This window comes from Hakea prostrata, chromosome 11 (assembly GCF_041222555.1).
Source record: "Hakea prostrata isolate BN-2017 chromosome 11, UWA_Hpros_2, whole genome shotgun sequence".
Lineage (NCBI taxonomy): Eukaryota > Viridiplantae > Streptophyta > Magnoliopsida > Proteales > Proteaceae > Hakea > Hakea prostrata.
Window position 1 is genome coordinate 7,328,799 of NC_142610.1, and position 138,827 is coordinate 7,467,625.

General features: G+C 36.4%; 8 protein-coding genes and 2 pseudogenes across 9 annotated transcripts; 6 read left to right on the plus strand and 4 right to left on the minus strand.

The window, feature by feature from the left end:
* The first annotated feature begins 12,223 nt into the window (after positions 1-12,223).
* Positions 12,224-13,753, plus strand: LOC148999847 (ankyrin repeat-containing protein BDA1-like). The gene is made up of 2 exons (XM_089139099.1): positions 12,224-12,799; positions 12,911-13,753. The coding sequence occupies exons 1-2, from the start codon at positions 12,224-12,226 to the stop codon at positions 13,751-13,753; spliced, it is 1,419 nt and encodes a 472-aa protein (XP_088995225.1).
* Positions 13,754-26,341: 12,588 nt separating this feature from the next.
* Positions 26,342-29,657, plus strand: LOC148999848 (phospholipase D alpha 1 pseudogene; annotated as a pseudogene). The gene is made up of 2 exons (XR_016170816.1): positions 26,342-26,597; positions 26,713-29,657. The product of XR_016170816.1 is annotated as a phospholipase D alpha 1 pseudogene (transcript).
* Positions 29,658-36,937: 7,280 nt separating this feature from the next.
* Positions 36,938-38,607, minus strand: LOC148999849 (trihelix transcription factor GT-3b-like). Its single transcript, XM_089140126.1, has 2 exons — positions 38,160-38,607; positions 36,938-38,064 (listed from the first exon to the last, which is right to left on the minus strand). The coding sequence occupies exons 1-2, from the start codon at positions 38,475-38,477 to the stop codon at positions 37,471-37,473; spliced, it is 912 nt and encodes a 303-aa protein (XP_088996252.1). The 5' UTR covers positions 38,478-38,607; the 3' UTR covers positions 36,938-37,470.
* Positions 38,608-45,005: 6,398 nt separating this feature from the next.
* On the plus strand, positions 45,006-57,037 carry LOC148999850 (phytochrome-interacting ankyrin-repeat protein 1-like). The gene is made up of 3 exons (XM_089139534.1): positions 45,006-45,679; positions 55,501-55,672; positions 56,531-57,037. Exons 1-3 carry the CDS (start codon positions 45,554-45,556, stop codon positions 56,746-56,748), a joined length of 516 nt encoding a protein of 171 aa, XP_088995660.1. The 5' UTR covers positions 45,006-45,553; the 3' UTR covers positions 56,749-57,037.
* A 243-nt stretch (positions 57,038-57,280) lies between these two features.
* Positions 57,281-58,753, minus strand: KUF1 (KAR-UP F-box 1). Its single transcript, XM_089139100.1, is given in 2 exon segments — positions 57,281-58,140; positions 58,142-58,753. Coding segments are annotated over 2 exon segments (1,242 nt in total). The 3' UTR covers positions 57,281-57,510.
* Positions 58,754-82,726: 23,973 nt separating this feature from the next.
* On the plus strand, positions 82,727-84,882 carry LOC148999852 (putative pre-mRNA-splicing factor ATP-dependent RNA helicase DEAH2 pseudogene; annotated as a pseudogene).
* Positions 84,883-86,925: 2,043 nt separating this feature from the next.
* LOC148999853 (thymidine kinase-like) lies at positions 86,926-88,284 on the minus strand. Its single transcript, XM_089140216.1, has 4 exons — positions 88,020-88,284; positions 87,752-87,896; positions 87,545-87,666; positions 86,926-87,465 (listed from the first exon to the last, which is right to left on the minus strand). The coding sequence occupies exons 1-4, from the start codon at positions 88,139-88,141 to the stop codon at positions 87,216-87,218; spliced, it is 639 nt and encodes a 212-aa protein (XP_088996342.1). The 5' UTR covers positions 88,142-88,284; the 3' UTR covers positions 86,926-87,215.
* Positions 88,285-100,584: 12,300 nt separating this feature from the next.
* On the plus strand, positions 100,585-112,729 carry LOC148999854 (putative ubiquitin receptor RAD23a). Its single transcript, XM_089139532.1, has 12 exons — positions 100,585-100,816; positions 104,954-105,115; positions 106,219-106,257; positions 106,348-106,481; positions 107,365-107,545; positions 107,625-107,780; positions 107,874-107,936; positions 109,385-109,432; positions 109,557-109,666; positions 111,624-111,702; positions 111,799-111,918; positions 112,341-112,729. Exons 1-11 carry the CDS (start codon positions 100,751-100,753, stop codon positions 111,913-111,915), a joined length of 1,155 nt encoding a protein of 384 aa, XP_088995658.1. The 5' UTR covers positions 100,585-100,750; the 3' UTR covers positions 111,916-111,918; positions 112,341-112,729.
* Positions 112,730-115,470: 2,741 nt separating this feature from the next.
* On the plus strand, positions 115,471-118,752 carry LOC148999855 (protein TIC 55, chloroplastic-like). Its single transcript, XM_089140589.1, has 3 exons — positions 115,471-116,078; positions 117,174-117,276; positions 117,390-118,752. Exons 1-3 carry the CDS (start codon positions 115,600-115,602, stop codon positions 118,518-118,520), a joined length of 1,713 nt encoding a protein of 570 aa, XP_088996715.1. The 5' UTR covers positions 115,471-115,599; the 3' UTR covers positions 118,521-118,752.
* An 874-nt stretch (positions 118,753-119,626) lies between these two features.
* Positions 119,627-129,118, minus strand: LOC148999856 (uncharacterized). Its single transcript, XM_089140191.1, has 7 exons — positions 128,996-129,118; positions 128,634-128,838; positions 124,064-124,303; positions 122,923-123,034; positions 122,656-122,830; positions 120,193-120,433; positions 119,627-120,106 (listed from the first exon to the last, which is right to left on the minus strand). Exons 2-7 carry the CDS (start codon positions 128,815-128,817, stop codon positions 119,817-119,819), a joined length of 1,242 nt encoding a protein of 413 aa, XP_088996317.1. The 5' UTR covers positions 128,818-128,838; positions 128,996-129,118; the 3' UTR covers positions 119,627-119,816.
* Between the last annotated feature and the right edge of the window lie 9,709 nt (positions 129,119-138,827).

Consider the following 138,827-nt stretch of genomic DNA (forward strand, 5'->3'; position numbering starts at 1 on the left):
GTTTTAATGAAAGATTTCTGTAATTTTTCTGCTCTCATGGCTTCCGCTTCTTCTACGGCAACTCCGTCGCCACCAGTATCCTCTGTTTCATCTCCATTTTTGTTTTCCTTCTCCAATATCCACCATTTTCTTTCTATTAAGCTTTATTCTTCTAAGTTCTAAGTACCTAGAGTGGTAGTCTCAGGTTTTGCCTCTACTTCGTAGATTTGATCTTGAAGGCTTTGTTAATGATTCTATTGTTGTTGATTCCTTCTTCAATTTGGCATGCTAGGTTGGGACATGATGTTGATGGTGTTGTTTGTCATGTCCTTGCTACTGCAAATCTTCCTATTATTTCATCAACTGTACCTGCTATTAGGGTTTGTTCCTCATGTCAATTTGGGAAGCCTCGTCAACTTCCATTTGGTACTTCTTCCTTCATTTTTTTTTTTTTTTTGAGGTTGGGTCTTAACCGCTTTACTAACCCACCATTAGCATACTTCTTCTTTTGTTACTACTGCACTATTACAACTTATACATTCCGATTTGAAACTGTAATCACAATAATAATGATGAGGGAACACGGACCCCCGAGGGGCCAGGCACAGCCACAAGCGCATAGGCCCCCGAGCAAGAAATGGTAAATAAGGACAAGTTAATAGAAATGTAGTAACAAAGTGACGAGAAACCCGTGTCCAGAAAATAATCTACATAATTGATACATGAAATAAATAAATAATAAATAGTCACGGATCACCAACAAACCGGAAGGCCTCACACGCCACCGCGCCCCGCAACCCCGCCCCCCACGGGGAACAACCCCACACCGGGTATCGGAATTACCTCCCCGAGAACCTCATCCAGACATACTCCGGCACACGAGAACGCGGAACCGCGACACCACGACACGCCCGAGAGCTGATGATCGCCAAACAAACCAGGGACTCCAACTGCAGTGTCGATCCGATACCCAAAAGACAGCAAACCTAAACACCGCAAATCATCAGCAATTGCATCAAGTTACCTCAGAGGGCGAGAGATGATAGAGCGTGGCCGAGAACTCCGGCCCAAACAAAATGTAGTGGTGCTTTGTCGGCCCTCACAACCCAATACCGTATCCATGAACCGAACCCACCGGCCCGAAATCGAAAATTAATAATAAGAAAAATCACCTCTAACATCTCAATAGCACACGACACCTCAATGTGTATCCAAACCGAACCCACCGGCCGAAATCGAAAATAATAATAAGAAAAATCACCCACATCCAAAGCACACGCCATCACCGCGACAAAAGATACCGGAGAGATAAGTGGGGAACCCCACAAGAGGAAAAGTGAAGGGACGGGCACGGAGGCGAAACAGAGACGGAGACGCGAGGGAACCCAGGCGCGAGAGCGAGCCACCAAGGACACAAGAACCCATGCGGAGGAAGGGAAGCGGAGGGGGGCCGGGCAGAGGGGTGGCGGGGAAACCCTCGCAATTGTTCAAAGGCCGAGACTATTTATTATTTATTTATTTTATAGTATCTATTATAGTAGTTAAAATAAAATAAAAAAATCTAAAGGCCAAGGGTTTCCGTCACAAAGTCTATTAAACTAACATTTACTAAACTGTCTTATTTCCATTTTGAAACTCGGGGGCCTTGCAAAGAAAACTTAAAGTGGCTAAGTGCCTGGACCAACCTCGGGGTCCAGATGAAAATTACCCTAATGATGATGATTAGTGTAATTCTATAAAAAAAGAATGATTTAGTATAAACTTTGACAGCAACCATTGAAAATCTTAGGTGGAGCCATTTGGAAACTAGGAAAGGTGTCACAGAATTCTCATACAAAACCTCAAAACGAAATTTCATTTTTCTAATGATTTTACAGAAAAATTGGAGGTACATATACGTAGAATTTTCAATCAACATACCATAATGCAGGGGCAACACAACTCTATATCTAGTTCCATCAAGAAAGAGATTAGACTGCTCTATTTCCATCACAGATCGAAGAAAATGGATTATTTGGGTCACACTCCAAAATTTGTCGATGAAAAGTCTATCTTTAGAGCTAAGTATAAGGATTCAGGTCACACACAGTAACACAAAAAAGTATCTTTCTGATTTTTTAGGTCTTTTTTTTAATATATAAATCAAGAAAAGATGCTCCTTGATTGTGATCATAACACACACCAAAAAAAAAAAAAACCTATAGGTGTGAAGTGAAAGGTCTTCAAAATCATCTCTGGTTATATTATTTGGAACAGATGGATCTTAAACTAATTTACTATTTTTGAAGTTTAAATATTACATATACTACATAGTTCATCTCATTCTTTATTTAAAAATCTCTACTTTATCTTGGAATAATTGGTAATAATTTTTATTCTTTCGTTACATTTCTATGTTTAACTCAAAAACCAAAAAAGAGACTTCTTCCTTTCTATTGACACTGAGGTATCTGGCATGCATACTCTTCTACTGAGCCAAGAGAAACTTAAACAAAGGAAAAGAAAAGTTGGATAAAATGCTAAAATGTTAGTTTTATCAAGTTCCTTCGCAACATTTAAATAGTAAAGTGAAAACACGAGTAAAACAAAAAACAAAAAAAAAAGGCCTTAATAAACAATGAGAAAATTTTGAATATGATAACATACATAAAATTAAACATGATAAGGCAATTAATTTGGCCTTCAACAATGAGAAACCATTTGTAGAACACTATAAAATTGTTCTTCTTTTATGCCTTCTCTTATTTGTGTACGATGAACTTCATAAAGGCTTACAAGGTGTCAAGAGAAGATATAGAGACTCATGGTCTGGGGAGTGACATTCATATGTTGTTTAAAACACTCCAGGAATTGGAAACCAATCATTATTTGCTTTTTTCACCAGATTTAGGATTTTTCAAAATTTATTTGCAATCAACTTTTAGGCACATTTATGTGTGAAATCTTAGGGCATAAAGCATATACTTTACAACTTAGAGTGGAGCTATCTTGGGTTTTATATTGTTTTTGCAGATTTTAAGATTTTTCAAGCTTTGAGCAAATATTTGAAGTTTTGGGTATGAAACATGCAATTTTACATATCAAGAGGTTAGTTCAAATTCTCTAAGTGTGAAAAAGGCCTGATTTAGATCATGATGTGCTAGAAATGCGATTATGGCCCAACTCCAGATTATCTTAAAATAAAGAAGCCAATTTTGATATATGACTGAGATTAGTTATGATTTTTATTTTATTTTACTGTATTGTAATTGAAAAATGTATGGAGCCCACAAGTAATCAAAGATTAAGATTTTCTAATTTTTTTTTTCTATAGATATTCTAGAAGATTTTATTTTATTGATATTTATTGATTTTCCTAATTATTTTTTTCTCTCTCCCCACTTTCTATTTCTTTTACTTTACTATTTTGTTTTTTCTTTAATTAAGTCACATTGTTTTTCTTGAAATATCTTTTTTTCTTCTCCTTTTCCTTTCTATTCATTCTCCACGTTGTACATTACTATTATTTTTTTCCTTTTTTTTTTGTTCCTCCTCCACACACACACTCTCTCTCTCTCTCTCTATCTATTCCTTAGAGAGGTTTGGTAAATACCATTTTCCCACTTCTCAATGCATATACCGAATTGATTGACATTAAAGAAGAATGGGAGAATTCAACTTGGTTGACTTGATTTAGTAAATTTGATGGTCTTTGTTGAATATGAATCCTAGAATTTAACTCATGTTGACTAGGCGTTTTTTCCTTTTTCTCACTCAAACAAAGCACTTGCAATAATGAAAATTTGTTTTTTCATATTTTGCATAGAATTTATGAAGGTGCTAGAAAGTACTTATATATTCTTTTCTAAATTAAAGAAACGAAATTCCAAATTATTATCTCTATTGAAACCAGGTGATGATTGATTTTGTGTAATGAAGAGGCATACGAGGCACAATAGGTAAATTGATAGGCCTAACTAAATTGGTATTCTGAAAATTTAGGGCTTGAGGGAACTGAACATTTTGATTATGAGAAAATTGTGCATTTTGTTTTTTAGGGGCACCAAATTTATTTTGGGTGAAATAATTGTTTAATCCATTTTGATTTTTCTCTTGAGACTATGAAAAGTTATGATGATTCTTCCACCTAGGATTGTATATGTTACAGTACATATTTGAAAATATCGCACTGATATTTTCTTATTGGCCTCCAGAATAGCTAGGGCATTTCTTAATTACATGTATAGGAGACTGACACCATGCACACATAGCATTAGGTTTGTCAATAAAATGTGTTTGACTTGGTGGTGGTGGTACAACTTTTACTATCAAAGTCTCTAACTTTTTCAAAAGACTATTTGTTTGTGCATTCTTATAAACTTAGCTATCAACAAAATATGCCCTACTAGTCTTTTCAAATTCTTGGGTCGACTCTCATTCTCTAGTTCTATTTGCTAAGTCTAAAATAAATTTTCAAGCTTTGGAATCATCAATGAACAATGTAAATCATGTGGGGGCACATAGATTTCAAAAGTTGCTTAGTTTGATAATCGATACCCTCATAAATTATTTAACATAAATGTCATAATTCCAAAACTGTGTTGAGGGCATTCGTGGAGGAGGCTTTGGAACCTCTCCATTACCTTAGTAAAAGACTCATTGGATTTTTAACGAAATTGAAGAATATCATTTCTTATTTTATTCGTCTTGAAAAAATGAAAGAATTTCTTTAAGAATAGAACATTGAATTGTTTCCATGTGGTAATGTTATTCAAAGGTAAGCTATAAAGTCACTTTTTGGCTTGGTCCTTTAATGCAAATGTTATAAACAATAGTTATACAGCATCATCAATGAGTTGTTGCACTTTCATAAAGACACAAACCTCCTCAAACTCCCTAAGGAACAAATATACATCTTGATCAGTCTCAGTCTCAATCTTAGAGGTTTTCATTAATAAATGTTATTTTTAGTCTCTTATACAAGAGGTCATTGTCGGTTTAGTTTATCTTTTCCTTTTCAGTCTCGCTTCATGCATTCTCATTTTCAAGACTTATAGAAGCCATTAACAAAAAAAATTTTATTCTTTACTCTTTTCTTCTATTTTTATATTCAATTTTAGCATTGCATTACTATATCTTGTCTATTTCAATGTACCTTTCTCATTTCAATTATCACTTAGCCTTATTTGAAATAAGGTTTGACACAATTATCCATACAATCCAATCATTTAAATAAGAAAACATTAAAATTCTGAATTTTACAAGCATAAGCATCATGTCAAGTTCCTAGTTTAATAGTTCAAAAATATTACCAATATAAGTTTTTAAGTTGTCATTAGATTCCATGCACTTCTATTTTATTCACAAAGCAATATATCATGCAATTTTGTGGATTGCATAAGTGAAAGAATAAGATAGATTTTATATTAGCATGTGAATGTTATTTGTTTACGAAGTGAAACCATCTACTTACATACATAGGTTAGTCAATACAACTTACCAATTCTTGTTCTAGGTGCTTTTCTTAATTATCCTAACTCAATAGAAGTCCATTCTCTCTCTTGTTTTTAGAATGATTATTGGCTATTTCAGAATATGGGGGAGCCAAGCAAAGCTTCCAGTGCTTTCTCTTATTATTATTTTTTTCTCTTCTCTATCTCCTCCGTTCTCTCTCCGTTCTCTCTCCGTTCTCTCTCTTTTCTCTTTGAATTCTCTCTCTTGTGTTTAGAATGATTATTGGCTATTTCAAAATATGCGGGAGCCAAGCGAAGCTTCCAATGTCCTTCTCTCCTACTGTCTCTTATTTAGTTTCTTTTTTGTGTTCTCTCTCCTCGTTTCTCTCTCTTTTCTCTTTCAATTCTATCTCTCCTCTTTACCTTGAAAGTAACATACTTACATACACAGAATGAGAAAGGTTTGGAAAAACAAGGATCTTGGTGGGCCTTGAAAGTAACATACAGGGATGGTGGACCTTGAAAGTAAACATCAATCCACCGTGGTCTAGGGGATTTGCTTCTCAAGTCTCCCCCTATTTAAATGGCATGGCCCATCATATAAGAAGCTTTTTTTTTTTTTTTTGGTAATCAAACTCTTTGTTTAAAGAGGCGGACTAGCCATGGGAGCGAGAGAGCATAACTCGCACAACCAAGGAAATGAAATAAACCAAGCAGTCGCGTCCGAAAAAAACTGGACTTTCCGGGCTAGGAAATCTACAATAACATCATTAAAGAAGCTGACTGACACCCAAAGTTGAAATAACAAGATGACAGGAATGAAACGCTAATCCATCCCATCCCTGAAAGACTTCTATAAGTCTACCCGATATTAATTGCAAGCATTGTTTGGTACCTGATATTAATTGCAAGCCAAGCATTGTTTGGCTATTTTAAACTGGTTTTAACTATTATCGATCTTTAGAATTCTACATATATAAGCTATTTGCATTATTGAGAGATCCTACTGTTTCTAAATAATTTTGGGTTCTGCTCTAGATTGACTCTCAAACTCGTGCTATGTAATTAAATAATTGAGCCATGCTTCTAATGTGTCTGTGGGCCTCATTACTAAACAGATTTTAAGGCTTATGCTTAAGCCCATAGTCATTTTTAACATGCTTGTTAGTTGGGCCGGCCCAGGTTCATTTTTACAGCACCTGTTTTTGAAGATTGGGCCCTTCCTTGTAGCCCACAGTGAACTTTATCTGTGGATTTTGAGCTGGGCAGAAGGATATGATCACTGGATCAAATGCATGGGAAAATTCGTTTGAATTAGGAGTGATTTTTAGCTAAGGGGGATTTATATGTAGCTTTTTCTTCATTGCTCTGTTATTATTTACATATGCAAGTACGTACTCAAAATTAAAAATCACATGTATAGCATATTCATTAGGCATGAAAACATGAGAAAACCTTACAAGAACAATGCAAATGTATCCTCAATTCACTTTCAAGGATAAATTATTGATAAGATGCAAGACAAACAAACCCCCTTATCCATAACATTAAAACTTAGAGGAAGGGAAAGGATAAATAACCTTAGACAACATAAAAATCTTGATGTCTTAGCCTAAAAATCTTCTCTTTTTATTAGTCACAACTAGAAGTCTCCTTACTAATTAAACCAAAATGAGATATATATTAAATATTCAACAATTGTGATTATATAAACAACATTATTCCTTATTGATTCATTCGTCATACCCCTGAATATAGTCATATTTATGGGTTGGCTTGAACACCATAAACATTCAAGGCCAAATACACATTTAGGCCTAAGGCCATGGCCGATAGCCAATTCATAGCATAACAACAAAGCATAATTAAATGCATGCATGCGTCAAAAAATCCATAAGAAAAATAATTCATACATCATATATATATATATATATATATATATATATATATATAACTTCTACTGATTTCTCCCACTAAACAAGCATAAATTCAATTAAGAACAAATCATAAGATCAATTAAACTGCCAACTAACAATAAATGACTGAATAAGTTCAATCCTCAAAATATAAAAACTACTAAGCGAAATAGGCTTCATCTCCTAGATTACTCTTTTTTCCCAACCTTAGCATCTTTCTTCTTCCAGCCAAGATTTATGTGCATTACAGTCTCTTTTAAAATATCCTTTTTTATCACACCAGTAACTCATAATATCACCATAATTCTTGTTTATTTGTTATACGGATGATACTTGTTTTTCTTGAAAGAATTTTATTTTTTCTTGTGAAACCCACTAGAAAATGCTTTATTGTCTTCAACCAGATTTATAGTCTCTATTCTTGTCATTTGCTTATCTCTTTCTCCTTGAGCACACATGAAATGAGGTCTTTCATGGTATTTTCCTTTTTCTGCGCATTGAATGAAGTTCTAACCATAGTGTATGACTCTGAAAGAGATTTGATTGTAAGATAAACTAGAAGTTCATCATCGATTGTTATCCCAAGATCCTTTAATTTATTTGTTGCAAGAAAACATCCCAGAAAATATTCTATAACACTTATCATACCATCAAATGTAGATGAAATCAACTTGAACATCAGTTCTCATTTCTCACCTTTTTTGTGATAACTCAAACACTGTTTTTATCTTTGCAAGATATTCTACTGTAATGTCATTCATCTCCACATTGTCACCCATAGACTCAAGGATGGAGTTTTTCATTATTATTGAATTTTTCTTATTGGTTATTACCTATTCTTTATGCTTTAGTTTTTCCTCACATGTACTTGCAACAATAAGACCAACAGACACATCATAGTCAAACAATCCTAATGTAACATTTAGTTCATCTACCCATCTTTTATAGTTTTTCCCAAAAAGATTAAGGATTGAAGCCAAAGCATTAGCTTGAACAGACATCTTTAGGAGAGAATAAAAATTCAAAAAAGCAACATAAACGAGAGCACAATAAATGCATTTAAGCAGTTATGTATAATCATATAAAATAAAAATAACATGTCATCTTTAAATATGCATTTATGAAAAAATAGATCATACCAAATATGCTAAAGACATAAAACTTTAGCCAACATGAACCAACCAAATTACATTTCAACATTTGGGTGAAAATATACAAGACCCTCGTGTAATCTTGCAAATACCGTGAGATAGCAATAACTTTCGAAAATTTCTTTCACCTTTGGGTGATAAGAAACCCCTAGATTATGTTTCCTAAAATATCTTAATATATTAACCCACCCTTAAAAAATGAATGTAACAATAATCCTCGAATATCTCATTATCTTTGGATAAATGAAATTCTTTAAATTATTATTCATTTCCACTTGAGTGTGTATACAATCATTACTTAAGATGACATTACCTTTGGGTAAATATTATCAAACTTTAACTACTATAACAGACAATAAAAAAATGGGATGATGCCACTTTGATGGATTACATTCCTCATCTTATTATTTACATCCAAAATTAACAGTCAGAGTACAAAAATACACACAATATATTAGTATAAAGCACAACCAAGCTAAAGGGTTAATATAGAATCATAACAATTGAAAAAAAAAAATTAACATATAAAATCTAAGATATTAACTTATTTAATTCTGAATAATATTGTGGCACAAAAATATATTTCAGAGACGTTTCTATAGCACAAACTACTTTCAGAAACGTTTTTTTAACAGTACAAACAACTTTCAGAAACATTTCTATAACATGATAAACCTAACACACTGCAATCACCCCTCCAAGTGGTTTCTGGCAGGATGACTATGAGAGTAATTAAAGGCCCGATGATCCGAAACCATCACACTGTACTTCTGCTCCAGCTCTATAGACTATAGTTATGACTTTGAATTATGCTTTCTTCATTGTTTCTTCTGTCCTGGTTTTCAATCTCACAGAAGCAGGATTTCCTCACCGTGATCCACTTCTAATAGCTGAAATGCTTTTGGCGTTCACTTATATATTATCAGTACCAATCTTCTCCAATGAATGAGGTGGTAAAGATGAAGGAGGTCGTAAAGTTCAGTTCAATGGTCTGATGACATGGCTTCCATTTGTTGTGATATTCATCTTTCGGATCTTGAGTGGGAATTGGATTAGAAAAGTTTACAGGAAGCTTCTTCTATTACTAATTAACAGATGTGGAAGGAAGTATAATTGAGACAAGACATTTCTCTTAAGTACTCACCCTTCTTTACTATTTTAAATCACTTATTGATCGAAGAGTTGCATGGAAGGTGCATGTCTTTGAAACTGTAATCACCGTGATGATCATGACAATGACTAGCGTAAATTTCCACCAAAAGAGAAAAGATGCTTTAGTGTAAGAAAAACTTAAGTTTTCCACTTGGAAACTAAGAAAAGTGTCACAAAATTCAAATTCTAAAGATGAAAATTTTCCAAATTTCACAGTGATTTTACAGGAAAACTCGAGATACACATGCATAGAATTTCAATCAGTGGAGTCTACACGGTTACATCGTCGCTGTTACAAAGCATGCATTGAGAATAAGTCATAGTCCATCTTGCTAGAGTTTCCTTGCAAGAGTTCCCTTGACTGGTATCCCTACATTGAGAAAACGTTATGCATTATCAGAAATTTCCAAAAGAATTCCACCAGCTAGTATATGCATTATCAGAAATTAAATACTGATTTCCTTGAAGGCCAATTTTCTGAAGAAAGAACCACTGGCCGATAATAAAGAGGTCCAGGTATCTTATTCTGTGGTGAGGGAGATACTATAAATTGAGTCTCTAATGCATGATATGTGGGAGATTATTGAAAGGTTAGCTTATATAAGGGACTGCTCTCCCTTCGACAACCTCAGCCAGGGTAATGTTTCTGGGTAGACTTTGAAGCCGAAAATCATCAACCTTGTCAGTAGTGGTTGTTAGAATCGATAAGTCAAACCTGAATGAGACCTCCCTGCCATTTCTTACTTTCTAGTTTCTAAGCACCATACTTTCAAGTGTGGGAACAATTTTATGCATACTATTACAAGCCACCGAGCTAGGTTTAGTATGTACCTTCAGGTCAAATAAGGATGTTTTGGGAAAATATCTTGCCTTGAGACACTTGCCCCAAATGGAATAGGGGTCAATAAGCAGTCTAGCTCCACCCTTTTTTGAGGAGAACACCAATATTGATGTGTCCCACTTTCTTAAAACCCAACCTCCCCTGAACATGTACATTTCAACTTTCAAGGGAAAGAAGAAAGAAAGAAGAAGGGAAAATAGAGCATGCAATTATGATTGATTTGGATTATTTTTTTCAATTTTTATCTCACTTATAACTTATAAAAATATTCATGTTAAGCTATTCTCAAGTTCCAAGTCATATAGAATTATAAATATTAATTAATACATATCTATATAACTATAGCTGGATCACAACAAGGTTTAGGCTTGATTCGCATCGCACAGGGTTCGACCCTTAACCCAAAGTAATATTACATAAGTCCTTACTATATATAAACCAGATAATCAGCTCCTCTAAGCCCGATATGGGATTAAATAAAAACCATAGGATAAAAGACACGATTAAAACATATATTTATATATAAAAGAATAATAATAAACATAAAGTTTTAAACATATTTACAACAACTTTAGCTATAGCCCAAACCTTGATCCTGGCACAAAACAATAAATTGAACATATATTTTCATAGCCCTACTTTTACCAAAAATGACTTATAGGGTGGTAGGGTCATGCTGGGCAAGGGGGTTGGCCCGAGTCAAACACTTTCTTGACCCAACCTTGTTCGAGCTCAAGACTAGGGGTGTAAACAAACCAGATTTGGATCGGATAGTGGTATACCATATCCGCATCCTATTATATTCAAACGGATTCGGATAATCCTATCGGTTTCTAGACGGATTCAATCGGATTCTAATGATAATCGCATAGTCATTTTCTTAAGTAGATTCTTCTAAATGGGCATGAATACAGATTGAATATAAGTTTTCAACTACCTATTTACATCATTACCATTTTATTTGTAAGGGTTATGTTTGAAATTTAAGAATTTAACAACTTTGTTAGTTATTTTAGTAGAAAATCTAGAAAAATAATCACATATCACGAGTAAAAAATTTATAAAAAAAAATAATAATAAATAAATAAATCTAAATAAGTAACTCAATCGGATAATTTTATCGAGCGAATAATAATTGGTAAGAAAGAGGTATACCATATCCGCATCCTACTAGTAATCGAACAAGTTTGGATACCCCTAAACGGATGCGAATATAAATTCGGAAGCGGATTTCGGTTATCCAGTTACACCCTTACTCAAGACAAGCTTTGGCTATCACAACACACCCCTAATTAATCCTCGGGTTTTGGCACTTTAAACTGAGGTGTTAATCTTTGTTATACCTTGAAAGTCTTGGCATTTTGGATTTTTTTCGTAGACCTATTCTTCATTGGTGGCATTTGAAAACCAATTTGTGATGGTTCGATTACCATTAGAAATTGATCCGTAATGGGAAGTCCAAGACCAAGAATATGTTGTCTTTTTACAGAGTGGATGTAAGCAAAGGGAAATGGAAAGAAGAGGGAGAAGCAAGCAGTGCTTGGAACCAAGGAGCTCAATTGAATACGTAAGCCTCTCTCACTTGGCTCCACACGGTGTTGTAAATTGAAAATAGTGTCAGTCCTTAGTCATTTACAGTTCTCTTTCTTCTTCGCTTATAGATTATAAGTAGAAAGCTTCAGTTTGAACTTTGTAGAACAACAAGAAAGGAGATTGAAAGAGAAAAAGGGGTTGTCTGTTGACATATATTTAATGGATCAAGAATTGATTGAAGCGGCTCAGAATGGAGATATTGATGCTCTGTACGTTTCAATTGAGAGAAGACCATCGATTCTTGATGAAATTAATGGTATTCGCTTCATGAATACTCCATTACACTGGGCTGTATTAGCTGGTCATACCTCTTTTGTCATAGAAATTGCAAATCTGATGCCTTCATTCATCATAAAGCTAAACCCTCAAGGACTTAGTCCTCTACACTTGGCTTCTGCAAATGGGCATCTAGAGATTGTCAAGGAACTCTTGAAAATAGACAACAAGAGTTGTAATCCCAAGGGCAGAGAAAGAAGTACACCTCTTCATTGCGCAGCTATCGGTGGACACATAAATGTTTTGGAAGAATTGCTCTCAAGTTGCCCCAGTTGTATTACAGATCTAACTCTTAAAGGAGAGACTGCACTTCATCTGGCTTCGAAGTATGATCAAATTCAAGTCTTCAAAGAATTGGTGAAATGGCTTCGAAGTCACTGGCAGCATGACCTTCTAAGCTGCCAAGACCAGGAAGGCAACACTGTCTTGCATCTTGCAATTTTAAGAGGACATCATGAGGTAATTAAACTAAAGAACACCAAATTAAATATTCATGTTCATGTTGTTGCAGTGATCCTGTACTCATCACTGATACTGCTTTAATGATCAAGTTTGTTTCTGCTGAAACAGATAGTCGAGCTACTGCTACATCGTTGCAACTTTGTTGTTAGAAATGCTGTGCAGGTCAATGCAACGAACAAAGATGGGTTCACAGCCTTAGATCTGTTGTTAGAACTTCCAAGGCTAGGGGAGCAGGAAAGAGAAAGAGAAATAGAAAGAATGCTTCGTGGAGCTGGAGCCAGACGTGGCCAAGATGTTAGAAACGGTCGATCACCAAGGATTCCTTCAATGATAAAATGGGTTTGTGTTTCTGTTGTGAGACCAGTGCTTAAATACTTCAGTTTCAGGGTTGATCCAAACACTCCAGTTGCGGCAAGAAATACTCTACTTGTAGTAGTTGCCTTGATTGTCACAGCTACCTACCAGACCGGAATCACCCCTCCAGGTGGTTTCTGGCAGGATGACTATCAGAATACAGGCGGCGATGATACAGAACCATCACATTTTGCTGGAGATTCGGTTTGGTATACTTATTCTCCATATCTGTACAATCTGGTTATGTTTTTGAATTATGCTGGGTTCATTGTATCTTCAGTTCTGGTTTTCAATCTCACAGAAGGATTTTCTCACCGTGGTCCACTTCTAATAGCTCTAATGTGTATGGCTATTACTTACATGTTATCAACACCAGTCTTCATCAGTTATCCAAGAAGTAAAAATGAACGAGTGTACAATGGTCTGATGACGTGGCTTCCATTTGTTTTGATATTGATCTTCTGGGCTTTGACTGGGAATTGGATTGGAAAAGTCTACAAGCAGCTTCTATTACTACTTAGCCAGATTTGGATGGCGGTACATTTGAGACTCAGCCAGATTTGGATCTTGTTCATTAATTCTTCTCCTCTATCGTAAATCACTTGATCGAAAGAGTCGTGTGTATGGAAGGTGCATGCATGTCTTTGAAACTGTAATCACAATAATAATGATGATGATTGGTGTAAATTTCTATCAAAAAAGAATGATTCAGTGTAAAATTTGACTGTAATTACTGGGAAACTTAAGTGAAGCTATTTGGAAACTAAAAAAAAAGTGTCACAAAATCTCAAGACAAAAAATTTAATTTCACAATGATTTTAGAAGAAATTGGACATACATATACATAGAATTTTAAATTGGGTGCTCCATGTTTTGAATGTATTGAAAGTGTGTTCTCTTTCTTTGATCATTGTATTGATCAAGATTTTAGCTAGAAAGTATTGAGTAAATATGAAGTTATATTTAACGCATTAGTCCGTGGATATAGGTAGTTTAGCCGAACTATGTAAATTTGGTATCTTGTGTCTCTAGTTTATTTTTGTATTGCATATATTGGAGTACTTTGATTGCATAGTGGTGATATACTGTAAAGTACACCTAGCCACATTGGTGTGTAGTGGATGTGTCCTTGTGTAATTGATAACTATGGGATTATCTCGATCAACTTTGTCTTGAGATTAAAGAAGCATCATATTGAAGATAATATTATTAGACACTAATTCCCCCCCCCCCCCAACACACACACTTTCAGAAACCGAGAATGACATCTTCAAAAAAAAAATGATTCATTGTAAAATTTGACTGCAATCATTGAAAAACTTAAGTGGAGTCATTTGGAAACTAAAAAGGTTTCACAAAATCTCAAGACAAAATTTTCAATTTCACAATGATTTTATAAGAAATCAATCCGTGTACCATAATGCAATGCAGGGGGCTACATGTACAGCTCCATACCTAGCCCCATAAGAAAGAGATCAATGATCGGTTCATAGGTCTAGGCTACTCTATTTCCATCACAGATCTAAGAAAATGGATAATTTGGGTCTATTTCCATCACAGATTTAAGAAAATGGATAATTTGGGTCACGCTCCAAAATTTGTCAATGAAAGTCAATCTTCAAGGTTAAGTATAAGGATTCGAGTCACACGTTATATTTTCATGGCATATATATCTTCCTTTTTATTTTATTTATTTATTTTATTTTATTTTATTTATTTATTTTTTTTTTTTGAAAGAGAGAGAGAGAGGGAGACAGCAATGCTCCCATACTATATATGGTACTATTATATGCATAATATATATTGAAGTATGGGCTTGATGGGCTGCAAGAAATGTGTCCCCTTGGGTTGGATGTTGAGAAATTTATTCTACTATGTTGGCACCCCTATGTTTCAAAGTGACATATCAAAAGCACAACTCCTATCATAATAAAGGGGTTAATTGATGGCTCAACATATACTGTATATTCAAAACTCTAAACCACCCTCCTCTAGATCCAAGGAAAAAAGAGGGGAAAGTAAAGAACATGCAATAATAAATTATTTTAGATATTTTTCAAAATTTTCTCACTTATAAGAACATTCACATTTAGATTTAATTTTTTTAATTAAAATTAAAGATATTAAATACATAAGAACACTTGTAATATAATAAATTTTAGAAGTATAAACATATAGTTTGCAAACATATGCTCTTAGACAAAGCACAATATATCAACCAAGTAAGACTAAAGAGAGATTAAAGGAGAAATACCTAAAGAAAGTTGTTGTATAGAAGAGGGAATGAAAGAAAAAGATACAATTCTACAAAAAAGACAAGGGGCGAAAAGCCCATGATGACCGTACATGAAGTTAGATTGAGGCACAGAAGAACTTAGCCTATCAACGACTACTTGTACAAAGAAAAGGGTTCAATCTTAAGACTAGGTTCGTCAAGGTTTAAAGTATTGTATAATACAATACATGATATGACTTCTTTCTTTTTTTTTCCGTGGAGGGTGAATTTATTCATAATGTGAAAAGCTCATGGGAGGGTCAAAACATCAACCATGGATAGGACAAAGGTCAATCTGTCTGCTAGAGGCAAAGCTAGGATTCAATTTGAGGGTTTTTATTTTTTACTTTTTTTTTTTTTTTTTTTTTTTAGGCAAAGCTAGGATTCAATATGAGGTTTTTTTTTTTTTTTTGAGGCAAAGCTAGGATTCAATATGGCATAATGACATTTCTAAACATTGCCAAATATATAAATAAAATAAAAATAAAAAAAATTTAAGAAGGGGCATCCAAGGGTAGCTCCGCCAGAGTCCGGATCACAAATATCGGTAGGGCCCACGGTGAAAAACACTTTTTGGAAAAAAAATAAAAAAAATGTTTTTTTTTACTAGTGGGACCCACTGATTTTTGTGGTCAGAAAGCCATGGGAGAGCACTCTGTGCTAGAAGATCCGGATTCGCTCCGCCACTGCAATCTATAGAGCACATCCTCAATAGGCCTTCCCTAGCTAGGCTGTGGGCAACATTGACAGCTCTAGAAAAGTGAAAAAAAGGTGCAGCTTACAAATTAATCCCTCAAGGCCCAAATATCAGATAAAATCGGTTGGGCGAATATTGGACCTGGCCCAAGACCCAATTACTAAAGAGACTCCATCCTGACAATCTGAAAATAACTGCACCAAACTGATGTGGTAGAGGAGAAGAAATGCTGATGATCCTCTCCCAGATCTAGTAACACACCTGCACTTGATTGTAATCCCACAACCTTTTGTATGAGCCCATAGCAGCATCATCAGAATTTTTAAAAGCCCATAGACCTTTAGGAGATAGAGCTTGGTCCAAGGCAGATTTGGATGGGCTTGTTGAGCAACCTAGGCCCAAAAGGGCCCCACTACAGTTTTCATTAGGATCTAACATATCTGGATGATGACAAGGATAAGAAGTGCTCTCTAGGACAACACTAACTTGCTGAATCATTAGTTGATGTGGAAGTGATAAGGTGTTACCCTCATTCTCACTAACCAGCGGCGTCGGAGTTAGGTTGTGGATGACTTTGAAAATCCCAAGATTTGAGAACTCCGGTGAGGTGAACTCCACCAAATCTACTATGAGCATATGAATACGAGGAGGGAGAGAGATTTGGCGCTCTTCCACAAGAAAAGGAACAAGCAGACTTGATTCGATAAGCATGACTTTCGCCAAAAGATATCGCAAATCCTTTAGGGGCAAATGACTTGCATTACTTCCAACCCTCATCCAATCTCCAAATTCAGTGTTGCAAATTTGAATGGTCAACTCATCCAAGAAAGAAGAGAAAATAGGGAAACCTCTTTCAACAATTTGTTGTTTTAGCATTGCATAGACGGGCCTCATGCCCTAGAATTTCATAGAAAAAGAAAAACTTAGGCATTTTAACAAATTGAAGATCGATCTAGAATCTTTCTCCATCCTGAATACCAGCCCTAAATCCCTGTCAGAATGGCTGCATAACATTTCTCTCAACCTTCAAACTCATCGGTTTCCAAAGATTTCTCAGATTATTTGCCATACTAACATATTTGAAGCACCCTACTTTTCTCCCAATCTAAGGAGCAATTTTCCTCTTATACATATGAGGAGGAACATTAAGAGCATGCACTTCTATTTCAAAACTATCTTTCCGTAGGCATCTACAGTTTCCATTTCTTGAGCAACAGCAGATTGTTTTTCACCAGCCAAGGTCCTCTGTAAAGAGAAAAATGCATCTCAGCCAATGATGCGAGCTTGATAAGGAAGATATTCTCCCGAGGTTGAGTGACTTCAATGTGGTGGTTCAGATTCAAGCTGCTATCATGGATTTTGCCACAATAGCTTCCGAGACATTTCTTGAGGTAAATAATTTCCCTATCACATCTGTGGACCAGACATCCCCACCAAAGGCATTTTTCGATTTTTCATGAGGGTCAGGGGGTAATGTGAGATCAGACATGAGCAACTCTTCAATATATTGCGGTGGAGCCACTTCCATCTGTAGAACTTTTGACCAAAAGCAAGAAAAAGTCAACATAAAAGAAAATAGTATTAATGTTTAAATCAGGTAGTGAGATATAATAAATGGGAAGAAGACAAAAAAGATAACATTCATTGTTAAAACCAAAGTCATGTGATCTCCTGAAGAAGCTTCCAAGAGCCCATGATTAGGACTACATATCACAAAGAAGAAAATATTTTGAGAAAGGGAAAAAGCACAGGGCAAGGTGAGTATCACAATGTATGAAAAACAAACAACCTGGACAAAGGGATTTCCGAACCCCTCTTGAGAGGGATTTACCCTCATAGACTAGCTGGAGGGAGAGAATAATCCCAAGTATTGATCGGATGGTCACTAATTTTAGTAAATATTTGTTTACTAAAGTGTAAGAAAATCGGACCTTCACACAAAGAGGAGAGGAACAATCGGAAACCTTAACGAGGAAACAAACAGGAACCCTAACAGGGGGGAATCTGAGGGCGATAGTATTCCAGGGTTGGGCACCACCACGTTCCTCCTCCACGGTGTCTCAAAGTCCTTGTCTTGCAGTAGCACTTTGGACTATGATATTAAAAATCCTTTAGGCAATATCTCAGGTCTTTGTTCACCTGGCTCTTTGGATTCTAATATGGTTGAAAATGATGTTAAATTTGCCTCATTTGTGCAAGAGTTGAATGAAGAATTGTTTGTTGGTTCTTCTTCTTATAATCCTTATTCAAAGGCATATACAGGTGAGAATCTTCAGTTAATCTCACATAATGGGTCCAAGGAATGCTTGTTTGATGTCCCTGATCTTTCTAATTCCATCATAGTAGCTCAAAAAATAGTTATTATTACAGCTAAGCACAATGATCAATTTCTTCAACATTTGGGTGTTACAATTGAAGAGCTGCCCTCTTTAGGTGTTGATGTTGATCCCAATGAAGCTAAAAATAAAAGTAAACAGGTAGAGGAAATGCAAATCTCATCTAATTTTAAAAAACTCAGAACATCTGATATGGTAGTAATGGAAAATTCAAAGACCTCTTCTAGCTAGCACTTCTACTCCCCGAAAATTGAAGAACTAGGTTAGGAAAGCCCACACTACCACGCAAGTATTTCTTGCAAACTCTTCAGTGATTGATAGAGCAACAAAAAACCATGAGACCTCAGCAAATAGGGTGAGAAAGGCTGCCCTTAACCAGCCCTCAGGTGATAAATGAAGTTAATATGATGGAACTGTCAAGGGAGTGGTCGACCCTTGACAAAACAATATCTGCATAATATTTGCAAATCTTCTCGACCTTGCCTAGTGCTCCTTCTGGAAACTAAGCAACATGAATCCGTTATGAATAGGATTTCATCATCAATTGGCTTTTCGGATAGTTTTGTTTTGGATCCTATTGGGAAATTTGGCGAAACTGCACTATTTTGGAACGTTATGGTTTCTTTAACCCTCCTTTCAGCTTCATTTAGTTTTGTTGATATGATTGTTAAGGCAACCTAGAGGGGGTAAATAGGTTGTAACTAGTGAACTTGCCTAATTTTTCGGTTTATTTGCAAATACAAAGTAAATTATAATTTTCAATGATAATAGAATAATGCAATCATGTTTCGGTTTTTAGTCATTTGGAAACTAAAAAAGGTGTCACTACGTTACATGGTTTTAGTCGTTTCTTGAAAACCGGATTGAAAACCGGAAGCTTCTTCCTGCTATGTCCGACGCCTCGGCGTCAAGGGCTCCTCCGGGAACCCACCCGCCACCCATTCTGTCTTCAGATCAAGGACCTTTGCATAAAGACACCCCCATGGTTGAACAGCCTCCTTCATGGGCTGGGTTGTTTGTGGCTGGAAGAAGCAACACTGGAATGATGAAATTATCCTATACACCTCCGATGGTTGTTGATGGAGTTAAGAGGGTCAAATGCCATGAGGATGATTACTCCAATGACATTATGAGATGGGAAAGTGCCTTAGTCGGATACGTCTTTGGCACTAAAATCCCATTCAGTGTCATGCAACAGTATGTTCAAACAAGATGGTCAGATGTTGGATTTTTCGAAGTGTTTGGCCTAAACAATGGACTTTTCCTGTTTGACTTTCAAGAGACGGCTCTAGGGCTTCAGATACTAGAAGAAGGGTCATGGTTCATCGGGGGAAAACCCCTATTGCTGCGGCCTTAGTCGAAGAAAACTCCGCTCAGACGATCTGAAGAATCCACCCTTCCGCTTTGGATCAAACTTCCTTATTTGAATTTGCACCACTAGGAACCTCAAGCTCTGAGTAATATTGCTAGTCTATTTGGAGTTCCAATTTGTACAGATCGATGCATAGCCAAGATGGAGCGGTTGGTAGTTGCTCTTTTCTGTGTGATGGTGAATGCAAAAGATGGGTTACCATCCTCCATTGAAATTGAAGATGATGACATAGAACTTTATATCCAAGAGGTGGAATACGATTGGGCACCAGCTGTGTGTTCTTCTTGTTGTATTTTCGGTCACTCTTCTCAATCGTGTCCGAAGAATATTACTACTTCGGCTGTCCCAACTGCCTCTACCCAAGTGATATCCAACTCTCAAATAGACAAGTTGAGGTCTAACAACCTTGAGAAATGGCAGCCGGTGGTCCAGCGAGGAAGCGGATGTCGCAGAGGAAGAGACACAAGCCATGCTCCTCAACCGGCGGTGCCACATCAGCAGCTAGCTAGAAACATTATGCAACACCCTACTTTGCAACACGCCGCCCTCCTATGGTAAGTGACGTGCACCCTACAGCTACTTTGAATGCCACTCCAGTAGTTGACATTAATATGCCTGACAACTTGGAAAACTCGTCTGGGGGTGGAGTTGCTCTTGGCAATAATGTGCCAGAAGACATTCAACTTAAGCAACCTAAGCTTGTGGGGTCCACGCGGGGAGATTTAGAAGAAAACGTGAATTCAAATGCAGAAGTAGATGTGCACGACTTTATGGCAAGTCATGATGGCGATGGAGTTAATATGGGTAATAATGAGCTAGAAGACATGCAACTCCATCAATCTAATCAAGTAGGATCCACTAGGCTTTCTTATTTGGAAAGCAATTCTGATGGCCAACATGATGCTTTGATGTTAATCGGTGGTTCTGTTAGTCCAAAAATGTCAACAAAAAAGGTCTTAGGACCGTTGATGGTCATTGCCTCATATGGTAACGGATAGCACCTCCCTAATGTGACTCTGACAATGCCGTCTAGAGAGAGAGTAAGACCCGTTGTTCGTAGCCCAGTTTCATCTCAAATCAGATCAATGAATGGTAAATTGCTTTTCTATCCTTGACAGTGAAGAGATGACTGAAAATATAAAGATTCAAAATAGGTCTCATAGTCTCTGCGACCCAGCCGACTCAGTGGATCATGATCCACCAGCCCAATCGTATGTGAACCCAACCCGAATCAGAGACCGAAGTACGACGAGGAGCCTCAATGGCCTTCTTCCCCATCCAAACGTTCCCAATGATTTTTGCGCCTTGGAACTTAAGAGGCATGTGTAATCCGGGTAAGCGTCGTGTTATTATGGATTGGGCTAAATCAAATAACCTTAGCCTTTTTGGGTTAATTGAAACCCACGTCAAAGAAGAGAATTTTGTTGAGTCCTCTCGGCAATTCTGTTCTCATTGGAGGTGCACTACTAATTATTCTCATAGCCATAATGGCCGTATTTGGGTTTTTTGGGATGAAAATTCAACCGATGTTCAAGTGCTCTATAGCAGTGCCTAGCTAATTCATCTCCTGGTGACCATCAAAAGAAATCAGACCTCTATGCTCCTCACTTTTGTTTATGGTCTTCACAATGACCATGAAAGGAGAACCTCTTTGGTTTGATATCCGTTGGCTTAGTCTTCAAGCCAACTTGCCTTGGTGTTTACTTGGAGATTTTAATGCCATCAAAGACCCTTTTGACAAGCTTGGCGGTGTTTTCCCTCCTAGCAGGAATTATAGACCCCTTTGCGATTGCATCGATGATGCAAATCTCCTGGAGCTCAGATATATAGGACATCATCTTACTTGGAGCAATCAAAGCCCTGGCAAAGATCTAATTGCTTCCAAGATTGATCATGCCCTAGTTAATAAAGTTTGGTGTGATTCATTTCCAGTGTCCTTTGCCAATTTCTCTAATCGAGGGATTTCTGATCATTGTCCAATCATTATCAACTTGGGCACTCCAAGTAATTAGAAAAGGGGTAAGCAATTCTACTTCTACTCTTATTGGGCTAACCACAAAGACTTCTTGCATCTTGTTCATGATGTTTGGCAACATCAAGTTAATGGTTCACATTTGTTTGCTCTCATGGCAAAGCTTCGTGCTTTAAAAGAGAGGTTTAAAAGCTGGAGTAGATCTACATTTCATGATCTAGATGCCCAAATTGTTGAGGCCAAAGATGCTTTAAATTTTACCCAATCAGCAATACTTCATTATGGCTGCATTGATAAGCTTCTTCAACAAGAGAACGTTGATTTACATCAATACAAATCTCTTATCAATGCAAGGGAAAGTGCTCTCAGGCAGCAATCTAGAGTCAAATGGATGAAGGAAGGTGATGGTAATACTAGCTTTTTCCATAGGTCAATTACTTCTCACATGCCAAAAAATTGAATCTCTGCAATTCATGATAATCGAGGGAACTTGATCACTAATGAGGATGGTATCAGGGCAGAAGCAGTCAATTATTTTAGTCATGCTTTTGGTGGATCAAATCCTATCATCTTCCCAAATTTTAATATCTTAGCTACTAGGTCCCTTAATTGGGAAGAGCGCAACTTACTTATTCAACCATTCTTGGTGGAAGAGATTAAGGGTGTGGTCTTTGCCGCTGATGACGACGACTCTCCTGGTACAAACGGCTTTGGAGCTATTTTCTTTAAGAAGGCATGGTGTATTATTGGTTCAGACGTCTGCAAAGCTATTCAAGATTTTTTTCACTACCCGCCGTATGCCAGGTGTTCTTAAGCTTTCTCGATTGATGCTAATTCCCAAGGGGCAGGTGCAAAATACATTTGGGGATTTTAGACCGATTGCCATTTCAACTTGTCTATACAGATTTATTGCAAAACTCATTGCCAATCGGTTGAAACTAGTGTTGCATAAATTGGTGGATCACAATCAAACGGGTTTTATTGAAGGTAAACAAATTACTGATAACATTTCTTCTTAGCCAAGAGCTCCTGCATGATTATCAGTCGAAGCATGGCACCCCGAGATTTGCGACCATGATAGACCTTCGTGAAGCTTATGACTCTGTACAATGGAGTTTCTTGTTCACCCTTTATGAACAAGCTTAATTTTCCAGCTCAATTCATCCAATGGGTCATGGTGTGTGTAACAAACCCAAGTTTTGTTATTTTCCTCAATGGAGCTCAATCTTCTAGATTTTTTGGTAATAGGGGGCTAAGACAAGGATGTCCCATGTCGCCGACGCTTTTTAATATTGTCTTGCAAGTTTTTATTGACTCTCTTTCGTTGGCGGCCGATGATGGCTATTTTGATTACCATCCTTTCTGCAAGGAATCGAAGATTACCTCAATTTGTTTTGCAGATGACTTATTCTTATTTGGAGAAGCGCACACAAAAAATGCTGAGACCCTAAAGCAATTATTTTCAAACTTTTCAGCTATCACTAGCCTCACAATAAATAGATCAAAGTCCAATATATTCTTTGGTAATTGTGATCCTCTGGTGATTACAGCCTTCGATGAGCATTTGGGTTTCACTCACGGTTCCTTCCCAGTGAAGTATTTGGGCATCCCCTTATCATGTAAAAGGCTTCAAGTGCAAGACTTTTCCTCTCTTCTTACTAAGGTGGATCAAAGATTAAATTCATGGAGGAATAAGACTCTTTCTTATGCAGGGCGCCTGACTCTTATCAAATCTGTCTTGATGAGCACAGTGAGTCATTGGTTAAACGTCATACCCTTCCCTAGGTTGATCATTAATCACCTTGAAAGTTCTATGGCCAGATTTCTTTGGAAAGGCGAAAATAACACTGGTTCTTATAAGGTTTCTTGGAAGCTCATTTGTAGGCCTATGATAGAAGGCGGTTTGGGTTTGAGAAGTTTGGCCGAATGGAACAAAGTAGCTTTATCTCGACATATTTGGAGTCTTGTTTCAAACAATTCTTCTTGCTAGGTCTCTTTTGTTCATCACAGGTGGCTTAAGCGTGATTCTATTTGGTCTCTTCATCCTCCTAGTAGATGCTCCAACACCTTCAAGGCAATTCTCAAGAGTCGTGAAATAGCTTCTAGGTGCATCAAACACTAAGTAAAGGATGGTCAAAATGTTTGGCTTTGGTATGACCCATGGCTTGAGGGTGGCGCTCTCAAAACTCCAACTACTTACATTATGGAAGCAATTGGAAGGAAACATGATGATCGTGTGAGTCGGTTATGTGCTACTCAATGTTCTTGGACTCTTGACCGCTATGATCTTGTTCTTATCGATCGTTGGGAAGATATAAAAATCACAAAGATCCATCTTAATCTTCCTAATGATGCAGCAGTTTGGTCAACTACAAATTCAGGTTTTTCTCTCTTCAATCTGCATATAAAAATGATCGCGCTCCATCACCGCAAGTCCCTTGGGCTCCACTGATTTGGTCCTTATACATCCAGCCTAGATTCAGCTTTATTGCTTGGCTTTGTGCCTTGGAACGTTTACCAACAAAATCTCGAATTGCCTCGTGGAATCATTCAATAAACACAATCTGCATTTTATGTAGCTTGGAGGAGGAAACACAAGATCACTTGTTCTTTAACTGCAGCTTCTCTAGACAAGTTTGGAGCGCAGTCATGAGGCTGAATGGTTTTACATTTTCTCCAAAACAATCTTGGAATGATGAGCTTAAATGGTTGGTCGAGCACTTCCACGGCAACAAACTAAAAAACCAGGTTCAAAAATTTAGTCTTTGTTGTGCTTTGTATTGCATTTGGGGTGAGAGGAACATGCGAATATTTAAGAACTCTTTCAGCGCTCCTAATACAATTTCCCACAAGATCATTATGAATACTCAGGCACGGATTTGTAGATCTATCTGTTTCGGTCCCTGACAACCCTCCAAATTGGTCCTTCTTGGAGAAGTGGAGGATTAGTGTTAACTATTGTCTGCCCATTCTAAAGTCAATTAAGTGGGAACCACCGGATGTTGGTTGGTTATGTGTTGATTGTGATGGATCCTCAGACGAGCTCTAGGTGGCTATGGCTTTTTGGGTCGGAATTATAAAGGTGAGGTCCTCTTTGCAATGGCAGTTGCATCCGAAGGAACAAATCAAATTCATATGATGGAACTCATGGCTATTTCTAAAGGCCTCAAGATGGCTAGGCATCGTGGGATTAGAAGAGTTCGCCTCTTCTCCAACTCTAAAGAAGCGGTCCAAATGATCTTAGGTGCCCACAGATGTCCTTGGTATTCTAGGGACTTTGTGGCAGAGATAAATTACAAAAAAAGGAGCTTTGCAGATTGTATTTTTTTCACATCGCTATTAGGAGAATAACCATGCAACTGACTTCTTGGCTGGTTTACTAAACTCTATTGATGAAATACACTTTGACTCTAGAGGCCTTTCTGCTCCCTTGAAGGACATTGCCCGTAGTGATGCAAATGGCCAGTCATATTTTAGAATGTAAAATTTTGTAATTCGTATTTATCTCTATCAATATAAGCTCCCATTTTCCAACCAAAAAAAAAAAAAGTCACAATTCCCGAGGCAAAAAATTTAATTTTACAATGATTTTAGAAGAAAATTGGAGGTAGGTATAAATTCAGGTGTAGAGGGTGAATTTGTTCATAATGATGGGAGGGTCATAATGAGACACCAACCATGGATCGGAAAACCCTAATATGTTAGGGGCAAAACTAGGATTCAATATTGGGGATTTTTTTTTCTAGGAGAGGATATAATAACATTTCTATTCATTGCCATTAAAAACAAAAGAAGAATACCCAAAATGGGCTTATTTAAAGAAATTTTAAGGGTGGAAGGGGAGGGCAATCAAGGGTAGTTCGGCCGCCATTTTAATCTGTTGAACACATCTCTCAACAGGCCTTCCACAGCCTAGCTAGGCTGTGAGCAACATTGTCAACAGCTCTAGAAAAAATGGTAAAAGAAAAATATGCAGCTTACAAATTGGACCCTCAATGCGATAAAAGCGGTTGGGCGAAATTGGACTTGGGCCCAAGACACCACTGTGGGAATCTGAAAAAACAACTGCACCAACCTGATGTGGTAGGGGAGAAGAAATGCTGATGATCCTCTCCCAGATCTAGTCACACACCTGCACTTGATTGTAATCCCGCAAGGGAACCAGGTTTTGCATCCAAACATCATATCGTTTCTGGCATCATTATACGAGTATATATGTATACATATTAGATATAATCAATACAATACAATACACATTGATAATGTGTCTTTTTCAAGCTTTAATTTTAAAAAAAAATAAAGATAACGTCTGTTTTTTTTTTTTAATTGAAAGATATATTTCGATTAATAAAAATGTATCGATCAGAACAATGCAATATTCAATATTGGGCTATACATTTCTTAAAATAACTTGGTTGATACGATACCCACAATTTAAAGCTTGGTTATGAAGTTTGGTTTTGAACAAGAATAAATAAACCAGTCAAACTGACTTTGAGAACCATCCATGATCCACCTTCCTTAATTCCTAATCTTTTGAAACTGTAAAACGATGGGTGTGAAGACGAAACAAGAAGTCCCTTCCATCTAGAAGGCTAGCTCATGAATTCGTCTTGGAACGCCATGAAAAGTCAAAGTTTATGTCTTCAATCCTCATCATCCCATCTATCTAGAAGGCGACTCATAAAGTTTTTCTGTAAAATAATTCCAGGCAGCCTCAGGGATGTCTCTATTGACCCAATTATATTTCGATGCTCTCAATGGTGCATTCTTATTCCCTTCAAAACAGGTATGGGTTGTTTCTGAGACTCATACAGATTCGAAAGCATTTTATATAACTTGCAGGTACCTTCTCTTTACAACTTCACTCTTTGGTTTTGATTTGCTGCAACTTCAAAACCCAGGAAACCAAATCAAGTTTTCTCAGCTGGAACACCTTCTCTTTCTGTAAGGATACTTACCAAAGAACTATTGCATACATCAAGAGCTAGTTCTTCAATTCAATTCAGGAATGGCTCAGATGCTGATCCATGGAACACTTCATGCCACCATTTTTGAAGTAGATAAGCTTCACATAGGAGGTGGCCCAGGTCCCAACTTCAATGGTCCAAAACTCTTCCCTGGCCCAGGCCCCAACTTCAAAGGTCCAAAAATCTTTGAAAAGCTGAAGGAGAAAATAGAAGAAAACACAGGTGGATTTGGCAAGCCTGTCTGTAGACTCTATGCAACAATTGATCTGGGGAAAACCAGAGTTGGCAGGACAAGAGTGCTCGAACGCGAGAATGTCAACCCTAAATGGTATGAATCTTTTCACATTTACTGTGCTCATATGGCTTCTCATGTTATCTTCACTATTAAAGATGATAATCCAATTGGGGCAACTCTAATTGGGAGAGCTTATGTACCTGTTGAGGAAATCCTAGGTGGGAAAGAAATTGATAAATGGGTTGAGATTGTTAATGAACATCGTAAGCCTTTTCATGGACATTCAAAGATCCATGTCAAGCTTCAATATTTTCCTGTTACCAAGGATCCCAATTGGTCTAAGGGAATCAGCAATCCAAGTTTTTCTGGTGTGCCTTTCACTTACTTCCCACAGAGGGACGGATGTAGGGTTTCCCTTTACCAAGATGCTCACATCCCAAACAACTTCATGCCCAAAATCCCTCTTTCAGGAGGCAAGTACTATGAGCCACATAGATGCTGGGAAGACATTTATGATGCTATCAGTAATGCTAAACACTTGATTTATATTACTGGTTGGTCTGTATATACTAAGATCACCTTGGTGAGGGACTCAACAAGGCCAAAACATGGAGGAGATCTTACTCTTGGGGAGCTGCTCAAGAAGAAGGCTAGTGAAGGGGTTAGAGTTCTTCTGCTTGTTTGGGATGACATGACTTCTGTGGGTATATTTAGGAACGAAGGAATTATGGGTACTCACGATTCAGAAACCGCAGAATTCTTCCGTGACAGTGATGTTCATTGTGTTCTTTGTGGTCGCGTTCCTGATGTTGGTGACAGCTTGGTTCAGGGCGTTCAGACATCAACGATGTTCACTCATCATCAGAAGATTGTGGTGGTAGACAGTGAGATGCCCATGGCCAGCAGATCATTAGCCCATCATAAAAGGAGAATTGTTAGTTTTGTTGGTGGTATTGATCTTTGTGATGGGAAGATATGATACACCCTTCCACTCCCTTTTCAGGACCTTGAACTCAGCTCACCATGATGATTTTCACCAGCCCAACTTCCAAGGTTCTTCAATCAACAAAGGTGGTCCAAGGGAGCCTTGGCATGATATTCACTGCCGGCTAGAAGGACCCATTGCTTGGGATGTTCTATACACCTTTGAGCAGAGGTGGTGGAAGCAAGGTGGGAAAAACCTTCTTCTTCAGCTCAACAACCTTGAAGACATCCTTCCATCATCATCTCCAGTTAAGTTTGCTGAAGACCAGGAGAAATGGAATGTTCAGTTATTTCGGTCCATCGATGGTGGTGCAGCTTTTGGCTTCCCTCAGACGCCTGAAGACGCAGCCAGAGCAGGACTTGTTAGTGGTAAGAACAACATCATCGACCGAAGCATTCAAGATGCCTATATAAATGCAATTAGAAGAGCAAAGCAATCCATCTACATTGAAAATCAATATTTCCTTGGTAGCTCATTCTCTTGGAAACCAGATCGCGACATGAATGTTGAAGATGTAGGTGCTTTGCATCTCATTCCAAAAGAAATCTCACTAAAGATTGTTAGTAAGATTGAAGCAGGTGAGAGGTTTGTTGCCTATGTTGTGGTTCCTATGTGGCCAGAGGGTATTCCAGAAGATGATTCAGTCCAAGCAATTTTAGATGGGCAGAGAAGGACAATGGAAATGATGTATTCTGATATCACAAAGGCTCTCCAAGCCAAGGGACTTAAGGCAGATCCTAGGGATTACTTGACATTCTTTTGCCTTGGCAACAGGGAGAAGAAGATGAGTGGAGAATATGAACCTTCAGAGAAACCAGAGAATGGAACTAACTACAGCAGAGCACAGCAGGCACGTCGGTTCATGATCTATGTTCATGCAAAGATGATGATAGTTGATGATGAATACATAATCATTGGGTCTGCTAACCTCAATCAGAGGTCAATGGACGGTGGTAGGGACACAGAGATTGCCATGGGAGCATATCAACCTTATCATCTATCAACCAAGCACAGAGCAAGAGGTGAGATTCATGGTTTCAGGATGGCATTGTGGTATGAGCATCTTGGCATGCTTGACAAATCCTTCCTCCATCCTGAGAGCTTGGAATGTGTTCAGAAGGTGAATGGGATTGCAGACAAGTATTGGGATCTTTACTCTAAAGATTCTTTAGAACATGATCTGCCAGGCCACCTGCTCAGATACCCAATTCAAGTAAGTAGCAATGGAGAAGTCACAACAGTTCCAGGGATTGATTGTTTTCCAGACACCAAGGCTCGAATTCTCGGTGCCAGATCTTTGATTCTTCCCCCCATCCTCACTACTTAGTAGCATTGTTCAGATAAAGCAGTTAAAATCCACTTTTTCTAGTGTTTATTGTAATTAATTGTATGATTTTTTGTGTTTGAAATAAGAGCAATCTTTGGTGCCTTATCTTTGTTAAACCCTCAATTCTCACTGTATAATAGGATTTCTCCAATAAAATCCTCTTTGCCTTATCTTTGTGCTGAAGCTAATTGCCCTCAGTAGATCATGAATATATAACTTAGATGTGTTTGTTGCAGCAGTAAAGAATGACTGTTAACTGATCTCAGCTTGTTTGACAGCAGATGTTAAAATACTTCATTTGTTTTCCTCACTTTATATTTACTGGGTTTTGGTAAATAGACCAGTTTATATTGGATCAAACCTTTATCAGTTGGGTTGGTATTGAATTTTAAAAAATGAAAATAATTACGGTATCATTTATATCGTATCATACGGTATCGAATAAATATGGTATAGTATCAATATGACATAGCTATAGTGCTATACATTTAGATAAATGGTGCAGTATTGGTATAGTAATAGACAAATTGACATTAACAACACCTACAGCACCAATACCATATCAAATATCAGAGCTAATTTAGTAACCACACCTACAGCACCAATACCATATCAAATATCAGAGCTATTTAGTACCGAGTAAATATGGTATGGTAATGATATGACATACTAATATTATTTGGTATTTCCTACAATAACCATACACGGTAAATTTATTCAATACTGCACCAAAATCCAGCTCCATATCAAATTGACACCCCGATCACAAAATGGCAAAATAATTTGTATCAAAAGTCATTAACATTCAACTTTTTTAGAATTAAGGTTCGTTCGGGCCAGTTTACACCTACCTTGACTACATCCTTCCAATATTATTATTTAGATATATGTAGAAGCTTTGCCTGTAACTCCAGAGAAATTCAAACTCTTTATCTTATATTGTGAGTGGTTGGTTTGAAATAAAAGATTCTAAATTGACGGCTTTGACAATTTGCACGCCTAAATACGGTCTTCAAAGTATCACCACCAAAATAAGATTCCAAATGAACCATCCTCATAACGGGTTCACAGTTCTGATCGTGGATCTGATGTCATCCCAAACTCCAAACACGGGTAATGGTGGAAAATAAGATTCAGACAAGAAGCTCGCCCGTGATTCGTCTGGGAATTCGGAGAAGAGTAAGGGACGAAGCAGAAAGATGACTAGAGGGAAGCAGAAGATCGAAGCCCAGAAACGAAACGCTGAGAAAAACCAGAAATCAAAAGGGTCCCAGTTTGAAGCAAGAGCTGTAGCTCTCAAAATCACCTGCCCCATCTGCAAGGTAAGTTTTTATGAAGAGTCTTAAAACCCTAGAATTTAATCAAATCCTCTGCCATATATGTATATATCTTCTTCAAATGTTCTTGTTAATATAAGGTAAATCTCTTGTGATTGACTGTAAACGATTCGTACTTGATATCAAACGGATAACTCTACTTGATTAATAGATTTTGATTGGTAATGGTTGTGAAATTGTCTACTGTGTTTGTCTGTTTATATGAATTTCATAATATGGGTTAATGAACATAAATGATCCTGTTGTACAAAGTAGATTTTGGGACTGGAGAGGAAGAAAGTCATTGGACGTGTTTACAGGGGTTCGATATCATGGGAACAAGTTCGTTCTCTGAATCCAGGTTTCGCTTTTTACGGGTACAAACTCATCCATGGAGTCATTAGTTCACAAAGGAACTATCATGATGTATATGGGTGCAATTCATACATTATTAGTTGCTTTGGCGTGGTTATGTTGAATGTGCATGCCGTTTATTCAGTGGAGTGCCCTTTAAAAATCAGGTAACATGGAACTATACGATATCTGGGTATGTTAGGATCGTAAGATTGGTGAGGTACGTACGATATTTGATAGTCATACCTAACAACATTACAGTTTCATGGAGGGAATTGTTGACTGGATATGCAAGGTGTGGAAAAAGCTAAGGATTTTTTTAATAGAATGCCAGAAAGAAATCTCTTTATTTGGAATACGACCATCTCTGTTTGTGTGAATAATTGGAGAATTCAGCGGGCACATCAGTTGTTGATAGAATGCTAGTTAGAATTCTATATCTTGGGAAGAATTATAGAAGGGTACTTCCAGCATAATATTATTAAGGAAGTCTTGTTGGTATTTGATCAAGTACCTGAAAAAAATCACCCCAATTTATAGTACTCTTTTGTATATGAAGTGGGATACTTTGCAGTTGCATGCGTAATTGTTCAACAGAGTGCCTAAAAGAGTTGTTGCTTCATGCACAACTATGATTACTTGTTATTCAAGAACTGGTCAGATGGAAAATGCTGAGTACTTATTTGAGCAGATGCCAGAAAGTGAAACAGCAGCATGGACAACAATTTTGGAAAGTTATTTCAGACTCAAGGGAAATAAAAGGAATTTCTTTTGCAATTATTCTGGATTCTACAAGCGAGGAGAATTGTCTCGGTATCTTATTGCTATTTGGTCTTCAGGATTTTATACATTGACAAGTCATTTTGAGTTAAACAATATAATTTTAGAAAGTGTTTGGTATTTATAATGGGAAAAAAGTTATCAAGATAAGTTGTTATTATTTTCTTCACCCGAAAAAGAAAAAAATATATTTTGTGATAGCAAGCACTCCAATGAACTACAATTTAATAAGAAAATTGTGTTGAGGTGCATAGAAAATATTTAAGAATTAAATGCATGATTAGTTTCTAAATGACTATCTTTTCAACCTGTTCTCAATTCTCAGGGAAGATATTGCATCCTTGATGCAAAACTAAGGTGACATGAAACCCTAATAGCAATGGGGGGAGCTTGCACAAATTTTTTTCCCCCCTTTTTCCTCCTGCTTTTGCTGAGTATTACATTTTTAAAATCTGACCTGGATCTATGCATTTTTTCTTGTAAAAGCCTATGGTAGCATATGCTGTCTCCTTTCTCCCATGATATGGGTCAGACATATAACATTCTATAGGAGAGCTGAGAGATATCATCAAAGTATATTCATGGATGATTTTTGAATGCTCAACTCTTCCCAATCCTTTGTATTCTTTTTCTATTTCTTTTTTCTTTTTTTTTTTTTTTTTTTTTTTTTTTTTTTGGGAGGGGGGGGAGCAGAACTTTGTGTGTATCATTTTCCCCTTTTCAAATAATTTAATGTTGTGAAGTTGCATTAATAGGTAGATTTGGATCGTGCTGAATGCATTGTGATGTATAGTATATAATTTTTTTTTGTTGCTGAGCATATATTTTTTACAGTTTTGTTTCTTCAGATTCGTTTGACATGTTACCCGTACAGTAGTAGGATTTTTAATATATAGATGCTTAATGTTATGGAATACTTAGTAGGATACTTATACTCGCATGTTTTTTTACTAATTTGGTCCTTTAGACTATTATACCTGTGCGGCAATGGATTTTCCTTTTGAGACATTCTTGTTAACTGCTTCTTGCTACTAATTAATAGGGTTGTACTTGCCAAGGAAAATTTGTATCATATAGATGCTGCAAAAGTTGAGACAAACTAATAGAGGTTGGATATCAGTGGTGCTTTCTTTCTTTATTTCTTTTTCTCTTACTTTTTTTTTTTTTTTTTTTTGGGGGGGGAGGGGTGAGGAGGGCAGGTAGGTAGGTAGGGGTTGGAGAGTTTAGAATAGTGGTTAGTGAGTGGTTAGTGTTACTTATTGTTTATTAGTGGTGCTTAAGGCTTGACAACACTGCTTTTGCATGTATCCTAAGCTTATCTTAAAACATGTCTAATTTCCCCTATACACATCTAAGTTGTCCCTGAGAATTAGCTATATGATGTGTTCCTGATACCTTAAGACGGTGATGCCGGTGCTGAAGGCTTCCGCACTATCAACGTTTTGAGGGGGGGGGGCAGTTTTCCCATGCAGCCTTAACCCAGCAATATTTGCTTAGTCTGTTTCAACGCCTTCCTTAGGCTACAACTGTGGTCGACCGACCATTACGCCATGGCCCCCACCCCTTTGATGGTTGCAGTACTTCCTCTCCTTTTTTTTTTCATTATTTTGAAAATTTGCAGTTAAATTTCTGGAGTTTCAATTGGTGGGATTCTCACTGGTGGCAAAGTTTGGTGGGTTGATCTCTACATAGCAGCATAATATGTGCTAAAGCGGCATTGTTTATGACAACCAATCTTCATGCCATGAATGATGTATGATTGTCATATGGTATCCTTTAGTTGATATGTGGTCAAGGTTCCACATATCACTTGTCAGAAGCCAGGCGAATTCAACATTTCAATTCCTCAAGCTGAACAGACATCTGAGGATTTGTCAAAATGTATACCAGATAAAAGTAGAATCAACTTTGCTGTGAGCTGGATAAGTAGTTGGAGATTTATTATATAGAAAGATGATGGGCATAGCTGCTGTAGAATGTGCTAAATACCAGGTTTTGGGTTGTAAAGAGTGCTAAAAACTAAGGTTCAAGGAACGAAATTGTGAATTTGGTTATGGTTAAGTTGAAAGCATTGAGAAGAAGAGAGGGGGATCCAAAGATTGGGTTGATGCTGGATAACAGTAAGATAGCTCTGTAAGAAATGCAAGCAAGGTGTGTTTCAAGAGATCTGATTTGATGATTCAAATACTTGTCATAATGGCATCTGTCAAAAATACTATGGAAATGCCTAGTTATGTGGTTGGAATAGGTTGCCGTAATGAATAGAAAATGTTTAAGGTTAAAAAAAAAAAGAAGAAAAGAGGAGAACAAATAATACCTCAGATTTCACCTACAAAGAGGACCAGAATCGATTAACACAATTGTCCGAGCTTTGAGAGAAAATTACATTCATTTCCAAAAATTCAATTTGTAACCATAGTTGTTGCCAAATCCTCTACCGCCATGGTTTATTTTTCTTTATCGTACTAGATAAATGTCAAATTAATGTAGAACTATTTGTCCTGTTTTAACTGCCACTGTAATAAGTTCTCCTAATTTAATGACTACTACTTTTTTCCTTGGTTGAATAATATAATAACTGGAGGAGGGGGGGGGGGGGGAGGAACCTACACCAATAAAGATCCCTTACATATTGTTGTCTCTACATGACAAACTCTATGTCCAGATGATTGCATTTCTGCCACTACAACACAAAATTAGTTTTCACTGCCAGGAGTCTGCATCTTTAGATCTATAGTAAAAATGTTTTAACCCATATGATACTAATTGTGCTCCATACAAATCATAACTCTCAAAATGTTGTTGCTAGGTGTAGGGATGTCTAGTCTTTCTTCCTATTTGAATCCTCTATAAACTTAATTCATTCTCTTTTTTTTATTGTCTACTGTAATTCTTGATAGATATTTTCCTTATCACTGCTTCATCGATTTGTACAGAGAGGTGCCATTGTTAGGCACACTGTAAATCTTATGATCTTTCAATTTCTTATATTCTTAATTGTTTTCTCTTTGTATTTCAAGCTTTGAGAGGATACTGTATGTAAAAGGAGAAGGGAAGTGTATATGCCATGCATATCCCAACCTTTTATATTTGCATTACACATGAACTCTAGTTTATGTATTCTTGGTATGCTCGATGTTACATCATGCAAGGAGGTTTCCCAATCTCCATTCTCCAATATCCAACAAATTCACCAATTTTAACATCAATGTTGATACTCCAAATTGATTATATCATGTTCGCTGCCATTTTGCGAACAGAAAAGAATGATGACATAATTGTACATCTCTCCCCTTGACATACCATTGCATATTCTTCAGCTTTGCATGTCACTGAAAAGTGCAAATTTCTAGTGCATCTTCAGACAGAATACTAAATCAATAGATTGAATTTTCAGGTGCAGCTAGCAAATGAGAACCAGCTTAAAGACCACTATGCTTCCAAACATCCAAAGGAGAAACCACCTTCTGACTCTGGTTGATTTACTGCCAAATTAATAACTGCGGACTTGTGTGTATCAGAAACTTGGGATTTATTTGACTGTTCTTCAATCTAATGTCACTGCTTCTATTCTCCCTACATTTGTATGCTCTTGCTCTTAATTTTATTTGGCAGGAATAAATATGCATTGGAAAAGAAATAGAGGTTATATATATACAGTTAAACGGCAATGGCGCCTTTTGGCAGCAGGTCCATTGGAGTGACTGTTCCTCAATTGATGGCATTAAGCTTGTTGCCTCCTCTGAGGATTAGTGCTGCCATTTGCAGAATTGATTTGGCTGGTCTTTTGAGTAGACAGGGTATCATCTACTTGATGTTATCTTTGATACTGTTTTTTTATAAAATTTACTTTGCCTTACTAGGAAGCTTATTCTCTAACATGTGGATTATTTCTGTCCTGTGTTAAAAGGCATGATTGCTTAATCTTTAGAAAGGAGAGTTCCTTGGAAATGCCCATTTTGAATTTGGTGAATCTCTTAGGTCTTATAGCTGACCATGTATGGGGCCTCCTGGTCCTTTTTTGTAGAGTTAATTGGCTTAAATTTTTGACAACCGTGTCTGGGGGTTCACTGTCCTTAATTATTCGGATTTTATTGATTGTACTTATTTCCAAACTCTAACTTTACATTTCTTGATATTGGATTGGACTGAATTGAAATCAAGATTTGGTTATATGATGTTATGGAGGGCCTGCATGTTAGAAGGCTTGGATTTTCATGGGTTCAACATTCCAAGCAGCCATCTGTCAGCACTGTTTGCATATTTGCCACGTGTTTTAACCATCATCTCAATTGTTGGATGATAGAGACTTAAAAAAGTTCAGTTAAAATTTGGACCAATATCATGTTCATTGATGTAACTTATAAATGAATTTCAACCATTTAACGTGGTGTTTGGACACATCTCACACATCTATGAAGAAATTGATCGTCTATTTCTCACGAGGAAATGAACTGGATAAATTTCTACTAAAACCCCAAGCTCTAATTAACAAGTTGAATAACAGTTAAGAGACGCAAGATACAAGCAATGCCTATGATGGCTACTTCTTTTGCTGCTGCAAACGAATTTTATCCAAATACTTCATAATAGGAAGGGCAAATTACATTATAATCCTGACTTTGCAATCAATTATATCTATTATTTTGAAAAAAAATTAATTATAAATGCTATTCTGTTGTTTAGATTTTGGATCCAATGATAATGTTATCACTAAACAAAAATTTATACGATCAATTTTACTTTTGAGATTTTGATTCCCATTGTTAAATGCATGCCTAAAATATTTTTCTATGAAATTCAAAAAAAAAATTAATATAGTAGTTTTCTCATCCATCTCTTTCATGGTAAGGCCTAGCAGGTGGGGAAAATTGGTGACTTCAGCAGAGTAGAGTAAAGGAAGAAAAAGGGTGAAGAGGAAATTTATTCACCCACTAAATGAAAGGTATTCTAATAATTTTTCTTTATATGCTCTCGCATTTAACAATAAGAATTAAAAACTCAAAATCAAAATTAGTGTCGAAAGAAAGGGTAAAATTATCTTTTAAATTTTTGCATAATGGTGAAATCATCATTTAACCCAAGGCATTTATAATTGATTTTTTCTTATGAATAGTAGATGTAATAAACATCTATATGTGAGGAAGTATACCACCCAATTTCAATTTAAACTGGCTATTTCAGAGCAAATAAATCATTTCCATCTTCCCAACAACAGAACAATTCTAATTTGTTTTCTGTATTTAGCCACCAACATATAACACATTGTCCATGTATACAATTGTAAAGAAGCAACACAACTCAAGCAAATCTTTCTCTGAAAGTGACACATTCACCTACATGTTAACAGATTGTTCATGTATACACTTGTAAAGAACCAACACAACTCAACCAGATCTTTCTCTGGAAGTGATTCTATCAACTGAATGACAATAGCTTTACTAAGAAGGTTGTCCAACAAAGAGCTTCCAAGGGCTTTTCTCCTCTGCTTTTCTCTTGCCTCTCCTCCTTTCCTAAAGATGCAATACTTTAGATCTCATCCTCTTTTCTGTATGCCTACTTAAAAGGTTATAAACCCAAACCAAAACAAAAAATAATTCATACAATAATAGTTCCAAAGCTGAAGCAGAACTCAGTTTCAAAAAGAACAAAAAGCTGAAACAGAACTTTCTGAGTAACCCTTTTCTCCAGCATATCAGAAATTTTCATGAAGGAGCTTGTTCAACAGTGAGGTTAAAAGGGCATCTCTCTCCTCTCCTCTTCTCTCTTCCCTCATCCTCCTCTGTTCCTCTCTTTCTCTCCAGGCTTGCTCCATCATTAGCCTCTCTCTCTCAAGATTTTCCATAGACTTCCTCCACTCTTGCTCTAACAACCTCCTCTCCTGAGCCCTCTTCTCCATTGTCTCCCTCCATTGCATTTCCATTCTTTGCTGCTGATTAAAGAAGTCTTGCAACATCTCCTGAATGCTCCCACCATTATTCCTCACTGATCTATCCGTCCTCTGCTGCTGCTGCAGATGCTTCTCAGCTTTCCTCTTCCGGCTGTTTCCACTCCTCGTAACCCGCTCTTCTTCACTTTCATCTTCATCTTCTTCTTCCTCCTCCAAAAGGTCATCGGAAGATCGATCACCCCCACTCGGCTTCTTCACCTTCTTCTTGGCTTGCACATTCCCAGCCTCTGATTCCAACAACATTCTCTGCATACTCTTCTCCCTTTCAACGAAAACCGCGTGTAGCTCCTCAAAGAACGGACATTGCCGTCCATTCTCTGGATCAGACGTCTCTTTCCCCTGCACCGAATTTCAAATTTAAAGGCCTAAAAGGGGGGGTTGGAAAATTCGATCTTTGTGTTATAGTTTGAAGAAATGATGATATTAGGGATCACCTTATATCGATTCACGAGATTCTTCCACTTGCACTTGCACTGCTCAGGGCTTCTTCTATATCCTCTCTTCTTCATCCTAGCTGCAACAGTCTCCCACAGATTCTTGTTTCGCTTCGTAACAGTGAAATCCCTCTCAAGTTCAGCTCTGATCGCGATGAAATCCTTTGTTTCTTGCTGACTCCACTGAGGAACCCTATCGTCTTTCTGAATTGAAACGCTAGTCGATGGCATCTCGTTCGTGATCGATTGTACTTGCAGTGGCAAGGATGAAATCAAGTTCATCCGCACTATGCCCTCGTTGTCCCCGCTTCCCATCATCCTTTCTCTCCCACTCTATTACACGCTAGGGTTAGGGTTTTTAGAAAAAGCTTGAACGGCTCGAGCTTGCTTCAGCTGTCACTGTTTCAAGTGACTGAAATTTCTTGCTTTTCTGGTGCTTTGGTAGATATTTTTCATTTTCCAGAAGAGAGAGATGGGTTTAAAGTGCGCGATTACGGGGTTTTAGATTGAGTAAATGCCATTAATCCCGTGCTTTTATTACCATAAAGCCATTGACTTTTTGTGCCGGATTTCTCATCACGGTTTTAATCAAGGTTTAAATATATTTTTTTAATTTTTCTATTTTTTGGTAATAGAAGGTTTAAATATTCCACGCTATCCCACGGTACTAGTCGATACATATCTATTAAAGGTGTCAACTGCATACCAAATCTGTTTGACTGAACTGTACCGTTCAAAATACTGAAAAGTACGTACCAAAACCGAATTTCTTCGGTATGGTTCAAGTTTTAAGTACTCATACCGTCAGTATGTATCGAAACCGAATTTCTTTGGTATGGTTCAAGTTTTAAGTACTCATACCGTCAGTATGTACCGAAACCGTACCGTACCAAATTAAGGAATATAAATATAATTTTACAATTAAAGCACTTTACATTTACCCTATCCCTAAAGTAGTACGTATTGTTTTTACTCAATTTTACAATTAAAGCACTTTACTTTCTTGATATCAAGTAGTACGTAATTTTTTAATTGTTTGACAAAATTTTTAAAAAAAATATATTGGGAAACAATTATTAATATTTTATAGTATTTTGGTTTTTAACAATTATTTTAGTTGACAGTAATCTAGTATTTTAACTGCTAGGGTGATTACGGTAATTTAGAATTTAAACTAAAAAATGTTTTCAACCAAAAGTAGTTTGGGATTTTTATAAAAATATTTAACAGTAAAAGTTTAATTTAATCGAAAAAGTTAACAAGTGGGAGGTGTTTAATATATTTGCTAGGTAAGAGGAGAGGTAAGTGACATTATCCTACTAAGAGGGAGTCTAAGTGCTATTTATTCAACTAAGAAGAGAGATAGTGATATTTATGCCAACAACTAACACTCCTTGTATCATAGCTTAGTTATTACTTATTACCTTATTTTCTATTTTTCTTAAATTTATTAATCTAACCATACCAAAAGAAAATTACTAACTTAACCTCACTTTGCCTGAAGTTATTAATACTTTTGTTATTAAGCTTTGCTAGTTAACGATGACATTGCATCTTTATATTTTTCAAAAATCTCAAAGTATGTGTTTGGTAATGTTTCTATTCTAAAAAATCAGTTCTTATGCAAAACCGTTTTTTAATGTTTGTGCTAAAAGACCGTTTTTTGCTTGAAAATGACGTTTGATAAATCTGTTCTGAAAATATTTTCAAAACCTAATAATAGAATAAGTTGGTGTTTTTTTTCTTTATTTTTTGAGTTAAAAAATAAAGTTGGTGTTTGATAAACTTGTTTTAAAGCTTCAATTTGAACTAATTTTATCACTTTTGTTTCTATTTTTTGGTAAAAACATATTTTTTATGTTCTGCAAAAAGTGTTTTTTAGAACACTTTTCTGATTGGTTCGTTCTTAAAGAACAGAAGAACGAACCATTTTATTAAACACCTCTAGCCCGTTCTTCCATTCCCAAAGAACAAAAGAATGCTAAAAACGTTTTTTAAGAACGTTATCAAAAGCGCCCAAAATAACCTTAAAATTTGTATCCTTTTATCTTTTTTATTTTTCTTTATTATCCTTAAACCTCAAAATATATGGCACCCATCAATTTTCCTTTTCACCTCCTTTTATCCTATAAATAAACAGTCTATAAATGACCAAGCCATAATGTAGTTCAAATATACTTAAGTCCCCTTTTCTTTAGTTATTCTATATTTTTCTTCACTAGTAAACTCTGAATGTGTAATTGCACGTCAATTATATTGTTTGTCAATATTGGATTTGGATTAAAAAGACCAAAACTAAAGAATCCATAAATGAAGCAAGAAACTCTTGCAACTTCAAAAATAGTGTCAAAATTTTTTAAATTGCATGTCAATTTCTTAAAGTTTTTCTACCAAAAAAAAAAAGAATTTTTATTTTTATTTTGGGTTCATCTATTTGAATTATCATATAAACAATTTAGCACTCAATTGACCACATTGTAGAGGATTTAGTCCGAAATTCTAGAGAAGCATCTCTTCTAGTTGGTGTTGTTAAAGGTGATTGTTACCTCTCTAAATTCGTTGATATTAAAAGTTTTAGAGATCGTCAGTTCATCATTAATTGGGCATTCGCTTCCTTTTCTTTTGTACAATCACCGACTAATACCCAAAAATGCAAAGATCCATTGCCAATGGCATCTTGCTCAAAGAAGTGTTATAGTAGCATTAATATTGCTTAAGCGTCTAAGATTCTTATCTAATATACAATATACATAAGGGTTTTCAGTTAGGTAAATGGATTAAGATAAGTTATTAAGAAACTTATTAATTGCTTAATTCTTTAGTCTTTTTTTGGAAAAGTTTATTAATAAAATATTCAAACCTGCCATCCGGAGAAAGAAATTATTATGAAATCAAACAAAAATAAATAAACTATCAAGGAAGGCTTCATCACATCGTGCCTACAACATTTGAATCCATGGTCCTAGGTAAGCTCATGCTAGCCTTAAATATAGAGATACCACTCTCTTTATAGTTAACAATTCTTCAATCGCTGAGTCATGTTCTAACAATGGTAACAAGAGGATTGTTTGGAGAGCCATAAGTCTAGGGTGGTAGAGGTTGGATGGCTAAATAAACTCAAGCAATGCAAGAAACCAAACCTGAAGAAAATTAATTGAGTGATTTTGCATTGATTTTCTCGTGTCTAGTGATGCAACCAAAAAATTTATATTAAGAATCTCAATGAGATCCATATAATGTTAAAGGATTAAGTAAGAACTTTGGAATTTTACCAAAAAAAAAAAACTTTGCAATAGGTCCTGAACTGATTGCAAGTGCTAGCTGAAGAGGGATTTTGCTTGGCAGCAGAAAGTGCCTACTACGTGTTCGCTACTAATGCAAGATAGTAATACGGTGAAGATTAAATCTGGGTTTTTTCATTAAATCATCACCATAGATATGACCCATGTGCAACAAAAATGCTTTTAAGTGATGTTCACTCGGTTTACTTGCTTTAACCCGGATCAGGAAGGTTCAAACCAAACCAAACCATCATCTTCTTCCCTGTGTAATTGCTCTCAACCAAAATTCAGATGGGAAGTTGAAGAGCCATCACGAACAATCCCATCGTTCTTCACCCCAACTGATTCAACTCTCCAACATTGCAGCTTCTCTTTTCTCAACAATGGGTGTTCATCGACATTCGGGTAATTCTCGGCCAGGACCTTAAAGGCTTCGAAGGAATAGAAAGACATCTCGATGCGCATATCCACGGGAGCCACCGCAAATAATATTACTGAACTGATCTTCCTTTAAGATCCTATTTCTCTATAAGCTCTCTGGCAAGGAATCATCGCCGATCGGAGTTATGAGCCACAAAATTTGATCTTCCATGCCCAGCGAAGGACCGGAAATTCAAATGCACAAATCAACTCCGGACATCTAAAACTAGATGATGATGGCGAGTTTTGCTCTGTTCCTTCACTCTCTCCCCTGAGTCGGGCTCTTCCTCCATCGGCAAGGAAGAAAACTGTTATTGCACTCCGTTTTTTTCACCCTACACGGGCTTGTATCGTGATTGGTCATCTCCTTGAGGAGAATCGATGGGCTAACGAGTCCACCACTGCTCTTCTTCTGGGATTATGTGTTGGATCTGTTGTCCTGTTGATCAGTAAAGGCCATAGCTCAAGCATACTTAATTTCAGTGATGAGTTGTTCTTCATTTATTTGCTTCCTCTTATCATTTTCAATGCTGGGTGCATTTTTCTATTGAAAAGGATTGATGTGGGAGCTTTGCGTGTACAAGATTATCGCTGTTGGTGCCATATTGTCACACAGATTCTATTTGCACATTACAGTCCAAAAGCTTGATATCAGCAGCATCAATGCTCCTAGCATTAAAACGTTCAGGACTTTCCTTTATCTCTTCTTAACAAGTACAACACTTGGCCTAGCAATGGGTCTCATCAGCGCTACATTATAAAGACATTGGACCCCTAGATCGACCTTAAAATGCGAGAGAAAAGAGAGAAGATCTGCAATGGGATTTAAATTACACAACAAATATTAAGAAAGAGTTACGCAGGATATCAATCGCTGCAAGCAGAAGGAATGCGGAGATTAACAGGAAAAAAGAAAAAAAAAAGAGAGAGAAAACAAGGAAAGTCAATCCATGGATCTTGGAGAACGATGGGATTGTACGTGATGACTCTTCAACTTCAATCTGGATTTTGGTTGAGAGCAATTACACAGGGAAGAAGATGATGGTTTGGTTTGGCTTGAACCTTCCTGGTCCGAGTTAAAGCAAGTAAACCGAGTGAACATCACTTAAAAGCATTTTTGTTGCACATGGGTAATATCTATGGTGAGGATTTAATGAAAAAACTCAGATTTAAATCCGAGGCGTGCACCGACGTGGGGCAAGGCCAGCAAAATCGTAAGAGAGACCTACAGTGGGAGCAAGAAAAACAAGCATAAAATCTACATGTTCGCTACTAATGCAAGATTTTTTAGTAATAAAAGAAATTAAAACTTTAAAGGGTTGGATAATTTTAGGAGAAAAAATAAATTAATAAATAATAAAAAAACTAAAAGTATTAAAAAAACATAATAATCATGAAAAATATTTATATAAAAAAAACATATTTTTATATAATAATATAATATAATATATGACAATTTGAGTCCATTAGAAAATAATACATACCCGTTTTGTTAAAAAAAAAAAAACATTTATTTATTTATTGGGAGGTAATTGCTCCTTCTAGAGTAGATAACTTATCATAAGATGTTGATAATTTTTCCTTTTTCTTCTGTTGAAGGCTTGCATCTGAATTTCATCCTATAGATTGTATCTTTCTCGAGTTCTCTATGTAAAAGAATAATTTCTTTTTGAGCAAAAAAAAAAAAAAAAAAGCTAAGAATCAAATGCAAAAACATCATTCAATAAATTTTAGGAGTTGTACACAGAACCCATAGTGTCTAATTATAATGATAAAAATTCTATCATCCAATCAATCAACAATAATCCATTAATTGGAAATCAAACTTCTATGGTTGCATCAAGAGTCTTTATCATCATAGCCGTATAATTTGATGAACATATGAAAAGAAGGTTTGAACTTTCCTTATTCGCCAAGGGCCACATGTTAGAATCTAAAAACGATGTAAGAAATCAAACTTCTATGTTTCTTCTTCTTCTTCTTTCTTTCTTTTTTTTTTTTTCTTTTTTTTTGAATTTTTGAATCTGAAGAGTTTATATATAAGGTGGGGGAATATTACTAATATAGGTGTAGCCGAATGGGTGCGAACCCAGAACTTCCCCGTGGGAAGTTGGGCTTTTAACCACTCTACTAATCCACCATTGGCGATGTAAGAAATACTTGCTTAAAATAAATATAGACTCCAAATTTGGCTCAATCACTAAGGGCCTGTTTGGTTACATGAATCCAGAGATTAAATCTCTGAATTCATGAATCTGAGAATTATACCCGTTTGGTTGTAAAAATTTCTAGATTCATGAAATCTAGAGATTCACCTTTTTACACTAAAAACGTGAATATGTAGATTTATGGGTAAGGGGTGAAATCTAGAGATTTCAAAAAAACTGTATATTTGCACATTTACAAAAATCATGTCAATCAAATAGTTTTTTAAGATGAATCCACAGATTTCATTCGACAACCAAACATCTAATTTTATAAATTATAATTCCATAGATTTGAAATCTCTAGATATTTGAAATCTCTAGACTCATGTAACCAAACAGGCCCTAAAAAAACCAACACTATCAAGTAGGAGTCAGATTTCGAATCGCCTCAGGGTTAGGAATGAAATCCCCCGCCTCAAATAACACTTTCAAGTGTGAGTCTTGTTTGGTTATTTGAATCCAGTGATTTAAAATCTTTGGATTCACAAATCAGAGATTTATATATATTTTTATTGTAAAACATTCCTTGAATCATAGCCTAAAAATGTGAATTAAGTTATTCTTGGGTATTGGGTGAAATCCATGAATTCCACTGTAAGTATAAAATACATGAAATTTGTGGATTCATGCAGAGTAATCTAACGAAACTCTATGAACATCTTGATTTGAGGCTGATCAAACAATTAATTTTTTAAACCACGGATCCATAGAAATTTCTTTTTTTGATATATTATTTTATTTCAAATCCCTTAATTCATGTAACCATCATAGTTCCCAAAAAAAAAGAAAATGTGGTTTTCCAATGGGTAGACAAAGCATCTGATGCCTACAAGCAGCAGTGGGCCTTGGCGTTAGGCCCACCGGTTGCTCTCCCTTGTGATGCGGGCGCTTGCTAGTTGCTTTGTCAAGTGTCAACTATAAATTGACGCTTGGCGAGCAAATTATTCCTTCGTGGCTTCTTCATTTGAGAGTTCTATCGAGATTTCTTGAGTTCTAGGGTTTTGTCTCTGTTCTTTATCCATGTTGCGGCCGGGTTTTGTTCAAGTTCCTTCTGATATTTCTCCGATATAAGTTCATTTACCTCCGATTTCTTTGTCTTTTAATAATTGTTTGTGCGATTGGTTTCTTCCATTGAAAGCTAGAGCTTCAATAATGATCATCTCCTTCCCTACTCGATTCTGGTTCGTAGCTGCTTTGATATCGATTTCTCTTAATCTTCGTGTTTTTGGCCCTGGTTTGAATCCTTTTGCACCATACGGCATGGCTTCCGCTTCTCGCTAATCGTTCGTGGAGGGGTGAATCTGCTGATAACATGTAAATCCGTCTATTTTGTTCATTGTTATCTTTATTCCACCAGAATTGGGATTTAGTCGGATTTAAATATATATTGGCGACTTTGAAGTTGATCTGAGAAATTCATTCGAGATTAGAAGTTTTGTCGGGAAGACTTCTTGTGTTCTTGTTCAAGTTAAATCTGGATTATATCATGCCACAACAGGTGGTTTCGCTTAGGCGAAGCAGACGCTCTATTAGGTCCAGGTCCTCTGTTGGGACGGATGATCGTGGGTGGACTATGCTCCACGTCGGTGCTCGGAAAGGTGATCTTAAGGAGGTCAGTTTCTCAATCGTAATAGTTTATTCCCAGATTTCATTGAAACATACATAGGGGCTACTCGTTTGGAAGGTCTGTTCTTGATAAGCTTATCAGATAGCCTATATTTTTGTGCCATGGGATGACGATATAGCCATTTGGCTGTTGGACAGCTAGCACATTAATTGATTTGCTGTGTCAGACACTCAGACTTCAAAGTGTAATTAAATCAATTGTTACGTATTTCTTATGTATCCTCTGCATGACTCACGGAATTTGGGCCTTATTTGCAGTGTGCAAAATTTTTGGCTTGCTATGACAAGCTTAGCAAGTCAGAATGTCTTTATAAGTTATGGGCTTACGTATAACACTTAGCACTGGGTGTAGTCCTATTGTTTTTCCTTTCAATAAGATTTTTCCATGGACTAATGGGTCAAGTGTCAATTAGCAGCTTTAATAAGACTCTGATTCTTTGACAAATAAGGTTGATCTTAGAAGCCATTCAATTCACTGCTGTGATTATTATTATATCTGTATTAATTTATTATTCGGTGCATTGGCTTGTCTTGGTGAAATTTTTTTTTTTGGGGGGGGGGGGGAACTTATGTTTGTTGATATTGATTTTAAAGGAACATGCAGCTGTTGATGGTGACTCAAACAACTTTAGACTATTTTAAGTTATGAGCATCCTTTTGGGCATTTTTCTCCTCATTGCTATCCCTTGGATGAGAGAGTTACTCCGTGTGGCCTGAAAAGCTAGCCAGTCCCATTGCATTGAGTTTGTGTTGCGAATATCATGTTCCATAGATTATTCTACACCCAATTCAACATGCTGCAAGCACCGATATCGGATAGTTAGGGGCATATTTTATTTAATTGGGGGAAGTTTGATAGCTTACCTTGATGTAGGGGCCTTATGTGCATTGAGGAGGAGCTGGATGGATCAGTGTAGGTTGGATCCTTGACCACAATGGGATCTGGACTTGATTTCACCAAAAACCCTAAATAGAACTCATCTCGGATGCTCCTTACCAAGGCTAACATTAATCAGGCAGTACCTAGATTTGTAAGACACTCGAAAGAGTAAGAGCACAGGCTGAAGCAGGTATCGATTAATTAGTCTGTCCTTGTATTCTTTCCTCAAGGGCTATAAATAGATTGCTAAGGAGCCTTGTAACTCATAATAGGAATAGGAAATAAAGTCCAGAAAGAAATTGTACTCAAAAACCTATTAGACCTAGGACACCTACAGAAGACATGACTTGGATACTTAAAACCATAAATAAAAACCGACGTGTAATTTATTGTAAAGATTACTTGGCCTTGACTTAAAGCTGGCAGAGTTTATGCCGCCCTGAACTGAAAATTGAATTTACTAATAAAACTCAGTATGGGAATTTCGTAATCAATTTTAGGTCCATTTACCTGCACCAACGATAAGGGAACACCCATCAAATGAATGCCTAATACGTAGTAAACCTACTTAGGCCTTTTCCTAGGAAAAAGAATCTAATTTGCTGTTGGATATGCATCATTAGAGCTATCTGATGAATTGTACATTTCTATTATTGGCTTCTTTTTGGATTTTTATGCATTGGTTGTTCATTCTGCTTAGGAAAATTTTTATTATGACTACCTTATCTTTCCATGGTTAACATCAATTTAATGCTTGAAAATTTTGTATTTGCTCCTCATTGGGCTCAAAACCAGTACTATTTGATTTTCTAATGCTAATTCCAATATCTGAAACAACATTTGAACACACATTTTGGTCTAAATCATAGGTGGACTTGAAACATGGATGTAGCCTCTAATGAACGGGTGCTAGTTAATCAAGATATTTTAACCCAAATGGGTATAAGAAAGGGTTTGTTGAATTCTTGGGTATGGCTATGGGCGTTTTTGTTATATGGGTTATTATGGGATGATTTTGCTAGTAAGGATAGATATTGCTTGATATATGATGACTTGGTTATCTCATCTGGGACGATTAGGTTCAGCTTCTAATAGATTAGGTTGGGTTTTATATGTGCTCAGAGTAGGGAGATTCAGGTAGACCTTTTTGAGTTTTGGAAATTGGTGTTTTTGGGTGTTAGAATAGGATGAAGATTGGAGAGAATGTAGCTAATGATGTAGGTGGGTGATCCCCCGGGTTTGGGGATGATCCATGGGTAAATTTGCTAGATATAGTAGGGTTTTGGAAGTACAGAAATACAAGAACCTTGCTGGTTTTTAGGGTTAGGAATATTGGAATGGCTTTAAGCTTGGAGGGAATATTGGTAATGACATGGGAATATGTTCCTCCAAGTTTTGTTGGATTTGAGTGGCTAGTTAATTTGAGTAAATGTAGTCTCTCGTTTTAGGGGTTTTAGGAAGTCCAAAAATTAATAAGAAAAGAGGTGATAGGAGAAGATAAGATGTAGTTTTGGGTTCTAGATGCCTAGGGTTAGCCTTGTTTTGATTTGTGAAAAAGCAGGAATGGTTTACTTGACTTAACAAAGAACCTTAGAATGCTTGGGCATAAATTCCCAATGGCTGAGAACACCATGCTAAATAAGAACAGTAAGGAGAACAAGAGACTAGGTAGCGGAACTGATGTTCTAAAATAATCAAGGGTCTTTTGTTTAAATCAATGATTGGCTGTTTATAGCCTTGCAACTAAACTCCTAGTTAAAATAGTACTTGACAACTAAAGAAAACAACTCAAACTTAATAGTTCAATCCTTACTAGGACTCCCCATCAATTTAATAAGGATTAATTATATAAAATGCATCAGCCTCAATAAGGACTAATTAAATAAAATATGTTAGCTGTAATAAGAACTCGTCAAATAATATCTATCAACCCTAATAAGGACTAGACAAGAAAAGGGTAAATATTGGGAATTTTCGTACTCAACTTATGTTTTCTTATTTTAGTTCCAATAAGTTGGCTGATCATGAAGGAAACCCATCAAAGAAGGCCCAATATTTATGTGACCCAACCCTAGGCCTACCCCAGAAAAAGAGCCTAATTTGGTGTTGCATTTGTATCAGTTATGCTTTAGTAATCAAAGTTTGTTGTTTCTTCTAAGGTGAACAAATATTATTGTAACTTATATTGATGTGAACCAGAATCAGAGCTGAAATAGGGCTTAGGGTGTTGAATTTGAATCCTTGTTTGTCAAGTTATTGAAGAGTCCTAGTTAGGTTAGGATCCCGAAGGAGTAAGGGATTCCCCTAGCTACTGACACATCTTGGAGTCACATATACTTTTATTTTTCAATTTGGATGATCCTAGGGTGAGTTATGATAGGACTGTTGTGTGAATGTTGAGTCTTTAGTCCACATATTTGATTTACTTTTTGAGTCTTAGTGTGAGTTCCTCCCCAAAGGCTATAAATATATCCCATTACTTGTAAAGAAATCAGATTATGATTGGTAAATACGACCTGAGATTTGAAGGAGCAAAGTTTAGGAATCATGTGTTCCCTAAGAGGGAGCTTCCGGCTGTTGTGTGAGATTTCTGCAGAATTTTGAAGCCCTTGAATCCCCTTGCATTGTTCCAGTGTAAGACACTCCCCAGCCCTGCCCCTTCCCTTTTATTTCCTCCCGTCCGCAGCCATCCGATCCCCAAACCCCAGAACCTGCAACTACAGCCCCCTCCCCCCAAACCCTGCAAAGCACCGCTACCCCCTCCCCCAGCCCTGGTTCTTCGCTCCCCAGGCCCTCTCTTCTCTCTTCTTCCTTGCGGCAGTTCAGCAATGTCCAGAATTCATAAAACCTGAATTCCACCTAGATCCTAACCCTTAGATCTCCCTAATCTTTATTCCATCCAATTAGGAACTAGACTCCCATCCCTTTACCCTCCCCTCGATCCCCAATTATGTCCTTCCTTTCCCCCCCAAGCCCTAGTAAAACCTAATTTTCATCTTCGTCATTCATACCTTCTCATCTTCCAAGCCTGACTCAGCCTGAATGAACCCTATCTTCTAACCCTAATTCATTCTAGGCCTCTAGAAACCATAATGATGACTATACCAAGCCCTACATTACTGTTGTATACCTTATATGATCGACTTACAAGGTTATTAAATCCCAGTTTACTGCTTGTTCACTTGATTATGATACTGAGGGTGAACCTTGGATGTAGGGCTTGCATCAATAACTAAACCCTAGATCCCTGCTTTATATCATATATGTGTTGTGGCTACACACTATTTGCTTGCTTTAATTTGGCTTATATATTTTTTTTCTTGCAAAAACCAGTTTGACACTAAATTGAGAATTAGAGTGATGCAAAGTCAACCAATTGGGGTCTTTCCTTCGGAATAATCTAGGATGGAATCATATATGTATTCAGCCTTTAATTCCATGGGTTTATCTATTAATTGGTCATTTGGTGGGCCTAAAATATGGGTAGAAATCATGGTTGTCAAAGCTTCCACCTAGGCACATCTTTGGATCAAGGCGAATTGTTATCGCCTTGTTGCCTTGCTTGGTGTCCATGTCAACTTGGTTTCCGTTGCCATTTGTCGTGTTGCCTCGCGTTGTAGCCTTGACAACCACAGTAGAAAGTAGGGGAAATGGATTCATTAGAATCTTTTTCCTTTATTGTTTTACTTGTCCAAGTTACTTTAGGCTACCTAACACGTTAAGGATCAGTGTAGACCTTTCCTTTTTAGTATAGGAGTCTATTTTGAAGTCAGTCTCTAGCTCTGAGTCATAGTTTGAGTTTGAAACTATTTCAGCCATTGTGGCTACAGGTTACTTTAGGCTACCTAACACATTAAGGATCGGTCTGGACCTATCCTTTTTAGTGTAGGATTCTACTTTGAAGTCAGTCGCTAATTCTAAGTCCTAGTTTGGGTTTGAAACTATTTCAGCCATTGTGGCTATAAATATAATGTAATTGATCATTTGAGACATAAGTTGAATTTCGAGTTTTGTTTATTGTTGTTGATGGGGTACAACAGCATTCAATGATGTTTGTGTTCTTTAACAAAAAAGCAAATCATTCAGCTATACAAAATAATCTTCTGTGGTTGAGAGGCTCATTTGTTTTTTCTTGGGGATTTGCAGCTGGATATTTTTTTGGGGGGTGGGGGTGGGGGAGGTGTGGAGGTATAGAAGTTCGAACCCAAGACCTCCTTGGACTTACTGCCTCTACCTATGAGGTTGTCACCATTGTGCTAGAAGTGCATCCACGGGATTCACAGCTAGAAGCTATTCTGAATTCCACCCTAGAATATTGTGAATTCAACCGTATAGCCCTCTAAAATGGAATATCTTTTCTAGTTAGGTTTGACAACAACATGATTCCTATTCCTATAGGAGCGTGTTTCTGACAAAGGAAGACCACATGTTGGGATTTTACCTACTGCATTTGTAGGAAACTATGGGGCAAGAGCAACGGGATCAGCTGTGCCGATACGGAGCATGAGGGGTGATCTACCCTTTCTAGTTTCAGATGGTTTTGTTCAATTGCTACTCCATGTTTAGTCTTGGTATTTTCGATTGCTGGTCCAGCATCTTAGTTGCAGGTTTGCTCTGATGTTCCACCATATAGTTTAGGTAGTTTGTTTGATGTTTCATGATCCATCTTCATTGATTTGCTGCTGTCTTCACTATCTTCTGTTTGTTGTTTGGCTGCTGTTTTTTCTTAGTTTGTTTTGCTGTGCTTTCCATTCTAGTTTCAATATTTTCATGTGCTGTTTCACTGTATTGATTTCAATAGATTTGTCCTCTGTTTCATGATCTCTCTCTGTTTGATTTTGCTGCCTCACCATTCACATCGTTAAGGTTTAATTGCTGTCTCATAATCTTACTTTGTTGATTTGTTTTGCTGTCTCTTGTCTCACTTCATTAGCTTGATTTACTGTTGCATCTCTTGTTTGATGTTCTTCATCTTATCTTTCTTCTTTTCTTTCCTCCTTTCTCTTTTTTTTAGAGTTTTTTATGTATGGATCCCCTTAATGCAATATATTACGTGTGGGTCCTAAGTAGACTAACACCGTTAGCCACCGTTAAGTATATTCAAATTTTAAACATATAAGGACTAAAATGCCCCTCAGGTTATTTAATACATTGTGTTAATATATGGTTTAAAAAAGAGATAATTGGTCATTAAGCATTAGTTATATGGTTCAAAAAAAATTTTAAAAAAATCATAATAACACAATGTAGGAAATAACATGAGGGGCATTTTGGTCCCTCTACGCTTGAAATTTGAATATATTTAATGGCGACTAACGGTGTTAGTTTGGTTAGACCCACACGTAATATATTACACTAAGGGGATCCAACATTAGTTTGAGGTCTACTAAGGGGACCCACACGTAAAAAACTCCTTTTTTATTAGAAATTTCAGGTTAGCAGTTTAGTTTGTTGTTTCTCTATATTAGACTAGGTAATTTGTTTTTTTCACCCTTCTAAGGTTTCTAGTAATGTGGGTTGCTGCTGATCCTGGTGAAGATATAGAGGATCATTGAGGGCATTAGAGGATTATTGTCATCCCAGGGGCAATTTTCAGTGGCTTTGAATATAAAGTTTTGTGTGGTTTATTGATTGGATGATCTAACATTTATTAGGTATTGGAAGAGCTTCAATACAAGTTCTAAGGCCTTTATAAATCATTTTTTTAGAAAGATATGCCACACATATTTGTTACTGTAGAATCTATTTTTATTGGTTACAAAATGTTGCATTTTGACCCAAAATGATTTTCAGTACTGATTTTTGAGAAATAGGTAAAGTGTTGAAAAAAAAACTATGCCTGACTTCTCCTAAAGTTTCACCCCTTTCCAACCACTATAATCTATGTTCTTGTATACCCTAAGGAACTACTCCGAAATCCTAAAACCATACTCTTTGAGTTGAGATCCTAGAAGACTAGGGCCTAGTTGATCCTATTCAATCGAGGATCCTTGAGGAAGTGTCAGGTGAAGATGTTGAGAGCAAGCCTTAGTCAGGCATGTTGTTCAGTTTCGAGGAAGATGCTTTTTGGTTCTACAATAGATATTGGAAGAAGTGTAGGATTTGGTAATATGGGAGTATCTACACATTAAAGCAAGAAACACAAGACAACTCTTAACTTCACAGAGACAAGAATAGATTGCTTGACACAGAGGGCCTTGTATTTGATGGTTTACGGAAAATGCAAGTGTTATGATTTAGTGAAGACCATAATCAGATTCTTCATCCAAATGCTACTCATGTTATGTTCTTAGAGTAAAACTTAGACATTACATGTAGGGGTAAATCCATGAGACGAGTTTGGGGGTTTTAGTGTTCTCTGTTTATGCTGAAACTTGGATTGAACCTATCTAGGGATACCTAGGAGATGCTTGCCAAGTTGGGTTAAGTTATGAAATATGGAAAATCTCGAATTTTCAAGTCTCAAATTTTGAATCTTGAAAAGAGAGTTGGAAACCAAGAACTTTTAAGATCAAGTGATTGGCTGTTACAATCTGCTTTAACTTTGATTGAAGGTTAATGGTAGTGTGGGGATTATGTTACTGTAGTTTGATGTGATTCTGATGGCTGGTTATGGATATGCAAGGTTTTTGATTTCTGGTTGGTGAAGGGAATCAAATAGAAATTAAAGTGGAAGAGAGAATAGGGATGGGGAATACTGGCTGCCAGTTAGGTGATGGGAGAAGCCTTGTCTTGATCTTTGGAGTAGCTGAAATGGCTTGTGTTGGTTGAAATCCACAACCAATGAAGGATCCTTGCTTGACTTCAGAAAGGACCCTAACTCATATCTTTTTTGGGTAGAAACAAAGTGCCTTAACTCAAAACACTTGTGAAGATTCTTTACCCTGGATGAGAACACTATTCTGATTGACGATAATTCTAAGCAGCAAAGCCGATAATTTTATTTGATAATCAAGCTGTCTTCTATTCTGTCGAATGATTGGGAAAAATTGGGGTGAAGGTGCACTATTTATAGCCTTACAACTGCCCTAATGAAAATAGGACTACGAGTACAACTAGGAAACAGCTTAAAAATAGATAAGGGCTGGCTCGCAAAACTGCTGCTTTCTCTGTCTGGTCAGGGCAGGCACCATCTGGGTAGCTTACGGAGCAACCTAAGGGGCTTTTTTGTTTTGGGAGCCCTCTTCCGATGGTATGGTAGTTGTTCCAACCATCAGGGATCTCTGAAGCCGTACCATTGCCCCCATCTACCACTACAGGTGAACCTTCATAGGAGTCACCAGTTCTGACCTCTGAATCCACATTCTATTATCGCTTTCCCCATGCCTGTATTTGCAGATTCTCCCATCAAGTGGTTGCGCATTACGATAGGAACTCCCAATTCTCTGGCAAATACAGCCCTTTTGATCATTTCTTCACATGTACGCGGGTTTTATAATGTAACCCTTACATGGACTTCCCATCATGGGCTGCTTCTTATAATTCAAATTGATAGACTACTGGCGTAACTGAAAATTATTAGGACTAGACTGTCTTATCATGGCTGGGCAGAATTGCCAAAATGTCCTTACCCCCCGAAATTATCTAATTAGCGGGGCAGCTCAAGCGCACTGTCATGCTGCTAGGCAGCAAGTGTAGGGTTTGTCTTGCACCTTGACCTTCCACATAGTGTAGCTCCTGCGACCAACTTCACATGCACAATTTGCCCATGTTAGATAAATTGTTATTTTGTCAGCTCGTGGCGTACTTGTGTAACTGTTAGTCTTTCATTGTTCTGTTTATCAAAAAAAATTCTTTCATTTTTCTGACTCACCACTTGGATATGTAAGTCATATTCGAGGGAGCTCTTATGTGAATCTCTGTTGAGTAATATTCCAGATCCTCTCCTGCAACTGTTTTTCTTTCGCCTTTTAGTTTCCACTTTTCATTTTTGGAGACCCCAATTCCTATGGGCCGTGCTACAGCTCAAATTTGGCGTCAGAATTCATTCAAATTCAACCCACAGCACCTCCATGACTTAAATCCTAAACTAACCCTAGCAACCTTAAGGTCTGTAACTGAAGTTTGTCTACATTATTTCAGTCAAAATCATTCCATCTTTGGGGAGCAGACACCCACAATTCTTTTCCTTTGACTTGCAACAACTCCAAACCCCCTAAGAAAACACACTCTCTCACATGAACTATAGGTGACCCCATTTGAGATCATTTGTCTTCTCGAAACAAAAAATGTGGTGTATTGTTAATTTTGGCAACCTATCAGCAAAACTTTGGCCGCTTTCCCAGGCTACCAAGCAGGATCTAAAGAATGAGAGTGAGAAGCAGGGAGCGAGCCATGGCCCAACAAGAGCCGTCAAGCATAATGGATATTAATAGACTGGGGTGGGGACCGAAAGAAGACGAAGGAGATAAACACAAGTGATGGCGAAAGAGAACCAACCAAAAGGCTACAAACCGCCCCGCCCCCCCAAAACCCATAAAAAACAAATCCCCCCCCCCTTTTTTTTTGGGGGGGGGGGGGACCTGCTTTTAATGAATAATAGGTGGCACAATAATTCAATTATTTGGGTTGGAGACCAATGTGTTCAGCCAGAAAACCATGTTGGACCAAAGTATCTCAGCAAATTGTTGCACTTTTTGGGGGGGGGTGGGGGGGGGGGGGGGGGTGGGAAGCAAACAACTCATCCTAAGAATTTTTGTCTATCCTAAATTACAGAGAGTGGGAAGGGGTAGAGCGAGGAGAAGCCAATAATCTGCCTTTTGGCACGACATGCAATTCAGGAGAATTGATCCCTTGACCTCCCTCTTCTTCTTTTCCTTTGTGGGTCTTTTTTGGGGGGTGTAGCAAGCCACCAACTGAGCTATTGATTGTTTGTAACGATTGTCTTATGATTGGCTGGTGTCTAAAAGCATGTCTTCCGTTTGTAGGTGAAGCGACTTCTGGATGAAGGAATGGATGTTAATGTTGCTGCATGTGGCCCAAAGTCACAGGGGGTGACCCCTCTCCACCTTGCTGCAAATGGTGGCCACGTCGAAGTCATGGATGAGTTGCTTGAGCGTGGAGCAAACATAGATGCAAGAACCAAGGGCGCATGTGGCTGTAAGTTTTCACAAATATGGTAGTTCTATCTCCTAATAGGCATCTCTTATCCAATGGTTGTTTTGTGGTTTAAACCACAGCTTACAACAGCAAAAAACTTATCAAGAAGTCGGATAATTGGTGCCGAGTTTTGGACCTATGATGGAGACAGACCAGTTTGATCTGATTTTTTGAATCACATGTTGTCTGTGTAGACACATGGATGACATGCATATATAATTCCCATATGGCTGACCCTGTTAAGGGGCCAAACGTGGTCCCTGTGTTGTGGGGCATGTACTGTCCTACCGAACTCTAATACCTTTTCCTATAAAGATCAGTGATTAGACGGTTCATGTCTTCCTGCCTGCTGATTATACTAGTCATGTTTTGAGCTTTATCTTCCATGTGGTAACACTGATTCATAATGGGTATCTGTGTCTACCAATCTTTTCATTGGAAGAATAGTTTTTTATTACAATTTTATCCTCAATTCCATCCAATTCCTTGAACCATGTAATTTGCTTGCCTCCACCATCCACATTGAACCACAAATTCCAAGTTCCAACAAAAGGTAGGTATGCATTTACTGGAGATTGAATAATGTTGTGACATGAAATTTATGATTTGACCTTTGAGGCTCATCCATGTGGGGTTGATATTATGATTGTTGTCTACTACAGTTGGCTAATGATAGTGGCATGTTGTGAAGCTTTATATTTTGGACTCTTTGAGGATAAGATTCTTCCCCTAAGTTCATTTTGGTTATAGGAGGAACAGTGTTGAAACTGCTCTTTCCTTTGTTATCCGGAAGTGTTTCCTTTCTCATTGTGCATTCTTATCAATAATAATTCTCTTTCATTCTCTCTTGGAAACCAGGGACGCCTCTACACAATGCTGCCAAGGAGCGAAAAAGGGAAGCAATCAAATTCTTAGTCGAGAATGGAGCATTTCTGCCACCCGACATTGATGACACCAGGTTTAATCCCCCTCTCCATTACTGCCCCGGTCTCGAATGGGCATATGAAGAACTCAAAAGGATTCAGGAAGAGAATCTCTCATCTACCAGCGAGATCACTGACAGTTCTGAAAGCTAAACTGCTAAAAACCCTTCGTTGCCAGCCATCATGTCTTCAATTCTCTTCAACTGTAGAAAAGTTTCTTCCTTCTGGGTTGTGTTCACTTCATCTTTTTTGCTTTGTTGCAGTGTCTCTGGTCTTTAGCCGTATAGCTATAGTATAAGCTTCTGTAGGAACTGCCGTTTTATTAATGAACTCTTTGTTATCTGTTTCTGATTTCTACAGTTTATTGTCTCCTATTGCCCGTCTCTCTCTATAAAATATACATATGTTCACACAAGCATTTTTGTCTACTACACGGCAATGAGGGACCCTCACAATGGATCTCCTCGGGAGTTCATCCAGATTCGAAACAATCGTGTCGCCTACAGCTTTTTTAAGCATGGCCCATAAAAATATTAATATTCGTTCAGTGAGTTGGAATTATCAATGCTTTCTGGCATTTTCTGATGTTATTGAGAACACACACCGACACGCAATCAGTTCTTTCTGGGAACGAATAATTTCAACAAACTGCTTTCAGACATTAAAAATTTGGAAAGAATCACTGAAAAGAGCTCTTTTGTCACTTAGCAATCACCACCACATACAGTTAATAATTTAATCACATCTCCATTACTAAATTTGAAACATGACTACATGAGTCTTTCTTCTTTGTTCATTGAAAGCTAAAAATCTTTGAATAAGATAACGAGAAAACCCACCCAGAAACAACAAAAAGAAAAAGAAAAAGAAAAAAGAAAATTTTCATTTTTCATGGCTGATGGAGTAAATTCATTGTTAGCATGCTTGCTCCACCTCCGGCCAACTTGTTCTTGGCAATATGTGAACGGAAAGTGTATGCAGCAGCGGCGGTGTCTCCAAAGTCCAGATTCTTGGTGGTGGGAACAACAAATCCACTATAACAATACCAAAACCACTTGAATTCACAGCACAGATCTTGCCACTCGCAGCAGTAATCTGGGCAGCTCCTCTGAGTTGGGTAGATTGAATCACGCTCTCCCAAGAATCTCTTTCTGGGTTATACTTCTTCAACAGCCCTTTATCTTCATCAACAACATATATCACTTCCTCTTCCATCGCCGTCGCCGGCCCATTCCATCCCAAAACCATTCCTTCCGGCATCTCTTCCCACCGGTCATTCTCAACATCATAGATAGCTCCTTCTTTAGGAGCATTCCCCTTGAGATTCACCATACAGAGTTTCCTTCTCCACCCAACTGCTTCCACAGCATCTCTACAGAACCTTCCATCTTTCAAGGACGCAAGTTTCTCCCAAACCCACTCTCTGTTTCTCAAGTTGCACCGTTCTGCAGATCTCGCGACTTCTGGGTTATAATGAGAACCCACACCGCTGACCATAAAGAGTGTGCCGTCGGTGGATCCGGCGGCGCACCACCGCCGTGGGGCTGGAGAATGGTGGGCCGATGAACCACTGATTGGATTCTGGGTCGAAGATTTGAGGGTGACAGAGTGCCGGGAGAAGGTTGGGGTTTGTGGCAGCCAAGAGGACTAAATGGTTGTTGGAAACAGAAACTGATTGGATTGGGAGGTTGCGAGATAGGAAGGATGGGTGGCGGAGAAGGAGAGGACCATGGTGGGGATCTAATGGAGGAGGAGGAAGTCGACTCCATTTTGAAGAAATGGGATCAAATGACAAAAACTCAATAGGGTTGGATTGAAACTGATGAGTTTCGCTTCGACCCAAGAAGGTTCTAGTTGTTCCGCCGCCGCCTACGGCGGCGCTGGAGGAGGAAGAGGAATGGAAGAGGGTGTAAAGAGAAAGGAAAGGAGGGAAAATGGGAGAGTAGATGAGGCGGCGCCATGAGTGGCTGACGGAGTAAAGAAGAGAAGGTGGTACAAGCGAGAGGCAAAGCTGAGCAAGGTGGTCAGGCAACCCTGGTACTAGAGCCTGGTGCTCCTCAAGTGTTTGTTTTCGCCGTTTTTTAGCTGAGCCACCACCGCCGGCGGTGGTAATGGTGGTGGAACATGTGGTTGTGGTGGCGGCGGCGGCGTTGGCCATATAGAAAGCAAAGGAAAGGTTTGTCTGGTGGGGGATTGCTTCACTTTTAAAGCAAAAACATACAGAAGCCTTTTAAGAGGTAGGGCCCACTAAGAGCTTTCTCTCACTTGGACCTCTTAACTCCTTTTCTTATTGGAAAAAAGATCTCATTTGTTGATAAGCAAAGCAAAATAAGCCTCAGATTTCAGAAGATTTACAAACGTGACATGGTCAACCTTCAAAATGTTTGACTGTTAATTTCACAAGGACGATTTTACCCTCAAGCCTCAAAAGGAACATTTTTGGGAAATTATTTTATTTAAAAATTTATTTATATATTATTGTATAGCATGAAGAAATATGTACACATATTTATAATTCTTTTTTGGGTAACGAAAATTTTTAATATTTAAACCTATAAAGCATAGTCATGGTCTAGGTATCGTATCATATCGCTCGTGTTAAAAAATATTAACAAGTGTATATCTAATATTGTCAGTGTTTATACCCAATTCATTTTTTTTGTCGATGTTATCTCTCCAGATGTTGTGCACTAAAACCATGATTTGACGACACATTATTTCGTTTTTTCCTGAAGTATTATGTTTTATTCAAACAATTGACTATTATGCTTCATTTATAAATTGAAATTATTTGATTGGCTTATGTACACCACAACTCTCACTTCATGAATTTGTTTATAGAAAGGGAAGAAAATCCTTAAGAATTGAGAGGCTATTTTAGTAATTCTGAAATCAAATCAATTGGACTATATGTGGTAAAGACCAGAAATTCAAAGCAGTTACAGGTGGCATGCTGGGGAGTCACAAGAGTCACTTTAGGGGCAAATCTGTAAATATCTTCAGTACCTTTTTCATGTACTTCCCCTCAAGTTAAGGAAAGTTGAAAGGGAAAAGAAAAGGAAAAGATGTATGGACAGAAACTCAGATGGCAACAAGGTTTTCATCTTTAACCATGGTATGCCCAAAAAAATTAAAAAAAAAAAAACTTATTTTAGTATCGGCCGGTATCGTATCGTTTCTACTGTACGTTCGATTGTATCGGGCTTTGTACATTACCGGTCCTAATATCATGTCGATATGACTTCAATTGCACGGTAATAAGAAGAATTGCAAGGTTAGAAAATCCATTTTGAAGTAAATTCAAGTTGATCGATACATATTTCGATAACATAATAACTCAGTCTTATTCCAACTAAATGAAATTGTATCTTTGCCGATGAAAGTTGACGCCAACATGAATAAAAAAATCCACGTGGACGATAGTGGTTGATTCCCCACACTTCACTCCTAAGAAAACCAAATGAGAAAAGGTCAGAAAATTAGAGATTTGATGAGAAAGCAATGGCCCTAAGAGCCAAAGAGGAGTCAAGTAGCCTTTTATCAGTTTCCAAACAAAAAAGATTCCAGAGGAGATTGTTTTGTCAAGAACAGAAATATTTCACGGCAGTTTGATCAAATTTAGGGCCAGGGGTGGTGAGAGTAGGTGATGGTCTTTTGCCGTATTATCTCGTTCTCTTCTCTTGTTCTTTTCTTATATTCCCACCTTTTCCTTCTACCCAAAGATGCATAAAGTGTGAAGAACCCTAAGATGGTCCACCCACTCTTTTAGGGTTCACAAAACAAAACCCTAAAAAGTTTTGAGGTCTTCTCCCTTTTAAGTCACTCTTGTGATGTTCTTTTCATATGTTTTTGATAAATTTTTTTATTTTGGAAGATTAGTTTGTATATAATCTATTTTATACATGTTTTTGTATTAAAAGATTATTATTCTACCCAAAAAGTATTTAAGAATTATTTTTATTTTGAAATAAGAGAGCAACATCCTTATGAGTAAGGGTGGAGCCATAGAGGTGGGGTGGTCTGAGAGACCTTCACCATCAGGACCATTGTATCAAGTTTCTGATCCCCTGAACGAACGTATCTTTCATGTTTTGCACAAGTAATTCTTTTAGACCCATTTTCTCACCGGTTCTTTTGTAAGTAATAAAAGAACAAACGGTTTTGACAAACGCTACTGCCCATTCTTCTATTCTTCGAGAATATTCTCAGTCGCATCATTCATCTTTATGTCATGGTTCACACTCCTGGAACATATCAGTCGATATTGATTGAATTGGATCAATATTGGCAAAATAGGATTAATAGGTTGAGATTGATCTGATACATGTATAAGAAATAAGGACCGTAAATTATACCGAATATATCTATTTATATTTATTGGTCAACTAATCATAAATTTGAAATATACCAAAGAGAGCCTAACACTAACCATGTCCCTTTTATCACTTAAAATATCTAGACTCTGGTGAATAAGACCAATATAACTACCTCATGTCTCAATAAGTTGTTTTAGGGCCTGTTTGGTTACGCGAATTTAGAGATTTGAAATCTTTGGATTCACAAATGGGAGATTTTTACCTGTTTGGTTGTGTGAATCTCTAGATTTATGAAATCTAGAGATTCACATTTTACCTACAACCGATTTATGGGTGGGTGAAATCCGAGATTTCACCCCACTATCAAAGCGTAAAATTTGAACCATAATTCAATAAATATTTTTAGGATAAATCTAGAAATTTCATTCAAAATTCAAACTAACCAAGTTTCCGACCATGACTCAGAGTTTGAAGCAGATTTGAATCTTAAATTTTGAAATCTATAGACTCAAGTAAGTTGTTTTAAATGATTAAGCATATTCAGAAAATAGGAACTATATTGATTTTTTTTTATATCATTTTTCAAAAAAAAAAAAACTAATTTTGCTTAATATTTACCATGGTTAATTAATATCTTAAATTGGTCTCCATCAATATAAAAAAAAATTGGTCGATTTACCAAACTCGATATCGATTCATCAAACTATGATTAGGACATTCATCACATTATCGATTATTAGGAAAAGGAGTAGACACACAAGTTTTGCAAATGAATTCAGTCTGAAGCTAGAGGATACAATTATTTAAACCCCCATCCATTGAAAATTTAGGAAAGAGTCCCCATTGTCAGTATTTAGAAGTAAATTCTCCTCCTAAATGTATGGCAAACAGAGCATTAGGGTAGCGGAATCTTCTTCTCTCAAGAGTAGACAATCGTGATTATATGTTAATTTATGTCTCCTAAATCCTTGATTGATGACTATTATGCCTCCTCATTAAGGGTTTCAATTTAGTTCGAAAGCAGTATTTGGTATGATACCAAATGAATTTATCTCACATCAATACAAAATGGTTTTGATATCCAATACAAAATAAATGTGGTATGGTTCATTCATATCAATTTATCTATACAATTACAGTATCCTTGTACAGTTATGTTATACTGAAGTTATATCGTATTTTGATTGGTATGGTGTTATACGATATGCAGCACAACTTCGGCTTTAGAAAACGGTACACATTGTTAAGGGTGTAAAACTTAATAGTATTGGTAATTCACTATGGTACAGAAACTCAATATCTAAAACTGAAACCGTACGATAACCGCTTTTGTATCCACATTTGTGCAATATGAAAATAGTATGGAAAATCAATATGAAAATTGGAATGTGGTTTTTATATGTAAACAGTATGAGAACAATATAAAAAGGCTAAAGTGTAGTTGAACGGATGTGTAGATTGACTTTATTGAACACTTGTTGAGATCTTACCGTTAAATCTATAGCATTAAGTTTGAACCGTTCATTAAAGTTTTAGATTTTTCCCACTACTTACGGGTAATTTTCATCATCGGTTATTGCCAGTTTTTTTTTTTTTTTTTTTGGTTAACTTACTGGAGAAAGTCGAGTAACCTCCACCGGATTTTAACCACTTCATCCCTTACTTTTCTCTCTCCTGTTTTTGGTATTTGTTGTCTCCCTTTCCACCTCTGGCAACACCAATGCACCACCGGCAGCAACACCGATTCACCACGAAAATAATTCATGGAGCAGGAAAACGTGTGGTGGAACCAACGGATCAAGAGTTGGAAGAACCATAAGAGAGCTTCCAAATAGAGAAGCTATATCAATTAAAGATGCAGGGAAAGCAAGGAAGAAGATGATTGGTGAGAAGGAGGAGGAGGAGGGAGTGGAATAACAAAACAAGGAGAGACACGCCAGGAACCACGTCCTTCTGCTGCTCGGATCTTCTTTAGTCGGGCAACCTTGAGACCTCTTTGTGGGATTTTCTTCTTGGAAGAACGACCTCCCCCATTACTACTACCACCACCACCACAACCTCCACCACTGCTGTTATTTTTATATTTTTGGCGTTGCTGTTCTTCTTGTACCATTTCCAAAGAGACGGTGATAGAAGTTTAACGTTAAAGGCTCTGTTGTTTGTTTATTTTTTTATTTTTTTTTTTTTTTAAAACTTAATGTCATTTAAATGACAACCGGTGATAGAAGGTTAACATAACTAACTCATAAATAAAAGAGAAAATTAAGAATATTGTTCGAAAATTTAGATTTAGTTTACCAAATCTGATGGTAAATATTTAGAAACGTTTAGCTAAGAGATTCACCCATCCGTTCAGCTACCACCTTCCCATATAAAAATTGTATGAATATGGTATGTTTGTTTGTAGTACAAACAAATATGATACCACAACAAAAAAAAAGGGTGCAAAATGGTAAAGTAAGGAAATGGTATCCGATTTGGTACATACTATTGGTACATACTTTATCAAATTAGAAACCATTTTGTAAAATCATGCTATACTATTTTTCGAAACAGTTTGATATGACATAATTTTATATGGCTAATTTCGATATTAATGTATGATTTTGGTACCTTGAACACCCTTACATGCAATATGAATCTACATCTTTACTCTTCATCCAAAATTTTATCATGTCCATTAATAATAAGAAAATGGAATGTCATTTCTTTATAAATAAATGGCACATGTTTACGAGTCACATCAAATAATTAAAATATAAAAAAATCTATTTATAGTCATGTATTGTTTAAAAATGATACCCCAAACTGATGTGACACAGTTATATCGTTGCTCCCAACTAAACCTCTTCTCGTTCTTGGGACGATGAGTCCTAAAAAAAGGGTTAGACGCTGGGCGGCTCGTCTGACGGACAACCGCCTCTGATGGCTTAGTCAGATAGTGAACAGATTAAGGTCTCATGCAAGAGCTACACAAAACTATATTCAGAATGCATTGGATGCTTACTGGAGGGGCGAGTCCTTGCTTTTATACTGTAAGTGTTACCTTTTACTGATTTGGTAAGTTTACCCGACGAGAGTTGTTGATTCTCCTGGGATTATGCCTCATTTTCGTTGGTCCCGCTCAATCAGCTACTGAGTTGATCTTCCATATTGAGAGTGGTTGCCATATAAGTCCAGCATATGTAACGCCTTGATCAAGTTGATAGGTAATTGTCCCGACTATATGACATGTTAAGCCCCCGCCCGAGTCTGAGCCAGTCGGGTAGGAGACTCCCGTATCACAAGTAAATCCAGCATATGTAACGCCTTGATCAAGTTGGTTGGTAATTGTCCCGACTATATGACATGTTAAGCCCCGCCTGGATCTGAGCCAATCGGGTCGAAAACTCCCGTATCAAAAGAAATTAATTCATCATTTCTAGTTGAAAATGAGCCAAATGAAAATCAGTTCATCCAACCCACCATTGAAAACAACCATTAGGTCAAGATGACAGGAGGTTCACCCACCCTCTCCCCAACAATCATGATTAAATTCAAAAATTAACAGAAAGTTCTTTTAATTCGATTATGTCTTAAAAAATTTTGAAGGCCTAAAGGGTAGCTGTTGTGGTGGGGCTTGAGAGCATTAATGAAAATTAAGATGTGTTTGTCTTTCTGTTGAATTTCATGGAAATCTGAGGAACCCGGCTTTTGTCACCTGTCAACTCTCTGTTTTTGTTGAGCTTTGTTGTTTCACTGGATGCTCAGCTCACCACACTTTTCAGTTTTATGGATCGGATTAGTTAATGATGTGATCTCACTCTGTGCCTTTCTGGTTTCTTATAAAATAAAATAATAAAAAATCACTTTTGGCCCTTCACAACTCCAAGGGTCTGAAATTAATTTATTTGACTTCATTTCACATGATTTTCATATTAGTTCAACTTTTTAGACTTAAAAGGTGGTATTTTATTCTTAATAGCCTTACAAGGAAAGCTAAGAATTTCAAATTCTTCAAATTTTGGCCCAATTTTGGCCAACCTACACCTTTTATCTTTATCTAGAATATCAACAACTTCAAGTTGAATTTGGTGTATCCCAAATAAATATATTTTTTATTTTATTTACTAATTTGCATTGGATGGATTGGCTGGTAATCTTTGAAATTGAATCTTGAATTATTAACATTTGAGAACATGATTTGGTACTTTGATCTTATATAACAAGGAGAGTTAAGTTTTGCATGTAAAGATTGAGATGTTTCAAATCGCATTAATGAGACATGAGGAAAGCTTTTAATGTGAAACATCACTATTTAGGTTTTCCATATTTTTATTGATAAATGCAACAAAAAAAATTAAAATTTCATAGCATTATATGCTAAATTTTTTTTGGTAAACGTGCATCTTGTCAGAGTTTTTTTTTTTTTTTGGGCAAAAAAAAGAGTCTACCATGTATAAATGGTTGGTGATATATTAAAGAGTTTTGGTACAACCTTTTAATGAACAGGCAATTTACTTAGGAAATAGATGCTAACTTAAAAATTTTAAAGTACAAAAGACTAGAACTATCACTTCCGTTTTTTTTTTTGCCAAAACAAAAAACAGCGATTATATTAAATGAAAGAGTTTAGATCAAAGGACCTATATAAACAAGAGGAATCTACAATAAACAAATGTGGTATACCCCACCAAGATCTATCTAGAAATAACCTGCAAGCACTCTTAGCAAGGAAATCAGCAAAGCCATTGCGAATTCTAGGAATGTAACTAAAAGAAACCCTAGAAAAGAAAGAACAACGCTTCAAAATATTTACTACTAAACTGAGACACATTCAATCTAAATATGAGTGGAGACCCTGGCGAGCACTAACAACAGATAAACAGTCTCAATGAATATGCAAATCAACCGCTCCTAAAGAGGAACCCAGAATAATGCCATCTCTAATTGCTTCAAGTTCAACTAAAGTTGCTGAAGCACTATGACTACATCTGCTTTGAGCCGCTACAAAACCACCATTATAGTCCCACATGATGCATCATCTACCTCCTTTAAGTGAAGAACTATCCCATGATCCATCAATGAAAATTTAAAAGAAAGCAAGTTCGAAGACTCGGCTCCAACAAGGCCTTACATCGTATCCTCGTATCTTTTTAGCAGAGCAACGCCCATCATCCATGAGTATAGATCATCTCCCATAACAGCGTTATAATCACAAATTATATGAGGTCCACAAGTAAAACATAATAAAATATTTTAAAAAAATAATCCAATCACCCTAATCATGTAGGTTCCTGTAATTTGTGGTCAACAATTATCGAAAAAGTACAGAGTATATCTCTTTAGGAGAAACAATCTGAATTTGTCATCCATTTGGGCATGAGCCCATCTTGACCGTACATATACTGTGAAAAAGAAGAAAAAAAAAGTTGATTTAAACCAATCCATATAATTAATTTTGGAGATTCATGAACCACATAATTTGACTGGAGACTCATAAAGATGTGTTGGGCCATTGAAAATTTTTGTGCCAACCCTTACATAAAGTTAAAGTTTCAATGAAAAAAAAAAATATGGAAAGTAGCTTTTAATTTTCCTAATGATTAATGTGTGATGGATTGTTTCTTTGGCATCATTGATGTTCCAACTTCCAAGTCAGTTTGGTTGATTTGTTTACCAAACCAATAAAAAGGTTCTATGCTTGACATCACCTGGAATTTGGAAGTCGGTGCTGCTGAGACAACTGAGTTGGGATTTTGTTCTATCTTATCCATGAGAGCACATATTCATGGGTAGACTTTTCCCCTAAACATATGATGGACTAATATGAAAAGAGTACAATTTTCTATTTTTACAAAAAGAATCCAAACTTGTTTTGAAGAAACTATTTTTACATTGAGATTTGTTTTTCGATTGGTATTGTTTGAATGTTCTGCACTTTTCTTTTTGTAAACAAAAAGAGGGGATGCAATAGCGGCGACCTAGCGCCCCCCGCTACGCAATGTTTGGACTTTTTATCGAATGCAACCTACGCAAGCATTAGCCCTGTGCACTACTAGCACAAACACTGACCCTGTTAGTGGAGCCCCACCGGAAGGCTTAGTATAGTCCACAGAAGCCGGTAGCACTCATGCCCAAGTCAAAGAGCACACAACTATCCAATGCAAGAAACAGAAGAGCAAAGGGAATTTGAACCTGGACTGGGGATTCTGCACTTCGTATTTATACACTCAAACAACAACATATAAAGATTTTAAATACCAAATTATTTTATCATTGATGTCGGGATTTAGAATTTCGGATTGGATTGGATTTTTTTTCAACCCATTTTCAGCTCTTAATTTCACATGGGAGTGAGATGGTTGTTCTATCTCCACTCTAAATCTTGTTTGGGGTGGGGTTCATCCTCTTTGAGAGGAACTAAGTTAAGCAAGAAGCTGGAGAGAATCTTCCAAACCATTTTATGTGCACCTTAACTAATCCTCAAGAGAAATCTTTCATGTTTTGCAAAAGTAATTATTTAGATCAGTTTTCTCACGAGTTCATTCTTAAATAACAAAATAACAAACGATTTTCACAAACACTACCACGGTTCTTCTATTCTCTGAGAATATTCCCGAATGCATCATTCATCCTCAAGTCATGGTTTACACTTCCGGTACAAGATCGTCGATGTTAATTGAATTGGATCAATATTGGCAAGATCGAGTTGATAGATTGAGATTGAACTGATACATCAATGATAAATAAGGATCGTAAATCATACCACATATATCTATTTATAGGTGTTGCTGATGAATCCTGCTCGTCCACACGATCAGATATTCTTGCAAGAATGTGTTCGACCGGGGTGGTCGAACAACACCTCTAAAAATCAACTTAGATGAGTATTCCGCGATGCAAATGAAAAAAGCAGGTTGCAACAAGTAGTTAATCAACTGAAGTCATTCCTCTAGCCAAAAACTTACCTTTTAAGAATAGAGGTAGGGTATTTATAATTGGAGATACCTGAGCTTTACTCTTTACTGTTAATTTGACTTGGACTCCTGGATGCATTCTTATCTGGAGTTCGACCTGGATTCTAGGAACAATTCGAACTTTATGACTGAATGGTTTGGGATTCTTATTTCACTTTTTAAGGGGGAGTTAGTTTCCTCAAAAGAAAACAATACTAGGTCCTTGGGCTACTCCGGTTTGATCAAGACGTGGTCGAACCGCTTTGAACCTGGTCAGCCTTAATTAACTCGGACCACTTGAATTTTTCAATGTCAATAGGTCAAATAATTATAAATTTGAATTGTCCCAAAGAGAGCCTATGATCAACCATGTCCCTTTTATCACCTAAAAAGTATCTTGACTTTTTATGAATAATACCAATATAACTACCTCATATGTCAAAGTGGTTTTTAATAATTATATATTCAGAAAATAGGAATTATATTGATTTTTTTCTTTTTATCATTATAAAAAGTTATTTCATTTATTAATTATCATGGTTAATTGGTACCTTAAATTGGTATTGTATCAATTAGGATTTGGTATTGGTCTCCATCTGTATCAATAAAGATTGGTCGATCTTACCAAACTTGATATTCATTCATCAAACTATGATCAGGACATTCCTCATATTATCATAGGACTTACATTTCCATATAAGTTAAGAAAATTTTGATTCTTTTTTTTTTTTTTTGGAACAATGGAAGGAAGTCCTCACAATTAAACCCATTATGACTAAATTTATATTATATGGTATTGCCTATTATATAGGACCCTTTGGCTTGAAGGCACAATTGATAACTCATTATGCCAAGTAACCCCTGACAAAAAAGAAGAAATTCCTAAAGAGTCTCTACCATCCCAATCAACTCTCTAATGTCTATAGTTAGATCAACCACAAGAAGATTCCTATTCAAATTTTGAACATTCTGAAGAAAATAACAATTATTTGACTATTAAGAAAAGGACACATAAGGTTTTGCCAGTGAATTTAGTCTGAGGTTAGAGGATACCAATATCTGATCCTCTTAAGAGAAGAAGGAATCTATCTTACCAGTGTTTAGAAGTAGATCCTCCTCCTATATGTATGATAAACAAAGCATCAGAATGAAAATATCCTTTACTCTCAATAATAGACAATCCAAATGCTTTATGAATTTAAAAAGTTGAGATCCTCTATTTGTGCTCCCCTAATGCTCAATACATATGTAAGAGAAACACTACCTCTAAATCTCTAATCATTGATAAGATAAATCAAACATACACACTTCTCTTGAATATATAATAAAGAAATGTGAGAGAAAGCCAATCCTCTATCATAAGGGATCCCAATTCGAATTTGTCTTCCAAATCTGTCATTGATGACTCTTTTATCTCTTCATCCAACCCTCTATTGAAAGGTCTGTAGTTCAAAAATAAGAGTTTGGTTTCTCTCTCCAGAGTGCTCCCCATTTCTTGCCGACCACAAACTATAAGGGAGCCATAGGGTACTAGTCTTGGGTCCCTTCTTTTATTATTATTTTTCCTTGTGGGCCCCTATATGTTTGTAGTTATAAAACTGTTGGAGAGCACTCTTTATGGGAGATGATCCACAGCCAAATAGAGGGATAAAGCTTCAATGTTGCTCATGTTTATGAGCAACACTGAGCTATGTATGATGAGGAAGAAATGATTGGTCGAGGTCAAAATTTCGACCACTTGTTTAGTTTTTTTTTTTCTTTTGACTTTTTCAACCATACTTACCTCCCTCAGTGAATTCTCTGCTCACCACACTTTTCAGTTTTTTTATGAAATTTTTTTTTGAATACTTTTCAGTTTTATGGATCAGAATATCAGATTAGTTAATGATGTGATCTCACTTTGTGCCTCTCTGGTTTCTTATAAAATAAAATAAAATTTTCACTTTTGGCCCTTGACAACTCCTAGGGTCAGAAATTAATTTATTTGACTTGATTTCACATGATATTCCATATTAGCTCAACTTTTTAGACTTAAAGGTGGTATTTTATTCTTAATAGCCTTCAAAGGAAAGCTAAGAATTTCAGATTCTTCAAATTTTGGCCCAATTTTGCAACCAACCCCTTTTATCTTTATCTAGAATATCAACAATTTCTAGTTGAATTTGGTGTATCCAAATAAATATATTTTTATTTTATGTACAAATTTGCATTGGATGGATTCGCTGGATTGGCTGGTAACCTTTGAAGTTGAATCTTGAATTATTAACATTTGGGAACATGATTTGGTACTCTGATCTTACATAACAAAGAGAGTTAAGTTTTACAGGTAAAGATTGAAATGTTTCAATTCTCATTAATGAGACATGAGGAAAGCTTTTAATGCCAAACATCACTACTTTAAGTTTCCATATTTTTATTGATAAATGTAATAAAAAAATATTAAAAATATTCAAAGCATTATATGCTAGAACTTTTAGACCGGATCAGCTCCCCCGACGGTTTCTGACCACACAAAGCAGTGGGGCCCACGGTGAAAAACACTTTTTGGAAAAATACAAAAAAAAAAATTAAATTTTACCCGTGGGCCCCACGTTTTGTGTGGTCAGGAGCCCGACGGGGTGAGGATCCATATTCGAACTTTTAGATCCCCAATAATGGGCATCTTGTTAGGCGTACATGAGCCGACCATGTATAAATGGTTGGTGATACATTAAGGAGTGGAAGTGCAACTTTTAATGAACAAACAATTTGCTTAGGAATAGATGGTAAGTTCAAAATTTTGAAGTACAAAAGAATAGAACCATCACTTCGTTTATATCAAAAGCTAACACGACACTTAAATTCATATTGAAAGCTCGAAGACTCGGCTCTAATAGGGGGCTCACATCATATCCTCCTGTCTCTTTGGCAGAATAATGCCCCTCATCCGTGAATGTGGATCATCTTTTCTGAGAGCATTACAACTACAAATTATGTGAGATTTACAAGTAAAAAATAATAAAATATTTTAAAAAAATTTAAACTCATTACCCTAATCCTGTGGGCTCCCTGTAATTTGTGTTTAACAGCTATTACGAAGCACAGAGTACTCTCCGTTAAGGGAGACAATCCAGATTTGTCATCCATCTGGGTATATGTCCATCTTGATTGTACATATACTATCAAAAAAAAAAAAAAGTTGATTTAAGGCAATCTATATAATTAATTTTGGAGATTCATGAACCACATAATTTGACTGGAGACTACTCATGAAGGTGTGTTGGGCCATTGAAATTTATTTGGAAAGTAGCTTTAATTTTTCAAATGATTAATGTGTGATGGATTGTTTCTTTGGCTTCATTGATGTTCCTAGTCAGTTGGGTTGATTTGTTTACCAAACCAATAAAAAAGGTTATGTGGTTGACATGGCCTGAATCTAGAAGTCGGTGCTGAGACAAATGATTTGGGAATGAGTTGGGACTCTCTTCTATCTTATCCATCAGAGCAAATATTTCTCTTTGTCAATACTTTTGGGTAGACTTTTTCACTGAACATTTGAAGAGTACAATCTCCTATCTTTACAAAAAAAAAAATCCAAAACTTGTTTTGAAGAAACTATTTTTACATTGAGAGATTTTGGCATTGTTTGAATGGTCTGCATTTCGTATTTAAACAATCAAACAACAATAGATAAAGATTTTAAGTAACAAATTATTTTATCATTGATGTGGGGATTTAGAATTTTGGGTTGGATTGGGTTTTTTTTCCCATTTTCAGCTCTTAATTTTACATGGGAGTGAGATTGTAGTTCCATCTGATTGAGATGAACTAAGATAAGCAAGAAAGCTGAAGAGGATCTTCCGAACCAATTTGTGTACACCTTAATTAAATAACAAACGATTTTGATTAGGGGTGCAAGTTTGGCCCTGATGGCCCCGACCCCTAAGCTTGCCTTGAGCTCGAATAGGGCTTGGGCTCAAGATTTTGGCCCTGAGGGGTTAGGGCCAAGGGCGGAACCGGGATTATTCTTTGGCCCGTCGTGCCCGTCCTTGATTTTTTGCCCTCATTGTAACCATAATTCTTCCCTGATGCTTAATCTTAATGAATTAGAAACAATGAAAACGATAGGGCCAATTAAGATCAGGACTAAGTATAGGGCCAATTAGGGCCAAGACTAAGTATATAGTCAATTAAAGCCAAGGTCAAGGCTAGGTATAGGGCTAGAGACAGGGCCAATCGGGCAAGGAATGGACTTGACTTGGCCTTGTATGGCTTAGGGTCAGGGAGAATAATCATTGGCCCTGAATTTGGATCATGGTAGGAATGAGCTTATATTAGAATACATAAGGTTGAGGTTGAAATTGCAAAAGTCTGGTCCTGTTGCAGCCCTAATTTGGATAAACACAACCACGGTTTTTTTATTCTCTGAGAATATTCTCAAACGCCTTCATCTTCATGTCATGGTTTACACTTTTGGAATAGATTAGCTGATATTTATTGAATTGGATCAATACTGGCAAGATTTGGTTGATAGATTGAGATTGATCTATTCATCTATGAGAAATAACGATCGTAAATCATACGACATATATCTACTTATAGGTCAATTAAATTATAAATTTGAATTGTACCAAAGATAACCTATAACCAACCATGTCCCTTTTATCACCTAAAAGTATCTTGGCTTTTTTGTGAATAAGACCAATATAACTACCTCATGTCTCAAAGTTGTTTTTAAAGACTATATATTCAGAAAATAGGAAAGTATATTGATTTTTTTTTATACATCATTTTTCAATAAAATTTATTTCATTTTTTATTTACCATGGTTAGTTAGTGCCTTAAATTGGTATTGTATCAATTAGGATTTGGTATTGGTCTCCATCAATATAAATAAAGATTGATCGACCTAACCAAACTCGATATTGATTCATCAAACTATGATTAAGACGTTCATCATATTATCATAGGACTTACAATTCCATATAGAGTTTGTGCTATGTTCTCGAAAATATCTTTTACATGTCTCTTCGATGATGAATAGATCATCATAAGTGAAGGAAATTTTGATTCTTTCATTTTACAATTTAACACTAATATATAGGCTTGGTAACCTAATGGAAGGAAGTCCTCACAATGAAACCTATTTATGACTAAATTTATTTTATATGGTATTGCCTATTATATAGGACCCTTTGGCTTGAAGGCACAATTGATGACTCATCATGCCAAGTAACCCCTCACAAAAAAAAAAAAAAGAAGAAATTATCAGAGTCTCTACCATCTCAATTCAAGTCTCTAATGTCTAGCTACTTCGTTTGGTCAAGTTAGATCAACCACAACAAGATCCCAATTCAAATTTAGAACATTCTAAGGAAACTAACAATTATTGACTATAAGAACAGGATTAGACACAAGGTTTTGCTAGTGAATTTAGTCTGAGGGTAGAGGATACCAATATCCTGATCCTCTTAAGATAAAAAGGAATCTATCTTATCAGTGTTTAGAATTGAATCATCCTCCTAAATGTACGGTGAACGGAACGTCAGAATAGCGATATCATTTACTCTCAATAATAGATAATCCCAATTCTTTATGAATTTGAAAATCAAGATCCTCTATTTGTGTTCCCCTTATGCTCTATACGTATGTAAGAGAAACACCTACCTCAACTAGCGATAGACACTTCTCGTGAATTTATAATAAAGAAATGTGAGAGAAAGCTAATCCTCACATAAGGGATTCCAATTCAAATTTGTGTCTTCCAAATCTTTCATTGATGACTATTTTCTCACCCCAAGTGCTGCCCATTTCTTGCCGACCACAGACTACAGAGGGGGCCACAAGGTACTAGTGATTGGTCCCACTTTTTATTATTATTTTCTTTGTGGGCCCCTAATGTTTGTGGTTATAAAACCGTCAAAGAGCACTCTTTATGGGAGATGATCCACACTCAATATAGGGATAAAGCTAATCGCGTGGGCGTGCACCGAGGGAAGGAGACGGGAGAGGGTAGAGCAAGACTGAAGCTAGCCCGGGGAGACAAAGGAGGAGGTGAGGAAGACATGTTTGGTCAAAGTCAAAATTTCGACCGCTCATTTCATTTTTTTCCTTTAACCTTTTCAACCGTACTAACCTGAATACAAAAATATAAAATATATATATATACACGTACAAAATGAGTTAAGGGAGGTTTCGATGGAGCTCGACCACTCATTCGATGGTGGCCATAAGCAGCTTAATATTGAGCATTAAATGAGTGAACCCAATCAGAAGAGGCATAGCCACCCTCTCCCTAACAATCATGGTTGAATTCAAATATGAAGAGAAATTTCATTTAATTCGATTGTCCTGAAAGCTAATTGATATGGAAACAGCAATAAGAAAACAGAGACACGCAAAGGGAGTAGCGTGTTGTGGTGGGGCATGAAAGTTAAATTTCAAGGAAATTAAAAGGAAAGACCACAGCTTTTGTCACATGCCCCCCATCACAACTCTTATCTCTCATCCCTTTGTCTGCTTTGTTCTTTCACTGAATTCAACATTTTTTTTCTTTGAAAATGGATGATAATCGAATTTGGATACTGATAATCCATAACCAGATAATCAAAAATTGAAAATTATCTAGTTAGAGTAAAGTATTAAATTTTTTTCTCTAAAAAAGAGACTAATAATCATATTCGGAAACCGGTAATCGGTAATCGACATTGAAAATCGAAAAATAGAAATTTTAAAAATGACAATCACTAATCAATAATCGGATAGTTTATCGGATCGAATTATTATCGGATATCCGATAAAGTTTAGGATTCGAATTCGGATGTTTATCTATTTCTGCTAAATTCGGATTCGGATAGCGGTTTTTCTAATTGGATTTAGATACTGGTGTATGATCCGAGCTGATCCAATCCATTTACAGATCTAATACCATCTTAGGTCAACTCTTTAGACCTAAGGTGTCATTCTATTTTTAATAACCTTGAAAAGAAAACTAAGAATTTCAAATTCTTCAAACGCCCTTAGAAAAAATTAAGAGATTAATACATTTGATTCTAATTAGATTTATTTAAATTAAATATTATGCAATTATAGGATTAAATGGTCTTTATCAAAATGACAAATTACATAAAAGGCATAACTGAACTTCTCTTTTTTTGGGTAGAAGGAGCTTGTATATGTAGGGGAAAAGGAACTAATACATACAACATCGAATAAAAGAATTTGTGAATTCTTCACTAAACAAGCAAATAAGCCAACCCTTTTGATGGTATAATCAACATATGTCATGCTACCCAACGCGTCTCCCCTAAACCCAATTGATTTGATGCTTCTTCTTCTTCTCCTTCCTCTTTGGTGATAATGGCGGAACCATGATCCATTGTGATCATACAGTGTATTGTTCTCGACTTGGCTCTTAATCAAGTTCGCAATTTCTACTCAATCAACCTGTTTCAAAAAGGTAAAGCGGGCAAAGAACGCACGAGAGATGTTCGTGACTTTACCTACATATGCAAAGGTTGGTTTGGCCATTAAAATTGCTTGGGTCATATTGGTGCTTCTCTGCAAGCTCGACGTCAAAGCAATACAAAGACTTGGCTTTAGCCTATCTAATTTTGAACCCAAGAACTTGTTTTGTAAATTTAAAAACAATTAAGTGAAGTTTGAAAAAATAGGTAAGAACAGTTAGGTCATAACACATTTTAAATTTGAAAACTCAATAACTAACTCATAATGAAGTTTTGTTTGACCATTAAAGGTGCCTACCCTTACGTAAAGGTTAAGTATCAATGAATAAAGATAGGAAGTAGTTTATTAATTTTCCTAATAATTAATGTGTGATGGATTGTGTCTTTGGCATCATTGAATGTTCCAAGTCAAGTAGGTTGATTTGCATATCAAAGCAATAGAAAGGTTGTGAGCTTGACATCCCTTGAAGTAAGTGGTGATGGGCTTTTCTTTTCTTTCTTCTTCTTTTCTTCTTTATTAGCACTCATAAATGAACTTTTCTCATAAATTTATAATAAATAAATGAGAAGAGTAAACTCAAAAGTGGATTTATTAAAAAAAAAAAAAAAAAAAAAAGTCACTTTGACATTGGGATTTGCTTTTCTACTACATTATTTGAATGGTACTTTCACTTCAATTTTAAACACTCAACTGACATTAGATTAAGGTTTTTATAGAGTAAAGATATCAAGTTGTTTGATAATCAATGTGGGGATTTAAAATTTTGGATTGGATTGGATTTTTCTCCATTTTTTGCTCCAAGTTTCACATGAAAAGGAGTGAAATAATAATCGTATCTCCTCAAAAATTCATCCTTGCTTGTATGAGATCAATAGGAATGAATTAAGATACGTAAGAAATATTCTAATCCAATGAGTGTCTAATGAGTTATAGGATTTAATCACATGTAGTATTCTAATTCAAGGGCATTCATTCAATTTACCACAACCCTTAGATTAGAATATACTACGTAGCTTTTTCATGTAACTCATTGAGCACTCACTGGAAGAACCCCTCAAAAGAGCTTAGATCAAATGCAATGAGACCAAAACAGGCAAAACCATTTGACTCCCCAAATATCATAAGTGTTTTTTTGCCAGTTTGGCAAACTCTTAGGCTTGCTTTATATGTCTATCTCTCTCCTTCCAATGTAGATATATATTTTTATCCCTTGCTTGGAAGTGGAGAAAAAGGGAACATTAATCAGCATAGACCATAATCCCAATAGGAAACTTCTTTATTGGTCTTTCATTTCTAAGCCCATTGGAAGAGACTTGTAACTTTAGTTGAAAAAATCGTAATTAGTTATTTGTAGCTATAAAGGATTTTTGTTGTAATGGGCTTTGTTGATGTCTTCCAGTATTTTGAAGCCCAGTTGCTTTAAAAATTTTGGTTTACAACATTTATCCCACGAGGTTAGAGACATTTTTTTTTTTCTTGGTAGGTTTTCCAACCAAAATCTATGACAAAGAGAATCAATTTGCTTGCATGAGATTGATAGGAAGTAAGATAAGCAAGAAGCTGGAGAGGTTTTAGAACTCCATTTTTATTTTATTTTTTTAATTTAAACCCTTTTTATTCTCATTCTCAAATATTGGGGAAAAAGCAAATTCAACTAAGGTTCATCCAAGGCAATCTTACTCGTACCTCGACTAATTTTTAGGGTGAGAAAGCTTTAATTGTATAGAACACTGTCAACATCAATTTATAGGAAATTTTGACTGAAGTGCCCCCCCCCCCCGGCGGAAGATTATCGTATGCACTGATTTGGAATAATCCCTTTTGCCTTTGGATTCACAAATGACTCTATAACTTTCATGTTGACACATGATTAAGAAATTCTTATTCTTTTTATTATTCCTTTTTCTCTGTATTAGTTTTTCTTTCAACGGTTTACCATTGAACTTTTCTCTTTATGATAAAAATGTATGTGCCAAGCCATGCATTATGTACACCTTCACTACCATTAATAATAAGAAAATAGACTGTCATTTTTTTATGAATGAATGACAGTGTTTATAGGTCAAATCATATATAGTTAAAATTAAATTAAAATAAAAAAATTCTATTTATTAGATCTAATCTTTATTCTTTAATGTGATCTATAAACATGTATTGCTCAACGTAAGGAATTAATTCTTCATTTCTAGTCAAAAATGAACCGAATGAAAATCACTTCACCCAACCCACTATTGAAAATAGCCAATAGGTCAAGATGGCAAGAGGTTCACCCCCTAGCTCACAAAAGGCTTTGCAACCTAGGAAGCTAAGCCCCTACAGGTAGCGCCGTTTGAGGCGTAGAGACTCGCCTGAGTAGTCTCTCCGCCTCCCTTGCTCCTCTCCCATCCGCTCTCTATTTCCGTCACCTCTCCCATCTTTGTCTCCACTTCTCCTCCTATCTCTCCCGTCTCCACTATCTCGTCTCCCGTCTCCTGACCCGTCTACGTCTCCACCTCCCTTTTCTTCTCCCTCATCTGCGCACCTCCATCCATTTCTCTCTATTTTCGTTTCGTTTTGTTTTTCAGCTCCCCTCCTTCCTCTTTTCTCTCCTCCATTTCTCATCTGCTCACCTTCCTCTTTTTCTCTTTTGCTCGAACAACCAGATCTATAGTTTTTTAGCTTCGATATGTTGTTTGTTCCGGTCGATCTTTCCTTTTCTCCCTTCTTCAGTTGCACATAAAAACCTCCATGGTTGCAGCACTTTTGTTTTCCTTTTTTCAATATTAATATATAAAAAATAAAAAATAAATAAAATCTCTGCTTGCAGCGATCTTTGGTGCACACCATAGAACAATTCCATATCTAGAAGTACAAGTTTTTTTTTGGCGAGTTTGACAAGTACGCCTCTACGGCAAAGTTGGATGGCAAGTCCGAACCTTCTCCGCACTTTTAATGCTACTACCGCGACAACAGCACGAGTTTTGTGTCCACCCCTGAGGCATTGTCTTGTGTCCCCCTATGTGGGTGTTGGTGTTTATTTGGTGCTGTATTTGTTACAGCTTTCGTTCTAAGGATTTATTAGGCTTGACCCATCCTTTAGCATGGATGACCCTGTCTATTGCATGTACGACAGTTTTGTCAATTTTCACTCCTTGGATCAAATCAATCATTGTGTTTTCATGCATCTCTTTGCTATATTTTTCTTTTCTTGTCTCTATAATTTTTCTTGGTTCAATAAATGAAGTGTTGTTTACCAAAAAAATAAAAAAGAAACAAGAGTTCCCCCACCCTCTCGCTAACAATCATGATTGAATTCAAAATTTAACAGAAAGTTCTTTTAATTTGATTATCCCATAAAAATTTTTGACACGGAAACGACATTAAGAAACACATACACGTAAAGGGTAGCTGTTGTAGTGGGGCCTGAAAGCATTAATTAAAATTAAGATGTGTTTTTCTTCTGTTGAATTTCATGGAAATCTAACGAACGCGGCTTTTGTCACATGCCAACTCTCAGTTTTGTCAGCTTTGTTGTTCAAAGGAAGAAATTGCCTCAGTCTTGCTCAGTCCTGTGAAGCAAAATTTAAAATTATCGGATCTGAAATTTCGATCCAGATTTTGATATCGACGGCGTTAAATATCAATGATTAAAAAAAATTTTGATTGAAAAAAAACACACATTGATTTGGTTTTGGTTAATGGTATTAGTTTGATTTTGACATCTCTATAGGGCTTAGGGGTGTCAATTTATAATTCGAACTATTAAAACAAAACCGCACCGGTCCGTTATAGCTCAAACCGGCCCGAACCAAACTTTAATGGGCTGTAATTTGGTTGAAGGTTGTTGAGCCCGCATCAACCCGAAACCGAACAGCAACCTGTTATAACCATTTTTGTAATTTTACATTAAATAGTATTCGAATCATTATATTACCATTAGGTAATTGGTATAGACAATTAAAAAAATCATGAAAGCAAAAGGTGAAAAAGAAATTGGGAGAGAAATTATAAGAAAAGAAGATAGATTTAAAGTCATATTAACTAAATATGGGATAAACACTCAATTTATCATAAATTAATTTTTAAAAAAATCAATGATTATGATTAGATATAATAATATTAATAATAGAAATTTAAACATCAAATTAATAAAATTTAAAATTTAAATTGCTATTAGTAGGAATTGAAAGTTTAGGAGAAAGTTTAGGGATTCAAAAATAAAATTAAATGATTACGAAATGATATGATAAAATTGATGGCTGAAATCCTAAACAAGATTTAAATTTCCATTAATAGGAAATGAAATTTTAGGAGAAAAATTTAGGATTAAAAAAAAACTCAATGATTATGATTAGATCTTATAAAAATCAATGGTTGAAACGAGATTTAAATTGTTATTAGTAGAATAAAAAATTTAGAAGAAAGAAGAACAACGAAATAATAAATAAAAAAATAAAACTGAGCTTGAATCAATGGTTGAATTAGACATTTATCAAGTATGAGCTTGAGGTGCATGTCAAAGTTGTGATTAATTTTTTATCACAAAATAAGCATTAAACTGATTTATTTAAAATGAGATTACCTACAAGTGCACCTATCAATGGAGTTTTATGGATACAAGCCAGCGATGAGGCATGGGAGGAAACTAAAGGTAAAACATAGTTGGGTTACAAATTTTTTTTGTTTTGTTTTTGGTGAGAACTAACTCTTAATTATATACAATACAATCTTATGATTAAATTTGTTGGGGTAATTGTATTACAAATTCTTCAAACATACAAAGATGAAATCGCAATACAATTGAGAGATGAAGATCGTCTTTAGCAAATCCGGAGAGCTCGAAGTTGCAATCGAACGAACCACCGATCGATGAGGTTGAGTCACACCTTGATGCTGTCTTTAAGGTAATTGATGCACCCTACTACCAAGGGTTCTTCGCACCACCACCTCCAAGATAAAGCAACCTCCAACTAGAAGATGAGGTAGTTCTTCTAGTCCCTTAAAGGAGCCAAAAGCTAGAGCACAACACTTAGACAACTCAAGAAAGAAATGAACTTTGTAAAACAAATAATGTGAGTGAGGAGAGTCACAATATGCAAGGAAGGGTTGTGTTTATATAGGCCCAAACCACACCTCCCCACAAAGGAAGAATCAATTCTCCACTAATGGAGAATCAATGGTTTGTCCCTCCTCCACTAATGTGAATAAACCCCCTTGACCTAACCTCCCCACTACTTGGGGAAGTAACTCTCATATTCACTTCCTTGGAATGAATAGGCTTTAACCCATTCAAAGACCTTAACCCCCACTCATGGTAATGGCCATGAATGGTCATGAAGTTGAAATGAGAAATAAAGGTCAAGAGTTAGAATTTGAGTAATTCCACCATTCAAGTTAGCCCACCTCATCACCATGATCAAGACCTTTAAGACCCATGACCAATGTCATGAAGAGCCTCATAACCAAAGCCATGAAGGGCCTCCTTTACTCATGGTGCCTCATTACCACCCTTACCTCATGGTGCCTCATTACCACCCTTACCTCAAGGGTCCCACACACAAACAAAATAATTAAATAAAAGAAATGCAAAAGCTAATTTTGAAACTTAATATATAGATAATATAGATTTTAATAAAAAACCTAACAAAATTCAATCGTAGTAATTATATTGTATTTATATATCAATTGAATTAGACATTTACTAAGGATAAGGTTGAGGTGCATATTTACATCATGATTAATTTATATCACAAAATAAATATTTTCAAAACTTATTTACTATGAGATTACCTATAAATATCAACCTTTGTTGACCTTTGGAGTTAAGATAAAAATAAAAAGAAAATTTGATAGTTTCTTTGATTCATATATATTATACTATTATATGAGTTTATGTATGTAAAGTGTAAACTATTCTCTTGACTACTATATTCTTCTTTTGATTTAAAGTGTATCTATTTTTTTTATTGCGTACCATATAATTACCTATTGTTCTAAATAATCTTGACATTTTAATTCGTATTTTTCACATAATCTTGTTAATTTAATTACCTTTTGAAAAAAATATATTCTCCAAAGTTTTGTTGTATTTATACAATTTCTTTTTATTTTATTTTTAGAGTTTTTTACATGTCACCCGCTATTGTGGGGTGAAACTTGTAGTTCTCCACTATAATGGTAAATATTACATGTCACCCACTTTCAATATTCAGATTATCTATAGTTTTTTGACTCAACTACAATTTCCTATCTTATCACAAGCAGGTAATCTTGTAGATAAAGTCATTTTAAATGTAGATGAATCTTTTCTTGCAAAACACACACTCGGCAGCATAGGTGGCATTGCGAGAAATGACCTAGGCAAAGATGGTTTTCTGCTTCGATAGAGGAACGCAAGTTCAAGAAATCCTCATATTTGAAGCACTAGCACTACGTCAAGCTCTACTGTGGGCCCGTGATTTTAATTTGAAGAACATTCAAGTGGAGATGGACAACCTTGCATTAGTCCATATTTTGAATCATGACTCAACTAGAAAACTATGAAAACTCTTTCCCATCATGGTTGACATCAAGGAGATCTTACAATCCTTCACTGCTATTACCTTTCGGTACATTTATCGAGAAGCAAATATGGTAGCTGATAATTTAGCAAAATAAATTGCCCTCTCTCAATAAGTTTTTCTTAATATTTCAACCTCACCCCCTAATATCCGTTGGTTAATTTTGTTTTGATCATTTAGCAATAGGTTGTAATAGAGACTTTTCCTTCTAATATATAGAAATAACTTTCTACCAAAATATATATATATATATATATATATATATATATATATATATCAAACACCTCCCCTATTTGAATTTTTTCGGTTAAATTTAACTTTTACCGTTAAATATTTTCTAAAACCCCAAACTACCCTTGACTAAAACTATTTTTTTATTTTAAACCCTAAATTACCGTAATCACCCTAGAAGTTAAAATATTAAATTATCCTCAATTAAAATTATGGTTAAAAGCCATAACACCATACTTAAAATCTAATTATCTTTAATTATTAAAAGCCCAACATATACCGATCGTAATTAATCCGATGGTCCATATTAGAACATAAGTTGAGTATGACTCAAATACCTCAACAATAAATTGAGTAGAACTTGAGTACCTCAATATAAGTTGGATATGAATCAAATATCTCAAACACATATTTATATGTGATTTATATGACTCATACGATTACAATTCCAAAGCAGAAAATAAGAAGCCTCTATTGTTTTCATTCATCAGCAGCTCTATATTCTTTGGCTTGTCGTTCTACATCTTTCCACTTTGCCTACATCTGTTTGTTCACAAATAAAATTGAGGAGTTCCAAGGTTTCGTTTTTTGGTTCTTGGCTTCTTCATCTTTATTAGCTGGTTCCTTTCTTTTATTTTGATTACGGAATTGGATCCCGATGATGTCCACGCAGAGGAAAAGGAAGATTAGTTTGTTTGACGTCGTGGACGAAACTGGCGTCTCGACAAAGAAAAGGGCTAGAACTTATTCCCAGAAGTACTATGAAATCCTCGAGAAGAGGAAGACGCTTCCTGTTTGGCAGCAAAAAGAAGAATTCCTACGAGTTTTGAAATCTAATCAGGTTTTGATATTGGTTGGAGAAACTGGTAGTGGGAAAACAACTCAGATCCCTCAGTTTGTTTTGGATGCAGCTGAGTTGGAGACACCGGACAAACGTAAGAAGAAGATGATAGCCTGTACACAACCTCGTAGGGTGGCTGCGATGTCTGTGTCCCGTCGCGTTGCCGAAGAGATGGATGTAGCCATTGGAGAAGAAGTTGGTTACAGCATTCGTTTTGAAGATTGCAGTAGCTCTAGAACAGTTCTGAAGTATTTAACAGATGGTATGCTGTTGAGAGAATCTATGACAGATCCCCTACTTGAACGTTATAGAGTTATTATACTCGATGAGGCTCATGAAAGAACTTTAGCAACAGATGTTCTATTTGGGCTTCTGAAAGAAATTCTGAAAAAGAGGCTTGATTTGAAACTGGTGGTTATGAGTGCAACCCTCGAGGCTGAGAAATTTCAGGGTTACTTTTTTGATGCACCTCTTATGAAAGTTCCTGGAAGACTTCATCCAGTTGAGATCTTCTACACACAGGAACCTGAGAGAGATTACCTCGAAGCAGCAATTCGAACGGTTGTGCAAATACACATGTGTGAGCCTCTTGGTGACATCCTTGTTTTCCTCACTGGAGAGGAAGAGATCGAAGATGCATGCAGGAAAATTACAAAAGAAATTGGAAATTTGGGTGACCAGGTTGGACCAGTGAAGGTGGTTCCTCTATACTCAACACTCCCTCCAGCTATGCAGCAGAAGATTTTTGAGGCTGCTCCACCCCCCTGAAGGAAGATGGCCCTCCTGGAAGGAAGATTATTGTGTCAACCAACATTGCAGAAACTTCTTTGACTATTGATGGTATCGTTTATGTTATTGACCCTGGTTTTGCCAAGCAGAAGCTCTATAATCCACAAGTGCGAGTAGAGTCTTTGCTGGTCTCCCCAATATCAAAGGCAAGTGCACACCAGAGATCGGGTCGTGCTGGAAGAACGCAACCTGGAAAATGCTTCAGACTTTACACTGAGAAAAGCTTCCACAATGATCTTCAGCCACAGACTTACCCTGAGATACTGCGATCAAATCTGGCTAACACAGTTCTGACATTCAAGAAGCTTGGGATTGATGATCTTGTGAATTTTGATTTTATGGACCATCCTGCTCCAGAGACATTGATGCGAGCACTGGAAGTCTTGAATTACTTGGGTGCAATTGACGATGATGGAAACTTGACTAAGCTGGGAGAAATCATGAGTGAATTTCCTTTGGATCCTCAAATGTCAAAGATGCTCATTGTCAGTCCTGAATTTGACTGTTCTAATGAAATCCTTTCTGTTTCAGCCATGCTGTCAGTACCCAATTGCTTTGTCCGGCCTAGGGAGGCTCAAAAAGCTGCAGATGAAGCCAAAGCTCGGTTCGGGCACATCGATGGAGATCACCTCACACTTCTAAATGTCTATCATGCTTACAAGCAAAATAATGAAGATCCTCAGTGGTGTTATGAAAACTTCATCAATCATAAGACCATGAAGGCTGCTGACAATGTTAGGCAACAGTTGGTTCGAATTATGGCAAGGTTCAACCTCAAGCTATGCAGCACAAACTTCAACAGTCGAGACTACTACATAAACATAAGGAAAGCTATGCTGGCAGGATATTTTATGCAGGTTGCGCACCTTGAGCGTACTGGTCACTACCTAACAGTGAAAGACAATCAGGTGGTGAATGTTCATCCTTCTAACTGCCTGAATCACAAACCGGAGTGGGTTATCTACAATGAATATCTGTTGACGACTCGGAATTTCATTCGTACTGTTACTGATGTTCGTGGAGAGTGGCTGGTGGACATGTCACCCCACTATTATGACCTTGACAACTTCCCACAGTGCGAGGCCAAGCGTGTTCTTGAAAGACTTTACAAGAAGCAAGAAAGGGAAAAGGAGGAGAATAAGAACAAGAAATATGGTTCTACTGTACTTGATAAGCTACTTTTCTGAGATGATTTCTCTGTAGGCTTCGGGTGCGTTGGGAGATTTTTATGTAAGACCTTGAAATTGGGAGTTCGTTTGTCATTTGTACTTAGAAACCAAGGGGGTAATGGATGGATGGATGGCTTAATGGGTGATGAGTGGCTCGTGAACTGGCTCCTTTTTACTTAGGCCTTACTGCCTAAAAGGCATTAAGTTATGTAACTGTGGACAATTTGTAATATTGAAAGTGAGTGATATGTAATATTTACTATTATAAGTTCACCCCAGTGAGGGGTGAGTTGTAAAAAAAAAATTAAATAAATTATAATGTTTCCCTATAAAAAAATTCTTAGTGGGGTTATAGTATTTTTTTTTTTTTTAGTAAAATTTTCTCTTAAATTTTATTCAACTCCCTCGAATTTAGTTTTCTTTGTTCTTTTCAATCAAAGGCTAAATCTTTTAGATAAATAAAAAAATTCGTCATAAATTGTTGTAATTCCTTGATTTTGGTGTTATTCAGTAGTTTGGTACTGCTCATACTGTTGAAGAGGTTGATTTGAAGAACAAGTTTGTGGTTGCCAATGCAAGTTTTTGGCATGATATTATCTTCTCAGATTCACTATGGGCTTGTAGGAACCTCGAGTTCCAATGACTTTACTCTCCCCAATAGCACCGGATATCAAAGTTCTGGTTTGCCACGGGCTGAAACTCGATAATGGTATAGGGGCCGTAGAGGAATGATTATAGAATTTGGGTCATCTCAGCCTTAAGTTCCTTTTTTAAAAAATCAGTCTCATCTACATTAAAGAATATATTTGAAAAACACTCGTAAGCAAATAAAAATATCAAACTTCGAGGATATTTTTATTTTATTATGTTTGTCTTAATGTTGCTTTTTTCTTGTTATCCAAGAATAACCAAAAATGAAAGAAAAATAATAATAATAATAAATATACATCTCTTGGGTTTGTATGCTAATGCGTTAACACCTTCTGAAATTTCTAGTATTATTAACGTTTATCAATACCTAACATCGTAGGTTTAAGTAGAAAAGAAAAAACTTATATAACACCCCGAAGAATTGATGTAAAGCATTAACAGTCCAAAAATATGCAAGCTGATGAGGTGAATGATACTCATTCTTCATCTTCTGAAGGGGTGCAACAACCATCCCAGAGAGAAGAGCTCCACAACCTTGATTCCATCTCCCACACTCATCATTGGAGAAAGCAACAAGCCCAATGACATCACAACATCACTTGACCAACAGAGGTTCGATCTAATGCTACTCTTCCTTCTAATACTAGTCCCCCCCCCCCCCCCCCCCCAAAAAAACAAAATTAAAATTTCATCTATGGGCCCTACTGTTTTGTGTGATCAGGAACTCGTCAGAGAGCACTCTATATTACCCCAACGGGGTGAGGATCCGGATTCATCTAATGCTACTCTTCCTTCTAATACTAATCCCAACATTTGTTGTTTTACTTGTGAAGAGAATCCAAAGCTCATCCTCATAGCAAGAAATTATTGATAGAAAATGAAGATGAAATCAATAGATATGAACTTGAACTTGAGATGGAACCCCAATATGACGATTTTGGTGATGTTGATCATGTGCTAAAAAGGCTTATAATTTTTAACATAAATCTCAATCTAGGATTTTATTTTACATTTACTTTTTTCAGTTTATATTTGACATTCTTTGAATACTCAAAGGTAAACACCCCAATTAGTTGGTTCTGGCAAGTTTCAAGTTGGACCGAGTTGGCTTCAGTGGATCCAAAACTAAGCTTCAGTTTCAGTTCTATTTAGTTTTGGATAGGGTTGCAACAAGGAGTCAAGCCTACCAGTTCAATTCAGTTCAGTTCAGGTTAAAATCATATTGGTCTCAGAGTTGGTTCTAGAATTCACTCCCCAGTTTTCATTGAATCAGAGACTGCCCATCTGTTAAAACGAACATTAAACTCAAAGCCTTTCAAAATAGTTCAAACTTAACTTGAAAAACAGATTGGGTAATCTTCCCACATTGCAATTCAAGTCTCTACAAGCTTTCTAATTAGTAATATAAAAAACAAGTCAAATTACTCCTAAGCAAAGGGATATACAAGGATGAGGGAATTTCCCTAACAGAAGCATCTAGATGATTGGAAAAAGATTTCAAAGAGAAATTGCTAATCATTAAAAACCCAAAAGATGGAAGGAGTATAAGGGGAAGAAGAGCATGAAAACCTACAATTTTCATTCAACACTAAAAGAAATTCAAGGAAGATTCATAAGTAGCTGCATTTCTTTACAAATACAATGATAGCCCAGATAGCAAAAGTAGACAGAAAATACTAAGTTAGTGAAGCAAAGATGATTCAAAGTGTCTTTACAAAGTCTTTGGAAACTTTGATCACAACCCTTCCAGCTTCATTTACTTGTCCATTGTTGTAATGATATCGGCATACAGGCATATAGATATCAGACCCACCAATCAGTTCTGCCTTTGTCTCTTTTGTCTTCCTTAAAGTAAAGAATGCACGTTTGCCACACATCTCACATCGAGCAGTTAATTTGGTTACAGAATCAGCCAAAGGTACAACATCAAGAACTGAACCAAAGCTTCTCCTGCATATCAAGAGCAAATTATATATAGGCATATAACAACCATCAAAAGCTACTGATCAAATTAAACATCAATTAGTACCTCAAGTAATCACCATCAAGACCTGCAACAATTATTGTCTTCCCATCCTTATCTGCTGCCTTACAACAGAAATCATAAAGGTCTTCGAAAAATTGAGCTTCATCAATACCTATCACATCCAGCTGCAACCGTATGCATTCAATTAAAAATAAAAACAATGGAAACAAAATCCCATCAAAGAGACAACAGAGTAGAGCTAAAATATACATCTTCATAAGCTTTGGCTCCAATTTTTTCTGAAAATGAAGATAAATCAGACAAGGCAAAGCATGGCAGCTTCACCCCATCATGGGTTACAGCAGAGTCCAATCCATATCTTGTATCCTTGTTCGATTTTATCACTGCTGCAGTTCTGCAAATATAAAACAGGGGGAAAAACAGTTAGACAACCAAAAAAAGCTGAAAATAAATATGAAACGACAAAAAAAAAAAATCGCAGATTATATTAAGACCCATCAAAAAAACAGAAGCAAACCTTCCAGTACTGGTTGCAGTCTGAATCCGGCGGAGGAGAGAGGTTGTTTTCCCTGCAAACATTGGGCCGATGATGACATGGATCTCCCCAGACGATAATCGAGAAGAACCCACGGAATTCATGGTGAAGTCTTGAAATCGAAGACCCAAAAACGGAGAAAAGCGACAAGGCTCAAGCACTTTCAGGTTAGAGATTTTGGGATCTGTAGAAGAATGATTTGAGAGGGCTCTTATAAAATAGTGGGAGCGGAGGCTTTCTTGAGGTGTTTTGAATTTTCAAATCTGCAGTTATTAATAACTTTTTAGTGCGTTGTCTTTTCAATTTGTAATCTACTATTTCTTTTTCAAAAATTGGAGGGAAGTCTGCTCAATAAAAATAAAAATTGGAGGGAAGGAAATAAGGGTTTGAATTTTTAAGGAATCTCATTTTTATTTCATGGGTTTTGGAGGGAAATCGTCAAATCAAAATATAGGCATCATGTTTTTAGGAATCAAGATTGGATCAAGATACTGATCCCGGTTGAAATTACTCAAAATTATTGTGTATTGAGAAAGATAACCAAAAATTCAGATTTTACAAGATGGGTTATCTCATATCAAGGCATGTCAATTCATGTCAGTCAAAAACAGGAAAACCATGGTGGATCTAAGCAGATTAGTTGATGGATAAATATCTGTTGAATTGATCTATGTTAAGAAAAAATAACAAAAACACATAGATAAGACAAGTTCATCTGGAGGTCACATTCACAATGGAGCGGATTTAGTGTTTTACTATCATACTATTATTATAAAAGTATGAACTCAAGGGACATGGCTACATTTCATTTTCCTCTTATTAAATACCAACTAGCATTCACTAGTGGAAGACTTGGATTTGGCTGTGCAAGAGGTGGCTTTGGTGCAGGTTTGCCAGTTCAATCATGCCTTGAGGAGCATATGTGTTAGCTACATGTCTTAATTTTTGGTTATGTATGCCTTAAGTTGTATCTTATGGTAGTTCTTACTTCATGTCTCTAATTTTGGGCTAGGTTTCGTTGGCAAGTTGTATCTTGTGGTAGTTCTTACTTCTTGGTCTCTATTAGCAACTAGCAAGGTTGGTCTCTCCTTAATTCTGATCCAATTTTGAAAAAAATATCTTACATTCTTCTATCATTCTTCCACCTTAATGAAACTATTTTCAATCACCTTTTCGTCGTTCCTCTCCTTACCTTAGTTTGGGACTTTATAAAATGGATGAATTAGGGGGGGCGGGGGGTGGGGCCTTACTGTTGGCTCGAGACAAGATTATCTCCCATTCTTCTATCATTTAGATTCCACCTTAGTCAAATGATTTTCAATCAACTTTTCATATTTAAAACTCTCCTCAATCCCAACGTTTGGGCCTCCCTCAGGTGAATTTCTACTCAAGATATTTCTTTACGTTCTATTTTTGTTGTAATTAGAGTAAGTTTTTCAAAATTACTATAAAAGAAAATAATAAATTTTTTAATCGTAATTCTTTTGGTTTTCTTTAAAGTTTCGTCAATCCGCAAGAACAAATAGGTTGACAATAGATTCTTGGTTTTTCTACCACAAAGAAATTGCATTTGAGAGCCACAATAGAGGATGATAGAATACCATTATTATTTTTTTTTGTATGGATGATATAATAACATTTGATGAAGGCATATATGAAGAACATGTTCTCAAACCACCTTTGTTGTTGCTTCAGTTTTATGGAACTCAAATTTAATTCAACAAAATCACTGAATCAAACCTTTCAACATAAATGAGATTTGAACAAAAACATTAAGAAAAAAAAATTAAAAGGAATAAATCAGGTACAAGAAGAGGATTTTCTTTCACATCCACAAAGCCAGAAAAGGAATCTGTAATGCTACAGAGATTAAAAGGGAAAATAGAGAAATAATTTACTTGATTTTTTATCAGACAAATAAATATTTGAGAATCATCAAACTAATTATAATTTTGGTAAAACATGTGTGAATAAAGAATTAGTGTAGTGGTTCTTAAAACGATCATCACATCATACATAGTGCAAACAACCTCTCTTCTATGTCCATTAAATTTCTCCATCAATTCAAAAGAACCTTGGGTCTCAGATTGTCTATAAATTCTTAGGATTTTTGAATGAATAAATCACAAAATTGGCATGACATATATAACTTAAATTTATTATAAATGTTACAATTTAGGTTTTACATTAAAATAACATGATAGAATAACCACATATGTAGGAAAGGAAATTATTTTTCATATATTTATCCTCATAAAAGGAAGCAAAAAAACTGGTGCTACAAAAATTTAAGCTCTTCCGACACCTATATTATTCAGGATTATGTAATAGAATAAATGATGCTATATTTTAAGGAACATACAACACCTAATATCCCACAAAATGACAAAATTAGGCTATGAAGGCCATACTGGTTGGGCATATGCATTTTTTTAAAAAGTACATTTATAGGTGTAACCCAAAGAAGTCTAAATTAGGACACATCCAAATATGCCACCCCAGTTCAACTATTTTGCCTCTTAAGTGGGCCCACTTTGTGTGTCTTCTCTTTAAATAGACTAATTAATTAATTCAAATATTAAAGTAATTTATATTTTATTAGATATATATACTGGTGGATTTGCATATGTTGATTTTATTAGGAAGAAAAAAAAGAAGATGACAACCTAGCCATTTTTTACGATAAGGGAAAAAAAAGAAAGATTACAACCTAGCTGTTTTTGTCCTTATCAATCCTAGTTAAGAGACTATAAATATTTAAAGTGGAAAACCTTATTTTTATGATAAAAAAAAAAATCAAATGCCCCTATATCGAAAAAAGACCATGAGACCTCCAAACAACTATGAGCCCACACAAACCTTCTTTTCAAAGAATCCAGAATTTTGAACAAGACTTGTGCCTACCAAATGATGGCTAAAGTCAAAAAATGGCCATCTGGATACATTTAGACATCGAAACATTTCACATGATGAAAATTGGTATTTACCGCAATAATCTAGAGATTTATATGATCTAATCAAGATGATAGATTATGAGAATGATCCATTACTACTATGCTATAATTGTTAGATCTCCCTTTCAGCTCATGGCTTTTTTTTCTCTTACAATCTACAACTAATACTTTTGGTTGCTTCGATGGTCAAGAATTAATTGTTCTTCTTGGAGACCAAAGACCAAGTATTGGTACCTTTGAGACCTTGAGATGGATCCGATGAATTTATTGTCTATAGTTTTGTTTTTATCCAACTTTTGGTAATTCAAAATGAACTTCTCTTGGCCTTGATACATGCAAAGTTACTGTCTTCTTTTCTTTTCCCTTTTTTTCCTATTTTTTTGACAAGTAGTACAAAAGACAATACAAATCCCTAATGTGCACTGAACAGGTCTGTAGTAAGCCTAGCAATAGTTCCACATGACCATTATTTTTACAAAACAAAACATGACTAGTCATAGTTAGTAACTTAAAGTATGGCAATCGTTTAGGTATGGATACATAAGGTAATTAAGTAGTCCATATGGCAAGTGATGTGTTTTTAATAATACGCCAAATAACTCATGAACTACAATTGTATTTTACATGTTTTAATATAGTTGATTTGAATAAGTATGGGAGCAAAAATACAGTGGAGGAGAGGGGGTTTAGTCTTTGTAAAAATTAGGAGCAAACTGATTGTTTGAAATTAAAATTAAAGTATTCATGCCTCCATAAACAAAAATCTTCCATAAGAAAATGATAATTATTATTGCACCATTGTACTATAGCTTAGTTACTAATCAAAACTTGCACTTTATAAAATCATTATTGTCCCCTTCACTTCTAATGGGTGTTAAGAGGCCGTTAAGTTCATGTATGTAATGTCAATTTTGCCCTTCGTTAGATTTATTGATGCCCCCTTGTATGATATATAGCTTAATTATAACATTATCTCTTGTATTTTTTTTACATTAGCAAATTGCACTGGCACCCCAAAATGGAGGCTTTAAAGCACTGACACCCCATTTTATTTTTAAAAAACACAAACACCCCATTCATTAAACACACTAGTCCATTCAGTTAGTAAAACCATTAACCTACAGTTTTTTTTTATTATTCCAAAAATGCCCTTACCAACACTTAAAACCTTACCCCAATTTCTTCTCTCTCCTCACTCGACTCTCCTCTGCTTCACTGGCTCCACCTTCCTCCGGCAACGCGGAAATCCTCGTCGGACAGTCTCTGATTGTTGAATATTGGTGAGTTGAACAGTTCGTCTTCGTCGTATGATGAAGCTAAGGAGGAGCAGCAGCTCTCATCGTCGTTGTCCAAAGGAGGTCTATGCAAATTTTATGAAATGAACAAAAGACATCGTTCGATCGTTTTCTCTCTTCAATATTTTCATCTTCTTGTTCGTTGTTGTTTCAATTAATCTCTGTTGTTGATTTCAATTTCTAAAATTTTCTTGTTTATATTTCTCCGCAAGTAGGTTCATCAATGGCGGAAGCCGCAATTGGCAATGGTGTCGCATCGGACATCGATTATCAAACAGGGGAAGAATATATGGATTCGAAGCAAGATACCAACATTTTTTAGTTGAGTCAAAAGATTGAAGTGCTGAAATAGGAGAATTTTGAGTTGAAACGTGAAAAGGGGAAGAGCGATGAAGAAATGAAGCACTTTAACTGTGGAGATCGAAGAATGAGGACGAAGTGCTCGATGAAATAACGGTTTGAAGGAGATCGAACAGCCTCTAAAGAAAGGAATGCTCGAAAGTTGTCCCATGCGCACGGCTGAAACCGATATTTATCGCTACAACACGATTTGGTGTCCACGATGACGAGAGCGACGAAAGGATGGGAGAGTTGTAGAAGTTGAACGATGCACTGAAGAGCAAACAGAGCAACCAACAAGGAGGCAAAGGTCGAAGAGCTGAGAAGGGAAAGCCTCGTGGAAATGATCGATGAGGAAGCAAGCTGAAGAGACGATCTACCACCGGGAAAAGATGCAAAATCCCCCAAAGTAATAGAAGAATTGGATTCCAAAGTTGTAGAGACTTCTTCGGTCTTGGAGAAGTTAAACAAGGAAATGGACGAATTAACAAAAAGAGCCACAGCCCACGGATATTGGACCAGAACTAGAGACGGTGAGGAGAGAGAACAAATTGGGGTTAAGGTTTTAAGTGTTGGTAAGGGCATTTTTGGAATTAAAAAAATAAACTGTCGGTTAATGGTTTTACTAACAGAATGGACTAGTGTGTTTAATGAATGGGGTGTTTGTGCTTTTTAAAAATAAAATGGGGTGTCAGTGCTTTAAAGCCTCCATTTTGGGGTGCCAATGCAATTTGCTCTTTTTACATTGCTAATGTAACCTTAGACTTTACTTGAAATTATTAATGCCCTCTACCATTAAGCTTTACTAGGTAATTGATTACGTGGTATCTTCGTGTTTTTCAAAAACCCCCCAAAATAACCCTAGATTTTGTTATTACTTATTTACCTTACATCATCTCATTAGGTCTCACTCTTAGAAATCTAAAATGAGTAGAATATAAGGGCAAAATTGGTGTTCCATATGATTTTTTAAATAAATGTAATATCGCTTTTTGGCTTCTTAATTCTAACGAAAGGCAAAGTGAACATTGTACATTCTCCCTTAACAATTTTTAAGCATCATTAGAGATTTAAGCCAAGGCAGCTGTTCTAATGGTTGAAACCAACACCTCTTAGTGAAGAGGACATGGGTTCAAGTATTCAACCCTCGCTAAGGCATATTAATATCTCATCTCTTGGCTTAATAAGGCCCCTTTGTACAAGAAAAAAAAAAAGATTTAAAGGTAAGGGGGTAATAGTTATTGCAACTTTAATTAGTAATTAAGCTATAGTACAATGGGGCATCAGTAGTTGTCCATAAATAGTAACAAACGTCAATGTTATTTTGGAGTTATAATAAAAAAAAAATGTCATGTCATAAGGGGATAAAGTAGTAATTAAGTTAAGATTGGACTAGTAAACTTAAAAGGTATAGGGGATAAAGTAATAATTAAGCTATAGTACTGGAGCATCAGTAATTATCTCCCAAAAACTAAACAAGTACCTAATTTGAGACCATTATTTATTATTTTGGATCTTTCTGACTAAAATAAACAGATAAATATATAAAAAGTATTTATCATGAAACTCATTAAGTCCATAAAATATTGTTTAAAACAATATAAAAATCATTTATACATGATTTATTATTTTTGTCTCTTTTTTACCATCAAACAATCTCAACATCTTTTTGCACTTAGATGAGTCTTTATTTCAATGTTCTATGTTAATGTTTCATCCCCTTTGTGTATTCCCATACAAAAATAAATTTGTTGCTCCATTAACATCAATCAAGCGAATGACCATGCTCAAAGGTTCTAAAATTGAGTATACATCCCTTCCATTTGTCCCAAATCATAAATTTTGTATTATGTTAATGACCGTTGCACCCAATTGAGATTTGCAATGCCTATTTGCCATTCATTTTGATGATGTAACCGTTACTCTTAGGTCATCCTCACATTGTAAATTGACTTAAAACATCAAAAAATTAGAAGCAAAGCTTGTTTTGCATGGCTTTCTTGTTGATTTTCAACTTAAGACATCTATTTATAAAAAAATGAACTACGTAAATTTAGAGATGGATTGAATCGTCCAACAAATGTGATAGTTGAGGACAAGCAAGTTGCAAGTCTTGTGGCTTGTGAATGATGAAGAAACATGAAGACAAAAAGGAAAACATTGGGAAGGATGGTTTAATGAAATCATAAAAAGATTAGGGATTTTTCATGAACCTATCAACTTTTTATTTTTTGAATAAAGCATAAAATCAGTTAGTATCCCAATTAATATGGCAATTAATATGGGTTGGTTTTGAAGTTGGCTGCGTTTACAAGTTTATGCCTAATATACAAGAAAAGTTGGTTTTTTCAATTATAAGTGCATTACTACAATGATCAATACGTGTATTTACTATGTGACCAAATCCTACTAACTATGAAGGCTCAATAAAAATGTCCACAAAATAAAATATCCTAATTGTTAAAATTAGAGAAAACCAATTATACAAAAGCCCATTCGAGCCCATGTAGTAGTGCAAGAGATAAACTTCAAATGGTTGGTCAAATAAGTCCCCCCTTGAGATGCTACTAAAGGTTCTCTGTTAGTTACAACTGTGAAACACTATCTTCATCTTGTTCTTGACATTCCCTTAGTTCTTGCAAGAACCGAATGATTATTAGGCAATTGATCCCAGCTAAGATTTGCCAATGTATTGCCTACCAGTTGGTCTACACTTGTCAGAAGTGGCTCATATATATATATTTTTGTAGAAAGTGTCTCATTGAACACATACGTTTTATTTAGCCAACAACCCAAAAGAGAATTTGATTATGTAGCCGCATAGGTTGAGGTTGTTTAGATTTAAATGATAGACATTTATAGCTCCCCAAGTGACATAACAGGCGATACCATGTTTGGTAAGATAACATAACCAAAAGTCATGTCCTAAAGATAGGGTATGTCTAGCTACCCAAGCAAAATGAGTGGGTAGTAATTGACCAATTGCGTTGGGGTCCCATTGGTTTGCATTGGTGTAATATGAAACAAAGACATGTTAACGTCTACTAACTTCTTTTTTCTTACCAAGTTGATGCCAGTCATCGTGACTAGCCCCCTCCCCCTCCTCCTGGACCTTTGGTGATGGGATGGGGGGGGGGGGGAAGTGTGGAGAGAATGGAGGATCGAACCATAGACCTCCTAGGACTTTAGGCCTTTAACAAGAGGTTGTCTCCCAATGCGCTAGAAGTGCACCCACAAGGTCGCTAACTAACTCACTAGGAAGAACGGTGGTTATGATTCATTTGACCTAAGGGTCGAACAAAAAAAAAAGATAGATTGACTAGTGTCCACCTTTCTAGGAATAAAATTTCTTATGACTAAGGAAACTGAAATGACACTATTCCAGATGTAAGGTTCTCTTCTAGCTTGGATATTTGCGTCAAATAGAGAATAATTTGGTAAGTATTTGGCCTTAATAACCCTTGACTAGGTAGATTGTTGTTCATTCGAAGCCTTTTGATCTTGCTTGAGTAGTAGTGCTTTATTATACACCTCCGCCTTGTAGAGGCCTAGTCCCCCAACTTATGTTGGAAGGCAAAGCTTATCACATTCTATAAAAGCATAATTTGATTTCTTACATGTATTACCACTCCATAATCTATATGTGAAAACATCAATCTTCAAAATAGCAAATGTGCTCCTATAAAAGAGTGAGATACGAGCTAGAATTGACTAGTTTAAAACCCATCTTCTTACAAAACCTAAGCAATTAGATTTTCAAGTCTTGAGTTTCCCCAATATTTTATTAAGAAATATTTGAAAATCACACACTATAGACTGAGATTGAAACAAATAAGTACCAAGATACATAAGAAATTTCTAATTGGAATGTTAATTTGATCATAAAACTTATTCTGTAGAGGTGAAGAGACATTATTACTATTAAACACATCACTTTTATGGAAATTAACCTTTTGTCTTGACACATCCAATAAGAGATTAATGGTTGCATTAGTGGTAGCAAGATCCTCTTCTATTGCACTAAAAAAAATAAATACATCATTGAGTTATTGTCACTTTGATGTGTAGATTCCCAATAAATTTCAGACACATATGTATAATGGAAAATAGTGGGATGGTGTATTGTGGATAGATACAACCATTAAGGATAAATAAACATTGTTGAAGAGATGTATGTTTAAAAATGGATTATAGTGGAAGGATGTACTATTTGATCATAAGTAGCATTAGCTTGGAATGCTCCCTAAGAGCATTTTTGGGCTCTCTATAATGATGTAACCTTATATACTTCCAACCTTCCTAGAGAGATATTTGATATAACCCCCCTTCCCTTATCTCTCTTAATATTGACTTTCATTTTCAGGTTTATGTAGATGGGAGCTTGGGATAAACATAGTAGAAAAAGAGGACAAAGTTGTATTATTTAAAATTTCTATCGGAGTTTCTTGGCAAGAAAAGCATGTAATGGTTCGGGTCTCTCGGTTGCAATGGTGGAGTTGGAAGTGGTTCGGGATGGCTTGTTGCTTGCTTGAGATTTGCAAATCACTAAGATGGTTCTTCATTCGGACGGCAAGAGTGATTGATGCCATAATTGGTAGTGGCCACTCTTAGATTATCCTAAACAATATGTGGGTTTTGATTAATTATTGAGGTTAATAATTGATAGAGGTCTCAACACATTGGGTCAATGCATTGACATTAAGTGTGAGATGAGCCAAACCGGTCCATTGTGAAAATGGACTAGGATTTGGGATGCTATTATGAATAGCTATGATAGGGTCACTCCAATCATTTAAGTCTTATGTTTTCTTTTTTTTCTCCATGAGGAAATGAAGATGAAGAGATTGGAGAATGTTTCGTTATTCTGCATATTTTAGCATTCAAGGTTTTTGGATTGACTTTCATATGTTGGTATAAGTACATGAAACTCTCTATCTGAATAATATTGTGTATCTTAATTGTTGTATGGGCTTCAATTAGGATTTTGGAAGGGGGAAATGAAAGGAAAAAAAGCCACAAATAGTCCAATAATTGGTATTCAAATAAAATAAAAAAATCCCACAAATAGTCCAACAATTGGTATTAGAGCCTTCCCATACAAAACTAGAATCAATTGAATGTTTATATGACAATTGTTTGTTAGAATTGGTTGGAAACAAAATGATTTAAAAAAAAAAGAGAAAAAGTCTCCATTATGCGTTTGTACCCTTCTTCTTTTCTTTTCGTGTAAGTTGAGGGCGAGTGTCACAGGAGGTGGCAGTAGAAATAAAAACCTCAGCAAGAATATAATTCTTTGTAAAAGATGTTGATATGTTAAAACTTTAAAATATTGACATTATTCCTTGTAATTTGAAGTCCACGAGTTCCAATATGACTTTCACATTAAATTGAGATGAAAGCTGTTTTTGAAATTTGGTATGGGTAATCATACATTCGTGCAAACTCTAGTGAATTGTGTAATTACATTTCTCAAGGTACCATTACGTTAGAATTTTTGAATTCAAAGCTATGTTTGAGTTTAAACTTGATCCAATGAAGACATAATAGCTGGTAGTAAAACGGTGAAAAGTGGCACAACTTGTCCAATTTGAGTCATAATAGGCATTAATACGTAGGTCACTAGCAGAAGATAACAAAATACATTTCCTTGGACAAGAGTTTAAGTAGCGTAAAATCCAAAATGAAGCATCCAAATGAGGTTTCGTAGGTTTCTCCATCAATTGACTTAGAACTTGTACAACATAAACAAAATAGAGTTTTTTTCATTGCGCCCCCTTAAGTGGAGGCTAAATTGTTGGCTGCCCCTCTTATATGCAAAAAATTACACGGCACCCCCCAGGGCATAACCCAATATTCCAAGTGATGCGCCAAAACTGCCGGCCCTTGGACTCCACCGAGTGCCCGCAAAACAAAAGCTCTTGTCGGGAGTCCACCTCCGAAGGCTAAGTCGGTGATGAACTTAATCACAAACGGCCCGCAGAAGCACGAGCAATGAATGAAGAAACGGGAAAGGTGATCTAGATAGCGGGCCGAAGTGAGGTCATGCATGATCCGAACCCGAGTCTCAGATAGTATTCTCCTTGATCGATTGATCCGTCCCTCACCTGATGGTAGTGAGGTTTATATAGAGTGTACCTCGAACTCCTCGTGGATGCACCGAGCCCTCGGGTAGCGTTGGATCTACAATAAGATCCGTGAGCGATAGACTCACAGTTTGGGCTAGTAGAGGACTCGAGATAACCGAGGTTATGCGAAGTTATCCCTTTGATGATGATTATCCGCAGCCGCGGGCGCATCGGGGATTACCCTAACCATAAGTAAGAAAGGGCACGCCGGAAACATCTTCTCGGCAAGCCATCTCCGGTCCGCCGGGAGGATTCGGTTTCTCCGTCTTGACCGGGTCGAGGGTCGGACCAGGTATGAACCCGGTCGATCATAAACTCTCCATATCACCAAGTTACCCCTGTCGATAGTCAAGCCTTTTCATGACTGTCAAGTGAGTGTTGGAAATGACTAATATACCCTCTTGTGTGTATAAAGATGAAAACACCCCTTTGTAAAATTGCCCTCTAACCAACCTTAGGTGGGTTAAGGTATTCTCCCTTCACCCATCTTCTTCCCATACCCTTTAGAAACCCCACATCGCTAATAATCACCACCGCCCTTTCCCTATTCTCTCTCTCTTCGAAAAAAAAGAAAAAAGGATCGCCTTGATAGCTAGGGAAAACCAAGATGGAGAAAAAAAAAAAATAACAACTATGGAGGAGATGGCAGATCGAGAACTTTGACCGATACCATGTTAATTGTAGAATTCGATATAAAATCAATGAGGAAGATCTGAGATCAAGAAAGAACAAGAGGAGATAATATGATTCGAGCCAGAGGCTTACATCCATAGGGAGAAAGGAGGCTGTTTAGGTTTTCATTTATTTAAGGGTTTTACAACAATCCCCAATTTACAAACTTAAGTCCATTGCCTTACCCTCTCCACCTAGGTTGGTCATAGTCCGACCCAATACAATTTAGCATCTTTTATTTAAAGAGATTGGAAATGGAGCTAGTTTATTTGTTTATAGCAATTTAGTGTGTGTATGTGTCCTTAGGGTAAGGATCATCTTTAGTTATCAGTTTTGTTGTTTGATAAATTAGGTTTCAGTTGTAATCATGGTTTTTCATTATAGATAAAGCTTTCTCTTCTCCCCCCTTCCACCCAAAAAAAAAAAAAAAAAAAAAAAAGAAAAAAAAAAAAAAAAAGAAAAAAAAAGAAAAAGAAGAAGAAGAAGAGGTGTGTAAAAGGATCATTTGCTGAAAAGTAGTAGGTTGATTGTGTTTTTGCTTAAATTTTTTACAAATACAAGATAACATAAAGTTCTGAAAACCATAGGAGTACAATGAAACAATATTATGATAGTAATATAAAAAAAATATTTGTTCAAATATTTACAAAGAAAACATATAAAATCCAGACTAAAGTGCAACTAAAATTTTTTTTCTCGAGAAAACCTTATAATAAAATATTTTTTAGGATTATTTAAGGAAAAATAAAAAGGATAGCTAATTTTTGGAATTAATTTTAGAAAAATGATAACTATTTATACATATATAAAGAACTTAATTCGAAGTATATGATTTGAATATTTCAGAATAAAACATTTGTTGGACAAGAACAATTAGCACTAAAATAAGTATTCATTAATGTTTTTTCAAAAATAAATTTGTTTGAGTAATTTTTTCTTTTAAACTATCTTTTTAGTAAATCTTTTTAAAATAAGGAGAACAAGGAAATATTCTATAGGGGACGTTTGTAATATAGTAAATCTTAGGGAGGGGTGCAATCTAATAGATTATAATTCAAGGGGTGTATATGTAATTTTTAAGAAAGGGATTACATATATAGAGTATATGCATATGGTCCATCACGTGTTTGGTATATATTGTTGGGTATAAATATTGCCTTATTAAACACTTCTCCCTCTCCCGTCTTCGCTTTTTCTTCACCTACTGTTTGCTTTCCGATTCTCTCGATCTGTCAAATAACTCTAGGGTTTCCTTTCTAGGGTTTTGGCGTTCAGTCCCTCTCCTACATTCGCTCAAATCTTCTGACATTCATTGTCTGTAAGCGGAGATGAAGCTAACTGTGAAGACATTGAAAGGCAGTCACTTTGAAATCCGCGTTTCGCCTAATGATACGGTGAGTTCTTCTTCTACTCATTCTATTCCTAATAGCTGATTAATTTGCCTTTTTGAATTTCGTGAATTGATCTCAATGCTTTTGAATTTTTTTTACCAATCCGTCGAACCAATTGTTCTGTGTACACAACGCTTCCTTGGGATTTGGGTGGTTCTTAAGAATAGAGAGTTAATTGAGGGTTGGTTCATTTGGACATTCTGAGACTGCATTTAGATGGTGAAGAGCTGCGTATTAGCGTCTTCTTTTACTGCGGTTTGTTGTGTTTGCTGTACATTAATTGTTGTTGACAGTAACAAAAACGATACCTGTTTAATTGTATTATCTTCTTCATTTTTGGATAAAGCTTCGTTTCCTTAATGGCATCGAAGAATATATATAGTGTGGACATGCATCTCAGAGTTTGTACAGATGATTTGAGTAGTTGGTGAGTGTTATTCAGTAGACAAGGAACAAAGGATTAATAATTTTTTGGTTTGATAATTAAAAAATAATAAAATAAAATTTAAGTTTTTAAGCGACCAGCAGACACATGGTTTTTATTCCACAGGAATTTGGTGACTGGAAATGTGTGGTGACCAGCAGACACATGGTATTTCGAGTCAGGATATGTCTCAGTAGGGACACGGAGAATTATATTTGAAGTAATAAATGGTTCAATTAAAAGAGTGACAACTAACAAAGTATACAGATAATGGCGTGAATTTTATGGGGAAAAAATTGTGTTTTAGATGTCAAGGTATAAGATTTGAGTAGTTTTTAGCATTAGGGTATTCTAAGCAGGTTATGGAACCCCCTAAAACTTTTTTGGTGTTTTATGTGGATTATTGCAAAATATACAGTCTAACCCCAGAAACTTATTCTTCTGTTTGCATTATGTGTTCACATTGATCTTAAACTTACATTTGTTTTATATGTTTACACTTCACATTCCATTTGGTGAAATGTTGTTAAACTAACATAGTGAACTAGAAAATCTGGCAAGAGATGTACTTGACATTATTACAGAATAGAGAAAAAAATAGAATATATCAAGGAGACTCTATGTAATCAGAACAGAAGATTCACAATGGCATAAAATTTGACTTAGAGTAGTCTATTTTACTAGTGGAATAGGCCTGCAGAATCTCTGAAGATTTTGACATCAGAATGTGAAGTTTCATAGAAGTCCTTGTATTATTAAGATTGTCAGTGGCGGAAGTTGAAAACATTTCTGTCAATCAAAGTTTGAGGGAATTAGATCAGGAACTGATATATGAATTATGAAATTTGAAGTAATTTTGATCAGTATTGAGGAAGAAAAGGAATTAGGAAGGAAATTGGAAATTTATGACATAGGATGAAAATTGGTAAGAGATTAAGATAGAGCAGCAGGGAAGGAATCTAATTGTTGTGGTTTTGGAATCCACCAAAAGCATTCCTTTGGAACCACTAAGCTGAATCTGAGAATCCACCCAGAAAACAGGACTACATCCACTGCACTTGTAGGAAACTGAAAGTTTATTAGTCATTAATTTGTGTGTGAGGCTATAGGAAACTGCATGAAATAGATCTACGGAGGAAAGAAAGAGAAAATGCCTGCCCAGCTAGCCATTGAACCATCAGACTACCAAGTAACAAGCAAACTTGGCCCAGGTCAATCAGCCCACAGCTCTGTTTATAGTGTACAGCTGTTCCCTACTTCTCAGCATGCATAAGCCTGACTGGGTGATCAGAACTTGTGTGGGTCTGCCTAGAGGATTGAAGGTTGCAGCATGTCTTGGTTCCTATGGAAAGTTTTTGTTAGAGGCTGCCTTAGAAAGCTTCTATTCTTGTAATTACTTGACAAAGAGCAGGAATTCTATTCAATGGTCCCCATGTTACGGTTTCCAGTTTTCTTGATGGCTATCCTTTGCTTCCTGGAGATTTCCCCATTTGGTCTAGTCATAATGGTACTTTAAATAAATGAAGCAGTTTGCTTCTCATGATTACACTTGAATCTGCAATCATTGGATGATGTGAGCAATTATAGCTTCCTTGCAGTGGGTGAGATACCTATATATGCATCTGTTCCTTTTATTCTTATATAGAGGAAGAAAAAAATTTTCAGCTAGATTCTAATCTGAAATTACTTCCAACTTATGTGTATAACTTGAGCTTTTGGGCTCTCTCTTTGTAATCCTAATTTAGTTTGCTGTAAGGGTCTAGCATAATTGTTGAAACTTCTCCTATTAAAAGAAGTTGTTGTTGTTGTTGTTGTTGTTTGGGTTTTATTTTTTATTTTTTAAAGTTTCTTTATATGGACCCCTTGAGGTATAGCGGAAAACAGATTCAGTGCAATTTTTTTGCGCTTTTGTCTGTACCCACTATGGTATCCAAATTTGGCCAAATAAGGACTCACTATTATCTTTTTCCATTATTTATATTTTTGACTTTTTGTATGAACAAATTGCCCTTATTGCGTTCCTTATTTTTCTTGAAAATTTTCATTGGTTAAAATTGATGATCTTCTCAACCTTTCATCAATCCATGGTTTAGAGTTTGATGTTTCTGCTGCAATTCATCTTCCCCCTCAATGAGGAGAGAGATTGAAACATCAGCAGAAGATGGATCAAACAGTGATAGTGCTGCCCCTGGAAATGATTTACATCGACATAGAATTCTTAAATTGATTCTTTACTATACCTAAACTTTCTTGGAACTTAAATTCCTACTTCTAGTAGTCAAAATAGACTAATTTATGGTACTTCCCACTAATAAATTTAACTTAAAAAAGAACTCAGAATATGACTTAAAAACATAACATTTACTAATAATGTAGGCGGAACATTCCTCATAATTCTAGCACTGGACTTGCCTAAATTGTGATACAGACCTGGTATAGGGCTGCAATGGTGGGCTGTAATGGAGGTAGAGTTAGAGGAATAGGGAGGAGAAGAAGGGGGGAAGTAGAACAGGGGGAAGGAAATCTCTCAATAACAAATAAACTCTTCATTCAATTCAATCAGAAAATGGTATCCTAGTACATTATATTTAAATTTAAAGAAAATAAAATGCAAATCCTAATTGAAATCGTTATCCATAGCAAACTCTAAAACTAAGTCTAAAACCTCATGTAGGAATACTAAAACAAATAGAAGAGTAAAACTAAAATTGAAATAAAATACTTATCTGAGTCCAACTTTTGTTGGACCAAACTCCATTGGACCGGTTCTTTTGGGGTTGGACTTGAAGCCGTTGAACCGGTCTGCTACTGCATCAAATTGTTATTGTAAAAAGTACTCAGTATTCTGAGAAATTTGTTTTAGACTGTCATATTTTGATTGATCTTGAAGTCCTAGCTCCTAGTCTTAATTTAGGCCCGTTGAGTACAGTTCATTATAATGGAACCCCTTAAACCAGAGGCCCAACACATACGTAGTACTGTTTGGTGTTAGGGAAAACGACTTCTAGCCTTTTTAGGGATGAGACTCGTCAGCCTTCCTAAAGGTAGGTGTTTAGATGAATGTGTATGTGGCTTTTTGTTATGCTTTTGTTTTACAAATGTTTTTAACTTTCTGAAATATTTTATTATTATGGAGACACTGGAAAGGTTCTATAAAAACCTACTGAACTGATGTAATCGTGCACTTTGTTCGCATTTTAATTTATAAATTGGTGACAACCTGAGGAAGCTGCTATTGGTATCAATATTCCATTACTGTGAATCTGAATAGGGATCTGGGTCCCTTTTCCTTGAAGTTGCTGAAGTGTGTTTATTTTTTCTCGGCTGTCATTCAGGTACTTGCTTTTATATTATTCCTTAGATATGTTATGTTTAACATAAAGTAGGAAAAAAGAGTGCTGCCTGTTGTGTGGACCTTGCACTTAGATACAACAACTTGTAGCATTACCGTTCTATCCCCAGTGAAATAAACAATCTCATTCAAGAAGGTACGCTGTGCATGCTCATTGGCCTACACACTGGTCAGGGGCTACACAATTAGGCAGTTACCTCTTGCCTTATAAATCAATTTATAGGTTAATTTTTAAAGACATTGCATAATATTATGTAAGCTATGTGTGGTGTTGGCTACTCATTTGTTGGAACCTATTGTTATTATTAATATCTTTATTTATTAATATTTGTTTATATTTATATTTTTTATATTTGCTTTCTAGATTATGGCTGTAAAGAAAAATATTGAAGATGTGCAAGGAAAGGACAGCTATCCATGTGGGCAACAACTATTGATACATAATGGAAAGGTATTGAAAGATGAAACTACCCTCGAAGAGAACAAAGTCAGTGAAGATGGTTTTCTTGTTGTCATGCTTAGCAAGGTACCAAATACTTAGCTTTGTCTTATGTTTCATTTGGCTCTTTTCTGCTAGGAGAGTTATTGCTTGAGCGTATCATCATGTTTGAGCGTATATTTATGTGTCCTTTTGTTATGAGTCCTGTTATTGGAGAGGTTTAAGCTTTCACCCTTTGATTTTGGAGTTCATCAGCTATTATTTTGTTATTTTTTTTGGTGCACTAATATTTATCTTAAATATGAGACCAACTTTTATGCTGATCTTTAAAGGTTGCAGTCCTGAATCATTAGGCTGGTTATCATTGGTCAAGCCTTACCTGAGCCCAACCTGATAGTAACAAATAAAGCCTGCTGCAGGGCTCAGATTTTCTCAGTTGGCCATTGTCTGAACTGGCCTTGGTTACTTATTGTTAGTGAGTGTAGAAGTTATTGAATTTTACTTCCTTAACCTAGAGCAAGATTTATTATAGCTATCCAAAGTTTCTAGAATCTGATACCACCTGATGTACACAAATGGTACCTACCATTACTAAATTGTTACAATCAATCTCACAACATAAACTTCTATTCAAACTCATCTTACCTGAAACCAGAGAAGTCCAGTGCAGACTCAGTCTCCTTCCTCCCCAAGTTGGGCTTTTAGTGGTTTCTGTAATTGACCAATTCAGTGCATGCCTCATTTAAATTTGTAGCTAATCTTGATCTTAGTGTAGGTCATATATGGGACCATTGGTCAAAGCTATTTGCTTACCAAGTTGGTCTCTTCATGGAGAAGGTCTTAAGTGAAGGATGCTGGAGTTTTCAGGTTTATGGTTTGGAAGAAACCAACTTTCTTATGGCCGATTGGTTACTATGGAAATAACACTAGGTCAGCAAGTAAATTTGAAAAAAGAAGAGTGAATAAGATGATGTACTATTACGACCTATTATCATGCCATGGTTCGCTTCAAGCATGCAGCACGGTAATCCATCAACAGTATTGGATTGGTACTTGAGTGGAGCATGGACAGGAATTTTTAGTTGGTTGCGGTCAAGTTTTTCAGAATGAAGCTTTTGCTTTTAGTCACATTGTGCTTTCTTTTTCTTTTCCCCCCTTTTTTGTTTCTCATAAGTTTTCTACATTTGTAGAGCAAAACCATGGGATCAGCAGGGGCCTCATCTGCTCAGGTATTTGTGCTGCATATAATTATAGGATGTTACCTTTCTCTCTGTCTTCATATGTTTCCTAATTGAGCTTTGTTTTTTTTTTGAGGACAGGGTTCTTCAACTGCAACGGCACCTGCACCAGCGACTGCAGTAGCACCTGCTCCTCCTCCTGCACCTGCAACGACGACTACAACTGCAGCAGTTCCTCCACCAACTGTTGCAGCTGATGCCACACCACAAGCACCGTGAGTTTATATGCTTCTTTGTCATTCTATTACAAAATAATCATATCATCTTTTATATGCACATGTAGTGTGGGCCCCCCCTCTTTTAATGAAGCCTCATTGAGAAGTATGTTTGCTTCAGATGCTAACTAACATTTAGTTTGCTTTTACCCTTTTCTCCCTGGATTGGGCTGCTGGAATTCTGATGAATATTGGATATTTGAACTTCAACTTGGTTCTCTTATCTCCTGGATGTTTACTTGATGTTTGATAAAATAACCATTGTTATTTTGCGTAGTGTGTCACTTGCTTTCTTGTCTATCAAAATGTAAATGATTTGGTTGACTGGATTCTGAATATAACTGCTGTTCTCTTATTTTGTGATTTATTATAGTAAACCCTACTGGAATCATGCATTGTTCCTAGTTTCTAAAATTTTATTTCTCTTAGGTAATGGCCATATCCCCTCGTTTTGAGAAGCTGAGCAAATTCATAAGTTTTTGAGATCCTTCTGCCCAAACTTGGAATGATTGTTCGGTTAAGACTTTTAATTAAAGAGGTGAAACAGATGGATGGAGTTAGTAGATTAAAATTTATCTAACTGAAACATTGAAATGAAGTTGACTGAGAATACCTGAAACTTTGATAGTCTCTCCAGCTGTTACGTATTGGTAGGTATATTCTTTGTTAGATAACAATCCATAGGATTTGCAACCTCAAAGAAACTAGCATGAAAATAGTAGTTTCTTTTGCTTTTAAGTTTTGAGTATTCTTTTGAAAACTTATGTTTTGATTACAGAGAGTCTGATTTTATGTTGTTATTGGGTGGATTAGTGGTTTTCCTCCTGTTGCTTTTGCTATGGCTACGTATCCTGATGTAAAAATTTGAACATCTTAATTGCAGGGTTACTAGTGGTGATGTCTATGGTCAAGCTGCTTCCAATTTAGTTGCTGGTAGTAATCTTGAGCAAACTATTCAGGAAATAATGGATATGGGTGGTGGTAGCTGGGATAAGGAGACTGTGACGCGTGCTCTTCGTGCAGCATACAACAATCCAGAGCGTGCTGTTGATTATTTATATTCTGTATGTCAAAATTTCATTTTAGTCCAGTTGATGTGTTTCCTGGGGCTTAATAACTGATATTTGGTCTTGCTTTGTTCAGGGTATTCCAGAAAGTGCAGAGATTGCAGTTCCTGTAGCTCCTCTCCCTACAAATCCTGCAACTGGAGTAGCCAACCCCACTAGTCAAACAAGTGCAGCAAGTGCTGCCGCTGCTGCTGGAGGGCCTAATTCTTCTCCTTTGAATTTGTTTCCACAGGTTATAATTTAGGCATTTAGTTGTGATGACATGTCTTGCATGTTTTATTCTCTATGCTTCTCTTCTGTTATTCTGAATTTAGAATCCATGCAGGAGGCTCTCAACTCTGGTGCTGCGGGGGGTGGATCCCTTGATTTCCTAAGACACAACCAGCAGGTTTGTCTATCTCCATTTTCTTATAAACATTTCTCTGTGACAAGCTTCTTCTGTTGGTTCAAGGCTTTAAGCTTTATTTTGATTTGTAGTGTCAATAACTAGAGATGCAGAAAATGAGATGGATTGGAGACTGTCATGAGATATGTTTGGTTTGGTCTCTGGGAAGGGGGTGAATGGGGTTCAAGTTGGTGGGTTCCCAATTATCCTTGGGCTCCATCAAGGATCAATGTTTAGCCTTTTATTTGTTTATGCTTATCATGGATGATTTAATTAGTTGTGAGATGAGATGCTTGGTTTATGCTTTTGGCAAATGATTAGTGGTTGAGACAAAAATAGGGTTTAATGCCAAGTGAACATATGAAGATCTACCTTGGAATCATAAGACCTTAAGATAAGTAGAACAAAAACAGGGTGCATGGTGCACAACATTAGTCACACTCAAATGGGTAATAAAGTTGTCATTTGTCAATATTGAGCATGATGTTTCCCAAAGAGTTTGTAGGATGAATGAAGTGGAGAGGTGCATCTAGCAAACTATGTGTGATATATTCTGATAGGAAGTAGAGATTGATGTGTGGAAAGAGTAAAAAAGGATAAAGTCAGGGTTGACCATATTCGAGCTGAGTTCAAAGTTGTCCCCATACATGAGAAGATATAAGAGGTGGCATATACATTTTCAACGAACAGTTTGGGAGGCACCAGTTTGGAGGAGTGACTTGGTTGAGACAAAAGGATCTAAGGAGCTATGGACAGCCATAAAATGACCTAGGAGAATAAGTTGGGAAAGACATGCATATTTTGGGCCTTCTCTCAAGTATTGTCTTAGATAGGACTGATCCATGTAGCTGATTCCATTCAGGTGGGATATTGCTTAATTTCTTTCATTATGTGAGGTGCTCTTCTCTTTTTACTATTATTTTTGGTTCTTTTTCCCTTGAAACAATTTGTTTAACCAAGCCCACTAGTTGGGAGAAGACTGAAATTATTGTTAGTGTTGTTGTTTTAGTAGTAGTGTGGATAATTGTGTTGGACAAATCTGATTTGATTGCAGAATTGGGATATGCCCCTCCTGCCTCCCTCCAATCTTAGTGAGACCAAATAAACATAAAACATATTAACCATAAATTTGATTTTCTTTTTTGCTGTGGCAGTAGGTTCATATGCTACAAGTGAGATTATATGGTCTCTAATGGTTAATTGACTTTTCTATTCCTGATATTTTAGTAATGGTGTTCTCCTATTTTTAAGTCTTTGCTTTAGTTATCTTTTGTGAAATGAATAGTTGAATGCGGACTACTTTTTCTTGCTAAACAATGAATAACATGCTTTTTGCTTTTTATTTAAGGTAGGTATATTTGTTATTTTAATTAATAATTAAAATCAAGTGTGGTATCTGTTCTGATTTCTCTTTTGTTTTCTCCTTTGAACCTTTTCGGCTCATATTTTAGTTTCAAGCATTGCGTTCGATGGTGCAATCAAACCCCCAAATTCTACAGGTCTGTGAATTATCAGCTTTGAGAACTTAGATTACTTTGTTATTCTCTGTTAATTATTAGCTTGGAGGATTCCAGATTGTTTTGTTTATGTTTCAAATATTGTTGACTGTTCATCCTGTTACAGCCAATGCTTCAGGAGCTGAGCAAGCAAAACCCCCAACTTCTTAGATTGATCCAGGAGCACCATGCAGAGTTTCTTCAGTTAATAAATGAACCGGTTGAAGGTGCTGAAGGGTGAGCATTTTGAACGCTTCATTTTTTTAAATATTCTATGGAAAATTATTTATATGATTGTTTCTACTACTGTATTATTTTGGTCAAATTTGCTCCTACAAATAGTTATGGTGAATCCATTTCATTTGCCCAGAAAGTTACTTCTGGGTACTTATGGTTTTATTAAGTTCTATTATCTTGTAAAATGCTCAATTAGAATGTAAAATTATAATCCTAGTTGCTGGTTGGAAATGGATGGACTAATATCATTAAGTGCCTTCTGCAAAAGGCATCTAATGCATACAGGACTGTATAGGACAAGTATCTCTTCTTGCAGAAATAGTTTCTTAAGGAAATTTCTGGTCTTTGGATGTCCATCAGGACATTCATTGATGATTGGAGAATTAGAGAACCAAGAGGAAGGCTAAGGCATGTGATGTGCTGTGGGCTTTATATAATTGGTTGCTATATGTTGTATATAAGTTTTTCTTTCTTGCTTTGGTGGTTTGGGCTTGGGTGGGTACAGGAATGGAGGTGAATTTTTTCCCCTTTAATTAAAATGTTCTAGTTATGTGAGTTCTTTCAGTTGGATGTCATGTTTTTTAAGTCAAGTTCTAGGTGCAGTGGGAATCTCCCTGTTTTATGTGGATGGTAATCTTCATCTTCTATCTTCATATCTTGTTCCTTTCATAGGTAAGAAATGGCACAGGTCTATAAATAATGCTTGTAGGGTAGTATTTTTTTGGTTTTCGAAATAAAGAGATTGGGCTGCAGGAGGGATTTCTGTTGCTTCTTAGGTGGGGAGAAGTCGCTGCTCTTATTCCAGTTTCTGTTGCTAGTTCTGTACGTTGAAATTCAGGAGTAATCATTCAGTATATAATTGAATGCAGAGTCAGGTTCAGCTAATGATTAGTCCCAGCACTTGAGCCTAATCTTTTAATCTCATCAAGTTCTGTTTGATTGTGATACGTCTACTCAAATCTAATCCCAATACCTGCTGTTTGATTTTATTAAACTCTAGTTTCTTCCGCATGTTCTTGTCATACATTCTTAGTGGTTTTAACAACCGCAGTGGTTTTTGCAAGTCTACCTTGTTTTTTTGAAATGGAATTATTAGTAAGACAATAATTAGTAATGAACAGGGGAAAGAAAGGTGCATAGCTGGTTCCTCGTGGAGTTCATTTTAATTTACCAGCGAAGTTCATTTTAATTTATTCTAAGCTGATTGCCTAATTGGAGCTTCCTTTTAGATGCACATAAGGGCTAGTGAATGATAAACTGGTTTCTACATTTGAGTGTTATCCTGCTGTTCCCCTGGTCTCTTCCCAGGTAAGGTTTTCAAGAGTTCAGGTTTGTTTAGTGTCCCACCTCTTTTAAGTGTGAGCATGGCTTATTCTGTGGCTTCCTAACAATATGGTAGAATGTAAGTTTCAAGTTTGTATATGTTGCTCTAATCAGTGGCAAGCTTGAGTTTAATCTGTTTCCGGAAGGCTTGGTCACCAGTCCGCGTCAAAAGGGGAGAAATGGGGAAAAACTGCTGGCCAGTGCCCAGTTAAGGTTCCTAAGAAACAATGTTTATGTTTTATAACTGCAAACTATTCTTGAAGATTGTGATAGAGAGTATGTTTTCGTGGCTTTAGTTGGAAACTTGAAATGGGTTGCTTAAACCAGTTCTAGGATGGGTTAAGCATCGCAAGAACAAACATCTTACATTTAAGAGGCATGCCTTTTAACTTTTCTTGGGAATATCTACCCCCACTGGAATAAAAAGAAACGGGGGAGACATAGGTCCTTTAGATTTGTCTTATATTTGGCATTTGGTATCTCCAACTGCAGCTCTATGTATATCAGATACTAAAATCTGCTTTCACTCTCTCTACGGTATCCAACATGCTTATTTCCAGATGTTTGTTATTCTTTTTGTGATGGTGAATTTCTTTGTATTGGAAAAATGGTGACTTCTTAATTGGTGTAACAGGGATCTATTTGAGGCAGCCGAACAAGACATGCCCCATGCTATTAGTGTTACCCCAGCAGAGCAGGAGGCTATTGAACGAGTATTGCTAACCATCCTCAATTGATGCTTTCTTCTTATTTTGAGTTGCAAATTATTGAGTACGTATAATGGATGTATTTTCCACCCTCTTCTACAGCTTGAAGCTATGGGCTTTGACAGAGCCCTCGTCATTGAGGCGTTTTTAGCTTGTGACCGTAATGAGGAATTGGCTATCAACTACTTGCTGGAGAATCCAGGAGATTATGAAGATTAATTGGTAATGCATACTTTGGTTTTCCTTCAGTGGGTTTCTCTTGTGAGATTCTGATGTCTTTTATATCTGCGGTGGTGGAACTTGGAACTAGTCTAATTGTTTTATTTCCCAGTTCTTTTTTTTTTTGTGTGGTTCAAATAGTCTGATTGGTTTGATTTGTATATTTTTTTTAAGTGCCCTTGAAGTGTATCTGTAAGTAAAGTTTATGGTACTTCAACTCAGCTAAGGAAGCCATTCCCAGTGGTTGCCATTTGGGTCAAAATGTAAAAAACATATATAAGATAATGCTGGAGTACCAGATTGATTCTACGTATGGTCTGTTATGTTTTTTGACTATGCTGACTGCCCCTGCTGGAGCAGTATAGGTTTATTCAGAATATAACTGGAGGTTTAATATGAAAAGCTTTTTATTGTTTCTTCTACAGGTAACTTCTGAAAGATTGTACGATCAGAGTTGTCCAGGAGTTGTTTTTTAATGAATGCGGCACAACTTAACCCATTGAATTGGAGGGCAGTGACACACTGGATATGGAATTTACTCGTCGGATTGGATGGAGAATTGCATTGGTTTTCTTGTTGCTTATAAGTGAGCATGATGGTGTCGTTGGGTGGATGGAAGAGCAGCATCTGAATTCTCTGCTCTGGAATTGCGATGCTTCTGCTGCTTTGTGTCGATTCTTTGCAAATTGTTTTTGATTGTCCAAACCATATGACAAGTAAATTGAACATCATACCAAACGAGTTTTTATACAGGGATGAATTTGTGTCTATCCTTTCTAGCATAAAATGAGTTCCGCTTGAACTTTTTATCTTGTATTTGCCTCTCCAATACAGGATTGGCTTTGTATAGGTACCTGGATACTGGCGATGCCGTCCGCCCTCCCGGGCCGCCATTGTTTCGGCATTTTTGAAGTTCTTGGCTACCTCTCTCAAGTTCAAAAATGAAGCTAAAGAGAAGCAGCTTCGTTGAGGATTGGCGGTTTGTGGTATGATAACTCAAAAACTCAGGAACCAAGAGACGGTTTGTGCTATTTGTTTCTATGCGTGGAGTATTATTATTCAATGGAAGGATGGAAATGGAGATACCACACAGTCCAGGTTATGAGAACTGAAAGATACCAGATTGGTTAACGAGTCCCTAGTAGATAATTACTTGTATTTCAAGCTCAGTAAAGGTATATATAACCTCTCTAATTGGGCATTTCATGGTTGTGATCCGTAAGAAAGAGAGCCAATAGAAATACTCTTTCTGAGAACCATTGGTAACTAACTAAAAATTGATGGAGGAGCATCATCACGAAAACGATGTTTATTAAAACAAACTTGTTTTGAGTGACGATTTGAGGGGAGATGCCGATGTGTGAAATATTCAGGACAGTAAAAGGGGTAAGAGAGTTTAAAAGAATGGGATCCATGTCAAGTTGGACAGGGTATAGAAGCAAAAGTGAAATATGTGGGTTGTTTGGTAAGTTTATTTTTAGTTTTCACCAAGTTTTTGGGGGCAAAGGTTGGGAATAAATGACATCCGTAAATAGGCACATTTACATTATGAAAACTTGTTCAATGACCCAAACAAAATGAGTTTTTTGGGATTTTCATTAAAAACAATAAACTTTTTTCACCCATTTTTATTCAGTCCATGATCTTACTGTGGCAGGTCTCGGGGAACAAAGAAGGAAAGAGTGGAAGGGGAAGGGAGATTCTGGCTTGAGAATTGAAACATGCCTTGAAGGTATCTTGGATGGTTTATTAGAAGGTTGGAAATCAGGATTAGAACGAAATCTACTAGTCAAGAAAATCTACACAAATGGTTGTAGGTTTTATATATGGTTTCGATTCCAAGTACAACCTTTGGAACTTATTCCAATGTTGTATGTGTATCACCAATAACTCTAAGTAGGAGGTTAAGAGTTTGAATCCTCTGGGCGAGGGACTTCGGCCCCTTTATATTATGCAATACCCGACCCCAATATATAAAATGCCTGTTCCAGAAAAAAAAAACAATATGGGGTCAATGTCTTTTTGTAATATCCCTCAAGCTCAGCTCATCTACCTTTGGTGGTTGTTTAACTGAAGATTCTGAGTTGTCTCTAAGCTCAGAATAATATATTTCTTCAGTTTTAATGAACTTCTTTCACATAAAAAAAAAAGGTCTCTAATGGAAAACAACGGTTGTTTCAAAACTGAAATTTACCAAGGGAAATGCAGGAAGCACATTTTTTTAAATCAATACTTGAACCATGACTCGTCCCTTGTTTGCCAGGGACAGAAGGCCATATTGGTGATAGTTGTTTCATTACTCCAGGTAATGGGGTGGGTCGACTACGTAAATTTGTTGTTTAAACTCAATTTTGCAATTCGTATCATTATAGTTGGTGAATCTTTCTGGGAAAATTTCTATCATTTCTTCGTATTTACTCAAAAGTCTATTATGAAAGTTTCACCTTTGATTTCTCCCAAAAATATCAAATTTATCTTTTTTCTCCTCTAATATTTTTAAATAACTAAATTACCTTCATTTTACCTGATCATATTAATAATGAAAACAACACTGCATTATTTTTGACATAAAAGAGGACGTGGTGACCATGGAAGTCCCTGCTTAATGCAAAGTTTGTGAGAAAATTAGAGATAATTATAGGAGAAAATTCTTCCTAAGGTTCTACTTCCATTAAAATGCAGGTAAGGTATTTGAGCAAAGACATTGGATGCCTTCCACTTAACCCCAGCATGAGCTTTTTATGGAGTCTTGTATAATTTTCCTGGCACATGGGTTGCAGAGTGTGTGGATAAGGTTGTTCATGAAAGGCCTCACCAATTCTACCATGGATTCGGTTTGTCTTGTCTCCAGGGAACCCTCCAGAAGATGCCCAGAGAGAGCCACCGTGAAACCATTTTTCCCAAAAGAAAAAGACTAGTCAGAAAGACTCAGAGGGGGAAAAACTGCATGGAGAGGAAAACCAAGCCTCAGATTTCAAATAAACTCAGGCTCTATATCCATTCTCCACTGGTTTGAGTCTCAAATCTCATAATAAAAAGAAGAAGGGAAATAATTCGACTAGGAAACCCATACTGCAAGACCTCTTGGTGGGGCTGCTTCAGAGTTCAGACACACCTGGTAATTTGTTCTTCTCTTTCCCAAATCAAGCAAGACAGATTGGTAGAGTCTCTCGTCTTCATCACTGTTAAAAGGAAAGAATTTGGAATATGAAATGCTCTTCCACATGCAGTAGGGAGTTTCACAGCAAATTTGAATCCATAAATTTCAAATATAGGCTGATAGTTACCTGTATCTGCCACAACTAACACTGCACTGACTAATATTGATAGCCTCTTCCTTATCTTAATAGCCACCAACAATGGGTCTCTTCCCATGGATCTAATTCATCCAACAGAACAGAGAGAGGAAGTAAAGAGAAAAATCTAAAATCTTACTTGGAACCATCTGCATTAGCTTACGTGTTTGATTTTCCAATTTTGTCCGTCTTCCAAGTCTTGACAAATAACAACCAGAGAAAGCTAACTAGTCTTTTTCTTTTTCTCTCTCGTACGCTTCTCTTTTACAGTTCTAGAACTTTTAACTTTGTGTGGTCAGGATTTCTCTAGAAAAAAAGGTGTTCCCTTCTCTTCTTCTGCTTAATGCTCTAACAACCATCTCCACTTAGTTCTTGTTGAGCTGAAAAAATGGCTCTATTACGAACTTTTCTCTCTGATACTGCCCTCGCAAAGACGGTTCCTTTCCATGACAACCTCATAAACACGACTCAGGCTAGAAGGACATATGTCTTTTCCGCTGTCAAAATGTATTCAGCTTCACATACTGATCTGGGTCAGAAAAGGAAGGTGAATCAAGCAAGAAGGGGACTGATAAAGTGTTCGGCAGTGACAGAGGTAGGTGGGTTTGTCTCTGTCGATGGAAAGGAGGAAGGTGGAGAATCAGAAGATGATCACAAGGTTCTTTTAGGCTCTACCTTGGAAGAACAAGAAACTAGAGAAAGAGCTGTCGTGGATTACGATTGGCGAGAGGAGTGGTATCCTCTGTATCTCACTAGGGACATTCCTGATGATGCTCCTCTGGGTCTCAATGTTTTTAACAAACAGGTCGTTCTATACAGAGATGGATGTGGTGTTCTTCATTGCTATGAAGATCGGTGCCCTCACAGGTAACAACCAATGAGCTGTTGATTTCTTACCCCAAAAAAAAAAAAAAAAAAGGGAGTTTTTGATTCTTTTCTACTGGTTTGGGTCTTAGTGGGTTGTTAAGAGATTCCTTTTCAGAAGTAATCACACAGACGATCATTTACATAATTTCCATTTTTATGGTTTTCTGCTACATTTGATCATTTATATAATGCCTTGTAGTATCAGAGATAACCAAGAAACACCATTAATTAGGCAAGTCAGTTGAACATTTCTGGTTAAATGGATTTATAAATGGAGAAGTGTTTGGCTGATGTCCAGCACTGATTTGGTATCTGCAGGACTAGCTCAAGCTTTTTATGAATCAGAAAATATAACTTTGTCATTAAAAACTAAAAGCAAAATAAAGAACACAGCCAGTGTTTTAATTCTATCCAAGAAATACCACATTCTATATGAGGGTCCACCAATTAAAGAGCAAGAAGTGGGGGTGGGGGTGATTGTCCGTGATCCTCTACTGCTTGAGTAGTGCTGCTGCGTGTGCACATTTAGGGTGTTTAATATACTTCCAGGGTGAAGATCCACATGAAGATTGGATCAACTTAGCAGATGTTGAGGGATATTGAATTATTGGCCTCCCAGGTTGCAGCACAGTTTTAATGGCTTCTTTTCAATAACTTGCTGGTAGCAAATTCTTGTGTTGGAACTCCTGATAATGAACTAGTGTGAGCATCATGTGTCTCTGTATTCAAAATTATCATGCTCTCACTGTGCTCTCTTGCTTCTTTTGACTTTTGATGGTTGAATTTGGGTATTCTCTTTAATTTAAACATACACTACATACTTGCACTTCAAGTTCTTCCATGCTACTGTGAAATTTTCAGAAATAGTCATTTTTTAGATTTCTATTGTGGAAAAAATTTCAAGATATCCGGTAACTTGAAACTCAAAAGAGAGAAGGATTTGTTGTATCTAAATTGGACACCTTCCTGCTTCATGCTTATTACACCAACCTCCTCTAGCTTTCTCGGTGAGGGTAACTTATGTTAAAGTAATATCTCAGAATCTCTTCCATGATCATACTAACATTGATTTTTGTCTCTTAACTTTTGATTTAGATTGGCAAAACTATCTGAAGGTCAGTTGGTGGATGGAAAATTGGAGTGCCTCTACCACGGTTGGCAGTTTGAAGGTGATGGTAAATGTGTAAAGATACCTCAGGTACATTTGGTTTCTATTCCATTCATCCTTTGTTCTCCCATTCATTACCAATTTATTTGGGATTCAAAAGAAGCATACTTGATGAGACACCTACAATATCCATCCTCTTACAGCTTCCAGCAGGAGCAAGCATTCCTCGGTCAGCTTGTGTGAGGACATATGAAGTGAGAGACTCACAAGGAGTTGTGTGGGTTTGGATGTCAGACAAGAACCCAGCAAACCCTGATAAATTGCCATGGTTTGAAAACTTTGCTCGGCCAGGTTTCGTAGATGTCTCCACCATCCATGAGCTACCTTATGATCACTCGATACTCCTTGAGAATCTAATGGATCCAGCTCATATCCCAATCTCACATGATAGGACAGATTGGACAGCAAAGAGAGAAGAAGCACAACCCCTACTCTTCAAGGTAACAGAGCGGACTGATCGGGGTTTTGCAGGCCATTGGGGCAGACAAATGGATAAAGGAATGCCAAACTTTCTACGCTTTGAAGCACCGTGTGTTCTTCAGAACAACAGAGAGCTTGTTGACAAAAATGGGAAGAAGCAATACTTCACAGGTCTCTTTCTATGTCGACCAGCAGGACAAGGGAAGTCCATGCTCATTGTGAGATTTGGAGGAACTAGTAGATCCCCACTTATAAAGTTATTTCCTCAATGGTACTTCCATCAAAATGCGAGTAAGGTTTTTGAGCAAGACATGGGATTCCTCTCATCCCAAAATGAAGTTCTTATAAAGGAGAAGGTTCCCACAAAGGAGTTGTACCTTAACTTAAGGTTTTCTGACACCTGGGTTACTGAGTACAGGAAGTGGATAGATAAGGTTGGGCATGGGATGCCATATCACTTTGGTCATAGCACAATCTCTCTGCCAAAAGAACCAGCTGTGATTGAACATGCACCCGCCGGGCTGGTTGCTGGGATCTCTGCTTCTTTGCCAGCCAAGGGGGGAATTGGAACAATGCATGCACCTAATCCAGCCAACCGATATTTCCGTCATGTCATCCATTGCAAGCAATGCCAAAATGCTGTGCAAGCTTTCCAGACTTGGAAGAATGCTCTTTCTGTCATGGCTATGGCTTCAACTGCATTGGCCATTCTAGTTTCTGGGAGACAGTGGAAGGCTCTTTACTTGGTTTCTACAACATTATTCCTTGTTGGGGTATCTGCATGTTCTACTGCAATTGCAATGAACACAACAAACTTCATTAGGAAGCATCGTCGAGCAGGAATATTTGTGTAACTAATTCTATACAGTATCTGCAGATTTCATTGCACTTCAGGACTCCATTACTGCGAACCCCATACTCTGTGTTCTGAGACATGTATCCATTTAAAGATTCATGCAACAATGGTTTTGCCCCTTTCGTGTCTATAATTGTAAGTAGCTATAAGCTAAGCCTTCTTGTTTCTCATCCTGCCACTCATAAATGCAACTACTAATGTTAAACTCAGAAACTTCTAGCTTAAGAATCTTAACTGTTTCATTTTTGGCTTTGAATTGTACAAACCTCTTCTGTCTGCCAACCTAATTGCATCTGGGGCCTATTGAAGGCAAATTAATGCAAACCCATTTTCATGTTAAAAGTTGAATCTTCTGAGAAGATAAAAGAAATGGCAACATGGATTGAATCCTTATCTATGCCAATATTGATAGCTGGAGACTTTGCTCATTAGGTATTAGTAGGGAGCGGTCCCCAACGTGCCAAGGTTTGCTTGATTGTGGTAACAAGTTTGGTCTTGTGGACGATTTCTTTTCTTCCAAACCATGATTTATTCAAGTCTACTAGATAAACATCACCTGCTTTATTTAAAGAAGTCATTGATAGGGTAATGGTTAATCCAAGCTGGTGAATTCTGAAGACAACCATTGTTTCTTTCTCTCTCTATTGGATCACAACCCGCTTCTGGCAGACAAATTAGTGACTTTTTTGCTTTCAAGAGAAGTTAAGGAAGTAGTTCTCTGTCTAAAGCATGGCTTATCTTAGCACTTTCATATGTTTATCTACTTGCTCTCATTTCAGTAATGTTTTTCAGTGGTAGTCCGCAGAATTTCTCTTCAGTAATCAAGGCAGGCTTGTGATTTGTTTGAGCGTTGGAACAAGGATGCTTTTAGCATTCAAGTTTGGAAATGCAAATCACCTCGTCTTAAATCTCTTCATCTTGATCCCATGGTTCCAAGCCAACTGAATTAAGACTAATTTTAATTGAATTTTAGAGGCAGTGATGAATCTAATAATTCTACATCTAACATTTAACATTCAAAGCTAGGTCTTTGACTGGAAGTTGCAATACCACTAATATACTTCCTCCTTGAACCCTCAGCACACAGACAGAGAGGAGAGGACCTAGTAACCATGAAACACTTGCCACACAACACTGTTTTCTTATTAACAATCAACTGTTCCACAACTTAATGCCTTCGCAAACAATGGGATGGTTTATCAAGCTACAATGCCGCATGCAGCAATGGACTTGAGTCACACATGTACAAAGATGAATGACATATTATGTAAATTTTGGTACATCAAGGAGGCATTCAGAACTCCCTGTCTGGGAACAAAACAGGGGCAACTAGAGACCAGATGTACAAAGCTGCAGTAGCCCACCCTGTTACAATCCGAACCCACACAGATGGCCACCCAACATCAATCAGCTTTCCACTCTCTCCAACTGAAGTTGACCAACCAGTTAAAAGCATTGCCGAGTACATGCTAGCAAGAGAAAAGATGATATGGAAGAAAGCATAAGAATACTTGACTGGCCCGTAACTTTCGTCCTTCTTCTCATCTGGTTCATCAGTCTTGTTCAATGGAAGCAAGGGCCTGTCTGCTTGTTCACAAGAGCAGAAGAATGTGAGGGTCCAGGAGAAAAAGCTGATTAGACTGTCTTAGCTACCTGTTTAATGTACTGACCTGCATCAGGTGAGCTTGATTCTGCAAGGAAAGTTGTGGATGATCCAGCTCGAACAGCAGAGTACACAACTGAGAGAACTGTGGTAAGAAGTCCTAACGCAATTGATGTTGTAGGGGCAGCATTGGAATCTCTGTGAAGGCCATTGCACTGATAGTCCCTGGGTTCACTGTTAAGACCACTGTAGCAAAGGTATGTGCAGTACAGAGAGATAACTGAAGCAGGTAAAATGCTGCCACCAACCTGTTTGTGAGATCAATGGAAATTGTGAAACAGGAATGCACAATGGATACCACTATGATTTGATCACAAGACATGCATCAGACAGTATATGCATGCATTATATCCCAAAGTCCATGCATCCACAAAACTGAATGGGAGAAGTTATACTTGGAAGAAAAAAGAAAAGGGACTCTGAATGATGCATAACATCATAGAAAATACGCAATACTTCTATATATTAATCGCATGACTAGAAGTTCAAACTAAAAGAGTTCCTGTAATTCTCATCTTAAAATTTGCATTTGGTAAGATGCCAATTGGGTGCCCTCAACACCGAAATAAGGCCAATTAAACGAAAATTAAATGGAGAGATCCAGGAATTCAGGTGTTATTACAGAATTGAACTAAGTTTTAAAGTCTTAGGAAACTCTAAGTTGGTTGATACCTAAAGAAATTTCAGAATGGTAGCCTGCCTCTGAATTGTTCTGGTTAAAAGACCACCATGGCAGCAACGAAAAACTATGCATACATTGAATGCCTCTCTCGATGTCACTCCTGTGCCCCAGATTGAAGTTAATACTAAGAATTCATTCAATAAAATCAAAGAAAACCAAAAACATCATGGACAGTACAACAGGATCAAGTAATTGCTTCAGATTTTTTTACTATCTTACAAAGATATACAAACCACCCATGCAAGATCCTGGGAGGGGAGGGTTTGGAGGCAATCCTTACCTTCAGCATTTTTTTTCACATGGTGGCTGATCTAAGATTTGAACCTGGGCATTTGCGTGGGCAGTCCGAAACTTTTAATCTTACTCCAATCACTGACCTCTTACTCTTATCTATCATAATTTAGTTATTCACCACTAAAACTAAGGGAGAAAAGACCAGAGGCAAAATAAAACATGTGACGACATTTTCCTTGACCAATCAATGAACACTAATGGTGCATTTTGAAAAAGCATGCACATGCATGTAATGGCAGAATATTAGTATTAAAACTTAGTCAATACACTTAAACTGCCATGTGGTAGCATAGGTTGAAAACTCGTGAGATATCTTGCTTTTTTCAAATGACAAGACATGATCAGAGGGGATGACGAGAAACTTGTAGATTTCGATCAAAATCTCAGTTGAGTCGGTTGAGATCTTGGTTGGACCGAAATTTCGACCCAAACTCAAACCAGCCCATGTTACAGAAGGGTCCTAACTCAGTTAAGTCAAGACATCTGGACTCGGATCGTGGTGAGAGAAGCCACATTCACCCTTTTGAGGAGTTCTGCAGCTGCTGCTGCTGGATTTGTTGGAACTCCATTTCTTCAGCAGATATTTGCTTTGATGAAATACTCCAGCAGATTCTTAGCACCCCTACTCCCTCTATACTTCATCCACACATTTCCAAGCTAATTCACAAGAAGATAACACCTATGGCATTAGTGCTTAGCACACAGGGTCTCAAGACTCGAATCTCAAGTTGTAACCTTGCCATTTGGACTTCATAATTTGAACTATGAATACTTCTAATGAATGTATTAGACTTGTTTGAAATTGAACTTAAGAGGATTAATGAATGAGTATACGACAGATAGATGCGTACAATAGGCTATTTCAAGGTTTTAATTCAATGTACCGGTTTTTAACTTGGGGTCCAAAGTGGACCTCACATTTAAACTACTATTTTCATAAACCTGAGGTTACCAGTGTGTTCAAATGGACTGGAATAGGCTGTATAGCGAGTTTCAGATAATACCCCTACAGATTGAGGCTCAAACTGTGCTTGCACGGAAGCCTTCGACACCGTGTTTGCCCCTATATGCCCCAACTTGACAAGATCTCGAGTCCACTCTCTTTTTTGTAGTGAGATTGGCCTCAAGATCAAGTTTTTGACTCTGTATGGTGGTGTCAAACACTAGTAACAATGGATGTAAGTGAACTGATCTGTTCTATCCATTTAATAAGTATTTGACAATGATCATGCAACAGCTCATCAGAATGGTAATACATATTGAGTGGTTCCATTTTCCATAGGAAATTTATAGAATCACGTTTTCCCTGCATGTTGCATTGACATGACAATGAGGTCATTCTCAATTACATTTCCCTATACCACACCAAGTATGTAAGAAAACTGAAATGACAATGAGGTTGTGATCATGCAGTCATAAGAAAACAATGTTAAGAACTTAAGAACTTAGAAAAATGATGAAACTGATCCAAAATAACATAGAAAAACAACATACCGCAGGATGCAGTGCGACAATTGCAAAGACAAACACCAAAATCAGAGTCAATACAATAAAGAAGGTGTTGAGTTCACAGTCATGTCCTGATGGAGTGAACCAATGAAAAAGTAACCCTGAGAAAGAAAATGTTGCCACATAACATGCAAGTGAAACCACAAACAATGCAATGTACCTGTATCCATTAAACACAAGGACGAATATCAAGAAAGCTCAAATATCAAAGGCAACAAGTATTAAAAGGAATGCAAAAAAGAGACTACAAACCAGAACTGCTCATTCTTTCTAACCCATTTGTCATTCCATTCATGAACAAAATCCAGTAAGAGGACAACTTGAACAAGAAGAAACAATCCTGAGCCAAATCTTGATAGTGTCTCTGCATTTTTAACTTTAACTGTCAGATCAAGTGGAAAAAAAAGGATAACATAAAGAAGAGAAATTCACAAGAAGATAAGTTTTGAGGAATATTTAATTATACATGCCTTCCTCCAATATCAGGGTAATATTTTTTGTGCCTACAACCGAGATGCACTGCTTTTTTTTTCCCCCTTACTTATTAATTATTATTATTATTTTCCCCGGGGGGAGGGGAGGCTGGCATGATGTGACTTTTGCTTGTCCACTTATTATATGGTAATTTTATGCTACCTTAGGAAATGGCGAAATAAAATATTTGGAAAAAAAGGGTTTATCAACAGTTAAAACTACATGTGGAAACCCAGTACAAGGTAAACCATATGAAATTTGACAAGTAAGATATGTATCTATCTGGTCTGAGAGTGGCTCCAACAATGATAAGCTATGAGAAAGTGGTTTGAGGTGGCACAGCCACGTTGAATGGAGGCCTCTAAAGGAGAAATGAGAAAGGATATGCATGGCTTAGCTTGTATCTAGTACAGCCTCAAAGAGCAGATTTAAAGGCAAGGATCCATGCAACTGACACTTTTAGTTGAGATAAGGCTTCTTGTTGTCATATACTTAGGGAAGATTCTGGGGCCAGTTCTTAGAAGCCAGCTTACAGTGTACAAGGAATCGAAAATGTGAGGCCAATAAAAATATAACTGGAAATTTTAGCACATCTAAAAAAGCCACCCCAAAAGGCTTCTGGCTTCTAGTCCTTCCAGCATTAAAGATTTCAATGTCTTAACTCGGATAGCCATACTTTTAAAATTGAGAAGCTGAATTCCATTAAAAAGAAGCTGAAGCCCAGTAAGATTCACCAACATGAACATAACAATCACAGTTTAAGAACTGGATACCATTGGAAGTTGGAATCAATTCTGCCTTTTTTGGGCATTTGAGCATTTCAACTGAACCAAAAAGGAACTAGTCCAAACTGAATCTAGTTCAACCAGCTGGTCAACAATTTTCCATTAATTGCACATATTAAATGGAAACCACTTACCATAGAAGCTGACGATCCCATTTGGAAGGAAAAACATTAAAATTACTGTTAGACACCAGCTAACAATCTTCAACATCCATCCACCATGGTGCAATTGATCCCGAGGATCCTTTTGAGTCTTGACTCCAATCATTATAATAGCAAAGATGGTGAAGAATAGGAAGTTTCCCAAGCTCACACGCAAGACTGCATCTGTTTCAAACCATTCTCTGTCTGGAGTTTGGTGGAAATGATTAATCCCTGCGAAGAGTCACAGACAATTATTATAAGATCAGTTTCATGAATTATTAACTTGGACAAATTAAAAGTAATATATTTGTGGTAACACTGTCCAGAGGTTTGCCATTTCTGGATGACGAATTGACAATGAATTGTTTAACTAAAATTCGAACTGGAAAAATGGAAGAATTCAATACCCCACCCAATTTGGCATATCCTAATTTTAATCAAACAACATCGCATAACTCAAAAGGATAAAAAATTAAAGCATGTTAGAGCTCTTAATATTCAATACGATGCAGATTAGTCAAAACTGTATAAGACTGTAAAATTTATAAGTCTTAACCCAAATGATTGAACATTTGCAAACAAGGATTAAGCTAGGGTGTCCTCAAAAATAGTGGTAATTGTCCATCAAAAGACATGATGCAGAACACTTTGGTAACAGAACTAGTAAATGATGAATGTCCATGGATAACAGGCAACATGATAATACATGTGATGCTAGGTGAATGACAACAAGGTGTCCAGGAAGAAGAAATGGTATATAAATAGGAAATTGAGACTCTGACCACCTGATGCAATAGCCATATCATGGCTGGATTTGCCTGGCCTGATATGAAACCCAGATGGAGACGAACCACTCCTAAAATGGGTTTAACGGTCCAAAGGGGGTTGGCAGTTTTTAATTTGGTTACTTGGAAATATTTTTGTAATTGCATTTTATTTCATATTGTAGAGATTGCTACATAAGAATTTGTTTTAAGTTTCCAAATCTATTTTGTTTGTTTGACTCCACTGGAACTTCATTAATTCAACTTAAATGACCCAGTATGTCAGGGGATAGGTTGCATCTCTAGAGCGACTCAGGCCCTAGATTCCTGCCTTCCCTCATTTCCCATACGATATGATATAACAGTATGATACTCATCTGAACATTTTACATAAACCTGCAGCTTCTTCCAGGTCTGCTTCAAGGGTCAACTCTCCTTTAACCACTCTTCACTCCAGTACCTGTTAACAGATTCTTGGAAGCCTGGTTGTGAGGATTTAATGCTTGGAATTTCAGGCCAAATAGTGGCAAATGCGGAGGAGTTTGAACGCATCAACCAAAACCTGTTTTTCACCCCTCTTCTCAGTTGAAAGTTGAAAACAAATAGACAATGTCTCCCATGGTACAATCTAAAACTTCCATGCCATAATTATGTACATATTCCTCTAGTCCTTTAGCTATTCCATTCCTTCAACATCCTTATTGATTTTCAAGAATTACCTGTTGTGTTAGTCTTGAGTTCCAGATTTGCTATAAACTACTATATGTACTGTTTCTTACTTGGGTGGGCCCAAACAACCCATAATCAGGGCTGTAGGACTGATGCCCTCAATCACACAAAGAATCTAAAAAAATTTCCTTTTATGAAAGGGAACAATAAGAAAACTTAGAGGACTAACTTAGGGCTAGGAAAGTGCTATTGAGTGTCTCTCAAAAATAATTAAAAACTACCTCCTAACCAAAGGGTACCAACCGCCCACTGTTAGCTCTATACTTGGACATCACTAGTGGTGGGACAAAATTTGTTCCAATCTCAGTTTGTCACTATTTTTAGGATAAGCCAACTGTCATACCTCAAAATAGAAGCTACTAAAAATTGCTGGGGTAAGGCTGTGGAGGAAAATTGCTGGGGTAAGGCTGCGGAGGAAAATTGCCACCGCCCCTCCCCACCGGACTTTGCTTGTGCAGAAGCCTTCGACACCAGGTTTTCCAATTTTTTACAATTGGATTTATAATAAGTTTCTACTTTAGTTGCTTAGTTGATCTAGGGTTTCTATTTTATTTAGAAATTTCTTATTTCTCAAGTTTCTAGTTTTGAGACTTTCTATTTTTGTAAGGCTTGAGCAAAGCTATAATAGGCCCTGTCAGTTGTACTTGAAACAAGACTTGGTAAATGGAGTTCATATTTCTCGCTTGCAAGTGTTTCAATTGAGAAAGACTTGTTTAAAGTGGATGAGAGGCCCAAGGCTGAGATAGCCTACTCTCCCTATCCCTATCCCTATTTCTCCTATATCCCCTTCTTGTTCTTATCCTCCTCTTTATGTTCTTACTTCCTATGTAAACAGAATAAAGAAAAAAGAAACAGAATTTCAGGTTCAAGGTTAGCTTTTGCATTGAAAACCTAAAGCATAAATTAACTTTTACTTGAAATCCTTACAAACTGTAGAAAATAGTCACATTTTATCTGGAACTTGAAAAGCTAGAACCTATTTTCCTGGACCCCAACTAAGAAAACTCCTTTTGCACTTGATTTTCAACAGCAAACCCCTTAATTAGAAGGGTCGATTTCTTACAAGGTCCCATTTGATATCTGAAACAAAAACGTTCACTGCTTTCCCTTATTGATCAGTATTCCCTCAAAATCTCATTAGAGAAGCTGTTGGAATTTCGAAATGATCTTCAAAGTCTAAGATTCAGAATATTTTTTGTTAAGAAGGGCGGGCCTGGCGCAATGGTGGAGTTTCTCCATTGTGCGCTGGAGATCGCGGGTTCGAATCAACCTCTTTGCAAAAAAAAAAAAAAAAAAAAAGCAGGGGTAAGGCTGCCTAGAAAGTCCCTTCCCCAGACCCCACAGTGTGGGAGCTTCGGCACTGGGTACGCCCTTTTTACAAGGAAGTGTTACAGGTGATATGATTTCCTAATTGATACCTCAACAGCCAATGGGTATTCAATGGAAAAACTTGTTTGAATGGCTAACAAACAAGCTTTAAGGGAAAAGACATGGTCTGGGACGTATCTTTTGCAGATATCCCTTTAAAGGTGTCTCTTCCTCTTATATATAAAGAGTGGAGATGGTTCATACTTGCTCTAACAATTTTAAACCGATCTTAGTTTCTTGGTTTTTCTACAAAAGTGTGCATCTTGTCAACGAGTTTGTGAGCACTATCTTCGGACATTCTTTGCAAGTAATTGCCTATGGAGTACATGCCATTGGAGACCAGGAGTTGTTTTACCTTGGAGGTGAGAACATTATGGTCAACCCGGCTTGCACAATAAGGGGGCATTCAAATACTTTAAAGGGAGTATATTTTCATCAACTCAACTCATGTATGTGTTTCTAATGGGAGATAAAAAAAGATGTTGCTGATCTTTTCTCCAACTACAAAAATATTATGTGTCACATGAATCAGATAAGTCTTATAAATATTAATTTTATATTCTTATGCTTTCTACCTGTATGTTACTTCTAACAGAAGCATCTAGGGAGGAAGAACAAGCAGAAAACCTCAGAAGAGGATTGGACGTTATACAACTTGTTACCTAGTGAAACCTCTTATAAGATCAGTGGCAATTCCTGCTGAAAGACTGTTAACACCCGTCACGTTATAACTATTTTTGGTCTAACAAACCCTTTTTCTCTTTCTTTTCTCCGTTTCTTCTTCAAACAAATTAAGTTCTATGATTGGGTTGTTGAAAACCACATGAGGGCACAAAACTAATAGTCATCCTATGAAATTATGTGAGAGGGTCATTGGAAGCCAAGTGAGACAAGAAACTACTATTATAGAGAACTAACTTGATTTTATGTCAGGAATATCCATATACAAGATATCTACTTAGAAGACTTATAGAAAGAATCCCCACATTATGATATTTATTGACCTAGAAAAAGCTTAATAACAAAATTTTCTAGTATTAATTAGGCATGTAGTAGAGTTGGCGAGCTTTGGTGGTGCATTCTGCAGATATGATGTCTTTACGCCAAAAACGTATCCTGTTGCTGCTGTTCTCCATGTTTGCAGCTTCAACAGATGGTAGATCAGAATCGAAATCCAGCGCCATTTGCCGCCACAACTGTGTTTTTGCCCATGTGGCGTGTTTTGTCTCCGTCCTCAGGGCGTGTTGTATGGCGTGTTGTATCTCCGCCCTTGTGGCGTGTTGTTGTATTTCCGCCCTAGTGGCGTATCTGTGTCTGCCTTTGTGGAGACACCCTTTGTGGTGTGTCTCCGTAGGCGTTTATTGGTATTGTGGCTGCTACAACCATTATTCTAAGGGTTTTTTGGGCTCAACCCATCCCTTAGCTTGGATGACCTTGTCTATTGCATGTATGACAGTCTGTTAATTTCCATCCTTGGTTCGGATCCAACCTTGTGATTTCATGCATCTATCTTTTATGTTTCTTTCTTTTGTTTGCTATGTGTCTCTGTAGTTTCTTGCAAGTTTATGAATGAAGTGTTTAACTTCTTACAAAAAAAAATAAAAAAATTAGGCATGTAGTAAGTTGTGCCAAAATTTTATGAACAATTAAATTACAATTCAGGAAAACTTAAAGAGGCAAAGACAAACTCGGACACTCACAAGGAATCTTCTCCATAAGCGGAGCAGCAGCTTCTCTGAGAATCCATGAGACGATCAAAGAGAATGCAAACAGACCACAATATGCAATCCGAGCAGAACGTCGGCCAATCTCAGACACCACTGATCGGCATGCCTCGCAAGCGCAGGCCGCGCAGCAAGAGGCAAGGCACGAAGCCGCAAACATCTTCCCCTTGTCAACTACTCACTGCCCAACAAACCAGACAACAAATAAGCCAAAAAATCTCATTAAAATCAATTTGATGACAAGCAGAGACAATTCGAAACAATTAAACGATACAAGTTCCAAATTTTCAATTCGGTTGAGGTGAGAGAGAGAGTATGAGGGAATTGTTTATGGATACCTTGCGATCAGAGACTTCAGAATCGAAGAACCCAAAAAAAAAATCGCTTGTGAAGTAATTGAAGGAGAAAGGGCAACAAAACAAGCTTTCTGTTTTTCGAATTCCTTTTTCTTGCTTTTTCGTTTTTTTTTTTGAGGTTCCTTGCTCAATACAAGCAAGATTATAGATTCATTTTATTATGAACCGTTCGATCAGAATTTTATGTTTCTTTCTAAAAGCGAGGACCCCACAGGTTACGTGAATGCTGTTTAGCTTAAAATCCACGCCTTGGTTTTCAAGTGGTATATGAAGTCACTCAATCACACAAATCGGACGGCTAATAATAATAATAAAAAAAATAATAATAATAATCTTATTTCTTTGGGTGGATTCTAATTTCTAAGTAATGACACTAGGGGCTTTTTTGTTAAATATTCCATTTTCATTGGATAAAAATTTATTTATTTTTCATTTTTTTGGGGTGTGAAATGGTGGCCTAGATTAGGATGGCTCACACCTAGGGCATTTTGCATGCAAAATTTGTAGGATATTTCAACCATTTAAACAATCAGATTACATTAGGGGAATTGCTTAATTTTTATGGATAAGAAGATAAATTACAAAGTAAGTAGGGTGAACTATGTGGCCCCCCCCACCCCATTTCCCCCCCCCTTTTTTAAAAAAATCCCCTCCTTTCCCCCCCTTCAAAGAAAAAAAATAAAAAAAAAAAAAAAAAAAAAAAAAAAAAACCAAAAAAAAAAAAAAAAAAAAAAAAAAAAAAAAAAAAAAAAAAAAAAAAAAAAAAAGTAGGGTTGACTTTGTTTTGCAATTCAACATAGAATCTAAGCAATCCAAGTTAGACCTTCCGTTTAGCAAACCCTAGTACTAATTAGCCTATCTTGATGCTAAGTAAGTTTGAGGATGAGGAGACTTGGTTGGGCCTATCAAGGCTATAAAATTAGGTTTTCTCTCTCAATAGAATGGAGTACATTGTCTCGATGTTAAGTAAGTTAGAGGATGAGGACCTAGTCTATTAAATTAGGATTTTTTTCTCATTACAATATAATACATTTTTTGCGTCTTATAGTTTCTTTACATTGGAGCAACTCTAATATATTAGATTCCCTACCAAAAAATAACATATTATACTCGATAATTCCAAAAATCTAGTCCTTTTTAATGACTGCACTCATACACAAGGAGTGTCATTATCATGTCATGGGTATGATTGGGAGAAAGAGTTATTTGTGGAGAAGTGTGTGACAACATTAAGAGGGTGATGAAAAGAATTATCTAGAGAGGATTATGCGTGATAGCATCAATCGGATGATCACCAAAACTTTTGTGTGTGAAAAAGAATTCTCTATGGAGGAGGGTGTATGTCATCATCAATAGCGTGTGGGAAAGAGTTACCCATGGATTGACTGTGTGCATGATAACATCAATAAGGAGGCCATTATCATGTGAGGTGAGGGAGGGGGAAGCGTTCTTTGTGAATAATTGTGACTTGCAACATCAATATAGTGATTGTTATTGTATTTCATGGGTTGTAGTGTTATCATTTCATACTCCCCCCCCCCCCCCCTAAAAAAAATAAATAATAATAAAATCACTTCTACGCACAAGACAAACACTACTATCCCACAATGAGCTTTTTGCATAGATACACATTCCCTCTATGCCTAGGTTTGCCAATATGGATCTTTATGGAGGAATGTCTATTAAAATACTATCAGGGTGGTCATTATCTTCTTTCATTGGCAATAGAACTGTCTTTTGACCCCTTCTAATGTCTAAGCACAAGGTAGACACATTATCTCACGAAAAACTTTCTCTTGTCATAGCACATTTGCATCCTATCTTTGTGCCTAGGTTGCTCGACATGGATTTGTGTGGATGGACATGTATTGCAATTTGCAATATCAATAAGGTGGTCATTATTAGAGTCTTTAAGATTGTCATCACACATATATGACATATTAGAATGGGTCTTTATAAGTAAGATGTTGATCAAATTAGGATTTAGAGAGACTTGGGTATCTCTTGGGATGGAATGCATTACTTCAACTAGTTTCAAACTTCTCTTTAATGGATCATTTGAAGGTAAAATTGAGTCATATATGGGTATCAGGAAAGGAGATCCTTTGTCTCCGACAATATTTATATTATGTTCACAAGCCTTATCGGCTGTGATACAAAAAGCAAAGGAAATGCAAGATCTGGCAGGATTATAGATAAGAAATAGAGGGCCCAAAATGACACATTTGATGTTGGCCGATGATTGTCTCCTATTTTCCGAAGTAAAGTTAGATGAGTTGTGCAATTTGTAAACATGCTTGGACATTTATTGCCAAGCTAGTGGTCAACAAATAAATTTGAGGAAATCTAGGTTGATTTTCAACACAAAGACTCCAAGTAAATTCAGGAGGTGGTTTTCAAGGGTGTTGAAAGTACCATATGGGGAAGGACCTTCCAAGTACTTTGGGTTGCCCTTTGAGTTTGGTGAGTCAAAAAAGAAGGTGTTCAAAGAAGTCAAAGAAAGGGTGGAGTCAAAACTGCAAGGGTGGAAATAAACTTCTGTCTCAAGCAGGTAAAGAAGTTCTATTAAAATCTATAGTTTTTGCTATGCCCAACTTTGCTTGCTCACATTTCAAGCTACCAAAGTCAACTCACAAGGAGCTAAGATCAGAGGCTGCTAATTTTTATTGGGGACGATGGAAATTCAACAAGAGTATATACTAGATCAGTTGAGAGAATGTGCTTGCCCAAATCTAAGGGGGGGGGGTTTGGGTTTCAAGGACCTAGATCTACAAAATTCAGCTCTCTCAACCAAAGTTGCATGGAGAATTTGGTCCAACCCCAATTCTTTATGGACAACCATTTTAAAGAGCATCTATTTCCCCCGTTACTCATTCATGGAGGCTAAGTTGGGTTAGAGCCCATCATGGGCATGGAGGAGCTTGTTGGAAGGAAGGAAAGGGTCTTAAAGCTGGACTATGTTGGAAGGTAGGTATATGAGATTTCATAGAACTGTGGGTGGATAACTGGATCCCAACTCTATTAAACTTCATATTGAAGTCTAAGAAACAAGAAAATTGCTAGGTATATAAAGTTTCAGACCTCATTGATCAAGTGAATAGAATGTGGAAGAGGGAATTGATTTTTTCTCTAATGTCTAAGGAGGAAGTGGATGAGGTCCTCAAGATTAATCTAGGACTATTTCCCCAACAAGACTCACAATTCCGGGTAGCATCTTCAAATGGTCAATTTTCAGTGAAGTTTGCATATGACATACTTTGCAAACAGAGATTGGAGGAATTAAAGCAAAAGGTCTCTTCTTCACAATAGAAATCATGGCTACAGGTGGAGGATGAAGTTTAGGACACAATTTGGTCATGTAAGGCTCCCCCAAAAAATTAGACAATTGTTATGGAGGATGTATGCAAAAGGCCTAGCAACAACTGAAGGCCTTCGGATCAAGAATATTGATGTGGATTTGTGTTGTCCTCGATGTGGAGCAGGTGCTGAAACAGAGAATCACATTTTCTTGGCTTATCCTTTTGCACGTGCGGTGTGGTTTGGCTCTCCCTTGTAATTTGTGGTTCCTCCAAATGAAGACGTTGAAGTCCATAGATGGATACAATTATGGAACTCTTTGAAAAATTCTACAGGAAAAGATTTTGATTAAGTTTCCAATTTGTGGCTTGTCTAAAATGACAGATTTAGATTTCAAGGAATGACCTCATATTTAACAATAAGATCATCTTCCTAATGGAGGCCATTGATGGAGCGGTATCACAATTGGGAGATTTCATAGAAGCCAATAAAACATCTACAAGGGGAATCCATATACAACAAATGGAGAAAAGATCGAACTGGAGGCTTCTTGATCATGGTTGGGTGAAATTGAATTCAGATGCTGCTATGAAAGGAAATAAAGGCAAGTGTGGGTTGGGCTTCATTATTATGGATTCTAAGGGGCAATGTGAATTGGGGGTCTCTAAACCGGCCCAGGCCCAAACTCCTCTTGAAGCTGAAGCCATGGCACTAAGAGATGGATTGCTCTACACACTGGGAGAAGAATATGATTTTGTGATTCTAGAATCTAACTGTGCCGTGTTAATCAAGGCGATTAAGGCATAAGAAAACTCAGGGCCATTGGGCAACCTTGTGGTCTTGGATAATATTCTCTATCTAAAATCCAAGTTCGTTGAATGTAAAGTCCAACATGTTTTTAGGGAGAGTAATGTATGAGCGGACGCCCTCTCCGGGAAGGTGCTATCTTCTTCAAGTGAGATAGTTTGGCCTAATTCCTGTCATTGGATCCTCTATCTTATATAATTGGACTCCTCGGTTGTAGCTCGTAATGTTCTTTTAAGAATGAAGTTCTTTATCCCAAAATAAAAAAGAGAATGTCATCACACTCCCCCCCTCCCCCCTTCTCATGTTAACGCACAAGGTGGGAAATACCTCAGAAAGAGATTTCTCCCATCTAAATGTTGGTGCTCACTTTCTCTCTAGGTTTGCCCAATATGAAGTTGTTGATATTGGATCCAAGATGTTCTTTTGGGAATTATTATTATTATTTTTATTTATTTATTTTTGTTGTTTTTGTTGTTGTTGCTTCTATTAAGCAATCAAGTGCCAAGGAGGGGAAGTAGGCCATTTTATTGAACATTGCACCTACAATTTCCTTCTAGTTAGAGCATTAGTTAAGAATTAGCTTCTCAAGGAATGATCTTCCACAAAACTTAAACATATTGTATACAAACCATAGGATGACAAATTAGGTTTAATGGTTTATTAAAAGTAGAATTTTGTTTCAAGTGGAGATTGTTTTTATTTTTATTCTTTTTGTGAAAAAAATGGAAATTGTGGTTCTCTTTGGGGGGGGGGGGGGCAGGGGCAAATTATATATTTTAATTAGATTTTTTTTATACAATTGGGTTATTTAAAATTAAGTGCGTTTTGGTGATTTGATAAATCTATGACCAAATGAATCTTGATCAATATGTGGTAGGTGAAATCTTGATGCTGGAATTTCACTATATTAACGGTTATGGATAAAACCATACTATAATCATTTAATATCCACATCATGCTATGGCACTCATCCTCTATATAAACAAATTTTAAACCATTAGAGGGTTGACTTAGTTGGCAATAATCCACACCTCTTGGAGAAGAGATAACCGATTCAATTTTCTCATGTCGTGTATATGATAGTTTCTTTTATATGAGGGAGGTTCTTTGAGTTTGGATCACTTCCCGATGGATCTTTTTTCAACCCACAATCGTGTGGGGCCCACGTAGAGTGAGTTCCACCTTTGAATTTTTAATTTATACTAATTACAGAACGCACATGCAAATGCACATCGCTCTTTGTGTGTTTTTCTTTTTGGGTAAAAAAATATACTTTAATTATATCTCTTTACATTAGATTCTACACCATTCATACAACTAGGCGAAAGAATCAGGTTCACACATGGCTACTTTGCCCATCTCGAAGATTTGATGTTTTTCTAATGGGCTTCGGATCTTTCATCATAGCAAACGGCCAATTAACTGAAAGAGTTGATTGGATATGGTGGGAGGTATACTTTAATTTTGAAAGAGGACTAAAAATGGATTCAATTATTAATTCACATCCCTCGTTCATCTCTTTCAGCTTGTTGGCTCTGACAACAAAAACCAGTATTTCAGGTCATGAATTCAAATTTTCATTAGACATCGTTTGTTTGCTGAATCTGAAGTAGGGTGGGTAAAAGTTTGAAAATGTAAAATTTTCCATGAAATCCCCAAAGTGTGGCTTGTTTGGTTCACTGAAGTAGAAAAAGTTGGAACAAGTTTCCTTATGTTGCATTTTTAAAGTAGTCAATATGTGTTAGTTGCATTTTCAAAAGAGTCAAAAGGCAAGAGAATGGAATAAGGAATATTAAAGCCCCAAAATCAAAAAAAAAAATAGAATGCGGCGAGTAGGTTTCTCCAAAACAATCAAAATTGTCACACCTGGTTATCACATTATTGACTAAACAACCAGATGTATCAAACACAATGGGAATAACAACATTATAACATATAACCTCGTAAAATCAACATTGATTATTCGAACCATTGGTAGGACGATAACACTAGAAAATAAAATAGATTGCGAAAATGCAGAGTAAGCATAAGTTGAACCAATCAATTAAAATAAATAGCTAACATTCTAGACATGCATACATGAATAATAGCTACACGTCTTCAACTGTAAATTTCTATGTTGGTTTTCCCAAATCGATGCTACATGTTTGTTTGTAAAGTAGGCACTCCATACTTAAGAAATCAAATAAAAAGATAGAAGAAGAGAAAAAAATTGTTTGGAATTCAAATGAAAAGATTCACAAATGACATCATTTATAGAGATTCGTTGGGATTGAATCACAAAGAGGTAGGTCTGTGTCATCATTATCATCATTTAAAATTGTATTCGGTTGGAAATTTTTGCATTGGAGATAAAGTTTAATATCAAATCGTCCAACAGACCATTGCTTGCAAGATAAGTCCCGTCGTCTATATTAAAAAATCTTCAGGCTAGAATATCCACTCAGGTGGATTCATCTTCAATCTGGGTGATTTTTTTTTTTTTTTTTATTTTTATAAAAGGAGCTTGATAGAATTATCAATTATATTCAACAACAACAACAACAACAACCATTTTCCCTTAGGAGATGAAGCATAACCTGGGCTTTTATAATGTTAGAACTAATCAATTTCAACTGAAAGAAAATAACAAAATTTGGGGATTCATACATTAGTTTAGTTGTAGAAAACAAAAAATCAAAGTAGAGTATAAATAAAACTTATAAATAAATTCATGGAAAGAATAGTTTAGTTGTACATACATTAGCAAAAGCAACATCGAAAACAAAAAATCAAAGTAGAGTGTAAATATAGTTTATAAATAAATTAATGGAAAGAATAGTTTAGTTGTATATACATTAGCAAAAGCAACATCCAAGTAGGAAATGTTGGGTTGTGGGCTTAATTAACATTGATCCCTTTATCCGGTTCCATATTCATTTAAGGTATTACTGATATTTACTATTGTGGGAGTGGTTAAATGTTAGAATTTTATATATAAATAGCTTCTTGGGTCCTCAGAGCCGTCACATGTAATATTTGGGTTTGAGATTGTTTTCACAAATTGTTAAACGAAGAATTTCAAATAGTGAAAGGATTCGAAAAATTCAAGGAGAGTAAAGGGTGATCTACAACAAGAACACTAGATGTATTTATTCATTTACGCTTCCGTGATTATATTCATAACACATGCTTTAATTATTATAGGAATAATAAAGATCTTTGTAGATCCAAAAATTGGTATCAGAGCAAATTTCTATAATAATTAAGGTTATGAATTCTTAATTTTATTGTTGGATCAAATGAGAAGATCTAGGGTTTAATTGAAACCCTAGATAGCCACACACTATGTTTCTCTCTCTTTCTCTAGGTTCTGGTCTGAACCCAATTATTGGGATTGTATTATATTTGGGCTTTTGATACATGATTAAGCAAATCGACGTTCATGTGTCAAGACTTTTGAATTTGAATTCTAGAGAGACCCGTTAAAGCAAGTCGTTCGCTCGCGTGCCACTTTTGTTAGATATTAGTTCCAATGATCAATTCCTTTTGGGTTCGGTTCTATGGTTAGCAACGGGACCTTGATCAGTCTTAAACTTCCGTCTAAGATTTCTTAATACAAAAGCTATTCTAAATACGAATTGGCTTTCTGTTCTTGTACTTTAGTGTATGACTTGACTTCTGAAGTGCAAGTTTATCGCATTTTTATTAATATTCCATCGATTCAAGGTTTCTTAATAAGTACACTCCTCATTCAAGTTATCCGATTTCTCTCTCTATAAATTTGTATCTACTCATCGCGAGTATTCAAAATCTTTTGGTGTAATATAGCCATCTTTAAAGGAAGTGAAAAAGGAGAGCAAGAGAGATAAGAGCTCTCTTTTGGGTGGGTCCATAGTGATCCAAAGCAATGTTTGGGCTGTAATTATGAGGAATTATGAAGATTGGTACTTGCATGGATTGATGTTATTGCTATAATTTATTTATTATTATTTTTTTAACATGGTTGGTGATTTGATCCTCCTCAGATCATTCTCTGTCATGTCTTATGCTGTCTTTTTGTTTAGATTATACATTGTAGCACTGGTTCATTAATAGTGCTATGGTTGTTATCATCTATCTTGTAAATGTAGTAGATTGGTTGTATACTGTTTACATTGTATGTGCATATATTTTTTTCATTGAAAGAATCCCATTATAAATTATCTACAAATAGGATTACATAATATTGTGATAGAATTAGATGGAACCCACCAAAGTGATAAAATATTATTTTATTATGGTATTTTGTGATTCAATGTATATATAATTATTGCTGAAGATTTATGGTGTTTACCAAAATGTGTCATCATCAAAGTATGATAATGCACAAATTTTTAAAGGAATATGATGACTTGGAAGTATCATTAACCCAAAGGTGTTGGTACTTTCAAAGTCATATATCTCGCGGTAATTGCAAATTGTAAGGGGATTAGTGCATTCTCAAACTAAAGGTTGAAATGTTAACCTAAATGTTGAAATGTAGTAATAGTCAATAATTCTTACTAGCATGATGATAATTTTTCTTCTTTGACAATGTATACTTTTTTGTCATTATTATTAAATGCATGTCTAAGATTGATGTTTTGATAATTTACATATGTCATTTACAATACCATCAAGATATCATTCGTTTTCTAAGGCACTTTCAGTTGGAGTTTTTAAGAATCATGTTTTCAGTAGGTGTGTCTTAGAATCTTTTGATACTTTCATTTAGTGAGAGTTATTGTTCGTTTTTATTTAACATTCTTTGACTACATTATGAAATTTATTCATTAATAAGAAGATTTTTTTCGTTTTCATCTTGTGTTAATGATTAAGGTAAATAATGTAGATTTATATTTGCTACATTTGTTGTTTGATGATAATGACGGTATTTAGCCAATGTTCTGATGATAATGACGATATTTAACCAATGTTTTAATGACAATGATGGTATTTAACCAAGGTTTTAATGACAATGGCAATATTTAGTAAGTGTTCTAATTTTATGGAAGTATTTAGCCTAAATTCTGGTTAACAATTTTGTTACAGGCGGTTTTGCCACTTGGCGGCTTCGCCAATGGGCAGTTTTGCCATAGCCGGTTATGCCAATGGGCAGATTTGCTGAAGTCAGATATTAATGTTTGATCTATTAATGTTGTTTTGCCAAATTATAATATATGAGTGTTTACCTATAAGGTAATTCAATGTAGGTTGATCATTGACCAGGAAATGAACTATAAGAGAGAATGTTTTTGTGATCACATAAGGTTTTGCATTCTTTATTTCTTGTATGCACTCCAAGGATTCATATCAGCAAGTTGTTAATGATTGTAATGAAGATAGTTGTGTTCCATATATTGAGGAACATCTCCTGTTGTCGTTCACATTAATTGTTTGTTAGTTGAATAATGTTTTATGAGTGATGAAGGATTATGGGAGTTATGGCCAAATACCTAAGTAAAGGTACCCGTGTTAGTGTAGCCCAAGTGGGAGATTGTTGGGTTGTGGGCTTAATTAATACTGGTCCCTTTATTTGGGCCCATATTCATTCATGAGTATTATTGACCTTTACTATTGTAGGAGTAGTTAAATGTTATGGTTTTATATTATAAATAGCTTATTAGATCCCTGGAGCCGTCACATGTAATATTTGGATTTGAGATTGTTTCCACAAACTCTCAAATGAAGGATTCCAAATAGTGAAAGG

Coding starts and splice junctions, on each gene's coding strand:
- LOC148999847 (XM_089139099.1), top strand. CDS start 12,224: ATGGATCAAGAATTGATTGAAGCGGCTCAGAATGGAGATATTGATGCT. Junction 12,800..12,910: donor TTTTAAGAGGACATCATGAG/GTAATTAAACTA, acceptor CTGCTGAAACAG/ATAGTCGAGCTACTGCTACA.
- LOC148999849 (XM_089140126.1), bottom strand. CDS start 38,477: ATGATGGGAAGCGGGGACAACGAGGGCATAGTGCGGATGAACTTGATT. Junction 38,065..38,159: donor ATCTCGTGAATCGATATAAG/GTGATCCCTAAT, acceptor AATTCGGTGCAG/GGGAAAGAGACGTCTGATCC.
- LOC148999850 (XM_089139534.1), top strand. CDS start 45,554: ATGCCACAACAGGTGGTTTCGCTTAGGCGAAGCAGACGCTCTATTAGG. Junction 45,680..55,500: donor GGAAAGGTGATCTTAAGGAG/GTCAGTTTCTCA, acceptor TTCCGTTTGTAG/GTGAAGCGACTTCTGGATGA. Junction 55,673..56,530: donor AACCAAGGGCGCATGTGGCT/GTAAGTTTTCAC, acceptor CTTGGAAACCAG/GGACGCCTCTACACAATGCT.
- LOC148999853 (XM_089140216.1), bottom strand. CDS start 88,141: ATGAATTCCGTGGGTTCTTCTCGATTATCGTCTGGGGAGATCCATGTC. Junction 87,897..88,019: donor ACTGCAACCAGTACTGGAAG/GTTTGCTTCTGT, acceptor TTATATTTGCAG/AACTGCAGCAGTGATAAAAT. Junction 87,667..87,751: donor GAGCCAAAGCTTATGAAGAT/GTATATTTTAGC, acceptor ATACGGTTGCAG/CTGGATGTGATAGGTATTGA.
- LOC148999854 (XM_089139532.1), top strand. CDS start 100,751: ATGAAGCTAACTGTGAAGACATTGAAAGGCAGTCACTTTGAAATCCGC. Junction 107,781..107,873: donor CTTTGAATTTGTTTCCACAG/GTTATAATTTAG, acceptor GAATCCATGCAG/GAGGCTCTCAACTCTGGTGC. Junction 109,667..111,623: donor CCGGTTGAAGGTGCTGAAGG/GTGAGCATTTTG, acceptor TTGGTGTAACAG/GGATCTATTTGAGGCAGCCG.
- LOC148999855 (XM_089140589.1), top strand. CDS start 115,600: ATGGCTCTATTACGAACTTTTCTCTCTGATACTGCCCTCGCAAAGACG. Junction 116,079..117,173: donor GAAGATCGGTGCCCTCACAG/GTAACAACCAAT, acceptor CTTTTGATTTAG/ATTGGCAAAACTATCTGAAG. Junction 117,277..117,389: donor AATGTGTAAAGATACCTCAG/GTACATTTGGTT, acceptor ATCCTCTTACAG/CTTCCAGCAGGAGCAAGCAT.
- LOC148999856 (XM_089140191.1), bottom strand. CDS start 128,817: ATGTTTGCGGCTTCGTGCCTTGCCTCTTGCTGCGCGGCCTGCGCTTGC. Junction 123,035..124,063: donor TGGGATCGTCAGCTTCTATG/GTAAGTGGTTTC, acceptor TTAAAAATGCAG/AGACACTATCAAGATTTGGC. Junction 120,434..122,655: donor TTGTCGCACTGCATCCTGCG/GTATGTTGTTTT, acceptor TCTCACAAACAG/GTTGGTGGCAGCATTTTACC.